The sequence below is a fragment of the Aulonocara sp. 'chitande type north' Nkhata Bay genome, linkage group LG22 (genome assembly GCF_057382095.1).
Source record: "Aulonocara sp. 'chitande type north' Nkhata Bay isolate Kocher_YH1m ecotype deep benthic linkage group LG22, A_spYH_male_GT1.1, whole genome shotgun sequence".
Lineage (NCBI taxonomy): Eukaryota > Metazoa > Chordata > Actinopteri > Cichliformes > Cichlidae > Aulonocara > Aulonocara sp. 'chitande type north' Nkhata Bay.
The window spans coordinates 4,765,182-4,907,275 of record NC_141364.1 but is presented as its reverse complement, the minus strand read 5'-3'; the positions used below and the strand labels follow the sequence as shown (position 1 = coordinate 4,907,275).

Genomic DNA, 142,094 nt, shown 5'->3' with positions numbered 1-142,094 from the left:
CAGCGGTCAGAGTCTTTGTCAGGCCCCCAGGCTTTATGTTTGATGCCCCTGATGTAGACTCATGTCTTAGATTCAGAATTTCTCTGTGCTGACTTACCAAACCATATCACATTGAGCACTGACCGTTCTTACAGACTGGATATGTTTGTGCCATTGTAAACAGGAAACAGAGGATTGGCTGCTTGTAGAAAATACAGAGGGACAGCAGTGGCAAAAATATAAAACCAGAGACTTTTTTGTCTGCGCTGATGATGAGGTGGAGTATTTGGCGGACTGAGACACAAAAAAGGAATGTAAGCTGGAGTCTATCCCAACTGATGTTGCAAGAAATAGGATACACCCCGGACAGACCATCACAGAGGTTATAACATTTCATCCCGAGGAGAACATGCACCAAATATTGTGACAGTGCATCCATCAATTGTTGAGACATCTCAGTTAGAAATGCAAATGTCAAACTGCTGTTGGCGCAAGAGAAAACACGAGAGGATGACCAAAGTAAGGACAGTCTGGGCGACCGACCAGCTGGCATTGCCTTTCGAATGGCTAGGCTACTAGCATGGCTAAGGGCCAGGTTGTGCTAGAAAAAGGGAAGGTTCAAATGCCATTTTGTCTGACCATGTTGGAAAAGAGGTGTTTACAGATGGTTCAAAATGCCACACTTCAAAGTGGAGTGATATGCCAGCTGTGTGGAAAACTCTTATTTTTTTTTTTTTTGCAGATATAGTGGTGCAAACATTAGCAAAAGAGCTTGAGAGCCTTTACCAAACTGGCAGATGGCATTGTAAAGTGAGCTAAGAGATGCCAGGTTCTTGAATGATTTCTCAGATTTATAAAGCTGTAAACTACAAAAAAGTCTGCAGAGCGCATCTTCAGGAATTTGTCACACAATTACACAAAGATGAAAATCTTCCAGTTCATCTCTCTGTTCCCACTTGTCCCTTCTTGTCACAGTCGGCCTGCTTCCAGTGGCGAAGGAGGGAACAATAGTGAGCAGGGCCGAGAGCCAAAATCCAGTTGTGACAAATAATTTTTGTGCAGTTTTGAGTTCATGCTGACCAAGAAAAACGCCAACAACTCCTGTGTGATGTTACAGACAAGTGCCGTCACTTAATTGGTCTGACAGCCTGCTGCTGTATATATAAATAATATATTTCCCGAGCAGAAGGACAATGCAAATCTGCAAGAGTTTAGGCAGTAAACACAGCAAATCGCTGCACATAAACACGGTGCGTGCTCCACTGCTGCCTCAGTAATTTTCATTATGGTGGACAGGGAGTGTATTGTGCTGCTCAGATACTTTGCCAATGAAGTTTTTTGATGAATTCCCAGCTGCTGCTACTTCGCCTCACTGCCTTTGTGCTGCCTCCTCTCTCGGGTCTCACTCCCTTCTTGAGTCACCTGAAGATAGATGCCCCCTCCACCCTCACTTGCCCACCCACCACCGCCACCACCAGCAAATATGCAAAGTCTGTGCACGTCGGGCTGTGATGTCAACACGCGCCTGGAGGGGTTTGGCGGGATTGCACTGCTCACAAAAACAGGCCTAGGCCACAACATAATACCCCCTCCCCCCATCTGACAACACAGACATCCCATAATAAGCATTTGCCTGCCCCCCCCACCCTCCTCGCCACCACCACTTCCTCCTCCTCCTCCTTTCTTCAGCGCTTGGCCTGCCAGTCCATAATAATCACATGGCTAATTCTCCTCCTCTCTCTCTCTCTTTCTCTCACTCTCAGCCCCTTCCTCCTCCCCCTCCACTAACACCATCATCACTTCCTGTCTTATAGCTTATAGGTTCCTCAAGTGCACAGTATATTATGTCTCTCTAAACGGCAGCCACCGCTGCTCAAAATACCCAGCCTTCCCATCTGTGACGTCTTTGTCGCACTTCGTCAGGCCGGGGTTCCTCTCGCTCTCTTCCTTTCTCCCCCACAGCCTCACGGAGCTGCAGATCATCACAAACAGATATGATAAACTGTGTATTTATTTGGTTCTAACCACAGAAGGAAAGTTCACCAAAATCAACAAAGGACTGGAAAAAAGTCACTCCCACACATCTTTTTTAAATGTCAAGTTCAGTTATACACAATTGTCTTATTAACAGATGTATTATTGTCTATTGTTATGCCATGTTTGGTAGTGTAAGGCGTAATGCATTACTATAATCACATTACATTTGCCAGTACTTTTCACCCATCCGTCCAAGTTGGAGTTGGATTCTAGTCGTCATAGTTCGAGAGGTGGAGTACACCCTGAAAAGTATTAACATAAAAGTAAAAAGCAAATAACAGTGAAACAAGGTGAACAACACAAAGGTCAAGTGGGACATCTTTCATTCTTCTGGCTGACAAAACCGACCACCACAATCCATCTCTCTAATCTCTTGATGTGGATCGTAAAACTGGACTGCAGCAGGTTTTACATGCACGATACCAAAGTACACCTTGTTTGTTTGGGGTGAGGCAGGAGGCAGTTTATCTGGCAGTTATGTTCTTCAATTATCTGCATGACCCACTTGAGCTTGTGCAACAATTGGTTGACATCAGTTGAAGTGAGAAGGAGGACAAAAATAACAGCGTGATTTACAACTTTTGAGGAGTGATGATTACATTTAATTTACTGCATAAAACCACAACATTTTTCTGTCAAGTCCTCTATGAGCTGTTTTTCACCCTCTCTGTCAGCTTTGTAGTAAAACTTAAATATGTTACTGAAAGAAAGATGTTTGTCATCCTTGATAGAAGAAACACAGAAGTAAAGAAGAATAAGAATAAGAAAAAAAAGAACATGTAAAGTAATACATTACTTAAAAAGTAGAAGATAAAAATGTCTTTTATTGTTTTTGAGTAATGACCTTTAACACTAAACATAAATATACTTTTATATATACTTTAGGGTCAGAGGATCCTCAGCTGGACATCAGGGCCAGAATCGACTTCCCAAAGGGTTTCATCCGGCCCACTGGATGAATATGTGAAATTACAAAGGAGGGCATAAATTTTGGACTTGCAGTTCTTTTCTTAAGATTTCATCATCAGTTTTATAAATGGGGGCTATTAAATGAGAACATTTTCAGAAGGTATTGCACTAGAAGAAGCTGGAACAATTTGAAGCTCCAGGCTAAATTGGGTTTGACACCTATTTCTCTGTGTGTGTGTGTGTGTGTTCTCATGTTTGCTGAGGAATTTAAATGTCAAACTAAAACTTGGAACAACTGAGAAATGGAAGTCCTCGATGCTGGGACCACAAACAGACTGCAACTCAGTCCTATGTTTGCACTTAGATCAAAATGTCAAAGTCATGGTGCAAGGATGTTTGGAGGTATACACATTGATTACTGAGCCAATCAATGGCAGAGCTGCTCGTGGGAAATTACTTAAACATTGAGCTCTGACGCTGTACAACAGCTGAAGGAAGAGTCAGTGTCAACGGCACCTTTGCTGTAAATCCGTGAGGTGTCCTGTGTCGAGCGTGATGTCAAACAGGAATGTTATTATTAGGCCAAATTGGATGTTGGTCACAGATGCCGTCTGTGAGGCTTCCTACTGAACCAGGTATCATATGCTGCTCTATTCACATTTCACTGTTTCATTCTCTTGCAAGAGTCCATGGGATTTATTTGGTGTTAACTGTACTATCTGAAAATGTCCCAATGTTTGAGAAGTCCTGAAAAACTGTTAGTCTTAGTGGAGCCTTTAGAAGTCCGATGGAAATTTGATCACCTATTTTGTCAATGCAGAGTGAGACCTTCCACTTGGACGCCGTCCCTTCTAGCATTGACAGTTTATTCTTTGACATGTATGCTTTGGTTATCGGGCTTCTTTCTGCCCCATTTTCAGATCCCTTATTAATATTTACAGATTGTGTTCTTTGTTAGGACCTGCCAGAGAGTTGCTCTGGGAGAAAACTTGGTTTCTAATATTCTCTTCAGATTTTCCAGTCTGCAAAAATAAAACTGAGCAACTCATCAACATAAGTATGAAACTTATAAATACACTTTTGATTCCAGTACTGCTATTCCACAACTCGATTAATCCCTGAATGTAACGTTACAGGTTAATATGACCTCACAGAGAAGATTGAGTGGAAAATCAGTGTGTATAAGTGAAAAAATGCTACAATTCAACATTATTAACCCATTCAGGTTTGGCTAGTAGGTCAAATGATACTAACCTATCATATTATGCCATATGATACCTAAACATATTTTTATTCTTCTTTGCAAGCTACATATTCATTGTATAAGACGAAGGAATCGGTGATCATCACCATGTCAAAATATGACCTCAATGTTTTATGCTGATAGTTTTTTCTTATGCAAAAACAAAAAGCTATCAGGAAAATAGCAGACGCATTAACATTTACATTAACATGCTCATGAAATGGTCGTCACAGTTTGTAAAAACTGTTTCCATATGGATCAATCAGGCAAGTCATGAAGTCCAATGGGATGTGTTCCAATGCTATATGTGCCACCTGGAGATTGTGGGAGTTTTATGGGAGAAAATAAAATATACAATATAAAATATACTGCTGAAGTAGTTCATTGTTCTGGCACAGAATGTCCAGAAAAATAGGTAAGTATGCGAGAGACCAAGAGGGACAAAGTTAAGTCCAATTCCTCAGATCTTCTGCAATTTGGAGAGCACTAAATCCCAATATTTCTGCAATCAACCAAAGGCAGCGCGTTAACCCGGTGGTATTTATTTTACACTTAGGACATTAAGGTTGAGTGCCAGCCTTGAATTTTGAAAGGAGACTGGGTGGTAGATGAGCTGAATGCAAAAATGTCTTACATTAACGGGATATCAACTAAAGTTGAAGTAGGGCTAGGCTGTACTTTCTTGTAATACCAGTTTGTACCAGGAGATGGTGTAGTGAGACAGGTAAACTTTATATACCAGTTAAGTAAGTAAATAAAACACCTTTTTCTTTATAGTAGCCTGGCAAGGATGTAAAGAGAAATACCAACAGTTATAATAACAATAGCAACATTATATAATGCTGAAAATGTGCAGAGGTTAATTTTTTAAAAAGTACTTTTAACCTTGAAAAAAAAAATACATTACAGTCTGTATATTTAGTGCCAGCTGGAACTTCATGAAAAATAAGTAAGTAATTTCTTTTGTAAAGACACGTTAAAGAGTGAAAATTTTAAAAACAAAGCAAAATCTATTAAAGCGAGTCACGCCATATATGCATAATGTCAGATGTGTGTGAGAGGGACTATGTAATAACTGATATTAACTGATCACAACTTCCAGAATCAACAATTGAATGATTGATAAACACAAACAATATCTTCAGAAAAATCCAATGGACTCAGTGTAATGTCACAAAAACAATTCCTCTCATCACTGGACCAAAATCCTTCTTTTGACATAAACACCTCATCGTACCATATTATCACAGCACAGTGCTTCACTCTCAGACTGCTGGATTAGCTGTGGTTCCTAGGATATTTAAAAGTCGAATGCGAGGCAGAGCCTTCAGCTTTCAGGCCTTCTTCTATGGAACCAGCTTCCAGTTTGAATTCACAAGGCAGATACTGTCTCTACTTTTAAGATCAGGCTTAAACGTTCCCTTTTGATAAAGCTCATAGTTACGGCTGGATCAGATGACCCTGAACCCTCCCCTGGTTATGCTGGTGCAGGCTCAGATTGCTGAGGTACTTTCCATCATACACTTATCATTTCTTCTCTTCTTAATTCTTTTCAATCAATCAAATCAATGAAAACTTTATTTGTATAGCACTTTTTATAGAACTTTGCAGCCCAAGTTACTTAAAGGAAACACAACAGCATAGCCTCTCTTTCACTTTCTCTCATACGTAAAGACAAAAATCACTGCTGAGCCCACCATAAAACATTAAAAACCGAACAGAGGAAACACTATCAGTGAAGCAAAAACATTAAATAAATAAATATATGATAACAAAGCACAATATATAAGAAAACAGGGTAAAACCCCCCAATTCTGATTATTTCACTCCCCGTGTCATTAATTTGATCTTCCCTCTTCCATAGTTATTGTTATATAGATGACTCCCCCTCTCTTGTTCTGTTGGAGGTTTGTTCCTGTTAAAATGGATTTCTTCCTCCCTGCCATCACCAAGTGGTCGTTCATTCTAGTTGTGTTAATAGATGAGGTTTTCTCTGTAATACTGAAGGGTCTTTGACTGCTGCTGTGAATTAGTGCTATATAAACAAAGTTGAATTCAATCAAGGGTCACCTTTTGAATATATCCAAACCCCCACAGTCCTGGATTAACTCATTTCAGGAGGAAAATGAGGAGCCAAAATATCAAAAACAGGGTAATTCTGACTGTACAAACTGACTTCTGGGTGTGAAAGCAGCAAAAGTAAACTTTACAACCAGCCTTGCGCACGCACACACAGGAGCTGCCATTTTATCTTACCTTCTCAAACACATATGCGTGCACTCACTCTCTCTCTCTCTCTCATGCACTTATTATAAGCTCACACGTCTGCGCAGACACGCACGCCCAACCCCCCACACAATCTTCTGCTCAACACACACATACACAAACCTGACACGCTTTCCCTGCAACACTCCCCCAAACACACACATACTTCGCGCGCGCACACTTGTGCACGCCAACACACACCCTGATCCCTTCCCCCCTCCCATTCCATACCAGGGCACGTCGTGACAAAACAAAGAACACCCCATAATAGTCAGAGTCGCACAGTATGCATGGTAACCAGTTATGTCAGAGATGAAGGCAATCTCTGTGTCTGTGAATCTCACTGTATACTGCATATGAACACACACGCACACACACACATACAGCAGTGTGTCTGCAGATAGTTCATACAGAAATAAACACACAAACATTCCACAAACCCACATATATACACCTCCCACGCACGCACGCACGCAAGTAAGCACATACACACACATACACACACAAAATTACAGGCCGACGGGTTCGTATCCACACACACACACACATGCAGCATGTACACACCCAGACACAGACACACACACCCATAAAAAAGTACACTGCACATAAATAATGACTCACATGAGCAAGAATATGGAGGCACAGACACAAAGAAAGACGCAAGATTTAACATGTGAGCACAAAAACGAGGAAGTATGGAGTAAAGATAAAGAAGTAGACACAAAGAAACATGGAAGATGAATTAAAAAACAGGAGACACAAACATGGAAACACAAAATGAAACGCACTGTGGATACGCCAACATGTACTCCATCAAAGAAAAAACGAAACACACCAAATAAAAAGAAATAATGCAAAAATACACCTGAGTGCAGACAAAAATTAGACACACCAACATGAAATCACTATAACACTATAACACACATGTTTTTTTTAACAATAAAATCTGAAGGTAAACACACAAAATAAAATGATAGAAACACAATATTTGGAAAGACGTACAAAAATACACCAAACTTTATATGCAAACACGATATGGATGAATAAACGTGCACAAGGTATGTGGTTCAATAACACTACAGCACCGATACACTACACAGTATTGCTGGAGTAAGTACAATAAAGAGACAAAAAAATTTAAATACAAGCACAAAATGTTAACACACACTAAAAACGGTAAACACACACACACACACACACACACACACACACACACACACACACACATTGAAACATAAAACTCAAAAACAGAAGCAGCTTTATTGCCATGTAATTTTTATTTATTTATTAACCTTTATTTAACCAGGAAAAGTCCCATTGAGATTAAAAACCTCTTTTGCAATGTGTGTAAAAATACACACATTACAACACCGAGAGTATAACTGTCATCTGAAACCTCTTCAGTTCTTCTTTTATTTCTATTTTGTCAGATGAAGGGACTTTTAATAGCTCGTTTGAACCGACTATAACAGCGACTATTTAATTAGCTGTGGTTCGCACCGCGCTTGAGAACGATCTGTTTCACCGCCTCATTATCAATAAGACCCTTTGAAATGTGCTAATTTCAACCTTGTTCGTTACTCTCTAAGCAGTTCAAAGAGTGATGTATGGTTGACACAAAAGCCAAAAGCACACCTGGACTTTGCACTGGACACACCATTGGGAACCAACGCAGCAGTGACATATAAACAATAAGAAATGGTCAGTGGGAGAAACAAACACACAGCGTCCCTCTATTTCACAATCTGATCCACCCTGCGCTCCTGACATCCAGATTCAAAATGTTTAGATTTATGTTTTATGTTTTAAGTCTTCTGATTGGCTGCCCCTCGGAAATCCAAGATTTCCCTCTTTATAACTTCATCTAAACATAAAATTGAGTGTTCAGATCAGCTTCAAGCCTAAGTTTTTGGCCTTGTGCATACACTGACCTCACTATTAGAAACTTTAGTCATGTTGTAACAATGTACACATAACTCACCTCTCTTAGCTATATTTTGCATGGTGTAAATGAACCTGACAAACCACAAACAGTGCTGGTTTCCTTCAACAGAAGTGTCCACTCTGTGCAAGTTCATCACGAGTCTTGTGGTTTTTTCTTTACATTCAGCAGTAAACGGATATTATCTTTTTCCTCCTCCTCTTTTATGTATCTATGTTCAAACAAACCGTGTGTGTGTGTGTGTGTGTTTGTGTGCGCGTGTGTGCATGGCTGCACATGTGCGTCCACAGAGAGAAGAAGAAGAAAAAAACAAAAAAACAGGCAGAGGTCAGGTTTCTATCCCATGATGCAACTCTCTCTCTCTCTCTCTCCCCTCCTTGTTCTCCATGCTGGTTGCCCATAGCAACACACTTATAATGAGGTCAGATGGACATCCAATAATATTCACCAGCCACACTACCAAGCAGTAGCGGCAGTGAGAGAGGCACTTTGGGACAGACAGCAGTCAAAGTGTCAGAGGCAAGATGGCCGCCACACAAATGTAATAAATCATCAAGTTCCTCAAAGTAAAAGTGAAACTGATCTGGAAACAGTTTGATGTGGGTTTTCACGTTGATCGGGACTTAAATTCTCTGAAAATGGAAAAAAAAAAGTTTGGATGAGATGTTGCTGTGTTTACAAAATATGAACAAAAACTTCAGAATACCTGAAGAAGAAAGGCAGCGCTCGCTGTAAAAGGCAACTAAAGTCAAAAGTCCTTAGAACTGAAGAAGCTTCTCGGATGAGAGGTGAAACGTCTTCAAGTAACTTAAAGAAGTCCAGACGCTTTTCTTTGCAAGCTCCTTTGACTACGATGACCTGGATGACTGAGAACCTTCACAGACATGATGTGAAAATTATTCATTTAAAAAATATTTGATTTTATTTTACCTACAACGATACTGAGCTGCAGTTATTCCACTCACAAAAACTTGTTTTTAGTTATCAAAGTTAAAAAGATTAATCAAACGATCAACTGTCAGTAAATTTAAAGTCTACTAATTTTTTCAGCTCTGTTTGTATTAGAGTAGCTTTGCATGGCCTACAAAAATAATCCTTATTTATCTTCTCAGTTCATCTGTTTTGTTGTATGAAACAAGCTGTTGCAGAAGCTAAATCTCTTATGAATGGTTGCTATTTACAAACAGAGGGTTCTATCTAATGTTCGAGTCCGATACTGGTCACAGTTTGCTGATCTATTCAGTTCAGTTCTGGTTTATTTTGTGATATCTGCACAATTGCAAAGTACTTTTCCAGTCTTACTGGCCAAACAAGGTGCTCTACATCACAAGCTGCATTTAACCACACGTTTCTGGTTCCTGGGCTTTCTGTGTGGAGTTTGCATGTTCTCCCCATGCTTGTGTGGGTATTTTGGCTTCCCCCCACAGTCCAAGGACATGCACGGGTTAGGTTAGTTGCTCATTCTAAGGTGGCCATGAATGTGATGTAGATAAAGTGCTGGAAGTGTACAGAAAAACACGCGGCATGAATGTGTGGTTAAAATGTGACTAAATGTGACTATATAAATGCAAATACATCTACTTTGGAGAATATCCAGGCAGATACAAGGAAAACATGCAAACGCTGCACAGAAACCACTGCAATGCTGTGCTATCCCAGAGAAGATCAAAGTCATGTATCGCCATTACACATGAAAAATTCATACTGGCGGATTCTGTCATGAATCGCTGTGTGCAGGCAACAGATGCAGCACTCGCAACACGGGAATCAACTCAAAAAGGCAGTTTATTGTAGACTTATTGTAGATTAAAGTGGTGCACTCACATTGCAGTGTAAAAATTCTAAACAACATAATTAAAAAAAAACAAACACCAAATAATAACTTTGTCTTCTGTAAAGCACTTTGGTGCACAGGTGAGTGCACAAAGGGGAAAATGAGGTGGCACCAGCTTTAAGGTGAGAAAAGGGCCATGCACTAGAGGGGATAAAAAATCTCCAGCATTAGAAGTCTGCAAAGGTGGTCCCCTTCACCTCCATGCTGGCAGCCACTCATATTCATCAGGTGATACACTGAGATCGCTCTGCCTCTCTGTAATCTTACTGCATGTTTGCAAATGTATTAACTTTGTCCTTATTAATTACAGACAAAGAAAGATACCAAACTTAGTTTCCACACATTGTTGCAGCTTCCACATGAAGTCTCATCGTTGTAATACTTTCCTGTAAATGACAGTTTTTTCACCAGTCTCTGTCCCTTACATTTATTTACAACCGCAATACAGCTCCCTCTCGCCAAAGGACTGATATGAGCCAGAGCAAAGTTCGCTGAGTCAAAGCAGTGCAGACTCACTGTTGTCACTCCTCTTGACATATTGCTACATCTTATTGATGTTGGTTTGCAGGCCATCTCTGACCCTCAGGCTGTATTTAGTCCCTGTATCATATAAAGTCATTAATATCATGTACATTATTCTGCATGATAAGTACTTTTGCTCCAGATACTTTAAATGGATTTAAATGAGCATTAATGCATCTTTTACCTCCTTGCAAACTACCTGGTGTGGAATGACCTTTAATTTATTATCATCTGCACAACAAGGACACATTTCTGCATATAAGCCTGAAAACCAACATTTTATACACTGATTTTCTACTTTTTCTATTTCCTCACCTCTGGGAAGTCTCACTTGAAAGTTTTTCGGTGGATAAAAATCTGCATGTTTATGTGGATGGGATTGTGTTCAGGTTATTTTTATCCAGAGGTGTAACTGCATATAACAGTGTATTAAATGAGATCTGATAAATGGCCTTTAAGCTCATTTGAGTGGTTTATGTCTCGAACATGATGAGGGTAGAGCTCCACATAAGACAACTGTAAACATGTTGCTCCTGCAGTTTGTATCAGTGATCACTGTGGTTAGAAACTGTTGCGAAAGGATGATGACTCAAGTTTTTAGATGAGCTGAGAGGACTCAAACACAAAGACCTCAAAGGCTCAGACAAAAGACAAAGACGCACGGAGAAAAGGCTGATGGGAGAAGGCATTGAAGAAGAGGATGGGAGTAGGAGAGAGAGATCGGGCTGTGCTGTGAATGAAGGGCTAATTCATTTTTTCTTTTCCGTCTGGTTCACGCCTGGCTGCTGCTGTTAGTCAGACAAAGGAGTGAGCGGGTCTCAGCCTCCATGCCATGTTGGTCTGAAGGATCCATTTTAGTCTGCCAATCAAAATGAACCCAGGTCATTTACATACCAGATCCACCAGGGCCCACTGAAAACCTGTGGAGCAGCTCCCCCTAGAGTTCTGTGAGTGGACACTGCATCTGCTCTGCAGACGTAAACCACGTGTCCACTCTCATGTAGGGAGCATTTGATCTGCAGATTGAATTAAACACATTTCAAATGTTTACTTATAATCAGTAAATGAATTCAGACATTATTAGAGAGGAACTTTAAAAAAATAACCTTGCCTGACTCTTATTTAGGGAGGAAAAAGTTCCAGAACCCTGATTTAACAGAGACACAGCAGGGATGTGTGCTCTCTCATGTATCGAGTACTAAATGTGTCAAATGTATTAAGCACTTTTAAATGTTTAGCTCTAACCAGGAAATGAATTCAGATAATTTAAGAGAAGCTTTACAATGTACAGTTTAAAGGATTCAAGGATTCTTTATTGTCATTCACCACAAAGAAAACACGACAGTGCAGTTACTCAGTTCTCTGACTAACAATCAAAAATAGTAAACAGCCAACTAAAAATATAATCATTTATATATGAAATAAACAAGTAAATAAATATATTACCTATTAAATCATTTCAGAGATGTGGAGGTTTAGCACAGTTTAACATTGTCACAGTATCCAGAAAAGCAGCAATTCTTCGGCCTCACCAGGATGCTGTGCAGCCTCCATCCCAAATGGAGGAGGGAAAACGGTCCATAGCAGGCAAAAGATTACTGCTGTAAAACTGTTTAATTCTCTTCCTAACTTAACCCCCCACACATCTATTTTAAAATGTAAAACATTTTAAATTTAAAATTAATTAATAAATTATGATGTCGATTCACAGACTCCAGCCTATGCCATTATGGCTGATCACTCATATGGGCTAATGATTCTGGGTCCACCTCCCCTTCTTCCTCCTAAACCCTCTTTTCCTCTTCTACTTCTCCTTCTCCTTTTCCGTTTATAGCAGAACACAGAAGTAAGTGGATTTTTTATCTGTAGGATTTCGAGTTGCCAGGATGGCCTCTTCAAACACCTCCCTCACTCCTTCCTGAAAACGAGACAGAAAGAGACACTCAAATTTAACAAGAGGAAAAAAAGATTTCTACTTCAGAGAGAGGTGGAGGAGTTATCAGATCAAAATAAAGATCTATTTCCTAGCAGAGTATCAAGATAAACAGGAAATATTGTGAATATAAACTGTTTATTTTGATACTCTACAAGGAAAAATCTCAGATGTGAGAAATCATGATGGTCTCTGCAGTCCTGCTGACGTGCCTCTGAAACATTGCATGGACGTTGAGTACAGCGCCTCTGTGCTGGCACACTGGGGAGGTGGCTCCCCTGTTTGCCACAGACTGTTCCTTCCTTGAAAGGCACTGATCAAACCTCAGATTCAGGAAGAGAAAGGCAGTTTTTATCCTGGTCCTTGAACACACTGCATCAAGTATTTATCCTCTGAACATATTCAAAGGTGCGTGGCAGTTTTATATTGTAAGGTAGAGACCTGACAATAATACAAAGAAAACAGAGAAATACAAAGAAAACCCCAACAGTCATATGAGCCCCTATGAGCAAGCACTTTGATGACAGAAGGAAAAACTCCCTTTTAACAGGAAGAAACCTTCAGCAGAACCAGGGTCAGGGAGGGGCGGGGCCATCTGCCGTGGCCAATTGGGGTGAGAGAAGGAAGACAGGACAAAAGACATGCTGTGAAAGAGAACCAGAGATTAATAATAACTAATGATTCAATCCAGAGAGGCATAGTGAGTGAAGAAGAAACACTAAATGCATCATGGGAATCCCCCAGCACCCTCGACCTATTGTAGTGTAACTAAGGGGGGATTCAAGGTCACCTGTTCCAGCACTAACTATATGCTTTAATAAAAGGAAAGTTTGAAGCCTAATCTTGAAAGTAGAGATAGTGTCTGTCTCCTGAATCCAAACTGGAAGCTGGTTCCACAGAAGAGGGGCCTGAAAACTGAAGGCTCTCCCTCCCGTTCTACTTTTAAATACTCTAGGAACAACAAGTAGGCCTGCAGAGCGAGAGCCAAGTGCTCTAATAGGGTGATATGGTACTACAAGGTCATTAAGATAAGGTGGGGCCTGATTATTTAAGACCTTGTATGTGAGGAGCAGGATTTTGAATTCAATTCTGGATTTAACAGGAAGCCATTGAAGGGAAGCCAAAACAGGAGAAATATGCTCTCTTTCTAGTCCCTGCAGCAAGAGTACTGAAGCCGTCTCAGGGAGTTTTCAGGACATCCTGATAGTAACAAATTACTGTAGTCTAGCCTAGAAGTAATACATGCATGAACTAGTTTTTAGTGTCACTCTGAGAAAGGTTCTGTTCATAATTGTTATTAATTTTTAGGCACAGAGGGTTTCCTCTTTCCCTGCTGAGGATGCTTTGGTTATTTTGGCTTCACTGCGTGATGAACTGCAGCTCGCAACTAAGGCCACTGTTCTCAGTTAGAAATGGGAGAGGAGCTGCTGCCTAAGAACAGGTGTGAGGTGAGAGTGGAGCAGGAGGTTGGCAGACTGATTTGTAGGGCAGTGGCTGCAGATACAAGCAGTGGAAATGAGCTTCCCCTGTGGGGTCTGGGCTCACCCACAGAGAGGGGATGCCGAAGCCTTCTGGGTGAGGTGCTGCGGGTATTAGAGTCATAGATGCCAGTATTTTACTCAAATATGTTGAGCCATACTTAAAAATTTTGTTATGATCTTTAATTTTTGTGATTTGTAATTTTTTTTATCTTAATTATTTAGTTTATGTTGCAATTTTAAACAGTATCATCGGTAAATTCACCATGCTTTGCTGATCTATTCTGTTTTAAGTTGGTAGATGTCGTAAAACGGGTGCACGTTGAGCCTCCATGTGGTGATCGTTTTTTTGTTTTGTTTTGTTTTTTTGCCTGTCCCATTTGGTTCTTTAGCCATCAGAATTGTTGTCTGAAGACCAACAAGGATCGCCAATGGATTTACTTTGCCAAATGGATCATCACGGCCTTGCCGTATTGGTCCTTTTGATCGACCTTTGTTGTTATTATTTATTTTATTTTATTTTCAGTTGTTACAGACGGGACAGACATGAGTGAGGGATAGGAAAGGGAGAAAGAAAGAGGAAGGAAAAGAAAAACAGAAGGGGAGAGGGACAGTGAGAAAGGGGGGGAGAAAAAAAAATTAAAATCTCCTGGATCACCTGTTGAGAGAGAGAATAGAAAACAAGCAACAAAAAAAAAACAAAAAAAAAACCAGAGCAACATACTAAACACAACACCATCACTTTAATCTAGCTAAGTGTAAACAGCAGTAAATACTAAATATTGAATGTTGTTGTGTAGCAAGCAGGACCGACAGCGCACAATGTGCTTGGAAGTAGCAGCCAATAGAGGTGTAGTTTATGTCTATGAACAGTGAACACCCGTGTGCACACCTGTGTGGATCAGCGCGCTTGTATTCAAAAGGTTTCTCCATGTAATGGTCTGCTAGAGGATGTAGCGAGCCATAGCCCCGTCCCCCAGGGCATGAAGCAGGCATAGAGGAGATCCATGCCCCAGACATCCAGAGGCCCCAGAGTGCGAGAGCCCAAGGAGGACCACCGGAGGGGCATCCGTGTCACCCTCCTGGGAAGAGCTGAGGAGAGCCCAGATGAGGGGTCACCCAGTAGCCACGGAGCAGAAGCCAGAGGGGGCTGCAGTGGCGTGCCCGCCGGCTCTGCCGGCAGCCAGCTGTGCCAGAGTGAACCGAGCCGCAGGCCCAGAGGCCACTCCCCAAACAAACTCTATACCCCAGGTCCAGGTACCCTCGCCCCTAGAGGTGGAAACGGCACCTAGACCAGTTACCCTTTCCCCCGGGGTGGAGGCAAGCAGACCGCTCCAGGCTCCGCAGCAGCAGGGAGGCCCCGCATCCTAGATCCCAATTGGACGGCCAACACCTCCTCCCAGCCCCCCCGCCCCAATGGCCAGCAGAGAACAGGAGTGTGTGAAGACCCCACACCTCCCTCCTCTCGCTCATGTGTAGTGTTGCTGCGTGTTGTTCGAAGGTGCATTTAAAACACGGGAGAGCATGGTGCTGCCAGAGAGCAGCAGGTGTTAGCACGGCCCCTCCTGAGAACCCTCCATGTCTACATGGATTTAAAACTGAGAGGTGGGCACCGGCGCCAGAGGTGGGGTTGAATACACAGACCGTCCACTAGACGCTGTTAATGTGCCCACCTTCAAGGCCCTATATGTATGTGTTATGAGAGTGTGAGTAATGTGGATGTCTAAGTTGTGGAATAAAATTGAGGCACAAGTGGCCAAAAGGGGGGGGGGGGGCACTAACCAGGTTATGACCACAACCCCTGGGTTAAGTCCTCCAGGGATAACGTCCCTAGGGATTCTCCAGACCCCGTAAGCCCGTCCCTACCTCCACATCAACCACAATGGCGAAGGCGGGACCAGACCACGACCCCCCGTGGTGGTGATTGTTTTAGATATATCAGGAGTATGTAACCAGGACCCCGACCTGAGATGTTTTGTAGTTATTTTTTACTTCCACTAGGTTTTGACAAATGGCTTTTGATGCCTTTTTATTAAGTGTAAAGACTTCCTGTGACTCTGTGAGTAATGATGATGTTCATATTTCTTTTATTCTTATTGCCCAAAACGTATAGATACCAAGGCTTCTTTCTCAACAGAGAATCCCACCAGCAGACTTATTTTTCTCTCTCTGTACCTGAGTCCGAGCCGAACACTCCATGTATTTAACGGCCTTCAGCTCATGAGCCAGTTCCTCGCCACTCGTAAAGGTCAGGGCTTGTTCCAGGGTGTTCTCGTTATCTCTCAGATCCACCTGAGTCCCAACCAGCAGGAATGGCGTCTTTGGAGAGAAGCGTAAAATCTCTGGCACCCACTGTAAAAAGACAAGCTAAAGGTTTGATGCAGTTTCACTGCAACCCTAACGATCTCTGCTCTGTGTGTGTTTATCCTTAGAGTTTGGCTCATTATATTTCTAGTTATGGAAGTAATTAAAGTGAAGGACATGAGCATCAAATTAGAAATAAAACACACAAACCATCTAAACGAACCTTGTCTGTGACGTTCTCAAAGGTTGAGGGCGATACGACAGAGAAACAGACAAGGAAGACGTCGGTGTCAGTGTACGTGTTAAGTCGGATGTTTTCGTAGTTCTCCTGACCTGCAGAGGCAGACACACACGAAAAAGATCCGCAACAAACAGAGCAACCAAAGCAAGGCAAATATAAGCAGTTATCCCCGAGGCTGAAAAATGTGAATGCAGTTCCTTTAATATCCACTTGGGGCTAAAACTTTACAGCAGAAATAATTACATTCTCAACCTGATACAAAACACAGTTTTGTCATCTCTGGACTGATTTATTCCCTCATAGAAACTGTATGGTGGGTAATGTTTTTCTAAATCACCCATCAAGATACTGGTGAGGCTTAAAGTCAGTGGCATGGCTGCTTTGATTGACAGCTGTTGCCAGATAACTGTTCGTGTTTCATAAGTGCCGCAACCCAAAAATAAAGATTTCATAAGGAACTTCATAAGGACAGTGTAGTAAGATTTCAAATTGCTATAGGATCCTATCCATCACCAGCAGCTCCGAACATTACAGGAAATACTGCTACTACTATAAATATGCTACAGCTGTTGCTATTAGTATCTGTTTTGTTTCAGTTTATGTGTATTTTTTACCTGAAGTGTCACACAGTTGCAGATTGTACTCCTCGTCATTGATCTTCACTGTCTTCACACAGGTAGCAAACGACTGGGGGGACAGAAGGCAAGGAGTGAGGAAACAAAGAAAAAGACAGTAAACCTGTGAAAAACCTTGATTGCAGATGTACTCCAAACAAAACTGGAAGTAGACTTCTGGACTAGTTAAACCTCTGAACGAGTGTCGTCTCAGTTAGTCTGTGGAGCTGAACCAAAGCCACGTAGTTCCAGTGTTAAACAAAGATTACACTGCTGAAACAAAACATGTTTGTGGATGCTGACAGAATAAACTGGTGAAATCTGACCAAGTTTTGTTTAAGTGCCATAAATACACGAAAAGTTTCCCACTCTTATTAAACCTTAAAGGTGCTCATACGTTCCACACACTCACATAAATGCGTCAACGAGTTGGAGGTTCATCATCTTGACAAAGGACACCCATGAACTAGAGCAGCCAGAGATTGAATCCCTGACCTTTCGTTTTCACAGAACTGTAAGTAGATCTTGAGCAGTGTTGGATCAGATACTCAGTGGTCTGCAACCTGCCAGGTCTTTAGCACAAAGTCACTATAACACCTGAGCATATTGTGTGAGGACATAGCTGTCGAGAGGGAGCAGCAGGGTTCTCCCTCTGTATAACAAGCTTGGCAGCACTCCGGCTCATACTGATCCCCAGCAGATCCTCTAAATTCAAAGCTATAGCTGTTACGTTATACCTGCTCTTCTGTTCAAGTCTTAAGTCTTAAATCAGTCTCAAAGGGGATGGTTAGTGAGGGGTGAGTGTGCATGTATATATTTATATTATACAGGACCTCGTATGGGTATTCTGCAATTGATACATCAATACGTTTATATATCAACTGTTATGCAGACCATATGTAGTGAAAACTGTAAATGTTAATACACAGAACTTTAGACATATCCGCACATCATTAACAGACAGCAGCGATTACATTCCTGCGCTCTATGATACCGGCTCATATTGAATACTGTATTACAAGTTGGTCCTATACAAGCTTTGCTGCTATCGGGCCAATCGAAGTGTGCTACAAAGATCATTGAAAATATTAGATAAGGAACCTTTTTCATATCACCATTGTCAAATTTTAGATAAATACAAGTTTCAAAATTTTACTAATTTCAAATTATTTAAATCTGCCTGTCTAATATACAAAGTTCTTGTCATTGTTTGTTCTAGTATAATGTGATCACTGTTTTTGTCCTTGTCACATGACCTGTAAATATTGTCTCTGTATGTTATTACTAACTTGTGTTTAACACCAACCTGCCAGAGAGTCTGCAGATGGAAATTAGCCCGAGGCTATTTGTTAAAATATTCATTAATATGTATTGTCCCTCTTTCTAAATAAATAAATAAATGAATGTATTATCACGGCAGGGCTGCTGTACAACAAATGCGGAGTAGTAGTACTTCCAAATAAGCCGTTGAATGGTGTGACGGGGTGCCCAATCCCACTCCTCGAGAGCTATTGTCCTGCACCTTTTAGATCCATCCCTACTCCAACACAGATGAAACAAACGGTTGGATTACCTCTTCAGCATGCCATCAAGTTTGGCAAAGGCCTGATAACAAGCCATTCATCTGATTCAGGTGTGTCTAAAAGCTGCAGGACGGTAGCTCTCGAGGACTGGAGTTGGACAGCCCTGCTCTAGGAGAAAGATTTGACACATTCACAGAGCTTCATCACATCATCACTACACTTTATACTGCAAGAGGCCCTGCAACACTACAGAGAAAACTGAACCCACTACCAACCCCCCCCCCAAAAAAAAAAGAAAACAAAACAAAATCTGATGACCTATGAGCAAGAGCTTTGGAGACACTGGGAAGGAAATACTCTGTTTAAATAGGTAGAAACCTCAGGCGGAACCAGGCTCAGTGGGATGCAGAGATTAATAATAACTATCGATTACCCTCTTAAGCACCTATGTCCCCAGATACGGGGCAAAGGGGAGGAGATCACATTTACGGTTATGCATGGGTGCTTAAGAGGTTAAATGCAGAGTGGTGCAAAAACACATAGTGGGTGAAAAGCTGACTAAAGGACAACTCGGTGCATGATGAGATCTATCACAGATCTACTGAAGGAGGTTTCAAGGTCACTGGCTCCAGCCCAAACTATACCATTTGCAAAAAAGAAAAGGAAACCTTCTGCCTGTGCTCAAAACTTCTGTCTGCGTAGGGCAACCCATCAGAAGGCGATGGCATAAAAATATGATAGCAATAGACATAAAGTCAAATCATATATTGGTCACATGCCAACACCGTGGTCACGCACAGACTAAATGTTGTGACTGCTGCTTCCTTTAGATTGACATCCTTGGCTGAAAGGCTCTCTTTAGTGGTTTTGGTGGGAACTGAACTGAACATCGAGTGAGTTAGATTTTTTAGTGAGAGGTAAAAACGCACCACTGTCAACTAAAGAGATGTTTTGTGTTACCAAAACAAAAGCTTTGCAGTGAAATGAATTCCAGTGACCAATCCTTTGATCGTGATCATCTTGTTTTCAAGATAACGGCCAGCAGATCAAACGGGTTTGTCTGCAGCGACGATTTTCACTTATTATGGTTGCTAACACTAACAAAACAAGCACAGAAACCAGAGTACAGCACTGTGATTCTGGCTTTGACTTCCAAATGGTAGCACTTCTAGTTTTAGGGCATTTCAATATGTTGTCCACATTTTTGGTTATCTTGCAGGCGCATCGAAAAGAACTGGAGGAAAACAGACGTATACCCTAGAGCATGTTTTTAAATGTATTTATATGTACTCATTCTCAACTGTATGCTATGTTTTAGTTATGGCGTGAAACAAGAGTCAGAAATACTCTGGAAAAACAATGTTACAGGTGACCTGTTTTCTTACTGCGGTGGTTATTTGTTAGATGAGTGACAGGAAACACCACCACAAGAGCCAGCACTGGCATGAAACAGCTCAACACAAAGCAAAGATTAAAGAAAGTATGCAGGGCACAGCTGGGAGATTAGAGAGGACACTCTGGTTATTCAACTTAAGGCCTGATGACTTAAAGGTTTAAGATACAACTACAGCACTGACAACGAGTTGTTAGATAGTTAATAACAACAGGAAAATATAGGCAGGAACAAGAAGGTTAATATTTATACAATCAATGAGACAATAAGCAATTAAGAGTGGCAGTGATGTAGTCACAGCCCATCACAATTCACAGGTTATTGCCCAGGAAACGAATGTGACCTTGACACTGAGCACAATTTAGGTGAAGAGCCGTAAGGTGAACACCATGTTTGTTTTTGTCCAGGTACGGCTGTGTGGCAGGAAGAAAGAACTCAAAATCATTCTTAAGCCCCTTTTCCATTAGTACCTACTTGTGTTTTCAGGGGTTTTCCTGTAGGTCATAGTACCTGGTACCAGCTACTTTTTAAATACCTACTCCATGGGGTTTTGAGCGATCCAAGGCGACCTGAAAATGTGACGTCAGAAGACTTCATGTCACCAAAAAACAACATTGTGGTTCTCGAGTCTGAAAAAAAGCCACAGACTGTGCGGCAGGTAGATCGTTGCCTCGACGTCCGCCTTTGTTGTGGCGTTCGTGTCACATACTAATCACATCGTGAGACTGTCGGCCGCGCTGCTTTAATAACCCCACGTGCATTAGGTGGTATCCCACTGTAATGGAAAACGAGTTGTGCCGCTTCGAGCCGATCCAAATAGGTACTAATGGAAAAAGAGCTTTAATGCTGCTGTTTTAACAGAATACAAAAGGCCAACACAGAAGCAGGGCAGGAAAGGGGAAACTGAAAACTCTGAAACACAGAGCAGGGAGACACAGGACCATGAATGAGGACGTGACAAAGGACAGGGGGAGACAAAAAATACTTACAAGATAACGAGGGGAGAGGAAACCAGTAGGAACACAGCTGAGGGAAACTAACATCATGATTTGGGAGGAAGTCGTCATGGTCCTGCATCTTTGACCCAGTGTCTTGAGTTTTTGTGTGCTCATGATGTGATCTGTGTTCAAGCTCTGCTTCGTGCTTGTGAGTATTATATTATTTCCTAGTGCTTTTCAGTTTTGTTTTCTATGGTCTTCAGATGACAGCAGTTTCCTTTCTCTTCCAGTCTGTCCTAGTTTCTTCTCTGTGTTTTGTGCCTCATGTATGATGTCAGTCTTCTCTCCGTGTTGGTTTCCCTTCTGTCTTTGCGTTCTTCTGTTTCCGTGTTCGATAACATCTCGTTTTATTTTGATAGTCTTTCGTCTCATGTGCGTTATGTTCAGTTTTGCCCGAGTCGTCTCCACTCTGCCCTCATCTCCTCTTGTGTATTTAACCCCTCATTTTGTTTCTGTTCTTTGTTTTGCCCTCCATTGTCACGGATTTTCTAAGAAGCATTTTTTGCTTTAAAATATAAAAAATAAAAATCTTTTTGGCCCTTTCAGTAAATAGCGACAAAGAGAAAGGAAATAAATGCACCGAAGAGCTGTGGGTCAGACTCCAACCCAGGCTGGCCACTTCCTGCCACTCAGCACATGGTCACCTGCTCATCCCAGTGATCTAAACCGGCACCCCTGACCTGCCTTTTTGATGCATTTTTGTAAGCGCTTATAAATAATAAAACAGGTTTTTGAGTTTTATATCTTCAGTGTCCTTCACTTTTGGTCCCATTGCCGTCCACCACACAGTGAACCTTGATGGAAGTTAAACTAAACACAGACTGACCTATTCGCCCATTCGTTCATTTTCATTGCTGACACTGGATTGCCCAATCAAATCTCCTAATGCGAGCGGTGTTGTGCCAAAAAGTGATTGTCTGCCAAAAACTGATTTCTGGTATTTGCCAAAAAAAGATTGCTCGTATTTAAACTGCTATAAATAACTTGTTGGTCTATAATATGTGAAACATATGTCAAACATATCCCACATGAATGATACCAAGTCATCTTGAGCCACAAACAACATTCCTGTAACAAGGTAGAAGCCACGATCAGTTTTTGGCAGTGATTGTTATATATCATTTATTTATGCAGTTAAAAAAAATCCTGTTGACATTAAAAATGTCTTTTGTAAGAGTAATCTGGCCAAGACGACAGCAGAAAGTGCAACAAATATTAGTTCTGTAAACATATTTTAAGTGGACAAAAAGGACTTTGAGTGTTGAAGAAGTGGTGAAAAGCTGAGAGACAATGTTAGCTGTCAGGGTGCTGATGAACATTATTACCAGTAACAACTAGAAAACAGACCTCACAGTCACAGGAGGCTGCTGCTGGCACCAGCTGTGGAGAAGTGAGGAAGAGACAGAGGAAGATGAATTCATGTGTTAAGAAAATAGATGGAGGGACAATTAGGAAGGGAGAGATTTCAGGTAAAACCAATGGCTACTCTGACCATGAGCCATCGCTAATAGCGAAAGTGTAACTTTAAGTTATTGTCAACTGTATTATATCCGTCAATCAACAGAAATGATCCCCAGTCCAGCCCTTTGTCAGCATTACAATGACTGCACAGAGCCTTGCTTTCACTCTTCTACCTGCAGAGATTAGATAGTTACAACCATTTACCACTTCCTGTGTGACAGCATGGAGCCAAACACCGAGTATTCCAGAGAACACTCTTAAGTTAATAACAAGCTGGCTTTTGAGCCGTTTCACAGCTGGTGAATGGAAGCCACTTGACTCTGTGCTGTTTTCGGATACTCACCGTGGGGAAATCTCCAATGGGAAGCTTGTCAGTTGTGTAGGAATTGAGCAGGCAGGTCTTTCCTGCTTCATAGTCACCCACCACCACACATTTAATGTCTTTCATCTGAGGAGAAGGAAGACACAGAATTTAAAGAAATAAAAAGGACAATATGAGGAAATAACACCTCTTTTCCACTAGCACTTACTCGGCTCGGCGCGACTCGCCTCGACTCGACAGTGATGGATCAAACAATACCGAAGCATCGGTGCATGTGTCAAACACACACCTCGCACCGGTGCGTGTATGGCTTTAAGAAAAACCACGTGACTGAAGCTAGGAGGACGATAGGAGCGCGTTAACAGTGCCGTTTGTGTGTTTACGGGTTTCACTCGTCATGAATGAATTCCAGCGATATCTGTAGGATGTCACCTTGGCCGCAAAATGCGACATTCGTCTTCTTTCTTATTAATAATAAACCGTAAAGCCTGTCTTCTCCCCTCACACACAGATACACATGAACTCCCACTTTTACAAGCACGTATTAGTCATTCCTATTATTTTTGTTCTGCTCCGTGTTATTCTATTTTGTCCAGTTAGAACTCTATCATCACTTGGTTAACTAAACAGGATTACTCATCACTCGTTTGCTGTCCACATGTCAAAGTGAACGAACTTCAGTCTGTCTCCAGGTTTCCTGCAATTACTTTTTAAACCGAGCAGATGTCGCTGTTGAGCGATTCACGGAAACAGTGTCAACAGCAAGCAGAGGATTAGTTTGTCATATCCTCCCGAGAATAACAGCCTTTTCATTTATGTCCTCTGTGATCGACATTAGCTTTGACTTATCTTATCCACTGACTTATTTGCTCTCTGGGTACTCTGGGTTTCTGCAACAGTCTCAAGATGTGAGTAACCCAAGTTAAATCACTAGACTTAACGCTCTAGTCCTATTTGAGTTAATATTCTCTAATCAACAAAAATGTACCCTTAGGCCCCCTCCTCGATTCAGAGATTTATGTAAATGGCCTTCTTGACTCCCTGCTCATACCAGCGTTCTTCCCTGTCCAGGATGTGTAAATCCTCATCATGGGGAGGCTACATCTTTCTTCATCTTACAATGCTGTGATTGCAGCAATTCTCTGTGAATGGTACTCATGGCCATTGATCAGATCAAGGAACTGACTTCACAGCCCATTGGTCATTCAGTGGTGCTAGTTTCAGTCACTGTGTAAATGTACTGTTAATAAGGTTTGGGGAAACCTGCAGTCAGCTGAGACCGAAGAAGTCAGTTGGATGAGTGACGAAACGTTTCTACGTCCAGATGAACAGAATCAACCTTTTGGGAGTTAGCATTACTTCTGTTCTAACAAATAACATAAAACAACAAAACACGACATTAAATGAGAGGTCATTGAATTTATTGCTAGTTTTAAATACATTTTACTTTTAAAGTAAAATGATTGTAAAGCATATGAAAAAAAAGATCAAACAAGCTTGTAAAGATTTTGGGTTTCCAGTTAACTTAAGTCTCCCTCTCTTCTCTAACTCTTCTTGTGTCAGTCAAAAACTGATGACTGACTGCACAGTGTTAGATAAAAGTCTACACAAGATGCAACTGGTTGTAAAATACAATATGCAGAATTCAAATAATACAAAACAAACAGATGCTTGCCTGATATATTCACAGAGGAGATTTGTGGGCTGTGGCCTACCTCAGTATCTTCTCCGGGTCAGTCAGGAGCTTTTCAGTATAATTCCAGCATCAGCGTCCTCGTGCTGTCACGCTTCATCAGAATTTTAACACTGATCTGAAGGTTGTTTGGCCTCGAGAATATACTCTCCGTAATAATAGTGACTCAGAGGAAATCTTCTGAGTGTGCTACTGTTTAATCATCCAGTCGGTCCTGTTCTGCACTCTTTTCAAAAACGAAACTATTTCAGTTCATTCCAGTTTTATCTCACGTGGATCAAACCAACAACGCATAATCTAATCTACATTTTGTTTACTTACTTACTTTCTGTTTTCTTTTATACTTTGTAGGAAGAATTTTGTAAAAAAAAAAAAAAAAAGAAAAGAAAAGAAAAGAAAAAAACATTCAGGAAGTGAAAACTGATCGATATTATTTAGATTATGGTTTTGGGTTAAATTACAATCATTGTCACAGAGCTCAGGTTCTTTGTTTGCCATGGTGACACTGACCTTGAGTCAGTGTCACCTTATGTTCTACCTGTTCACACCTGCTGGAGTGTGACGCATTCAAGTTCCCTTCCTCCCTTATTGCATGAGGTATAAACATTTTAGTGCTTTTGATCTATAAAAGTTTCTCTTCATTTTTGTGAAATGTGTACATAAGGTTTTAATTTTGCTTTTAAGAAAGGAAACCAAGACCATCTCCTGCCTGCCAGCTTCATCTTCAACATCCTTTGCCCAGTATATCCACTATCCCTCCTCTGGACATGTTCAAACCACTTCATCCTTGCCTCTCTAACTTTGTCTCCCTCTATTATACTCATTTCTAATTCTGTCCATCCTGGTGACTCTCAGTGGATGGTATCTGCAGCCCTGCTTCCTCAGTCGCTGTGCAAATCTCACAGCAGGAATGTCATTCTCACCACTCTTAACTCAGCTCTCAAGTGGTTAAAATGTTGTTGTTTTTTTAATTTTATTGAAAACGTCCTGACCTTGGACAGAAAACTGCAAAAATATTGGCCTAATGTACAGTAAAAGTGTTCAGACACAAAAATGAAGTGTGAAAGATTTATTTCAAATCATAATAACGACAAAGACAATGCGTAACCAACTACTGTGCAGTTCACTTAAGTCACACCACATACATTCAGCAGCCACTTTATTAGGTTCGCCTGTTCAATTCAATTCAATTAAATCCATCCATCAGTTCGCTTCCGCTTATCCTTTTCAGGGTCGCGGGGGGCGCTGGAGCCCATCCCAGCTGTCATAGGGCGAGAGGCGGGGTACACCCTGGACAGGTCGCCAGTCTGTCGCAGGGCCAACACACAGGGACAGACAACCATTCACACTCACATTCACTCGCACATTCACACCTAGTGGCAATTTGGATTATCCAATTAACCTATCCCCACAAGTTGTATGTCTTTGGACGGTGGGACCCATATGGAAAAGATGTATATAAATCTTATAAAGTTTGTATCTGTCTTGTGTGAAATTTGTATGAAAAGCATATAAGAATGAAAACAGATATAAGATCCCTTGAAAAATTATATAATGAAACTTGTATGTTTTGGATACTTACTAAAACAATGTATGAAAGTAATGAGAAAGTGGCCACTTTCATGAGTAATCACATATAAGTTTTTACTATTTCTTTTCCATATGGGGAGGAAGCCAGAGTACCCGGAGGGAACCCACGCAGACACGGGGAGAACATGCAAACTCCACACAGAAAGACCCCGGCCTGATGGTGGAATTGAACTCAGGACCTTCTTGCTGTGCGGCAACAGTGCTAACCACCGTGCTGCTCAATTCAATTCGATTCAATTCGATTAAATTCAATTCAGCTAACATTTTCTTCAGCTTTTGACCTTTTCCTTCAGCTGCGTGAGCACTCAGCGAAGGTATACGAGGGGCTGGTTGCATTAGGAGATCTGACTGGACAATTGAGTGTGGGCAATAAAAATGAATGAAAGGGCACATCAAGGCAGCTAGGATTTACCAGCTGTACGCTGGCTTTGTGCAACAGTCTTAAGCTTACGAGTCAGTTCCTTTCCACTCGTGAAGGTCACAGCGTGTTGGTTTCTCTGGGCCAGCTTCTCCAGGGTGTGGCTGTCATCTCTTAAATGCACCTGAGTCCCGACCAACAGGAAGGGCGTCCCCGGGCAGTGGTGTGAAATCTCTGGCACCCACTGTGGAAAAATCAAGGTCAGGTTTGATGGGCTTTTACTGCAACAACTGACCTGTAGCTCTGTGTGTGCGCGAATATCTCTGAAGTTAGAAACCAAACAAAATTAACTTTGAGTTTGTCAAGACCAAATTTGAATTTAAAAGCAAGCTGAGTGTATTTTTGGACGAGTCTTTGAACTGAGGAGAAGAATTTCACATTTTAGTTTGTTGATTATTATACAAACGATTCTCTCAGACAAGTGCCCGTTTACTTTTTACCCATTATGAGCATCACTCATTATTATCTGCCAGTAATTAAGGTTAGGATATGTATTTTTTTTATTCCAATCCATTCAGCATTTAAATAACCTTTATCAGATTTAATGGTTCTGTTACAGACTTTTCAAAAAAGTGTTTTGCTTTTCTTTCACAAATGTGGGGATTAAATTGTGTTAAAATGTACAAGACAGTGATGTCAGTGATGAGGACCCAGGCACAGAGAGACTTGATGCATTTAAGAATCTTATGATTTAATAAAGAAATTTGCAGACTTGCACAGAGAGGGTAAATTTATGACGACTGATAACGGAGACGAAGATAACAGACGATGAGGACAGGGAGGAACAGGGGTTTAAATGCACCAAGGAGACAGTCAGAGGGAACTCGGGACAACTGGAGACATTTAAGGATGCAGAGACTGACAGAGACAGGGAAGAAGTCTCATCGTGATGAGTAAAGGTTATGTTGCCTGGCTGGGCAGCTCTCTGGGTGCTCAACATCCCCAAAGCTCTGATCCTTGAATCGCTCCTGGTCCCAGCTGTGTTTCCCTCCTGTCTCTCATTCCCTGATTGCTTCCTGTGTATTAAGCCCTGTGTTTTCTTTGGTCTGCGTTGCAGTCTACCCTCATCCTCTGCTGTGTGTTCTCACTGTCTGTATTGCGTAAGTTTATTTTGCATTTTCAGTTTTGTTACTTTTTGAGTTAGCATTAAAGCTGCAGCTGTGTGTCTGCACTTTGGGCCCTGTCCTACTTGCACACAGCCTTCACATGACAGAAGATCACGGCCATTACATGGACCCAGCAGGTGAGCCCGTCCAGCCGTTTTCCTCATGTTCTGGAGGCTCAGGAGAATTCACTCAGCTACCTGATTATCATCCACCATTACTACATCATCTTAAACTTCTATCCATAGCTCAAATATTAGCTCACTTATTAACTCAGTCACCAGCTCAGTCATCTGCTCAGCTGCCTGTTCAGCTAGAGGTCTCTGCATCTGCTGGCCCTGTGTCTGTCTCTGCAGTTCAGGAGAACAGTTTCAGCTGCCTTCCTCCTCTGGAGGGTCTGAGGGATCGCTCAGCCATCTCCTGTTCAAGGGATCGCTTCAGCCGTCCTCTGTCTTCGCTGAGGGGCCTGTGGAGCAGCTTCAGCCGTCCATTATCGCTGAAGGGTCCAAGGAAGGATTTCAGCACCTTGTGTCCGCTGACCGCTCTGAGTCCGCTAAGCCACCTCCTGAGTCTCCAACTGCAGCTTCCACGCTGTGTGGTCCTGCCTCATTTGGTCCACAACATGCTCGGATGGCACATCCATGTCCAGTACACCTGGCTCTTTTACGGCCGCCAACTCAACGTCGCCGGCTACTTTAGGGGCCACACTGGCTGGACATCATCGCTGTCATGGACGGCCTCCTGTACTGCGTCGCCACCGCTGCCTTCTGCGCAGCCATTTTTGGACTCTGTATTGCATGTTTATTTTGAATTTTCAGTTTTGCTACTTTTTGAGTTAGCATTAAAGCTGTTTTTGAGTGCTCCTTCAACCTCAAACTGAACTTGAATTAAAAGGATATGAAAGTGAGCTTTAAGATGACATTTGAAAGATTCTGCAGTATGAATATTAAGCAGCAGTTGTCCTGATTCTTGGATATTGAGGATAGGAACAAACCAACACTGGCCCAGATGAGTTCAGTCAAATGATGATTTCATTAAACACACGCATGGGAAGATGTGCACTGTAACACGTCAACATAGATCTCCGCTAAAAAGCACACTTCAAAATGGTTTTAATATGTCAGGGTTCAGCCCCTTCTGCGTCAGCAAAGAATATAACATGCATAAGTTGCAGTTAATGACGGTTAGACAAATTTCCATTATCAGCAACATTTTACCATACATGGCTGTTTCTTTCAACTGTCTCACCCCCAGATGTTTCCCGTTGACTTGTCCAGTTTTCATCAACTGTTGCTTATGCAGGCACAAATGCAGTTACCAGCAAAATGTCTTCCTGGCCTCTGGCCCAGACTTTCTTCTGTAATTAACTGTGTTTGTAAGCATGTATGCATTAACCTTCTACACTCGAAGTTACTTACACAATAAATCGTTGGGACCATCACGCCAGACAAAGCTTATGACCTTAAATGGACTGAGCGTCAACTCTTCATGAGCACATTTGCAATGTGTACATAAAAATAACTACAACTACACCTTTAATAAAAGTTTTAATAAAATGCCAGTAATGAAAGCCATGTTTAGCAACAACATATTTTCTGTTATTTCCACACAGTTCATTCCAGAGTCTTAAAACTGTGACTGCAAACTCCCGATCCAAATCGAGACCTCTGCTGCACTATGAGCATCTGGCTAGAAGATCTTAGGGCTCTTTTGGGGTTAAATAAGTTGAGCTGGTTGGTTAAATAGCTGGGTACGACACCATTTAAAACTTTAAAAGTAAGGAAAGCCTGTGAAAACCTGCTAAAAGTGGAGTGATGTGATCATGCAGCGGCATTTTGGACTAACTGCAAACGATAAAGAGAAGAGTGTTTCAGACCTAAACACAGAGGATTACAGTGGTCCAAACTAGGCCTGAAGGCATGAACACATTTTTCAAGGTCTTTTGGAAGAAGATGTGATTTTGTTTTGGTGATTTCACATAACTGATTAACATCTGGTCTTTACAACTGCGGTCGGTTGCTTCTCAGATTTAAAAGAAGTATCGAAAAACACTGATTTTTAACAATCAGAGAACAATGAGAAGCAAATAATGCAGCAACAACGTTGCTGACAGGTGAGTGTTTTGTTTTCTTCTCCTCGGTTTCATCTGTGATTTCAGTGGTATGGTATGACAGTTTAAGCAAATAGTAAGATGTGTATAAATATTGTCATTTTATAGATAATCAACTTTCAATTGATCTGTAGAAAAATATATAAATTAATTATTTTGATAGTTATTTAAAGCTTTAGTAGTAGTCAATGTTGATGTATGTTCTGATAAGGAATTTTTAAACTTTTTTTTGTTGTGTTGTTGTCGTTGTTTTTTTTTATAAATTAATGTTTTTAACAGGCATACTGAGGTTTCCTTTAACTGACAGTCTTTGAGAGTTTGAATTTAAAGGGAAGCCTGTGAACAGAATCACCTCATTAAATTAAGTCAGTATCTCCATCAAATTAGAAACAAACACAGATACCAGCTAAACAAACCTCTGTGACGTTCTGGAAAGATGACAGTGATTCAAATTGGGACAATGGCTGCTTTGACTGACTGGTGTTCCTCAGTGTCTGTCATCAAAGGTTTGACTGATACAGGATTTTTCCACACCAGTGACTTCATCAAAGGTGCTGATGAGAATAGGGCTCTGTGGAAATCAAGTCAGAAAATTGAGATTTCATGGGTTAAACACTGAGACAATATTGTTTAAGTTTAAAAGTTGGAGTAGGTAGAGGATCAATAGGATCCTCTAGGTCCATGATCCTGTTGGGGAAACTCCCATAAGGCTTGAAATCTGGGACTCTCCACTAATTGCTCTTAGAACTGATTAAGATTCTCTGATGAGAGGTGACATATTTACAAGAAACCTACAGAAGTCCAGACGCTTTTCTTTCTAAGCCCCTGAGACAACGATGACCTGGATGAGTGAGAACCTTCACACACATTGTACAGTAGAATTTTTTAATTTAATAAACTGAGCTTAGATGTATTTTTTTACCTCATTTTACCTCGTCAAACATTCCCAGAGTGTACGCCTCTCCACCAACAATCACTGTCACAGCATACCTGTCAAACACCTGGAGAAAACAGGGAACAAAAGCCATAAACAAAGATAAGTAAACATGCAAATGCAGCAGAATCGTTACAGCATGACTAAACAGAGTCAAACTGATTTATGAAATGAGCTGAGCACTTTCATGAATATTAGTTTGCAGCTGTTCAGGTAAGCAGATGTGTCATGTCTTGCTTTACTCCCCTTTACTCACGTTCAGGCTTTTGCCACGTGTGTTAACAAGCAGCTTATCCCAACATTCCTGGTAACCTCGGCTCTGGACGTGAGCGGATGCAGGGAGTGTTTTACAGCTGCTGTGCTTACTTGAATACTTACTTTCAAACTCCAAACACACTAGAACAGAAATTGGTCCACACTGCTACTACTGCACATTCACCCAATGTATATACTACATATATATATATATATATATATATATATATATATATATGTATGTATATATATATATATATATGTAGTATATGTAGTATATATATATATATATATATATATATGTAGTATATGTAGTATATATATATATATATACTACATATACTACATATATATATATATATATATATATATACTACATATACTGCATATACTACATATATATATATATATATACATACATATATATATGTATGTAGTATATACATTGGGTGAATGTGCAGTAGTAGCAGTGTGGACCAATTTCTGTTCTAGTATATATATATATACTACATATACTACATATATATATATATATATATATACTACATATACTACATATATATATATATATATACATACATATATATATATATATATATATATATATATACATATATATATATATATATATATATATATATATATATATATATATATATATATATATATATATATATATACTACATATATATATATATATATATATATATACTACATATATATATATATATATACTACATATATATATATATATGTAGTATATATATATATATATGTAGTATATATATATATATATATATATATACATATATATATATATATATATATATATATACTACATATATATATATATATATATATATACTACATATATATATATATATACTACATATATATATATATATGTAGTATATATATATATATATGTAGTATATATATATATATATATATATACATATATATATATATATATATATATATATATATATATATATATATATATATATAATGTTTTTCCTCTACCCCCCCCAATGTTTTTGCACATGTCGAGGAGCGTGTCAGGCTACATTTCACTGTGTGTTATACTTGTATAACTATGCATGTGACAAATAAAGAACCTTGACCTTGACCTTGACCTGTATTGTGTGAGAACACAATACACAACCCACTTCGATTGGTTTTGCATGTATGTCCGTTTGTACTGTCTGTCTTTAGTGTCCTGTAGAGTTCAGTCACTGGTCTGTAAGTATCACAACCTGTGTGACACAAAAGAGCAGTTCAGAGCAACCTGAAATCTGTCTGGTTTATGTCTGCAGACTTTCATGCCACGAGTTTCCTGCAGAGAAAAATGTTTTTTTATTTTTTATTTTATCTGTGGTATTTAAACCTACTCACTGTGGGTATGTATTCTTACTTGTAGGCTGTGCCTGTATAGGTCAAGAGGAATTCATGCTTTCCTGAATCACCATCACCCACCACCACGAGCTTTATAGTCTGCATCTGAGAGGTAGGAAAAACAATTTTTAAAAAAGGAGCAAAATTAGGAACAAAATAAACTGTAAAGACAAGTAACAGTAACTGATTTGTGTATAGTTAAACTCACTATCCACATTAACCTTCTTATGGCAGCTGACTCTGGTTTACTTTCTATTCTTATTCTCCTCGATCTGAGTTCTGCTGTCGACACCATTTCTCACTCTGTTCTCCTCAGTAGGCTAGCCTCCATCGGTTTCCCCCATACTCACACTAGCTTGCTTTAAATCATACCTGTCTGATCACACTCAGTTTGTTCGACTCAAATCCTTCACTTCTCAGTCCTTTCCTCTGGTCACTGGCGTGCCCCAGGGATCTGTCCTGGGGCCCCTTCTTTTCATTATCTACCTTCTTCCGCTTGGACACATTTTTCATAAATATAATATACAGTTTCACTGTTATGCTGATGACACCCAGCTTTATCTGTCCACTAAACCTGACTCTGCTCTCCCCCATCCTTCCTCACCCTCTGCTTAGCCGAACTAAATTCATGGTTCTCTTCTAATTTTCTCAAACTCAATAGTAACAAATCCGAGCTCCTCTTGGTCGACTCTAAATCAACATTATTCAGAACCAACAGTTTCTCTGTTACTATCAAAAACTCGCCGGTCTTCGTTTCTTCCTCTGTGAAAAGTTTGGGTGTCATCCTCGACAGTACTTTATCTTTCAATTCACACATTAACAATGTTACTCGGTCTGCATACTTTCAGTTGCCAACATTAATCGTCTCCGTCCTTTTCTCACCCCACATGCCGCTGCCATTCTTGTTACTTCGACGGGTTTGGTTACTGCAACTCTCTTCTTTTTGGTCTTACTCAGAAATCCATCCACGAGCTCCAATACGTCCAGAACTCTGCTGCTCGTATTATCACCAGGACCCCTTCTGTCCACCACATCACTCCTGTCCTGAAGCAACTTCATAGGCTTCCAGTCAAATATCGCATCATTGTTAAAACACTCTTGTACACATTTAAGGTAATTCATGTTCTCTCCCCGCCACATCTGTCTGATCTGGTTCAGATCACCATCCCATCTCAGTCTCAGATATTTTCTTCTCTTTCTCTCTCTGTCTCCTCCCCCCATCTTGCCGCCATGGGGAGCTGGGCATTCAGCTGCTCTGCTCCTTGACTTTGGAGTTCCCGACCTCCTGATTTAAGAAATATAACTTCCTTCTCTCTCTTTAAGTCTTAACTCAAACATCAATTGTACAAAATAGCTTATCCCAAATATCTTCTCCACTCTGCTATTTTACATTTGTTTTATGTCTTATGCCTTTATGATTGTGTAAACTGATTGCTTTTATGTTGCTTTTATTATTCTGCTGTGTACAGTGTCCTTGAGTGTTTTCAAAAGGCGCTTTCAAGTAAAATGTATTATTTTATTTGAAAAAAGTGCAATTCAAACAGGATTTCAAAGTAAAGTTTAACATGAAAGCTTTTAATAGAAAATGTAAACATGATGTTAACAGTGCGTTCTAAAATAAATGTTTCTTTATAAAGGCATAGTAAGATATTAAATCATCAACACTTACTTGAGAAGTGCAAAAGTCAAGTTTCAGGTCTACAGAGCTCCACTGCCTCTTTGTCTGTTTATTAGAGTTTAATCATACTTTGCAAAAAAAAAAAAATGTAAATAAAACAATGCTAAGTGTCAAAGTGTCAGTACAATGCAAGTCTTTATTGCCTGGTTAAAAGATAACCAAAAAGTTAGAGATTAACTGCCCTTCCAGTAATGTGTAATCAAGGTGGAGTTTAGAAACCTTTGTGTGTGGGTTAGTGTGGGACTGCAAACTGCTAGTGTAATTTTTTTATTTTATTTTAACAGAGGGACGTTACAACATGCTTGTGTTAAACATTATTCTCCACATCAACTCTGTAGACAGTTTTATTACAACTCAGTTAATGATGAAGTCTAATTTAAAAACTATATTGGTGGTAATAATAACTGAATTACTTTGCACACTCATCAAGAGCCAGCAAAGCAAAGAGCTCATCATTTACAGGAGCATAAAATTGTACTTATCCATGAAACTGTGGCCACAAAGATGCACAAGTGATGCAGCCAGTCATAAACAACATGGTGCTTTGTATTCAGATAGCGACACGCTGCACCAACATACTCAAGCCAAGTTAAAAGTTACCTGTTAGATGTGCATATCCTACACTGATAATTATAATTTAACTAAAAATGAAGAACGATTAAACAGTATGAAAGTAAAAGTATTTTCAATGCTGAAAAAAAATCTCAAGAAGTCAAGGAAATGCACACATTTGATCTTGATAACTGAAATATTCAAAATTTAAATCTTTACTGACATAATGCTCTTGTCATCTTTTCAGTATGAATGCAAAGCAGACAACAAATAGTTTAGATGCTTTATTAAAAGAGGTATAATCAAAAGACAGGGCATGTGGACAGGTAGGCAGCAATTCAGAGAAAATGAGAGAGGCTTGGTGGAGACTTTGCAGGCACGTGAGTAAAAAAATGTGTCCCAGAAGTTCTTAGTTGGATTCAGCTCTGGAAAATGTCAGAGACAGTCAATGGTATCAATGCCCGTATCCACAATGGTTCTGAGGAGGTCATCTGTATGATCCTCCAAGGATATGCCTCCCAGACCATCGCTGACCACTGCCAAACCATCATGCTGGATGATGCTGCAGTCAGAAAAATGCCTACACTGCATCTCAAGACTCTTTCACATCCATCTGTATGAACCTGATAGACTCTGGTGATGCATGACGTGGGACTGTGAGCACAGGTCCCACTAAAGGATGTCAGACCCTTATTCCAGCAGATGGAGTCTGTTTCTCATAGTGTGCGGCCAGAAACATGCAAATGAGCACTCCGGAGGCCATTCCTTAGGCCTCTGTCAGTGTTCCTCCTGTTATACTCGCTACACTCCAGTGTCCTGATCAGGCGTCCTTATTGTTACAACCCACTTGCTTCCTGCACCTGCTTCCACTGTGGATCACTAGTTACCATTGTAAAGACACACCTTTACTCGTAAATGTCCAAATTGTATTCTTGAGCAAGCAAAACCCACCTCATTAGTCTCTGCTTGTGAAGCGTTTCAGAAACACCAAAGGGCATAGAGAGCACCTAGAGGTCAGCTTGCATCGATATGCCATTCTGGAGAAGTTGTTCTACCTCTCCAACCTGAATGTGTTGGAAGCACCATCTCATGCTACCAGCAGTGACAAGGACATAAACAAAAAGTTGAACTGGAGAAAAAGATCAGATGTAAGGACAGAGCAATGGTTTTTGGTTACTATCTGTAAAACCAGTCTCTTTTTTCCCCTTTTCCTATTTTCCTGTTCCCTCTCCAGTGAACCTCGTGTCACTTTCATTTGCACCAAAGGAAGCAAAAGTAAAGTGCATCAGCGCCCCCCGATCCACTTTACAGCCCAAATGATCCCAAATCACACACTGCTTCTTCGTGTGACAGCTTTGTTAAATAAATAATATGTCATGTGTTGTTGTTCATCTACGGTTGTAATTAAATCATTTTAAAACCTACTAAGGAATAGATGGTTTCCTGCGTGCAGTTTCCTGCTCACATGGTTGTACCTTAAACACAAGCTGCATATGAACAGGTCAATGCAAAGCTGTAGAGGCTGAGAATGATATTAGTTGATAGAAGTTTGTGTCCATTAAAAAAATGAGCGAGTGAATGACACTAATTAATACTGCATAAAAATTACAATGTAAACATAAGTTCAGAAAAACCTAAACTACTGTATATAAAGACTTGCCTGCACTCATTAATAATAAATCTGCATAAATTATTTATATTTGTCCAATATACTTTTGTATTTTTATTTTTAGAGCATTTTCAGCTCTGCTTGCTAAATAAAGAGATATTTATATTGTTTTTGGTCTAACTCGTGTTTAGCATCCTTCCTTTGTTCACATCGAGGCTACTACTCTCTTCCAGGTCAAACCTCCAACTTCTCCAAGAGGAGGAGGATAAGGTCATTTTCCTCTTCTTGTTCTACTTCTTGTGACATCTATAGATGAGTGCAGCACTTCTTGGGTTTGGAACTTGACTTCCCCAGAGCAGCGAGGACGGCCTCTTCAAACACATCCTGCACTCCTATCTGAGAACAAGACAGAAAGGGAAACTCAAAGCTACCAAGAAGAAGAAGAAAAAAACTAAAAAGAAACACCAATAAAAACAACACATAAGAAAAAATATGTATTTAGTTTGAGATGGAACAGCGAGTATAATGAGAATCAAATAAAGAACAAGGCAATTGCAAATTTTCTGTAACCCCTAAATCAGATGGATGACAGTGGAGGAAAAGGGAGTCCTTTTGAGCACGTGTAGCATGCGGGACTTCAGAGGTAGCTGAGAGGTACTATTTGACCTCAAAGGCTGTTTTGGTTGACCCAACTTTGCAACATTATGTGGAAAAGTTTGTCTCCCTTAACAAACCGGGGTCGTGGATCTGTTTTATAAGAAGTGGGTGTGCTCTTAGGTAGGGGATCACACTTACTCCGTGACGGTCTATGCCTGGCACTAGAGAGGAGAGTCAATCTATAGGTTGAAACTCAAATTCATGTTGAACAATATGCTTTGCGTTGTGGTTGTGGAGCAGTGAACCAGCTTAATAAATCTTCTTTATTAAGGGTGCATGCGAGTGTGCAAAACCTGCCTAAATGTTTTGTTGTCTAGGAGAAGGCATTTAGTAATGCTATGGTGGTTGCAACTTTTCTAGAGTATGATTCTTGTGTTTTTCAGATGACATTTGCCTTTAATTCACATTTTTAGAAACAGATCTGCAATAGTGAAACCATGACCAGCACCTGGAAATATCAGTCTTACTTCAGAAACCCTAAAAACCTGCAATATCTAGACACTGATCCATTTAGTAGTTAAAAAACACACATCAGCAGACTTTTCTTGTACCTGTGTAAGAGCTGAGCACTCCATGTATTTGACAGCTTTCAGGTGACGAGCCACTTCCTCGCCGTCCTTGAAGGTCACAACTTGCTCGTATTTCTTGCCCAGCATCTCCAGGGTGTATCTGTCATCTCTCAGATCCACCTTAGTCCCGACCAGCAGGAAGGGGGTCCCCGGACAGTGGTATGCAATCTCTGGCAACCACTGTGAAGACAAAGACAAGGTCACATAGATTAATAATTAATTTATATATTATTATTTTAATCTAAATTACTTTTAAGTACCAAGTACTTATTTATTCTGAAAGTAAAAAGAAAGTAAAAGGCATAAATGTAGATCTTATTAGAAAAAAAATGCATACACCAAGTAGACAAACCTTGTTTGTGACCTCTTGAAAAGATTTGGGTGAAACCACGGAGAAACAGACGAGGAAAACGTCGGTCTGTGGGTAGCTGAGGGGTCGCAATCTGTCATAGTCCTCCTGACCTGAAGGGTGAGACACAAAAAGCCTGATTAAAAGTTAGATTAATGCTATTATCTGAAACATTTAAGTGATTAATGGAAAATAATTTTTTTTAAGTTAGCATGGTGCAACAAAAGGCTGGAAAATTACATTTTTTGAAAAGAAACAGCTGGAGCAATATTTCCAACTGATTGGGTTAATTTGCAACAGATCAGTAACAGGATTTAAAAATATAAAAGGCACATTTAATAGACACAGTTTCTCAGAATGTTCATCAATCTGAAAATTGTGGAACAATTTCAGAACAGTGTTCCTTAATGTGAAAACTGTGGTATCTCGTCATTTACAGTAGAGAGTAGGGATGGGTACCGGTGTCCGGTGCCAAGATGGCACCAGATCTGACATAAATGGTAGTAACCAGACCGAAAAGCAGCGCACATTTCGGTGCTTTATTTCGGTGCTTTTTTCCCCCTGAGCTGTGATACACTTCTAGCCAATCATTTTACGTTTCCCAGGATAGTAGGCGGGGCCAGGTACGTACGTTCAGTTAGAGCAGAGCTACAGATTAAAAATGTCCAAGGCGAAGCGGTCAAAAGTCTGGCTGTACTTCACAGCAAAATATGCAAACTCAGCAGCAACAAGTGCTTTAAGCTGATACTGTGATACTGTCAAAGGAGGTAACACCAAGAATCCGATTAAACAGCTGGCGACGCATAGCGTTTTTTTTTTAAAAGCCGAGAAATGCGCCGTATTTGATAGCTTGCTGCGAGACCTCACACTGTGCACGTTGGGTGGGTTGCCAGTTATCGGACCCGGAGCAACATCCCCCAAAAACCCGAAGAATAGAGTCCTGGCCCCTAGCCCTGCCAGTGTAGCAGAAATGATGAGGATGATGATGGCAGCAGCAGCCGTTCTTCTCTGCGTGAGTAGCTAATTTACGTTGAGTAGGCTAACCACGTTATTACATTAATGCATGTAAGGTGAACTAGCAAACATCATCATAGCTACATGCGGCTGTCTTCTTGTTTGATGGCAGATACTCCCTTCACCCTGGACAAAAAGGCTAAAATGACCAAAGAAAAAGTGGAAAACAGTTAAACATGAGAGGTTTTTGGAAAAAGTTTGTGTTTTTTTCCATTGTTTAAGCACTGCTTCCAGCCAAGAGTGATACCATATATGCCCCATAGCTGCAGAAACATTGTTATCTTTTTACAAAAAAAAAACAAAACAGCTGAACATGAGAGGTTTTTGGACCAATTTTGTGTTCTCCATTCTTTAAGTACCGGTTTGAGCACCGTTTAAGCACCGGCACCGTTTCAAAAGTACCGATTTGGCACCGGTATCGGATAAAACCTAAACGATACCCATCCCTAGTAGAGAGTGTCATCAAATGTTTAATAAAACCTGGAGTAGTCTCTCACCAAAAAGGCTGTTCCAGATTATTCCTCCCCTGTTTATATTCTTTCATCTCTTTTTTGGAAAAAGCCCAGTGATGGAAACACCAACAGGGTTGTCTTTTATGTCTTATTGTTCCCTCCATGAGGGCTTGATCAGTTTAATGTTTGAAGGCGCGTAATGACGTGAAATAAACACTTCGCTCAAATGTCTTGAACCTGTCAGAAAAATACATACTGTGGTAAACTACAAAAAAATGTAATTAAGTGCACTAATGAATGTTGTTAGCATGGAAAACACTAGCCGGTATTCAGGCTGTACACGTGCCCTTTTATAGTTGAAATTATCCTCAAAGTCTGCTTGTAGTAGAAAACAAAAACATACAAACATTTATTTTCACACACAATCCTGAATTCACAGGAATTAGCTTGAATGTCCTTGTAATGCACCAGACACGGTATGAAAAGTGTTTCACTCCACAGCTAGTTAATGCCTCTCTACAGTGCAGAAGTCCAACAACCCACACTGCACGACTGTGTATTAAAAAACAGTACATAAAAAGTGGGAAAATACAGTTTAACAATAAACATTACACTAAAACAAGATTTTAAAGCAAAATTAAATTACCCATCCTACACTTAAATGTATTCACAGTAATTCAACTCAAAATTATTAACAAATATACATTCTGCAAAATGCGAGTGAAGTAAGAGAAACTTACAGACCTTTATCTTATACAAATGTGTTCATTGAAATACATTTTGTGAATGACATTATAATTGCCCCTAAAGGTTTGATCTCCTGCTGCTGCTGCTACTAATATAAATATTACTTAACTGAAATTTTTAGTATTTATTAAACTGAATGTAGATTTTTATTTATTTATTTATTTTACCTGAAGTGTCCCAGAGTTCCAGATTGTACTTCTCACCATTCGTCACTGTAGCAAAGTAGTTATCAAACACCTGGGGGAGACAGAGGGCAAGGAGGACGAGGGTTGGTTAATAAGATCAGTGCCTCAGGTCTGGGCTGTGTGGATATCTCTGGCTGTGTCCCAATTCAGGGTCTGCACGCTTGAAGTACGCGCACTACGTACGGTGCGTACTATAAGTACGAGAAGTGCGGAAGTGAGAGGCTTGTGAAATGGGACGGTATACGCTTCGTCGCGCTGTTCAGGTTGCCTAGCAACCATGATCCTAACCGCGAGACACGTTACATCCAGCTTTGTTTGACAGGAATGAAGGAGAAAAATGTTTTGTTGGTCATTCATTTTTGTCATGACATCACTTTGATTAGTTGAGTATCTGAGGCTGAGACCACGGGACTGTAAACATGATTGTTGGGCTTCATTTCTGTGCTGAACAGTCATTTAAGATTAGTTAGTAAATAACAATTAGTTAATGTTGTTCATGAGACTAAAGTCATCTCACTGTGGTAATGTAAATATAATATGGCCAATATTATAGTATTGTCAGATTATTTTATAAATAAAAGACACCCAGCACGCCCCTGCGGGCGGTTTATCCTTCAAGCTCGGGTCCTCTACCAGAGGCCTGGGAGCTTGAAGGTCCTGCGCAGTATCTTAGCTGTTCCCAGGACTGCGCTCTTCTGGACAGAGATCTCCGATGTTGTTCCCGGGATCTGCTGGAGCCACTCGCCTAGCTTGGGAGTCACCGCACCTAGTGCTCCGATTACCACGGGGACCACCGTCACCTTCACCCTCCACATCCTCTCGATCTCTTCTCTGAGCCCTTGGTATTTCTCCAGCTTCTCGTGTTCCTTCTTCCTGATATTGCTGTCATTCGGAACCGCTACATCGATCACTACGGCCGTCTTCTTCTGTTTGTCTACCACCACTATGTCCGGTTGGTTAGCCACCACCATTTTGTCCGTCTGTATCTGGAAGTCCCACAGGATCTTAGCTCGGTCATTCTCCACCACCCTTGGGGGCGTCTCCCATTTTGACCTCGGGACTTCCAGGTTATACTCGGGACAGGTGTTCCTGTACACTATGCCTTTGACAGTTCACTCTTCGGCCACTGCATCTTATTAGGGAAATTCCACATACATAAATGGGCGATCGTGGCTCAAGAGTTGGGAGTTTGCCTCGTAATCGGAAGGTTGCCGGTTCGAGTCCCGGCTTGGACAGTCTCGGTCGTTGTGTCCTTGGGCAAGACACTTCACCCGTTGCCTACTGGTGGTGGTCAGAGGGCCCGGTGGCGCCAGTGTCCGGCAGCCTCGCCTCTGTCAGTGCGCCCCAGGGTGGCTGTGGCTACAATGTAGCTGCCATCACCAGAATCAGAATCAGAATGGGTTTATTGCCAGATGTTGAGGTTTACAACATTAGGAAATTGCTGCGGTGCTTCAGTGCAGACAATAAGAATTAAAGTGCTATGTAGAAAGAAAGATATGTGCATGAGATATACATGAGATATATACATGAGAATAAGAATTATGAGTGCTACGTAGAAAGATATATACATGAGTGCAGGTGGTGATCAGTGCCAAACATGAAATGATGCAGTGACACAGCGTAGGGTCATGTGTTAGTGGTGGGAACAGTCATGTGGTTATTGTTCATGTGTCCAACAGCAGAGGGGAAGAAACTGTTCTTGTGGCGAGAGGTTCTGGTGTGAATGGACCGGAGCCTCCTGCCTGAGGGGAGCAGGTCAAACAGACTGTGTCCAGGGTGAGAAGGGTCAGCTGAGATCCGGGCTGCACGCCGCAGTGTCCTGGAGGTGTACAGGTCCTGCAGAGATGGGAGTCTGCAGCCAATCACCTTCTCAGCAGAGCGCACAACACGCTGCAGTCTCTGTTTGTCCCTGATAGTGGCTCCAGCGTACCACACGGTGATGGAGGAGGTGAGGATGGACTCGATGATTGCAGTGTAGAACTGCATCATCGTCCGTGTTGGCAGGTTGAATTTCTTCAGCTGCCTCAGGAAGTACATCCTCTGCTGGGCTTTCTTGATGACGGAGGTGATGGTGGGCTCCCACTTCAGGTCCTGGGTGATGGTGGTACCCAGGAAGCGGAATGAGTCCACAGAGGTGATGGGGGTGTCAGTCAGGATGATGGGGGGGAGTGGGGCTGTGTGAATTCACCAGTGTGTGAATTAGGGCTGCTCAATTAATCGAATTTTAATCACGATTACGATCTGGGCTTTCAACGATCATTAAAAATGACTGAGCCGATTATTAGCCCCTCCTTCATTTATCCGCGACACATTAAAGGCGGGTCCGGGAAAATATTGTCGGGCATAAACCGGTCCGTGGCGCAAAAAAGGTTGGAGACCGCTGATTAAGAGGACCCGAGGGAAGCTCGGAAAGCTAAGCAGAAGTTATTTGGAGAGGAGAGTGACTGCTGTTGGTTGAAAAGAGAGGTAAAAAAAAAAAAAAAACTTCAGTGGTGTTGCACACTATTTTATATTATTTTTTAAAGTCATTGTTAACCCTTTAAAGCCGTCAGAGCAGCATGCTCCGTTTTGTGTAACTATTTTTAAATCCCTGTAGAACCTGAACCGTGTAAGCTAGCGCAATAATTTGTTTGCATATGAAACCGGAGGAGTTGTACTTACAACTTATGCCATCAGCTTGTCCTCGGTCACGGTTTCCTTCCACATAAATTGCATAAAAAGCGCTTGCAGGAACAAAAACATAATATTCCAGAAACACGCTTCGCCGATCCGATCAGCTGTTCGTAACACTTCCCACATTGAAAAAGTGGTCAGCGCGAACTATCACATGTCCGCCATTTCCTGGCCGAAACCGGAAGTGATGTCATTTTTGCGGAAATGTAGTTTTTTTTACTTGTAGGCCTTAAAAACCTATACTGGTCATGTTTGACTTTTCTGAATAGTTTCTGTGATGCTTAGAACTCGAATTGCACTGCTGGAAATAGTTTATTTTGATGCACATGCTGTTTTCTTTGCAAATTTGCATCATAGGATTGTTTTTTTGTTTTTCCTGCAGTATATAAAAATTGGTGTATCTCCAAAATAAAACTATGAAGACACTCAAAATAAGTTTCCTGTTATTGTAAACTATTTTTTGCAACTTTTTTGTATTTAAAGTTTTGAGGGATAAGCCTCTTAAATTTCTCCAAGTAGAAATATATGTAAAAACAAAAACGATTTTCAATTTTTTTGTAGTATATTGCACTTTTTTGCAATTAATGTAGTTACTATGGACTTAATGTATACATATTATTAAAATATGGGCTATAACAGTTATATAGCAACTTGAAATGCTCCCACAAATGGCACTACAGCATGTAAAAATATAATATAAGCTCTGGCGGACTTGGTGCTATAGTAGGTCTTAAAGGGTTAAATAAATATCGTCAAATAATCGAGATCTCAATTTCAGTGAAAATAATCGTGATTATCATTTTTGCCATAATCGAGCAGCCCTAGTGTGAATGTGTGTGTGAATGGGTGGATGACTGGATATGTAAAGGGCCTTGGGGTCCTTAGGGACAAGTAAAAGCGCTATATAAATACAGGCCATAAATGTAAATTTCAAAACTCAACCCCATCATTTAATTTGGTTTTGATTGAAATTGAATATTACTTAAACTCTCTTAAATTAACTTCCAATAAAAAAGGTTTATCATTGATTGAAATTCATTCAGAAATGTTTAACGAATGAGCTGTCACAACTTTCAAGTACAAAGTTGTTATGAAGTCTGTCACATCGCCCCCCCCCCCCCTTTTTCTTTTTTTCTTTTTTCATCCTTTATTTATTCATCCTTCTTATTTCATTGTGCTGTATATTGTTACTCTTATTTGCCTTGTATGTCTACTGTACAAACTGAACTGGAATGACTGACTGTTCGCTTTATAAGTTCAATAAAGTTTGGAAAAAAAAACCTCTTCGGCCGCTCCCTTCTGCCGTATTTTGCGGCAAAATTATCCACACCCACCACCGCGCTATGAATTGTGGGATATATGGGACCACGAAGCGTGCACCGGACCACGCTTGATATTTGGGGAAATCGACGGCGCATTTGGAGTATGCATTTGAAGCACACTTCGAATTAGTATTTAGTATTTAGTATTTATTTATTTATTGTCATTGTCAAGAACAATGAAATTGCGTTTGGGGCTTCCATACAACCCAAAAAAAAAAAAAAAATTGGGACAGCCGTCGTCGCGTGGCGGTGACGTAACCGCACTTAAAATGCGTACTTCAAGCGTGCAGACCCTGAATTGGGACACAGCCTCTGTCTGCCTCTGGCTCCTGGGGGCTGTTATTGTGGATTCCCACCTCCGTTTTCAAGTACATTTCATGACAAAGACACAGGCCCTCTCTCTCACTCTGTCTCTCTCTCTCTCCTCACACACGCACACTTTCATTTCAGGCGCTGTGTGTTTTTCTTTTCTTACAGGTGCAGCAGTTGGTGATACAGTGCGCATTTCTTTTGTTCTTTTATTATATTTTCACCTATTGTCACCCCTCTTCCCTTTTTCCTGCCTGTCCTGCCTTACACATTCTCAAACTGTAACACATATAATGTAATAACTGAAATAACAGGAATTGTAATGAATAAGTAAAAAGATAAAATAAATACCTGAACAAAAGAAGCCTATGAATAATTTATAGAGCCAATCTTGGAAAAGAAAAATTTGTTTGCACAACAGAACATTCGGATCATAACTTTGATTGCAAAGCTGTCACACAGGAGAGGATTAAAAAAAAAAAAACAATTATTCAAAAAATAAAATAAGATCTTGAGAAACATTGCAGGTTGTTGACATGGACTGAATAAACTGATAAAACTGGGATTTATTAGCACACTACTCACTGTGGGGATGTACTCAGAGGGATACTCTTTGGTTACGTATGTGATGAGCATGCAGGTCTTTCCCACTGCACCGTCACCCACCACCACACACTTTATTCCCTTATCCTGAGAGAAAGAAAAAGAATTAAGGGAGGAAAAGAAGAAATGTTGGGAAGCAAATGAACTGTGTCAGGTAAAGCAGTTTCACCCCAGTTCTTTTTATTCCTCAGGCCTCCAGTAGTCATTTCACAAAACCTTAACAATACAATACAACTTTATTTGTATAGGACATTTAAAAACCAAAGTGCTTTACAGTAAAAACAGGAAAATTAAGACATGATTAAATAAAAGACTATTAACAAAGTACCACATATGTCATCAGGTTGAGGGCACAATTATACAGGAATAAAAGGGAATAGAAGAACAAAGTTACTAAGAACAGATATAGCCAAAAGATAAAGTACATAGATAAAAAAATTGAACCAAATATAAAACAGGGATGCTAACTAGATGGAAAAGCTATGTTGAATAAATGAGTTTTTAAACGGGATTTAAAAGATAAAACGGAGTCTGACGCACAGATAGCGAAAGGAAGGTTGTTCCACAGATTTGGTGCAACCAGGGCAAAAGCACGGTCACCCCTAGATTTAAGTCTAGATCTAGGCTGAGCCAGGAGTAATTGGGCTGAAGACCCGAGGGCTCGTCCAGGGACATCTAGACTAAGGAGATCGATAAGATAACGAGGGGCTAAATCATTTATAATTTTAAAGGTGAGCAACAATATTTTAAATTCAATACAATATTTTATGGGTAACAAATGCAACTCAATAAGAACAGGGGTGATAGAGGCATGCTTTCTAGTGCCAGTCAGGAGGCGAGCGGCAGCATCCTGGACAAGCTGAAGTCTGTGAAGGAGAGCGGAGTGAAGACCAAAGTAGAGGGAATTACAGTAATCCAATCTAGAAGTCACAAAAGCATGAATGAGCTTTTCAAGATCTTTATGAGGGACATAGTGCTTAGCCTTAGCAATAAGGCGCAGTTGGTAAAAGCTAGATTTGATTACTGAAGACACTTGTTTGTTAAATTTAAAAGAGCTATCCAGCAGGATAGCACCTGAACGTGCTTCAACAACGTGGCCTGCGGCGAATCCTGAGAATTTCCTACCAGGACCGAATAACAAATGAGGAGGTCCTACGAAGAGCAGGCACCCGCCCATAGCCGATGTTGTTGCAGAAAGGGGCTTCCGCTTTGCGGGCCATATTTTACGCCTACCCCCTCATCGCCCAGCTAAGATTGCCATGACATGGCGTCCACACACTGGCAAGCGAAAGCAAGGCCGACCAAAGACCACATGGCGTCAAGCATTCATGGACGATCTGAGAACTGTCGACATTGCCTGGGACGAAGCTGAAGCAGTTGCTGCTGACCAACATCGATGGAGATCACTAGCTGCCCGATGCGCCGCTGCATCGGGCAGCTAGTGATCTAATCCAGCAGGACACCTAGGTCACTAACTGAGTCAGAGAAAGACGTGGCAAAGGAACCAAAGGTATGAGCTAATAGGCCCCAAGGGATATGGTTGCCAAACACCACAATCTCCGTTTTCTTTTCATTCAGGATAAGGGAATTGTCTGAAAGCCATGCTCTGACTTCTCTCATGCACTCGAGGAAGCAGTGTCATCATTAGTGGTGCAACGGATCAAAAGTCTCACGGTTTGGATCGGAACATGTTTTTTTTGTCACGGATCGGATCAATTTTCGGATCAGCAGAAAAAAAGAAGAAGACAAAAATTTAACTCGCCGTTTACTTATTTAAGTATTTTTTGCCTATTAAAAAACATTCAACTCAAGACTCATTCCACGCAATTATATAAAAACAAATTAATATGCAATATAGGGCAGTACAGGGCTTTCCATCTCCCACTCCGCTGTGATATAATGAGCGGTCACGGTCACGTAGCTTTCCGTTGCCCTGGAGGTCCACCCATTTGTAGTTAGGGCAACAGATGCCTGGGACATGCGACGGGATATCATAGCGTGGCTCAAGCACGTTCATCGTAGTTTAAACTGGTACTGTCAGCGTAAATCTCGTTAAAATGACGTTAATGCCATAACTGCATTAACGCGGAAAATCTCCGTTAACTAGTTACCGCGGATCGCCCCATGCATGGGGCTGCACGGCGTCAATGCGTCAACTAATGCGTTGACTGGTTTAAACACCTTGTTTTGCACAACAGAATACGGCCTCCCGTCTGCAGCTAAACACTCCGATAGCTTCTGAAATAGCTTTAGCCCGGTCAGATTGGGCAGCAAAGGGCTGCTTAAATACCGCAAACTCCTCTGATCCTCCACTTGGACCGCTAGCGCTGACCATAGCTATCGCTTGACAGACTGACCACGCGCACCATACACATACTTTTTTCTTCTTTTTCGAATCTTCGGATCACGTGCGTGCCGAACCGTGGAGTGGGATCGGTTCGGATTATGGATCAACTGTGCTCCATTGCACCACTAGTCGTCATCATCTAATTGAAAATATATCATTGGCATAGAGGTGATAAGAAATGTTATATTTTTCAAAGATTAAGCCTAGGGGGAGCATACAGTATGTAATGCCGTTAAGTATTTAAAATACAAAATACAGTGGAACCCCGACTTACGAATACCCCATTTAACGAAAAATTCAAGTTACGAAGGCGCTGAACGGCAATATTTCTGCCCGTGTAACGAAATCCGCTGGCTCTGATTGGCTGAGCCTACAATGCCCACAATGCCTTCCGAATCATGTGACAACCCCTTGGCTTTCGTAATTGCGCTGCGCTGTTCCACTTGAACGACGTATTGTTGTTCTAATTAGTAATTAGCCTATAGCCCATCGTTCAGCATCGCCTCACTCAAAAGGCGCGATGGGTGCTTCGACTTACGAAAGACCCTCGGGAACGAATTAATTTCGTAAGTGGGGGTTCTACTGTATGAGTAACTGTATTCCGTTACAGTTACCATTCAAAAAGTTGGAATTCAGAATGCAGTTACTTTGTTGAAATAAAGGGATTACACGGCGGTCTTTTCCCGTTTCATATGTTCGGCTATGCCCTCTCTAATTTTGGTCATTCCACGTCGGTGGAAACCCAAACAAAACGCGCATTAAAAGGCTCTAATGTCTGTGTCTCAATCTCGCGTCTCATAATGATGTGAAGAAATATTTTTAAAAATGATTTAATATGAAGGCAACAGGCAGAGTGTTACAGGCATCGCCCTAATGCATGTAGCCTCATGGGCAGTGTAGTCCGTGCTGCAGGGAGAATGGACCGTCATACCCGTTATGTGTCTGTGAGCGAGGGAGAAAAAGGAGAGTGGAAAAGTACGAGCTGTCACTGAGCAGAAACGGGAGCTGGAAGCATGTAAATATAATAATAACCACTGCAGCCAAAAAGAGTGCCTGACGAGCCCAGCTGTAAGTAAGCTGTTAAGACTCGACTGTACACCGTGTTCGTGTTTTCCTCTGAAACAATAAGCTCCGTTGGAGCAGCCTTTCAACGCCTCTCTCTGTCTCTCGCTAGCAAAGTTGACCCAGACAACAAAGTAAAGCTATTTTTCGGCTACAAGCCCGACACGGAACCCGAAGTATTAGCCAGAGGTCCCTTTACTACGGTTGGGAGGCATGTATTCTGTAATCTGTAGTGGGATACATTTTAAAAGTAACCTTTCCAATATTATGTGTGAGAGACAATAATGCTTATGCTAGGCCTTCAAAAGGCTGAAGTTTAGCCAGGAAAGACCCTGACATGCAGTGCATGACACCAGAGTTCTTGTTCTCAATAAATGCAGCGGAATTTATCGAGGAGTTTAAGATGATGTCATCCTGCCCTTTGCACCTAACAGCAACAACTCTTCTGGGAAGGCTGAGTGTGTTTATGGGAATCTTTGATCTGCATATAACCTTAAAATTAAAGACTTTAATAAGTGAATATGTACAGAAAAATCTTAGTTTAACATTGGTTTAAGTGAATTCAGTCCTACACTTTGTGATGTCATGCCCCCACCACCTCTGGGCATAAGCTGGAAACTCTCAGACTGACACCGGCTTCATCTACAAAAGAAAACACAAAACATCCATAAAATGTGAGCAAAGCTTAATTAAAACAGATGAACAGAGCACACTGTGTTTAGAGACACACAGACTATATTAAAAAGTGTTTAGATACTAATATAACTTATAATGTCTATTACAAGTCATTACTAGTCATACTATTAATGACTATGTAATGACTGATAGTCTGCACATCACTGGATACACTATACTATGTTCTAAAAATACGTTTTGCACAATTCAAATATAGAAAATAATCGAATGCTTACCTGCTTACTCCCAGAGAAGATGTGTGGGGCGCAGTGTAGCACAGGATCTCCTCCCGATCAGTCACGAATCACTTTTCAGTATCATCAGGTCTGATGTTTTACTCAGCACTGAGATTTATTTTCACCATGATTCAAATGCTGTCTACGAAGTCATCTCACTGTGCGCGGTCCGTCAGGTGCATCCAGTCGATCCTGTTCAGCGATCTGCGGCAGGGAAATGATTTTCATGATATGGCTCATGTTTAAAAGCAAAACCATTTCAGTTCAATCCCAAGTGAGTCAAACCAAAAACGCTACAAAATAATAATGTATATTTTATGTTACTGGTTTATTTACTTACTTTTTGTTTTCTTTAGGAGTACACAGCAAATCACTGGAGTTAAATATTCTGGAGTTAGGCATAAAAGTGCGCAAGAGTTACATTCCGGGAGTTTATTTTTCACCTTATACTACAGTCAGTGTTGGGGAGTACTCTAAAGCGGTGTAATATTTAGGTGTTCATTCACTGGGTGCTAAGGAGTCTAATTCAACACATTGCTGGTGTTGTTTGTCTGTCGACCGTTACAGCGCCTATCTGTGTTTCTTTCTTGGACTCCGACATGTAGGAGGTAAAAATACTTTATTTACTTTGGAATTTTCTGTGAGTGTAGTGATGTTATTATATATATATATATATATATATATATATATATATATATATATATATATATATATATATATATATATATATATATATATATTCAGTTACATGGATGCACAAGTAAAATATAAAGTTAACTAACTAGCACTACATGTGTTTTCTGTATGTTATGCTGATTTGGAGATAGCAGCTAGGCTAATGCTAGTCAAAAGTTAGCTAACTTACTTATCTTACTGTATTTTAAGATACACATTTCACGTTGTCAATGAAAACGTTTATTTCTATTTCTTAATTTTAACACCAACGTTTAATTTAACGTTAGCTAACTACAGTAATATTCTGTTTAGACTCATGGTAATGGCCGTATTTAACCAAAGAGAGGTGCAGCCTGCACTGATGAGATGTTGAGGTACCATTAACATCAGTTAGTTAGTCCTGCTGCACACTGAGACATGCACACAACCCTGTCTCCAGAACTGTAAAGACAAGGACACAGCAAACATGCAGTCACATTGTCTGCTAAACCAGCCTAGCTAAATAGATTTTAAGCAATATTTAGTGTGGACAGGCTAACTCAATGTAAGACAGTGTTCGTTGATTAAGTTATACACAGTTTACATAGAGTTACCATAAACAACCTCTTCTTCTTGTGTTGTGTTTCATAGTAGTAAAGGTATTTTTTTCCGTAGGTGGCCAAGATGTTGATAAAAGTAAAACACAGAGAGACAAAGAAATATGCAAAATTGGAAGAAGTCAGCTTCACAGATTTTGTGAGAGCAGGTAAGTTATGGTTTGTACTAAGTCATTAAAGAAGAAATGATAATGTTGTTATTAACTAAGTGATGATTTTACTTCAGTGCAGCAGAAGTTTCTCATACCAGAAAATGCAGCACTGAAAGTCACGGATGAGCAGGGTATAGAGGTGGATGAGGATATCTTTCCTGAACTTGCAGCAGTCAAAGAGGTGTGTTTTGTCATCTATACAGCTGAAGGTAAGTAAATATATGCTCTGATAGATTTTGAAGGATTTGATTTGTACAGTTACTCTTAAATAAACATTTTTAATTTGTCTAATATCCTGTGGTAACAATCACAAAATGCTGTTTTCATGGCTCAACAGTAAGTTGGATTTATCACATGCATTTCAGACATCCTGGAAACACAATCATCCAAGAAGCTGCGTGACTGCTCACACCTAACACACTATGTGACACTCACACCTTGTGGTATGTAAATTGTATATTACCATAATAAAATACAAGATAACCATCTGTTCTCCTGGGAGAAAGTATAATTTAATCAAACCGTGCAATTTACTGGCCCTGTGTGCATAAATGGTATCTTTGTTGTGTTGTGTTTTTGATTGTATATACCTTGTATTCTAATATTTTTATTTGTCACCCTCAGATTTGACTGTCCTGAAGCAACATGTGGAAGAGCCCTCCTCTCCAAGTCTAACAGATACATTGTCTGTCTCAACCACCAGCAGTCAGAGCAGTGACACAAGTGATGCCGGACTTCAAATGGTTCAGCCTCTATTGGACAGCATACATGAAAGAAATGTAGATACAGTACTTAATTGACTTATACTTGACTCTTTAGTTGCCATTACTTGAAAAAGCTTAACCACGAAGATAAAACAGATTAGAGAAAAATAATTTAATATAGTATTTCATGTAGTTTGCTCTGCAACTGTAGTGTGTAATAAGACTTGCTCTCTCTCTCTCGCTCTCTCTCTGTTTTTGTTATGCATGTTAACCATGAAACGTGTTTCCATGATCAGTGTCCTGCTTTTCAGGTAAATGAAACCATTTTTAAGAAGATACTGGTCCTAGAAAGGGAGAAAGTAAGACATTTCAAATGTTTTGATGCCCAAATGTCATATGGGTGTGATTCACAATTTTATGTTCTGTGAGAGAGTTACATTACTTAATTTGTTGGCTTGATGGAGACTTTACAGAGTCTTCCTCACGTTAACACTGCATTACAAGAAGTGCTTATTCTGTAGTCATTTTTTTCCTTTAATTCTGTTTTTTTTTTCTTTTCGCCCAATGTTAGGCCTTTCTGACCTCAACTGTTTAGCTGCCAATAATGGTGGATATTATGCTATTACAGTACTGTTACACAGAATGTATGTTAATCCATGCAGCATTCATATTTGAATATGTTATTTTTGATAAATAAAATCCATACATTCATAATAATCACTATTGTGTTTTTGTAGTAATTTGCACCAAAAACCTAAAACTTTTTTCAATTGATGAGTAACACTACAAAAGAGTTAATATCAAACTTAACTCTAGTTATGAGTTAAATTTTACTCTATATGGTAGTAGAAATTTCACTCCGTGAGAGTTTCGTTTTAACTCCTATAAAGAGTTGAAAAATCAACTCCCGGAAAAGAGTTACTCTAACTCTGCACTAGAGTTCATTCGATGGTCACGCATGTACACTCAAATGTAGTTAATCTGAACTCCCTGAGAGTTTATTCCAAAGACCAGAATTTGCTGTGTAGTAGTATATCCACAATGTCAGTTTTTCAGTGTAAACTGCAGATTACGTGTCTGAGAGCGTCTACCTTACCTGGAGGGCTGGTGATATTGTGTTGCATTTAGTTGCTTCCAGTAAAATTCAACTCCTCACCAGTTGCAGAACATGTGACTGTGACTTTCGGCATTTGACAGCTGGGATAGGCTGATCCTGATTTGGATAAGTAGAAGAAAAATGATGAATCTCTATATATAATAATATACATAATCTAATCTATTAATTCTTACCCATTTTCTGAGTTAAAAGCCCTCTATAGAATAATTCCTGCAGTGATTAATGTTTCAGCTGGTAACGCGTTGTTGAACCGATGATTTCTTAAACAACCATGTCTAAGGCAGGATCTTTTTTTGAGTAACCAGCTCTTGAGCTCTAAGAGACCTCACTGCTGTCTAATACTAAAATACTGAAAAAATTAGATGGGACTTAATGACACCAGTGACCAATATATATATATATATATATTTTTAGTTTGCTCCCTTATTCCATTAATTTTTTGTTTGAATGGCATAAAAAGGTGAATAAATAACAAAAAAGGTAACTACAAAGCTGAATAATTCCCATGTTAATGACTTTCTTCAGTTTTTGTGTGTGTGAACAACATAAAACCACTAAAAACATTTTCAGCTTTTTTACGGTATCAGAAAAAAAACTTGAACTTTGATCAACCTACAGCTGACACAAATCCAGTGTTTCAGCTGATTTGTAGAAATCAACATTAAACTATCAGGTTTTAATTTAAGACAAATCTTCATCAACAAAGGTGTGAAAGCTGCTGAGAAACACGGCTTCTTTATGACAGTGTTCATACAAAAAGATAGCTGCACCCAGGGCTGGACTGGGACAGAAAATCGGCCCGGGCATTTTGACTAGAGACCGGCACACCAGGTATTATGGGAAAAGCCATAAAGCCTTTGAATGAAAACAAACTGTTGTGACAGTGATGTACACTGTCACTGTCAGTAAAACAGCCTGCTTACGGGAAAGTAACAGTAATCAAATTACTTGTTTGCAATAGTTATCCCTTACATTACTTGTTACTTGAAAAAGTAATGGGGTTAGTGCCCGTTTGTGGCCTACAGCAAGCAGAAGAAGCTCTGGACCCAGATCAGTTTGTCATATCCTCCTGAGAGACCCGGCTTTTTCATCTATGTCCTTTCTAATGAACATTAATTTGGTCTATATCTATTGACTTATTTAAGCGACACTACTAAGTCCTGATGCGCTCAATAAAACACAAGATATCTCATGATATCTCGTGTATTGGTGGACTCTTTTAGCTCCAAACAGGCAGGAAATCACAACAGTTAAACAGAAAATATGTTCTTCCTTGGTTCTCAGGAAGATATTTTATTCAATTTTTCTCTCACTTTGATGTGTATTTGTGGAGTTCCATCTTCCTGTAATGTGAAGGCAGCAAACATCAATGGCCTGGTGACCGCAGCTCTTGCCAGCCACCTTTGCAATGGAGGCCAGAACATGGTCCATTAAGACTCTGTACTAAACCCACAAACAGAACTGATTGCATACTCTCTCTATTTATCGCATTAACAAATGACAAAACCCCAATCAGCTGATTTCTCATGTGCAACTTTAGTCCATTTACTGAAGCCGCACAACTTTCAGTCTGTCATTATGATTATTTTCTGACTTACAAAGCCTTGGAGTAAATAGAGATGGGTATAGAATTAGATTTTTATGTTCCCCGAGAAACTTCTGAAAAAGTGTTCTAACAAATAAATAACAAAACACAACATTAAATAAGAGGTCACTGAATTTATTGCTAGTTTTAAATACATTTGACTTTCAAAGTATAGTGATAGTAAAACATATGGGAAAAAAGATCAAAGGAGCACGAGTTGTAAAGATTTTTGGTTACCAGTTAATTTCAGTCTCTAACTATTATCTTACTCATCTTGTCAGTCAAAAACTGATGACTGACTGCACGGTGTTAGATAAAAGTCTACACAAGATGCAACTGGTTGTAAAATACAATATGCAGAATTCAAATAATACAAAACAAACAGATGCTTGCCTGATATATTCACAGAGGAGATTTGTGGGCTGTGGCCTACCTCAGTATCTTCTCCGGGTCAGTCAGTATCTTTTCAGTATAATTCCAGCATCAGCGTCCTCGTGCTGTCACGCTTCATCACAATTTTAACACTGATCTGAAGGTTGTTTGGCCTCGAGAATATACTCTCCGTAATAATAGTGACTCAGAGGAAATCTTCTGAGTGTGCTACTGTTTGATCATCCAGTCGGTCCTGTTCTGCACTCTTTTCAAAAACGAAACTATGTCAAGTTGTAGTTGATGTCACTGACAGCGCCTACCTTTCGTTCTACCTGTTCACACCTGCTGGGGTGTGATGCATTCAAGTTCCCTTCCTCACTTATTGCACGAAGCATTACTGGCTGGCTCCCAGTGGATGGTATCTGCAGCCCTGCTTCCTCAATCGCCTTTTTGCAAATCTCACAACAGGAATGTACAAATTCCCTGCTGACTCGGCCTCAGGATATCTACAGGCAAGATTCAAGCGCACCCAAATGAGCGCATTAGTTGTCATATGCGCATCACGCAGAGGGAGAGACGAAAGGCGCAGCGGCAGAGCAGTTGTAACGCAGTTTTGTGTGATTCCGTGTGAGTTAATGAAACTGTAAGTGTTATTACCTTTGATAGGTTAACTGGTGTGATAATAGTTATAGTTGTTTGTGCAGGTTAAAGTTAAAGTTGTGCCGCTGTAAACTGATATCATGTTAGTAGGTTTATTTAATTAATTTGCACCAAGTAAATACCAGTGGCCTAAATCTCCTCCAATAATTACATCCCGCGGTTAAAGGATTTTTCTGTTGTTTATTGTTTAGTTTAATTGTTGTTAGCTTGCCACCTTCTTGCCTTCCCACTAGCAACTTGGAAGAGATGTGCTATTTAGCCAACTTATGGTCTTACAGCGACCCCTTGTGGACATTGTGAACTATTGCTGTGTCTGAGTAGATGATGTGTTCTGATTGTTTCTTAGTTATCTTTGACCCTACTAGCTATAGTATTACCTGTTTCTGTTTCCAGACAACCATGCTTATAGTCACCTATACTGCATCTGCTACAATTATAAATTCATGTCTGGCTGCATCACAGTTGGATTTATCATGGCAAGCCCTGCTGTAACCAGTTCTTCTGTGAAGCTTAATTAAAGACAGTGAACTAAACTCCAGGACTGCTGCAGTCTTTCTGACCGAAGACTTAGGCCACACTTGTATACCCAACACTTCCAGTATATATATACTCTACAAGGAATGTCATTCTTACCACTCTTAACTCAGCTCTCAAATTGGTTAAGGCATTTTTCATAACAGTTTAAAAAAAATATATTAAAAACTTCCTGACTTTGGACAGAGAACTGCAAACATATCGGCCTAATGTACAGTAAAAGTGTTCAGACACAAAAATGAAGTGTAAACAGTTTCTTTGAATAATTCCTGAAATGGAGAAAACCATTAAAAAGACAATATATAGAATGTGAGACCAAATACTGTACAGGCCACTAAAGTCACACTACATACATTCAGCAGTCACTTTATTAGGTACACCTGTCCTACTGCTCATTAATACAGTTGAACCTCGAGGCCTGCTTTCTAGTTGTTGCTGTTCAGCAGCAGCCTTGGCTGGTTGCATTAGAGATTTGATTTGACGATCCAGTGTGGACAATGAAAATGAATGAATGGGCACATCAAGGCAGCTATGAAAGCAAGAGGATTTACCAGCTGTACTCTGGCTTTCTGCAACAGTCTTAAGATGTGAGTAACCCAAAGTTAAATCACTGTGACTTAACCCTCTAGTCTTATTTGGGTTAATATTCTCTTATCTCTAATCTACACCTCCACCGTCTCCTCCTTGTTCTCTTCTTGTGGCATCTATAGCAGGATGCAGAGCTTCTTGGATTTAGTATCTGGAGGCTCCAGAGCAGCAAGAATAGCCTCATCAAACACATTCTTCAATCCTTCCTGAGAGAGAGACAAAAAAGAAAAACAACAACAAAACAAACACATGAGAGAGGTTTAGCAAGTTAAAACCATTTGAGCTGTTTGTCTTGCTTTCTTCACGGGTGATAAGTCCTTGAACCAGCGGGCCTGCGAGGCACAGACCCAACAGAGAGGCTCCTCTTGGTGCCAAAATGACTTCCAGTTCTATAGAAAACAGCCCTCTTTGACCTTAGTAAACACTTTCCTGGTGCCTGTACTGGGTGTAAACCCTAAACCAGATGACTCAATTAACTCTAAAATACTAATGTTGAGTGATTTTCATCCATGTGAACATTTTACAAAACCTGCTTGTTAGTGTTCCGGGGTTAAAGAGATCGATCGAGCTGAACTGAGTGGGAATATACACCAATATACACATCTGTTGGCTTCTGTTGGTAGTTTAAAGCCAGTGTGAAGCATCAGGAATGAGAATCTGCACCATTAAGGCTGAGGCCATGGCTGTGATTTGGTAAAGGGCAGCGTGCCCAGTCCCACTTGAGTATGAGTAGGAATGGGCATGACTGAGTGGAGAAGTTTAAATGTCCCAGTGTCATGAGTGAGGGAAGAAGAATGGATTGGTGTGACACCGACAGTGACATGGACACAGTACCAACCTGTTGTGATGAACAGAGCTGAGCATGTAAGTAATGCTGTCAATATACTGGTCAATCTACACCAACACCCTCACCTATGGTCACGAGCTTCATGTAGTGACTCAAAGAATAAAGCTGCAGATGCAAGTGGCTGAAAAGTGAGATACTATGTGATAAAATGTCACGGTCATCTTCCTGTGGGCTCACTGTTTAAAAAAGAAGTCAGTCATTCGAGACAGACTCAGCATCATGGGTGTCATGTGCCTCAGTCTGGTCACTCTTTTCATCTTTCTTCTTCATCTGTGTGTGGATGTGATTATCTACTAACCAATCTCTGGAAACCCAGGAGAGGCACACATGTTTCCCATCAGCAATCAATACAATAATTAACCCTGGGCTCCACTACCGCTTTTTAACCCACCCTGACCTACTCGTGCTCTGCTGGCTGAATTAGCACACAGCCTTGGATTTTAAGGTACCTTTATCACTAATGAAGACGTTCATATTTCTCTTAACTTTGCACCCAAAAACTTATAGATACCAGTGCTTGTTTCTCAGCAGAAACACCAGCAGACTTCTTCTCCCTCGTACCTGTGTCTCAGCTGAACACTCCACGTATTTGACTGCCTTCAGCTTACGAGCCACTTCCTCTCCACTCGTGAAGGTCACAGCGTGTTGGTTTCTCTGGGCCAGCTTCTCCAGGGTGTGGCTGTCATCTCTTAAATGCACCTGAGTCCCGACCAACAGGAAGGGCGTCCCTGGGCAGTGGTGTGAAATCTCTGGCACCCACTGTGGAAAAATCAAGGTCAGGTTTGATGGGCTTTTACTGCAACAACTGACCTGTAGCTCTGTGTGTGCGCGAATATCTCTGAAGTTAGAAACCAAACAAAATTACCTTTGTGACTTTGTCATAAAGTGCACATGCGCCATTAGCATGCTGCCTGCTGTAACCCTTAATTTCCTTCAAGATTAATAAAGTATTCTGATTCTGAGAATATAAAGCGCCTTGAGGCGACTGTTTTGAAAAAAAAATGTTACATAACTTAATCTGATATTGGATTATTAAATATTTTGGCAATTAACTTCCCCGTGTGAGCATGAAAACATAATATTCATTAGACGTTTATCTCTCCCTGAAGTCCGTTTTGAATTAGAGACTGCAGTTATTTGTTTTAGAAACATCATCATTAGATGTCCCAGTGGTTAAAGACCACTAATTAACCAAAACAATCCAATACAGATGCCAACATAAAAAGCTGAGGTAGAAAAATGAGTTTTAAAACTAGATTTAAAAGATAATGTTGATTCTGCAGTATGACTATTAAGTAGCAGTCTTAAAACTGTGACTGCAAACTCCCAATCTGGAGATCGCAATCGAGACCTCTGCTGCACTATGAGCATCTGGCTAGAAGATCTTAGTGCTCTTTTGGGGTTAAATAAGTTGAGCAGGTTGGTTAAATAGCTGGGTACGACACCATTTAAAACTTTAAAAGTAAGGAAAATCTTAAAACCAGTAGAAAAATGGACAGGAAGCCTGTGAAAACCTGCTAAAAGTGGAGTGATGTGATCATGCAGCGGCATTTTGGACTAACTGCAAATGATAAAGAGAAGAGTGTTTCAGACCTAAACACAGAGGATTACAGTGGTCCAAACTAGAGCTGATGAAGGCATGAGCACATTTGTCAAGGTCTTTTGGAAGAAGATGTGATTTTGTTTTGGTGAATTCACATAACTGATTAACATCTGGTCTTTACAACTGCAGTCGGTTGCTTCTCAGATTTAAAAGAAGTATCGAAAAACACTGAATTTTAACAATCAGAGAACAATGAGAAGCAAATAATGCAGCAACAACGTTGCTGACAGGTGAGTGTTTTGTTTTCTTCTCCTCGGTTTCATCTGTGATTACAATAGTTTGGCATTACAGAGTTTATGCAAATAGGAAGATGTGTATAAATATTGTCATTTTATAGATATGTAGAAAAATATATTTAAAATGACTTTTTTTTTTTTTTTTTTTTTTTTTTTTTTTAAATTTTAGTACTGGCCAATGGGAACATGTTGATGGATGTTCTGATAAGGAATTTTTTAAACTTTATTTTTGAGTAGAACAAGAAGACTTTGTGTTTGTTTGTCCGTGTTTTTTTTTTTTTTTTTCTAACAAATTAATGTTTTTTACAGGCATATTGAGGTTTCCTTTAGCTGACAGTCTTTGAGAGTTTGTTGGACTTAAAGGGCAGCCAGTGAAGAGAATCACCTCATTAAATTAAGAGTCAGTATTTTGAATTCCCGTCAAATTAGAAACAAAACACAGTTACCAACTAAACAAACCTTCTCTGTGATGTTCTTGAAAGATGACGGTGATACGACAGAGAAACACAGAAGCAAGATGTCAGTCTGAAGGTAGTTGAAGGGTCGCAGTGTATGATAATCTTCCTGACCTGCAGGGGGAACACAACACAAGTGTCTGAACAACAAGTTACCCCTCCCCCAGAAAATGAATTTCCAAGTGGAAATGACTGCATCTAAAGGACAAAGGTCACTCTTTCGAGGATGCCAATGTTCACATTTTGGGCAGAGAGGACAGATGGTTTCAAAGAGGAGTGAAAGAAGCATCTATGTCCACTGTGAGCGACCATCTTTGAACAGAGGCGACACCAACTCTCTGCCATCTATAATCCAGTTTTGAGATCCTTCCCAGACGCCTTAACACCCACTCACATCCTGGGCCATCTGACCTCAGGAAATCACATGATAGGGTGGGGCCAGGTTTCACAATGAGCTCACCTGAAACCCTGGCTGATTGTGACGCACAACCGCTTTCACACCTTGGATCATGTGATTAGGTAGAGGATCATTAGGGGGGACACTCCCACAGGGGGACACTCCCACGGGGCTTAAATCTGGGACAATCTGGGACTCTCCACCATTTGACCTTAGAACTGAAGAAGATTCTCGGATGAGGGGTGAAACGTCTTCAAGCAACTTATAGAAGTCCAGACGTTTTTCTTTCTAAGCTCCTTAGACTAAGATGACTGAGAACCTTCACAGACATTATACAACTGATTTTTTTGTATTTAATAGACTGAGTTTCGATGTACTTTTTACCTGTAGTGTCATTTAATTCCAGACTGTATATCTCTCCACCAACAATCACTGTCACAGCATAGTTGTCAAACACCTGGAGAAAACAGGGAACAAAAGCCATAAACAAAGATAAGTAAACATGCAAATGCAGCAGAATCGTTACAGCATGACTAAACAGAGTCAAACTGATTTATGAAATGAGCTGAGCACTTTCATGAATATTAGTTTGCAGCTGTTCAGGTAAGCAGATGTGCCATGTCTTGCTTTATTCCCCTTTACTCACGTTCAGGCTTCTGCCACGTGTGTTAACAAGCAGCTTATCCCAACATTCCTGGTAACCTCGGCTCTGGATGTGAGCGGATGCAGGGAGTGTTTTACAGCTGCTGCGCTTACTTGAATACTTACTTTCAAACTCCAAACACACTATAACAGAAATTGGTCCAGACTGTATTTGTGAGAACACAATACACAACCCACTTCGATTGGTTTTGCATGTATGTGCTGTAAATACTGTGTTTGTATGGTCTGTCTTTAGTGTTCTGTTGAGTTCAGTTACTGCAAGTATCACAACCTGTGTGACACAAAAGAGCAGTTGAAATCTGTCTGGTGTATGTCTGCAGATTTTTGTGTCATGAGTTTCCTGAAGAGAAAAATCTTGTTTGTTTTTTTTGTTTTTTTTTTAATTTGTGGTATTTAAACCTACTCACTATGGGTATGTGTTCTTCCTTTAAGGCTGTGCCTGTATAGGTCAGGAGCAATTCATGCTTTCCTGAATCACGATCACCCACCACGACGAGCTTTATAGTCTGCATCTGAGAGGTAGGAAAAACAATTTTTAAAAAAGGAGAAAATTGGGAACAAAATAAACTGTAAAGACAAGTAACTGATTTGTGTCTCATCATCATCATCATCACCTTTATTTATAAAACACTTTAAAACAACCACAGCTGACACGAAGTACTGCGCATTGGAACTATATAATACATTTACATAAGATATAAATAAAAGCCAAATAAAAGGAAAATAATTAAATAACTAATTTAATTATAAGAGAAACTAAGTCTCACTGAGAATAAGACAAAGAATAAGTGGGTTTTAAGACATGATTTAAAAGAGTACAGTGAAGGGGCCTCTAACATGCAAGGGCAAATTATTCCATAATTTTGGAGCGACATTAGAAAAGGCCCCGCCTCCTATGGGTTTCCGCCTGGATCTTGGTACCTTCAGGAGCAGCTGGTCAGCTGACTTGAGAGACAGGGTAAGGATGAAGAAGCTCAAAGAAGTAAGGTTGGGCAAGAATGTGAAAGCATTTAAAAACAAACGTAAGAATTTTAAAATGAACCCTAAAAGGAACAGGCAGCCAGTGCGGAGAGGCCTGCACAGAGGTTATACAGACGTGGACAAAATTGTTAGTACCCTTCAGTCAATGAAAGAAAAACTCACAATGGTCACAGAAATAACTTTAATCTGACAAAATTAATAATGAATACAAATTCTATAAACCCTAATCAATGAAAGTCAGACATTGCTTTTCAACCATGCTTCAACTGAATTATTTAAAAAATAAATGCATGAAACGGGCCTGGACAAAAATGATGGTTGCCCTAGCAAAGAATGGAAATTTTAATTGAAGGTGTGTCCACTAATCAGCATCACAGGTGTCTACAATCTTGTAATCAGTCAGTGGGCCTGTATGTATGTCTCCAGGTAGTCACTGTGTTGTTTGGTGACATGGTGAGTACCAAACTCAACAGGGACCAGAGGAAGCAAAGGAAAGAGTCGTCTCAGGAGATTAGAAAGAAAATCATAGACAAGCATGTTAAAGGTAAAGGCTATAAGACCATCTCCAAGCAGCTAGATGTTCCTGTGACTACAGCTGCACATGTTATTAAGAAAGTTAAGATCCATGGGACTGTAGCCAACCTCCCTGGACGTGACTGAAGGAGGAAAATTGATGACAAATCAATGAGACGGATAATCCAAAGGGTAACAAAAGAGCCCAGAAAGACTTCTAAAGAGATCCAAGCTGAACTTCATGCTCAAGGAACATCAGTGTCAGATCGCACCATCCGTCGTTGTTTGAGCCAAAGTGGGAGACGACCAAGGAGGACACCATTGTTGAAAACAAATCATAAAAAAGCCAGACTGGAATATGCAAAACTACATGTTGACATGTCACAAAGCTTCTGGGAGAATGTCCTGTGGAAAGATGAGACAAAAATGGGATTTTTTGCAAAGGCACATTAGCTCCATGTTCACAGACGGAAAAATGAAGCATATCAAGAAAAGAACACTGTCCCAACTGTGAAACACGGGGGAGGCTCGGTTATGTTCTGGGGCTGCATCTGGCACAGGGTGTCTTGGATCTGTGCAGGTACAATGAAGTCTCAAGACTATCAAGGGATTCTAGAGAGAAATGTGCTGGCCAGTGTCAGAAAGCTTGGTCTCAGTTGCAGGTCTGACAATAGGAAAATGACCCGAAACACAGCTTAAAACACCCAAGAATGGCTGAGAGGGAAACACTGGACTATTTAAAAGTGGCCTTCTCTGAGCCCTCACCTCAATCCTATTGAGCATCTTTGGAAGGAGCTGAAACATGCAGTCTGGGAAAGGTGCCCTTTAAACCAGAAACAGCTGGAGCAGTTTGCACATGAGGAGTGGTCCAAAATACCTGCTGAGGGGTGCAGAAGTCTCATTGACAGTTACAGGAATCGTTTGATTGCAGTGATTGCCTCAAAAGGTTAATCAAAATATTAAGTTGTGGGTACCATCATTTTTGTCCAGGCCTGTTTCATGCATTTATTTTTTAAATAATTTAGTTGAAGCTTGGTTGAAAAGCAATGTCTGACTTTCATTGGTTAGGATTTATAGAATTTTATTTATTATTACTTTTGTCAGATTAAAGTTTTTTCTGTGACCATTGTTAGTTTTTCTTTCATTGACCGAAGGGTACCAACAATTTTTGTCCACGTTTGTATGCTCTCTTTTACGAGTTTCTGTTAGGAATCGCGCAGCAGCATTTTGAAGACGTGAGAGCAATGACTTACTCACCCCCACATAAAGTGAATTACAGTAGTCCAGATGGGAAGAAATAAAAGCATGAATCACTGTTTCAAGGTGCTTTCCTTAAATGATAAAAACTGGACTTCACCACTGTTCTGATTTGGTTGTCTTTAAATTTAAAATCACTCCCCAACTTAAAACCAAGGTCAGTAACAACAGGATTAAAATAAACTTCCAGGTGTCTGAAATCAACAGAGGACGCACAGGGACCACCAGGTCCAAACACTTCTGTTTTCTTTTCATAAAAATTTAGAAAGGTTAGAGCCAACCAAGTTTTGGTGTCATCTAGACATGTCAAGAGAGGTTTTATGGAGATGCCATCCTCCTGCTTTAGTGGCAAATAAATTTGGCAGTCATCAGCATAATGAGATCCTAATGAAAAGAGATCCCATGCCTTCTAAGGATGGAACCCAGAGGCAATAGATACAGCAAAAACAGCAGTGGCCCTAAAATTGAGCCCAGTGGGACGCCGAATGACAGAGAAGCAGAAAATGATTCGGAACCGAGAAGGCTGACAGAGAAAGTTCTGTCTGCCAAATAAGGCCTAAACCAATTAGGTCCAGTCCCAAAATTAAAATTTTTTTTTTGTTAAGGCAAAAAATTGCGTGTAAAACTCTGCGCTCAGGTTTCCTGGCTGTATTTATTTCAACTTAAAAGTACGAATTTTGACCCAATTTTTCTGTCAATTACAAATTTAACAATCCAATCAAAGAACAGATGGGTTTGGCTGTTGGAGGGGTGCTTTACTGAGCTTCATGTCCTGGAAGGGTAATATAGGGTAATATTTCTATGTGAATATCCCATAAGGGTCATACAAGCAGGGGCGGTCCTGGCCTGTTCGGTGCCCTGGGTGAACACTCAGAAAATCTAAAATTTTGTTATTATTATTTTTGTACTACTCAGTTTTATTCTCTTTTATCCAGTTGGCACTTTATCATCACTTGGTTAACTAAACAGGATTACTGGTCATGACTCGGTTGCTGTCCACAGTCAAAGTGAATGAACGGAGACTTCAGTCTGTCTCCAAGTTTCCTGGAATGACTTTTTAAATCCAGCAGATGTCGCTGTTGAGCGATTCATAGAAACAGTGTCAACAGCAAGCAGAAGGAGCTCAGTCTGGATCCAGGTTAGTTACTCAAATCCTAGTGAGAGTCCCAGCTTTTATATTTATGTCCTTTCTAATGAACATTAATTTGGTCTATATCTATTGACTTATTTAAGCTACACTACTAAGTCCTGATGCGCTCAATAGAACACAAGATATCTCATGATATCTCTTGTATTGGTGGACTCTTTTAGCTCCAAACAGGCAGGAAATCACAACAGTTAAACAGAAAATACATTCTTCCTTGGTTCTCAGGAAGATATTTTATTCAAATTTTCTCTCACTTTGATGTGTATTTGTGGAGTTCCATCTTCCTGTAATGTGAAGGCAGCAAACATCATGGGTATAGAATTCGATTTTTATGTTCCCCGAGAAACTTCTGAAAAAGACATCTTCTTTCAGCGGCTCCCCTCAGAGGCTCACCCTGTTCTCAGCATCATCTGTCACACCAACCCTCTGCATGTCCTCCTTTTCTACATGTATGAATCTTCTCTGAGGCCTTCCACATTTCCTCCTGCCTGCCAGCTTCATCTTCAAGATCCTTTGTCCAATATATCGACTATCCCTCCTCTGGACATGTTCAAACCACTTCATCCTCGCCTCTATAACTTTGTCTCCCTCTATTATACTCATTTCTAATTCTGTCCATCCCGTTGACTCCCAGTGGATGGTATCTGTAGCCCTGCTTCCTCAATCGCTTTTGTGCAAATCTCACAGCACTGTCATTCTCACCACTCTTAACTCAGCTCTCAAAACAGTTAAGGCATTTTTCACAACACAGACAGTTTAAAATAAATTATTAAAAACTTCTTGACCTTGGAAAGAGAACTACAAACATATTGGTCTAATGTACAGTAAAAGTCTTCAGACACAAAAGTGAAGTTTGACAGATTTATCTGAATAATTTCTGAAATAGAGAAAATCATAATAAAGACAATATATACAGTCTGAGAATGTGTAACCAAATACTGTGCAGTCCACTAAAGTCACACTATTTACTTTCAGCAGCCACTTTATTGGGTACGCCTGCTCTACTAACCTGTTCCACTTGTTAGTGCAGTTAACCCATATGAGGCCTGCTTTCTAGTTAATGCTGTTCAGCAGCAGCCTGGACAGCTAACGTTATATCTCAGCATTTCATCAACGTTTCTACGTCCAGATGAACAGGAGATGAACAGTTAGCATTACTTCTGTTCTAACAAATAAATAACGAAACACAACATTAAATAAGAGGTCACTGAATTTATTGCTAGTTTTAAATACATTTGACTTTCAAAGTATAGTGATAGTAAAACATATGGGAAAAAAGATCAAAGGAGCACAAGTTGTAAAGATTTTTGGTTACCAGTTAATTTCAGTCTCTAACTATTATCTTACTCATCTTGTCAGTCAAAAACTGATGACTGACTGCACAGTGTTAGATAAAAGTCTACACAAGATGCAACTGGTTGTAAAATACAATATGCAGAATTCAAATAATACAAAACAAACAGATGCTTGCCTGATATATTCACAGAGGAGATTTGTGGGCTGTGGCCTACCTCAGTATCTTCTCCGGGTCAGTCAGGAGCTTTTCAGTATAATTCCAGCATCAGCGTCCTCGTGCTGTCACGCTTCATCACAATTTTAACACTGATCTGAAGGTTGTTTGGCCTCGAGAATATACTCTCCGTAATAATAGTGACTCAGAGGAAATCTTCTGAGTGTGCTACTGTTTGATCATCCAGTCGGTCCTGTTCTGCACTCTTTTCAAAAACGAAACTATGTCAAGTTGTAGTTGATGTCACTGACAGCGCCTACCTTTCGTTCTACCTGTTCACACCTGCTGGGGTGTGATGCGTTCAAGTTCCCTTCCTCACTTATTGCACGAAGCATCACTGGCTGGCTCCCAGTGGATGGTATCTGCAGCCCTGCTTCCTCAATCGCCCTTTTGCAAATCTCACAACAGGAATGTACAAATTCCCTGCTGACTCGGCCTCAGGATATCTACAGGCAAGATTCAAGCGCACCCAAATGAGCGCATTAGTTGTCATATGCGCATCACGCAGAGGGAGAGACGAAAGGCGCAGCGGCAGAGCAGTTGTAACGCAGTTTTGTGTGATTCCGTGTGAGTTAATGAAACTGTAAGTGTTATTACCTTTGATAGGTTAACTGGTGTGATAATAGTTATAGTTGTTTGTGCAGGTTAAAGTTAAAGTTGTGCCGCTGTAAACTGATATCATGCTAGTAGGTTTATTTAATTAATTAATTTGCACCAAGTAAATACCAGTGGCCTAAATCTCCTCCAATAATTACATCCCGCGGTTAAAGGATTTTTCTGTTGTTTATTGTTTAGTTTAATTGTTGTTAGCTTGCCACCTTCTTGCCTTCCCACTAGCAACTTGGAAGAGATGTGCTATTTAGCCAACTTATGCTCTTACAGCGACCCCTTGTGGACATTGTGAACTATTGCTGTGTCTGAGTAGATGATGTGTTCTGATTGTTTCTTAGTTATCTTTGACCCTACTAGCTATAGTATTACCTGTTTCTGTTTCCAGACAACCATGCTTATAGTCACCTATACTGCATCTGCTACAATTATAAATTCATGTCTGGCTGCATCACAGTTGGATTTATCATGGCAAGCCCTGATGTAACCAGTTCTTCTGTGAAGCTTAATTAAAGACAGTGAACTAAACTCCAGGACTGCTGCAGTCTTTCTGACCGAAGACTTAGGCCACACTTGTATACCCAACACTTCCAGTATATATATACTCTACAAGGAATGTCATTCTTACCACTCTTAACTCAGCTCTCAAATTGGTTAAGGCATTTTTCATAACAGTTTAAAAAAAAATATTAAAAACTTCCTGACCTTGGACAGAGAACTGCAAACATATCGGCCTAATGTACAGTAAAAGTGTTCAGACACAAAAATGAAGTGTAAACAGTTTCTTTGAATAATTCCTGAAATGGAGAAAACCATTAAAAAGACAATATATAGAATGTGAGACCAAATACTGTACAGGCCACTAAAGTCACACTACATACATTCAGCAGTCACTTTATTAGGTACACCTGTCCTACTGCTCATTAATACAGTTGAACCTCGAGGCCTGCTTTCTAGTTGTTGCTGTTCAGCAGCAGCCTTGGCTGGTTGCATTAGAGATTTGATTTGATGATCCAGTGTGGACAATGAAAATGAATGAATGGGCACATCAAGGCAGCTATGAAAGCTAGAGGGTTTACCAGCTGTACTCTGGCTTTCTGCAACAGTCTTAAGATGTGAGTAACCCAAAGTTTTATATATATATATATATATATATATATATATATATATATATATATATATATATGTGTATGTATGTATGTATGTATGTATGTATGTATGTCCTTCCTCTCTCTCTTCTCATCCAGGCTAATAGTCCTTTTTCTACGTCCACGTACATCTCCACCTTCTCTTCCTCTGCCCTTTACTCCATTTGTTCTTATTGTGATGTCTATAAAAGGACACAGCGACTGGATTTGTTGTGTAGAGTCTCCAGCACCACCCGGATGGCCTCTTCAAACACATTCTGAACTCCTTTCTGAGAATAAGAGAGAACACCACACTCAGCTTAAGAAATAAAGGAAACACCATAAATCAAATGGAAAGACAGAATCTTTCTTCGGATAACTACAAATATTGCAAATGTGTAAAATGTGATCAGCTGCTGTTGTCTGTCTCTAGAAACTGAGAATCTGGAGGGAAGGGTCCCAGAAGCTTCTGGTTTCTATTTGTGGTCACCTTAAACTGAATAGCATTCAAGAGAATGAAAATGATTGTTGCATTTACCACATGGGCAGGATAAAAGAAGGCTGAAGCTTCTGGGTTTGAAATGTAAAGTAAATGCAGAAGTTCATTAAAGCTGTATTCTCTCTAATGACCAGCAGGGGGCGACTCCTCTGGTTGTAAAAGAGTTGCAGCTATATGGCGGTAACCCCGAACCAGATGATGGACACCAGAGGTAAATGTGTTGCTACCCTAGCGTTTGACAAAAGGCTTTTAATTCAGAGAATTGTAAAGACTTCCTGTGATTTCAGGAATGGAATCTTTCACATTTCTTTTATTTTTGTGTTGAAGGCTGACAGAGACTCGTAGGAGATCACAGCAGCAGACTTCTTCTCCTCTCTGTACCTGTGTCAGAGCTGAACACTCCATGTATTTAACGGCCTTCAGCTCATGAGCCAGCTTCTCTCCGCTCTCAAAGGTCACCGGTTGCTGTTTGTTCTTGGCCAGCGTCTCCAGGGTGGCACCGTCGTCTCTCAGATCCACCTGAGTCCCCACCAGCAGGAAAGGCACCCGTGGACAGTGGAATAAAATCTCTGGTACCCACTGTGAACAGATAAGTTTAAGATTATGATCACTTATTCTTTATGCCTTTCTTTTTTAGTACCAAATTCAGATTTTCTTTCTTCCAGCTTGAGTCTCTCTTTAACCATTAATTCTAATAGTTAGTTCTAAATATTAATTATTAAGCAACCATTTTATTGCCAACTTTGCCTCATTGTTTTCCCCTTTCAGCTTTTTTCTTGGGAGTAATAACAAATGGGGGCTGATCCAGGATTGTGAAAAAAGCATCTGGAAATGGTAGTATTTGTTTGTGAGTTGCCACCTGTTTGTCATATTTCTGTTTTTCCTGATGGCCAGCAGGATCACGTGCTGTGTGCAACTGCAGGTTCTGCTTCAGGTAAGCAGATGAACAATAACCTGGTCATGTAGCAGCTCCTGGTATTCTCTGCTTTGTGTTGGAACCTGAAGCTGATTGGAATCATTTGAGGGACTAACACGACAGGATCACAATCAAAACTCATTTTTTGCGTTTTTCAAATTTGGAATTTAAAGCTAGTGGATTAATTTTTTGTACATTCTTTGAACTGATTTAAACATTTAGGTGGTCTGCTTATTATTCTGGAAACAATTAAAATAAAAGTGAACCAAACAGACCTTCTCTCTGATGCTATAAACTGTTGAGGGTGATACGACAGAGAAACAGACGAGGAAGATGTCAGTGTCGGCGTAGCTGAGGGGTCGCAGTCTGTCATAATCATCATGGCCTGCAGGGGGAGACACAAAACGAGTCTGAGTAGCAAAAAATAGTGCGAACAAATGAAGGCTGAAAAATGCCTCCCAAGTGAGGACGTTCCCGTAGATTCTACATGCTAAAATGTCCAACCTCACAACAGACACAAACATCCTCCTGAGGCTGCATTTGCAGGCCGATTACGTCACAGCGACGCGACAAAAGCCGTCCAAATGCGTAGACTCCTCCAAACGCAGCCGACAAATGCGTTCTCCTTTTCCCGAATTTGAAGGATGGGTCGGGAGTATCCTTCGTGGCCCACCATATCCCAGAATTCACAGCGCGGCCCAGCCAATTTCAGTTTCAAAATGACTCTTATTACTCTTTCTGGGTCACAAAGTAAACTTTTAAGATATTTTCAGGCGAGAATGTAGCTGGGTAAACTTCAAATATCGGTTTATCAAGATATCACATATTTGCAAAAGCGCTCCGACATTTTTGGAGACATCTGTTACCCACCACTCGATAGCTAGCCGGGGCGATAACAGCGTACTCCCGCACATCGTTTTTTGTTTCCTCCGTGAGTTTCTCCCTTTGTGGCTTCCTGTGGATTCAGGTTTTAGTTCTGTTTTATTAGATTTCCCAGTTTAGGGTTTCTGTGTATGTCATCTCCACTCCTGCTGTATCCTGCTCTCCTTGTGAATAAAGCTCACTCACATCTAAGTCACTGCCTACGTTCTGGGTCCTTATCTCACCTCCAGCTGGCTTGCCTCGCTGATAAAAGAATGCATTTCATGGGTAAAATCAGCTTGACAGTGGGAAAAATAAAGACACAAGTGTCATTTTATTTCAGTTTGGACATTAGCCTGCCCATACTATCAATTCTGTATTTGTAAAACCTAAAGTTTTCCCCCCATTTTATCTGCAAGGAGATGTAAATAAATCACGAGTTCATTGAGGACTGTACACAAGTAGATAAAGAATGTCCATCTTTTATGTACAGGCTATGTCAACACTAATCTGCAGTCTAAACCTTTTTATCTAATTATAGGTTTGTTTATTTAATTTGTATCACTTGAATTTCTAACAGTGAAAACAAAAATGATGATTATCTCTGACCTGTATGTTTGCATTTTGTACATTTATATACAATATAAACAATTTTAATATTGCATATTCTGTACATATCACCACCTCAAATTCTGACTACAGCCACGCATAACCTACATAAGCACTTGTTTTACTTTATGTATTATTTTCTATGTTCAGAGTTAAGTTTGTTCTTTATTTGAGTCAGCTGTTTATTTAGTTGTGTGACGGGAACTTGCAAAGTAAGAATTTCATTGCTCTGCGTAACCACTTGTGTTTTGCGGTTTATATGACAATAAAATTCTTGAATCTTAAAATAACGTGTGGGTTGTCTCGTCAGCGGTGGGGAAACTGCTCATCACAATCAGCTCTGAGCGTTATAGGAAATATTGCTCCGACTATATGTATGTGACTGCTGCTGGTATGAAGATTGATATTATACAACACAGAGTTTCATTAGTTATTAAACTGAGAGCAGAAATGTTTGTCTTTACCCGAAGTGTCGCACATTTTCAGAGTGTACTCCTCCTCTCTGATCATCACCGTCATGGAGTAAGTGTTCACCACCTGGAGGAGACAGAGGCTGAGGAATGAGAACAAGAAAGAGACAACAGGAAGGAAGTAAACCCGCCAAAAGGACTTGATTACAGATGTTCTTCATAATAAAATTGGATTTATTCCATGCACTCACACTGATTTATCAAAGCAGTTTGGGCTTCAGTGTCTTGACCAAGGATCCTTACACAAAAAAATCTTTTTCATCATAAGTGGTGTTTAACTTGTATGTTTTTCAACACAACACAACACAAATAGGTCCATTAAAAACACTCCTCTGTGTAATATTATGGGTTCATAAATAGTAATAGCTTCATCACAGTGTTGAAAGGGGGCGCTGACAGTTCTTCTATGCATAAAAACCGTGGAACAGCACAAGAGCTGCACACTGTGTTACATGGAATAAAGTGAAATGAATGCTGCTGCATGTCTGCAGACTTTCACCTCACCGTGGGCACGTATTCAGAGGGAAACTTGTTGACCGTGTAGGACATGAACAGGCAGGTTTTTCCCACTTCAAGGTCACCCAACATCACGCACTTTATAGTGGACATCTGAGGAGGAGGATGGAAGATGATGAAGAAGCAAAGAATGAATGAACAGTAAATGTGAGGCAGGGGAACAGAGGGAGTCTCTGGAGTGTCATCTACAGTATGCAGCTGATTTTAATTAGACACTTGTGCTTAAATAGACTTATTATATGTATGATACTGTAACAGTTATGGTTACAGTAACAAACAATAAAAGTTGTCACTGTAAATTTGGAACTGATGTCAGTACAAACAGAACAAGACCAGACTGCAGACCACCAACACTCAAGAAAATATTCATGCTAAAAATGCTGATTTTAACTAATTTGATTACTTTTAATTACAGAGTAAAATCTTAAATGTAAATGAATCTGGTCAAATGTACTTGACTGGTATATATTCAGTTTAGACCAAACACATTACTGCTTCATGTTTAAGAGGCTACGTATCTTCTTTCTTTCTTTTTTCTTCTTCCACATCAGGCACGAATTGATTTTGCGCATCCAGAAAGAGATTCAGATTAGTGTGTCATAATCTCTTGGCACAACTTGAAAGTATTTAGAAATATAATATAAATATTGATATTGGACTCCTAGAACTTCTCTCTCCTAAGTCTACCACAACTATGCTCTGATTGGTTGATGGTTCCCAATGACAAGGCGATTCTGAGGTGAGCAGAGCATGTGATGATGCTCATTGACGCCTTAAATCATGGTAAGTTCATGAACCTTGGGACACACACATCACTGGTTAAGTGTGTGCGCTGCCTTTACCATTAAAGTAATTTTGTCCTTTTTTAAAATTTCCATCGCCGAGTGCAGCACAGAGATGTTTGAAGGGCTTTTCACTTTGGAGACTATTCCCCGCTCTCTGCCCTGCACCTCTGGCCTCTGCCTCCTTGGTGGGGTAACCGTGGCAACAGAACACCTCAGACAATATGATAACCATGTTCATTTGATACAAAAGCAGTCAAATCTGAGAAAGTTCCCCATGACCCCCTCACAATTAGCTGACTGTGTTGTTGTTGTTTTAATTCAGTGAAGACAGTTATACATTCATCATCTTCTTCTTTTGGCTGGTCCTTTTAGGAGTCACCACATCTGCCAACATCGCACCCTATCACAATATCCTCCTCTGTCACACCAAGGGTTAGGGTGACCAAGGGTTTCAGGGTTAAATATCATGAGGTGTAACTATGATACTTTAAACAGCAAAAATGCACTAGTTTAATGATGTAGGCGAACAGAGACGAGGACGTGTAACGATCAGTATCTGAAAAAGTGCTCAAAAAGTGTTTTTTATGTAAACGTCCGAGGATCATCAGTATTTTAAAGTTGATCTGACCTTTTGTTGCACTAAGATTCCACAGTCGACCGTAATCATGACTCAGGTGACAGGCCAACATTTTTCTAAATGTCATCTTCTTATCTGGGAAGTCAAACATTGTTGTTTATCAGGTGCATCCAGATACTCCTGTTCTGCAGACTGCAGCAAATGACTTTCATCATTGAGCTCATTTTAAAAATGAAACTATTTAACTTCAGCATAATCTGATTTCAAGTTGGCCAGACAAACAACACCACTGAATACATGACCTATGTGTTATTTTAATTATATTTTGTTATTTACTGAAGTTTAAGAAGTGTATTCTCAAAATGTTCAGGCAATAAAAAATAATTTAAATAACAATTTGAGTTAAAACGCACACATTACCATCATTTTTAAATCTCCAATGTCTTGGTTGCCACAGGTACCCTGAAGATATTTGAGTATTTATTGTCAGTAAATCGCAGTTTATAATAACTGGCAGCTCCTACCTTTCCTGTTCACAGCCGATGGACCGCTAGGTCTTATTCCGGGAGCGGGTTTAGCGATCAGCTCTGAGTTTGATAATCCAGGGTTGAGGCCAAGTTCGGGTTTTCTGCTCCAGACCGAGTAAACGTCAACTCCAAGTTAGTTACCGGGGTAACAGACCCCGTGAACTAATCCTGCTCGCTGTCAGATTTTCTTCAGCAAACTGAGTGTCCCTCTATCTCCTCCCTTCCTGCTGTACCTGAGCCAGCTGATTCATTTCCTCATTCACAGCCGCTGCCAAAGTGCGAAGAAGAGCTGATTCATTTGCAAAGGGTTTTTTTAAGGCACAGAACACATTGATCAATAATCAATCATTTGTCGTGTTGGAATCAATCGAAATATCCCAGTTGGATTTTGGACATAATGTAAATATTTGAGTGAAGATGAGGCTTAAATAACTTTAAGACGCTAAAACTGATTTTGTTTACTTTGGAGTTAATTTAAACAGCTGCAGACACTCTGTGCTCTGATTATTTTCAGGTACAGAGTCTGAACCGCGACACATTTCCCACTGAAAATGCGTCTTTGAGAGTCCACTAAGAAAACGCGAGGTGCCAAAATATAATTTCCAATGTTTCTGTGTTTCCCATGTGTAATAACTTTGCTTGTATTGGTAAATAGTCTGTGGCCAACAGGGTTTAAAGGCGTTATAAGTAAAATAAAGAAATAACTCGTCCTCTTGGCCTGATTTTTCTGATCTCGATCCCTTTTTGACACTTCACATCCGCCCAAAGGGATCACCGGCTCCATATCGGCTCCTGGAGCCCAGAAGCCCAAAGTGACTTTAAACAATTACAATCAGCGCTATCTAAAAAAACGAAAAAAAGAAAAAGGAAAATCAGTTCATGCTCCTTTGTCAGTCAGAGAAAGCGCCGTGTGGGTCCTGTACTAACCAGCATTATTGAAAACCAACCGTGTATTTACGGAGGACTAAATGTGCCAAACAAATTGAACACTTTTTTTAAAAGTCTAGCTTTAATGAGCAAACTGATTCAGTTATTATTGCAGATAATTTAAAATATCTTCATCATCTCCTGTGTGAGTGAGGACCTCAGTTTCCTGTTCTCATGTCTGTTTATGGTGTTTTTTTTTCCCTACGATGAGTAATAGTTAATTAACTATATGTCTATCTCAGGACCAGTGTGGTCTTCTACCGTAGCTCTACTGCTCATCTTGGCTGTAAGGACTTTGGAGTTACTGTTGCTTCTCTATCAGCTCTAAAAAGTAATTTTTACGCAGAGACCTGGAATAATTAGATATATTCATACAACCAAATTAATATTCCTTCTGCTAAAGTTCTCAGACAAGCTAACTGTCCTCACATCTTTTGTTGTTGTTTGTTTTAAAAAAAACAAGAGCAAAAGATTATACATTCAGATTATTAAGACTATATGAAAAGAACAACTACAAATCCTCCATCTAATTTTGAAACATTTATACTTTCATCCATGAAGAGGCAGTCTGATTTCAAATGAACAAATTAAAAAGATCCTGGCAATCACACGGATAAAAAAGCAGTTTTCTAATTTCAACAAATAAAGTCCCAGTGAAAAAAAAACATTCAAATACTGGTTTTATTATTTCCAAACACCCACCACTTCCAACATTCATCTTTTAAAACATCTTTAATTCTTGCTTCGGCTCTCATGTTTCTCTCCTGCCATTAGAAGCTTGTTATCACTTAGTTTCAACCCGGCCAGCAATACTCGAACCAGCTGTTGGCACTCAACCATCAAGTGTCAGAAAAAACGTCTAAAGAGAAAAGGAATTAAAATTCCAGAAACACCAAGTTAAAAAAAATCACCAGGAAACAATAAAGAAAAAAAATCTATATAATACTTATAATCATCCATACATAATCAGAATAAACCATCATCAACCATAGAAAAGAAACAGGAGGGAAAGTGGAATTTCAGTTCATTTGAATGGGAAATGATTTCAGTTTAAAGGTTTCAAATGTGTTACTGACTCCTGATCAGTGTCAGAGAACTTTAACATCTCACCAGTCATACCGCCTTAAACCATCCTCAGATCAGAGGTTTGTTGATTGTAGCTTTAACTAACTTTATGAAAGATGAATAAAAACAAGCAGCACCGACTCTTTCAGTCCAAGTTTGCTGTCAGAGCAGCAGGTTTCAATAAATGACTGGGAAAATTCAGTCACTGAGGAGGGTTTTTTCTAAAGGTCAGCGCAGCACTTCCTTATTTAAAGGTAGTAAAATGAAATATAAAAACTGTGAAGCCGCTAGAAGATGAATGAAGGTAGAACTGATGTCTTTAAAAGACTCAACTTTAACTTCTCAAACACTGATCAGTCTGATTTTAGCCAATGAAATGACACACAGAATCCTTTAAACCAGCCTAATCCCCTTTAAGGCCTCCAGGAGGAGCCAACGAGTCACCAGAGAACCACCTCGGGTTCTAGCCTGGAGCAGCGAAGCAGGAGTGAACAAAACAAGAGGAGGTCACACGTGGGCCGTTTGTCTGTGTCGACTTTAACAGTTTAATAAGGTGGAAAACATTTAAGAAACTTAAAAAAGGCGCGTCTCACAGTTTTCACACAGTGACTCGTTCTAAAGGAACATTTCGCCCAATCTTTTTCAATATCTCTACTAATGTTTACAGTTAAAAGTTATAGTTAGGAGTTATATAATGTTGTGTGCAGTTGCATGCAAATTCTTGCAAAACATTCCCGTTTCTGTGGTCAGGTGAAAACTGCATGACTTCAGATTTCCTGAATATCCCACATTTGTCCTGTTACCAGGTGGAACTTGAGAAATCTCAGACAATTCAAGACTTAAAGAGTCTGAATATTATTTTTGTTACTTTGGAAAGCAATGCATCCACATGAGAACATCGAGTTTCTAACTTCTCTCAGCTACAGATTGAGGCACTGTTAGCTACTGTGCACACCAATGCATGTGTTGTCCTGTAACGTGCAGCTTCTGCCCAGTTAGTAAATGTTTAGTCTCAGTTATTCTTTTTGACACGGATGAAGTCAAGTTACAGAACTCGCACCTACAGCACGCAGAGGCGTTATAAGGAGGAGACACGGCTCTCAAACAATCCTAAACTGAAGGCTACTGGAGCTGCAGCGGTTAGCAGCGTTGCCTCACAGCAGGAAGGTTCCTTGTTTGAATCCCCTGGTCGGTTTGCAGGCGTGAGTTCACTCCAGCATGTTGGGTTAAACGCTCATTCTTTCAGTGTTTGGAGGAAACAGCTAGGAGGTTTTTTTTACTGCCCAAAGGTGTCGGCTAGATGTTTGTTGATGCTCTTTTTGTTGCTTTTTTGAAACCAGTGACCGAATAAAACAGCACTAATGTTGACTTTCTTATGATCAACACTTTTGATTACATTTAAATCTACAGTTTAAGCAGAGGTGGATGGGTTTATCTACTTTAGGATTTATCTGACCTTGTGTTGGGATCAAACTACAGCTGCTTGGAAAGATGTCCTGCTTTCTTCAAAAGGACTTGCTTGAATTGTATTGTGGATACATTAAGAGCAAACTAGCTCCTTTACCTCAAGTTTCACAGGATTTTTCGCCACAGGATGAGAATGTCAACAAAGGCTTTCTAGAAGCAAACACAGCCACTCAGCAGCTACGCTGAAACACCTCTGGACAATTATTTTAAAGCACTACCTTAAATACTTTTAACTTCACCGCTGACCAGGACATCAAAACTGCACTTACAGAAGCAACAGTCAAATCTAATCAAAGCAGCTCTACAGGTTTGACTTGAAATAGGCTTTTTTTCTCCTGTAGGTTATTATTTTTTGTATTTAGAGAGTCCTCAGCTGAAAATCTACGAGTGCCACGTGTCTCTCTTATGTCTTACACAAATCCACAAAGCCTGCACAACTGCATATGATTTTTTGGTTTAAAGGTTAAAAATAAAAATTCTAAATCTGTAAACAGAGTTAATCTTTATGTTAACAAAAGAAAAGGGAAAAATACTGCTCAAAGTTTTTTTGTTTTAACGTGGAAAAGTTAACAAATTAAAAAAAGCTATTGTTGAGATCAACAGTGTAGCGCCCGTCACTGCTACTGTACACCACAGCCGTTCAAACTCTGATTACCAAATTATTTCAAGGCTATGAAATCAACAGCAGATCAATCACTAACACAAGTGTCACAAATATAAAGCAGCAGTTTACTGACCCAACACATTGTTCCCAACATTTATTTCAGATATTTTATACAGTTCCTTGTAGATTTTTTTAATGATTTTAAAAGTTTTTGTTAAGTTTCAGCTGCTAACGTGACTCCATCCATTGTTTGTATCTTCAAGGCATCTGAGGTTTAAACTACTATTGCTCAATCTGCTTCCTGCGATTATTAAAACCCTGTTTCCAGGTTAGCGAAGAGTGTTGCTCAAACATGTTAGTCATGTTACGGTGATGAAAACAAAGCGCCTATCCGTTCTAACACCACACCCACGTTAAGTCACTATGGCTGAAGGCACTGTTTAAATGCGTCTACCCTCCCCCCCTCAGTTCCCATCTGGGTTAATAATCTCCTCCTGGTCCACCTCCACCTTCTCCTATCCTCTTCTTCTTCTTGTCGTGGCGTCTACAACAGAACGCAGCGCTTTTTGGGTTTGGTGTCCGGAGGCTCCAGAGCTGCCAGGATGGCCTCGTCAAACACGTTCTTCAGTCCCCTCTAAATAAACAAAAACAACCCATTACTAAATAAATAAATAATAATTAATTAAAAAAAAAAAAACTGAATTCAAATTTAAATTTCAAAATTCAAAAATTCAATTCACATTTAAAAAGAAAGAAAATTCTACAAAGGAAACTAGAAATGAAAATAGACGACGTCGCCATCCTTTTAGACCGAGGTGGAGTTCTGCCACAGATCTCTGCATGCCTCAAATTTACTTGCAATAAAACAAAGTAAAATAACAAATACTTTTTTCTAATGACCGGAGCTCCTGTCCTCTCGCTGAATGTGCTAGGGGAGGCGGTTTCTGTCTAGCTCTACCAAAAAATACATAAAAATAAATAAAAGAATTTGACTAAATAACATGACCGTATGTAGAATAAGTAGATTAACATGTAGGAGGAAAGTCTTCTGTTTTTAACTAATCAATTACATTTAAGAAGACTTTTTAAAGCAGGTAAACACTTGTTCAAATACTAGTTTCAGTTCCTATTTAATACTCACAGGTAATTGTCTGATGATGATTTATTTTTAAAAGTGCTTTTTAAAAGCTGATTAGCAGTTGTAACCAGAATCATGCCTAGTACACGGAGCCACGTGGAAATGAGCCGTTTACAGTTTCACATCTGGACACAGACAGTTCTGTAGCTACACGTCGCCACACTTATTAGACTTAACTGTGAAACTTCCTTTGACCTCATCAGTTTATCTTTTCAGACCTGAGCTCACATGGATACTAAAGGCCTGTTTCTCCCACTCAGACGACTACTTCTTTCTCCGTACCTGCGTCAGAGCCGAACACTCCACGTATTTGACGGCCTTCAGCTCACGAGCCAGTTTTTCTCCGCTCTCACAGCTCAGGGCTCGCTGTTTGTTCTTGGCCAACTTCTCCAGGGTGTTGCTGTCGTCTCTGAGATCCACCTGAGTCCCCACCAGCAGGAAGGGCGTCCGTGGGCAGTGGTGTGAAATCTCTGGCACCCACTGTGAAAAGACAAGGTCAAGGTCAGGCTTGATGGACTTTAAATGCAACTCCAACTGACCTGAACCCTCCTCTGTGTCCTTAAAGTTACACTGTGAACAAATTTAGATCTAAAACCAAGCTGATGGTGTTCTCAATTAATTTTTACTGAGAAGACAATAACTTGTCATAGCAAATAATTTGGTTTACAGATTATTCTGACAGCCCTTGTTTAAAAAGGTAAAATGTACTTGTGTCAATCTTAATCTAGAAACAAAAAACACAGAGAGAGCTAAACAAACCTTCTCTCTGACGTTCTCGAAAGATGAAGGTGATACAACAGAGAAACAAACGAGGAAGACGTCAGTCTGAGGGTAGCTGAGGGGTCGCAGTCTGTCGTAATCCTCCTGACCTGCAGGGGGAGGCACGAGATGACAAAATTAAGCTAATAGAGATAAAAAAACAAAACAAAGCTTCAGGTCCAGTTGAGGTGGGCTCCAGAACTGAGTCAATGCCCATATTAAAGTGTCCAACTTTGGACCACACATGAACATGCGCAGCGTGCTACAAAACAAAAACCTTCCACCCTCTTCACCATAACGACGCAGCGGGTATTTTCATTTAAACATATGGATACTGTAAAGGTTTAATCTTAGGAGTGTGGCTTGTTTATTTGACAGGTAAATGTGGAGCAGATCGCAGTCCACTCGGTCTCACCTCCACCAGCTAACATCTCACACTACCAAAAACTCTCACTCTCTGACTTCCTGTTTTACCAAAAGTGGTGGTGAGATGTAGCCAAAAATTAAGATTTCATGATGCATTTTTTTCCCCAGGAAGTTTTCATCATCTTTTTGACAGAAGAGGGTTAGCACATTGACTTAGTTTTATTTTTAGGTTTTGTAGTGCTTTTAACTCCACTAAAAAAACCTTTCTGTAAATATTAGGCAGTCACTGCTCGTGGGAGTGTGTTCGGTGTTCCTACAGTGAATTAACTGAAATGGTTTTAGATTTTTTTACCTGCAGTGTCAAACAGTCCCAGAGTGTACGGCTCTCCACCGATCATCACCGTCACGGCATAGTTGTCGAACACCTGGGGGACAAAGAGGGGAAAAGGTGAGAAAACAGAAGCCGGATGATATGACAGAGAGAGCAGAAAACAAAAAAAGGAAGTAAAGTGTAGACTGGAAGAAGACTTCTTGAGTTGTTAAATCGTTGAAAAAGGAAGTGCTTTCCTAGTGATTTTGTTTGACAGACGTTCAGCACCGCTGTCATACAAATCAGACAACTCCAGTGTTGAATGTGCAAAGTTAAAAAGGCTAAAATATGAGCACATGATGCTCCATTAAGCAAATCTTTAAGTCAAACAGTGGATGAGCGCACCCATCAGCGGTTTCACACCTACAGTTTATTTCCTCCGGTCAGAATCAGTTCAGTTTCTAAACGTGTCAACTGAAAAAGAACAATTTATGTTGGGCGGCTAGTTGCTAGCCTGTGCACATCTATAGTACCTCATGCTTCACAGAATACAAAGAAATAACCGCACGTGACTACGGGAAGTTGTTTTTTTTTAGCTCAAACTTTCAACATCTACATGGTAATTGGGCCTGACAGCTCGTATCCTGTTCACACCACAAACGAACTGCTGAGTTCATTTGGAACCGCACAGAGACGTCCTCCAAAGGGTCTCGGTGCGGTTGTTTTGGTCCGCACTCGAGTGCGATTATATTTACATCTGCACAAACGAACTGCAGCAAGAGGGAAAATGAGAAAGTGATTTAAACTGACTAAACACCGCAGGCGTTCACCTCCATGAAACCGATCATTTCCAGTGTTGAGAACGTGTGAAGTGGATTTCTTAACATTGTGTGCTGTATCTAAGACCACTGTCTGGATCTGTATGATGTGATTCAGAGCTGTTATTCTCAAAATTGCCATCTTGGCCAGAGAAATCCAACCTACGTGCTGTTCAACCCTTCTTTTTGAGAGGTGCAGCTACTCGGCCTGGTGTAAAAGAAATCAGGATTATTGTGAACTGTGAATCATGCAAAGCTACTGCAGTAGGGTCCAATGATAAAGATATGGAACTGGAAATGGGTAAAACAGCTGCCCTTTAAATAGTTTATTGCATACATGATCTTTACCAAATTACATGAAATGATGGAAACTGAATATTGTTTTGTTGTTGTTCAGGTAAACAGACCTGCTGCATCTTGGTTCAGTCCTTCCTTTTATTTAATCACAGCCATACCTTCAGGCTGCTGCTGTGTACAATAAAACAGTCCAGTCCCAACACGCCTGCTAACCTTGGCTCGGCGGACGTGCGCTAAAGCAGGGAGTGTTCACGGTGATGACCTCATGCAGTATAAAACAAGGTACGGTCACAGTAGCTGACTGGAAATGCTTGTTGCACGACGATCTTCATAGAGACATGTTTCATCAGCGAGTTTCAAGCTGCTCGACTGTTTCACAAAACAATCAGCATCATTTTGAACTATAACTGTAATGTTATTTAACACAATTATTCATTAACTTAAAAATACAGGCTCAGCTTTTAGTCTAGTCTTGGACTGAAAACCATTTCGGTCACTTAAAGCAACGAGTCTTCACAAGGAGTTTACTTTAAATACTATTCAGATTGGAAACACTGCAAATGAAATGATTAAACAGGCAGAGCTGATTGACCTGCAGACCGTTGGGTGCACACCAGTGGGTGTTTGTGCTCGTGAAGCCCATCTTATTTGGGAGCTGCTGGTCACTGCTGGCCCACAGCCTCCATTGTGTCTGTTTGTGCAGACGGCTGTGAAGCGAGACCCTCGTGACAGCAGACTTGGAGGCATCAGAACAATTGGATGGTAGCCACAGGTCGAGGGAGAAACAGCTAAAGCAGACAGCCAAAAAACACTTTGGTCGCACGCCACCAAAAGTGAATCAGGCGAGATGAGTCAGCAGACGACAGCTTTTCTGGCACGCAAAACATTTTGGGACCCACCAGAGGTTCTGGTCTTCCATCAAAGTAAAATGTTTTTGTTTAATTGCTGAAACTTAACAGAAAGTTCAGTCAAATGACCGAGGATAGCAGGAAAACGCACTGACGTCTGGAAAAGTCACAGACTTTTCGCCTTAGTTATATGCAGACAAATCATGATTATGTGTAATCACGCTCAAAGATCCTGAGCCAGTAAGAAATCCCAGTTAACTGTTAACTGGTTTTACAGGATTTGGCATTAACACGACGGTTTACCATCTTTTTTTAACCCAATGCTAACCTAATGTCCAGAGAAGCTGCTGCTACATCTGTTCAAAATTTCTTCTACTTGTCTGTTTGTTGGTTGTTTATTTTTCTTCCGAGCACAGAGAGGCAGAATTGACCCGATGTTTGATAGACTGATGAAACAGTTCAGAGTGTGCGACACACACGCAGAGAAATGGACAAACAGAGACAGAAGTGCCCTTCAGGTCAAGTTTGGACAGAAACACTGAGTAACTGGCCCCTCCTCTCAAACATCCACCACACAGACAGAAGAAGAGACACAGGTTTGATGGTAAGAGCTTTGGATGGAGCTCAGACTACAGAAGCTGCTGGAAACAGATCACAGCAGACACAGTGGGGAAAGAAAGCGCTGTGCCGAACGGTGTCCCGACTGTGCTGTTACGATAACTGTATTTATATGCCGTTTCAGTTTCATACAGAGCCAAACAACAGCCTGAAATTAAACAATAAACACACTCCTTGTAAAATGTGACAGGTTTGACATCAGATTCCTGTAAGGTGACTTGTTGGTGAGGAATTACTTCCTGGAGAAGACTTACTCTCTCCTAATTTCTTACTGTGTGGCTTGTTTGTCAGCAGATTGACAGGAAACGATGCAGACACATAATACAGCACTGATGTATAGTTGCTCAACACACACACACACACACACACACACACACACACACACACACACACACACACACACACACACACACGCACACACAGAGCAAACATGAAACAGAAAGCGTACAGGAGAATAAAGTGTTTTGTCTAAAACAAGACATTGCTCAACTTAATGCTGCATGATGACTAGTCTCAAAGATTAGGGTTCATTAAGTACGTTGGTGACATTAAGTAATAAGGCGGTGATTAACAACAGGAGAATGCAGGTAGGAACAGGATGTTGCATAGGAATAACAACAATGTGACAGTAAGCAATAAAAACAAAATAACACAGCTTTTGCTGAATCATGTTGGAGGTGTATAAAATTGTATTACTATTCACGGATGATAAAAAATAATAAGCATAAAAAGTTGCATTTATGAGGAAAGAAAGTAAAATTTTACAATAAAACTTTGTTCTTGATATCCCTTTTTTACATTTATATGAAAGTATTTCCACTTCTGTCTTGAAAAGCACCTTTATTCTGAAAATATCACAGTAATTATAATCAGCATTTTGATAATAAAGTTAAGTCTTTAGTACTTATATAAAGGTTTTCCTACATGTAGCGCTAATAAGGAAAAAAAGAGCTCTATGCTAATGTTTTCATTAGTAGGAAGCCACAGACGAGCTGAAAACTACATACAGCTAATACGTTAAGATATGTTTTTACATTATTTTTTTCAGTGGGTAATAATAATAATAATAATAATAATAATAATAATAATGGATTGCATATATATAGCGATTTTCAAGGCACCCAAAGCGCTTTACAATGCCACTATTCATTCACACACTGGTGGAGGCAGCTACAGGTGTAGCCACAGCTGCCCTGGGGCAAACTGACAGAAGCGAGGCTGCCATATCGCGCCATCGGCCCCTCTGGCCAACACCAGTAGGCGGTAGGGTAAAGTGCCTTGCCCAAGGACACAACGACCAGGACAGAGAGCCCGGGGATCGAACTGGCGACCTTCCGGTTACAGATGCGCTTCCCAAACCCCTGTGGTGACCGTGTCCTGTTTGAGCCTAATAAAAGTGCTCAAACAGGACTGAGAAAACTAAGAAGAGCAGACAGAAAGCAAACAGTCCAGTCTCGGCAAACAGAGGTGGTCACGTGATGCCCTCACTTCTACTCTTGTTGACTGAGTTTAAGAAGAAGCAGAGCGCATTTTTAAATATGAAAGGGAAAGCTCATAACAACAATGTGGCATTTAAACAATGCATTTGAAATAAAGTAGTTGTACATAAACAAATAATAGATAGATAGTGACATGACCATTCCTGCATATACGAGGTACGCCAAACATACAGCCCGGGGAAGAACGAGCCTATTAAAGCAGCGGTCCCCAACCCGTGAGCCACGGACCGGTAAGGGTCTGTGAGACGTTTGGTACCGGGCCGCGAGAGTTGAGGCTCGGGGTGAAATTTATGGTTTTCAGGGTTTTTATCATTAACTCTCTTTCCCTAGGTATTTTCCCATTAAACTTTAATGCATTTAAAAGACCAAAGTACTTTCTGATCTTGATAAGGTTTTAGAATCATAAAGAGGTAAAATGGCAAATACTACTGTTGTTTAAGCTGCAAAACAGTCTAGATGTGAAGGTTGTGCTTTTATACGACAACAATAATCAGTAACAGCCGTAGTAATACTGGAAAAAAAAGTGCATTTTTTAACATTAAAAAAAAAAGAAAATCTTGTTTTAGTAATTGGTGGCCGTCAAAAATCGTAATAAAAATTCAAACAGAATTGGTTGAACGACATTTGTACTGAAGAGTTAAAAATAGTGGAGTGGAAGCGAGGTGAGTGAGATGGACAGTCTGACAGGAAGAGAAAGATAAAAGTTGAGTCAGCACTGTTGCTTCCGCAATTCTCAAACAGTGCTGACTGCTGACAGATCAAGCAATGGCACCAACAGAAAACAGAAGACAATTACTCATCAGTTTGCAGTCCCTACTCACAGACCCTACCCATCATCAATTAGGAGGCATTTCAGATATTTCTAGCAGGGCTGCAGAGCCTGTCAACGCTCAGCAAGCCGTTTTCTGATGGCAACAAACCACAGAGTCAGAGAATGCCGGATCAGCTGAGCTGAGGCGCACATGGACCACATTTGTGTCACGCTGCAGAGCTTGCGAAGCTTCTTCCTCATCGTGCTGCTGCAGCGTGACGCAACACTTTTGAATAGTCACGAATCAAACAGGATGTCAGGAGACAAGCACACATTTCTAATCCTGCAGGTACAGACATGAAACCACCGACTGCACGCACCAAAAACGACACAAACGTGTACAAGAATCAGAACAAACAGCGAGCGCTAGAAAGTTTACAACTTCAGGAAATGACGTGCAAAAACTCTTGAAGGTGTGAAAAAGAACTTTTTACCAAAATATCATCCAGCTTCATGCTTGAGTGCAAAAGGGTGCTGCTACCAAGATACAATTCACTGTAACAAATTAAAAGAGGACAGCTTAATGAATGCAGTAGGAGCTTGGACCCAGTAGCAGGGTTTATAAGTCATCATTTAACAAGCGTATTGTAAAAACTTTTAAGCCCTTCATTTTTATATGCAACATTTAACTTGTAGCATTTTCTGTGTGTGAACTGTCACAACCTCTCTGCCTAATGGAGAAGCTGTAGCTCAGGAGGTTAGGAGCGGTTCATCTGTAATCGCAAAGTTCGATCTGCAATGCGTTCATTGCAGTAGCAGTGTGTGTGTGTGGTGGATAGAAAGCACTAAAGTATAAACAATAAGTGTTTGTATGAAAGGGCCATGTTGTATAAACAGAGCTGAAAAGCACTACATAAGAACCAGTCCACTTACCATTTATCAAGATGTCAGCTTAAATCTAAGGTGGAGCTTAATCAATATTTGGCTCTGTTGGCTCAGCAGTATGAGAAACACACCTCGAAGTGTAACGTAGTGTCTCCTTTTCTAACATTTCTTACTCTCTATCAAGAACATTTAGTTTTTTTTTCACCGTGTTTTTATAGGTATAAAGAAAAGTCCAGCTTGATCATGTGTCAACCTTGAAAACTGTAACATCAGCACAAATTTAATTTAGGAACCATTTTTCAATAAAGATTAGAGGAAAGTGGGTCAACCAAGTTATTCCATGTAAAAATGTTTGATGACCATTACTGGTTTAAATCTATATTGAGAAAAATATTCCATGAAAGACAACTGACCTTATATCGCCTTTGGGCTTTTGGAGCCTTGACCTGACTTTTAAAAAAAATAATTGAAAAAAAAAAAAAAAAAAAAAAAAAAAGCACTGTGCTGCTGAAAAATAGATATTTGCAAAATTCTGCCTAAATATGTATTTTACCTGGTTAATGTGTGTGTGTGTGGGGGGGGGGGGGGGGGGGGGTCTGCAGCACCACTGCAAGGGAGGCGGACGCACCTGAGCGGCACCCGCAATCACGCCTCGCCGCCTTAACGCCTGTGCCATCTATGCTGTTGTGTTGTTGTTGGTGTGTGTCGGGCTGTGAGCTGAAACGCTACAGCCGGCTGTATGCGTACAGCAACCGTGTGAGAAAAGTGGTCAATAAAGAGATGCTGAAAAGCGTGTTCATGCAAACATCGTCGGTCTGCCGTGACATGTTTACAACGGGACTTCTGCTCCTGAACTTTTGCACACAGCGTCTGCAAATCAGGGCTGTATGAAGTCACTTTCATCTTTATGCAGGACTGTAAGCTGTCGTCTGTGGGGCGTGAGCGGTGTTTGTCTTTAAACATAGTTCGCGGTGGAGAACAGCTGCTGACATAATGTGGATCCGAAGATCCATAATTGGCCTGCCTGGGGTTGAAAGTCTCGATAAATCCATGGCGTTTCGGTGGGTACACCGGCTTCCGCGAGTGTGACGCTTATTTTGAGCGATGAAAAAATAATAAAATATAATTTTCTTTTTATATTTCAATATCACAATAATCTTCCAATTTAGAACTACAAGTTAAAAAAAGAACTAACATAAATAAAATACACTTCAGCAAAATACTTTAATTTATTTTCCCAAACCACGCGGAGCCGCACTAGAAGGACTAAAGAGCCGACCAATTGTTTAAGATATTTGAGAAAAATATATGTGATGTAATTTCAAGGTGCTGCTGACCGAAACAGTTATAATAACACTAGAAATGTTATTAGAAAACACTGGATTTATCTGGAGACCAAACATCACGTCTCATACAAACTTTGCCTACTATAAATGAACACAGTGAGACCAAATGCAAAAAGGAGGTTTGTTTCAGTATGAGTGTCTGAAAAGGTGTGTTTTATTGTTCCTTGAATCCACCTCACCTCTGCTTGAATGGCACGTGCATAGTTGATGCACATATAATAACTGAGGGCAAAGCTTGTGTGAGCACAGAAAATTTAAGGGGACATGGATGTGTGCACATGTTCATCATCGGATGAAGAAATTTACAGCACTCAGTCTTAAGTTGTCCTTACCAGACTGGTACAGGTAAGTATGATTGGTCTAGGTAAACTAAAGGGGACGGGTCTTTAACTTATCTGATGAAATTTCACATATTTTTGTATCAATTATGACCATTTGTTGACCAAACTTTAGTCGTAGCGTTCCACATGGTTCTGTGCTAGGACCAATATTTTTCTCATTATACATGTTTTCTATGTCACAGAAACACTGCACATATTTTGATTTATTTGGCAATGATACACAATTAGATCAGGAAACACATAAATTAGTAAACTACAGGCTTGTCTCAAACAATTCAATTCCTGGATGACCTGTAATTTTCTACTTCTACATTCAGACATATTTACACATAGAAAGCTTTGAAATGACTACTGAAGTCTGTTGATTTTATATAAAAAAAAAGACACATATTTATATGTGCTTCACATCAAGAAAGTTTCACATCACTAATTTGCCAATGCACTTCTTCTACAACTTCTCAACCACTACATGATGTTTTGCTGTGGAACACTCCTAACAGACCTAGAGAAGTGAGAGTTACTGCTGCAGCACGTTTCATTTTGAATTTATCTGCACAAAATATTTGAAATGTTACAGTTACAAGCAAGCCGTTTGCTTATATATCGTTTTACACAGCATAATGAAAATAAAGGATGAACAAACAGCCTGACTACAATGACTTGATTCAAACTTGTTATTGATCAAAGTAAAGTTCATCCTGTTTTTTTATTAAAATGATACACTTGTACCGCAGTACATGCAATACGTTTATGTACATATAAATGAAATGTAATCTTCTTTGAAGGTGATGTGTGTTAACGCATTTTCAATAGAACTGATCCAAGCCCATCAAAAGCCATTAAAAAAAATTTCAGTATAAAATATAAGAGTCATAAACGACCCAACTTGGTACTTTCAGTTCTTAAAAGACTCCAGAGTTTTATTACAGTGTACTACTACCAAGTTTTGGTACCCATTCCCATCTTTTAAAAATAAAAGTGAAGCTGAAATATGAGTGACACTCTCTCACTGAACTGGAAAGGTATGTGCATGCTGTAAATACAGTGGCGTCGATACTGACGATACTTTTTTCAGAAACCTGTTTATGTAACCTACGTACAGCATTTACCCATCTATCAGTATCACTCCACAGGAAAGACCTGGGTGTTACAAGGAATAAAGTGGCCCGTGCTGCTGCTGTGCGTCAGCTCTCTGTCATTTCAAGTATTATTACTTTGGGGAAGTGAAAAAGTTACTCGTGTTATTTGAGACTACTCACCGTAGGAACGTATTCAGAGGGAAACTTGTTTGTCGTGTATGAGATGAGCAGGCATGTCTTTCCCACTGCACCGTCACCCACCACCACACACTTTATAGTTTGCATCTGAGGAGGAGAAAAGTAGAAAACCTTCTTATTAAAACAAACACAATCTCCATCTGTGTGTTTGTTTCTTTATCCCTGAACTGATCCTAAAACCACAAGGAGCTAGCTACCAAACCTGGCACACAGGTACACCTTAGATCCCTGAGGTGTTCCTATGTATGTCATATATTTAAACGTCATCATGTTGCCTAGTAACCACCTACCAATGGGCTGATATGGCTCATTTATCGCATTTTTGCACCTTACAGAACCTTATAAAAATCACCATATCATTTTTATTTCACACAAAATTTTATTTTTATCCACAAAATTGAACTGTGCACCGATATAATGCACCTACAACACCTTATGAAAACACCTTCTTGTTTTAATTTCATGATTAAAAACACCACATTTAAATCCACAAAAGTTAGCATAGTAGCATAGTGAGCATATGCTGGTTAAGAAAAAAGGACATATCAGTAACTAAGTGTACAACAGATGTGAGACAGGGAAGTGGGGTCTCTGGAAGACTGCTGGAATGACAAAATAAGCCCCTGACAGACCTTAATCAGGTGTTTGTCCATAATGAAAGTAATTAGATATGTTATACATAATGGAAATCACCTGATGAGTGTTGCCTTTAAGACAAAAGCAACTTTTTGAGACAATCTGTACCAAGTCTAAAAGGATCTATGAGAATAATCTAAGGTTTAATCTACTTGAATCACTGAGAATGAAAGTATTAATAGGCTGTAGTTGTACTTCAGTCATTATCAAACTGAGCATCCGGTGCAACTGCTACATTTCAGGGGCTTTCCATAAGCGAGGTGATGCCCTGCTCTTGATTCTGCACCTCCCACCAATGCTTCATGTGCAGAAGGGTAACCATGGCAACATAACTGTATACAAACAAGCCTTGACAATATGAGACAAAAGATTTCAGTCATTACAGTCGATGCTTACGACACAATTTCCAGTTACTTTTAATTAAGTTTTAGTGCAAGCAGACACAGCTGCTCTGTAACAGGTTGATTTTATACAGAAGCAAATAAATGTGAGAAAACGACTTCTCCAACCACCCTCTTAATCAAATGATTTTTATCTACATGTAATTTCCACACAACTTTAGTATATCAAATGAAGTCATGTATAAATTTTAGCTTCATACTGTGAGTGTTTTCCAAGTTGCAGGCCCTCAAAGTAGACAACGGGCTATATTTTGTGTCGTTTCATCTGTATTATTTTTTCACCTTATCTTCAGGGCTAAAAAACACATTTAGGTGTTGTTAAAAACATCACTCAAATCAATCAAGTGTCCAAATCTCATGCCAAAATTTTGTTTGAGAATTGTTTTTCAACTTTGAGCACCAGTTTATAGGGATATATCACCAGCAAAATCTCACACAGTAATGCCAGTAGGCATTGTTACACTGGCTCTTTGGTCTGTTTTCTTATAACTCCCCTGGACAAAACCTACATGCATTTCTGGACAGCTTTAAGGGTCATATTAACATGCAAGATTTTCTATGTAGTTATGTTTTGATACTATGCTCAACTTGCCACTGTGTTGTGTCAAGTAAGAGGGCGAAGCATTAACTAATTTACTATGTATAGATGCTTATGGGTGATCAAAATGTAGATTAAATTACTTTTCCAAACACCTGCTCAGTTGCAGGTTTAAGAATTATTAAATGGTTTTTATGCCCTTTTTTCTCTGCCTGTTTGCATCAGGTGATATGAAAATGCAGAGTCAGTATGAGACTGGCTGATGGAAACACTGCCTGGTCTGTGGCGCGATGTTTACTACACAATGACTAGAGAACCTGTGACCTCTCTGATGCCGAGCAGCTCTCATACCCACTCTGCGGCTTCATTAAGAAGGACAATGGTTAGAGGGCTATGGCCTGCCACTTCATCACTGGCTCTTTGTTTGGGTAAATTTGCAGTGCCAGAATTCAGCTGAACTCTGATGAGTCAGAAACAAGGTGGCCAGTCATTTGCAGGCATGAAGACACCAGTTATGTCTGCAGAATTCATTTGTCAGCAAAACATAGTTTTGGGAAATTAGCGCTAGCTGAGTCTTTTCAATGCCCCTTTCTGCCCCAGTTGCATCCAGATAATTTTCATTACAGGGCTCATTTCTAAAATTACTGGCTTCCCCCTAGTCTACATGCCAAATATCCTTGGGCAAGATACTAACCGACGCATCCATTGGAGTGTGAATGTGCATGAATCTTAGATAGGCACTAACAGCTTAGAAAAGGTGCTTGTGTGAATTGGTGTGACTGGCCGAATGAATTTGTTGTAGAAAGCTCTTTGAGTGCTCAGATAGAGTAGAAAAGCGCTATATAAGAACGAGTCCATTTACCATTTAGCAGAGTTCAGTTGGACTACAAAGACCAGTGAAAGATAATGTACAATTAATATTTAGTATTCTATATATGTTGAAGGACATTCTCAAATCGTCTAAATACTAAACTACTTTGGATGTCAGTTTGCCTTAAGATGCAACTACTGCTACAACTTTCAATAGCTCAGTTTTCTTGGTTGCCCGTATTGATGTCCTTATTCAAGACTAGCGAAATACTTATTGTTGAAATATGTTAGTTTAAAAGACTTGCTGTTAGACTGAACTGCTGTATTCTTGTCAGTTTACTTTGCTTTTATGGGAAAACAGAAAATATGTTTTTATAGAAAAATAACATTTTTTATGTCTGAAGAAAACTTCAATTACACTTGAGGCCAACTCCAAAAATTAGCCAAATTCATTAGCTAACATCTTGTCAATCATAAGTCATTTGCCAATAACTGCAGTTTAACACTTAGATCCACCCATCACCTGTAATGCAGTGTTTCAACACACCAAGATGGTAAACGCAAGCTTGGGACGGGACTTTTACTAGAGTAGGATGTCACGACAGCTATGTCTTTTATCTATCTGTACTGTAATAATGGTTGTGGCTGGCCGACACATTTCTACTACTGTTTGTGAGTAAAAATATTTTGTTTTCATACTATTTGGTATTTGAATAATATCAACATTAGCAATACATCAGAAATAAAGCAATGGACTTGTGTTAAATATTTTGGGATATTTAAAATTTTTACCCCTGATTTATCACAAAGGTTCTGGATGGCGCTCATTTGTAGTGAGTGTAGGCCATCAACCTGCTGTTTACTACAGCTTTTAAAATGCCGGCTGTAAAGCGTCCACATCTATTTACTCAGGAGGAGGTTGTAAAGCTTTGTGAAAGTAGTCCGATATGAGTCGATGAGTCAGTGAATCTCACTTCTGACCAATGACAGCTATACTGAGGTGAGATTAACCTTTCTGCCGGTAAGCACTCCTGCGTTTGCCAGTGTTACCTGGTATTACTGAAAGCTTCTTTGAAATGGATCAGTTGTCAGACTCTAACACTAAGCAAATAGCCTCTCATACCATTTAAGAACATAATCAAGTTGTTTATCAGAGGAAAAGTGTTATTTATACACACTCAAGCCATTAGCTGACATAATATTAGCCTATATCCGGTAGTTGTTATAGGCGGCTCATTGTCAGCTGCCCAGAGATGGGACAGTTGGATGTGTGATCTGCTGACATGAATCATATAAATATGCCTGTCGACATACACATTCCTATGCTAGAGCCCTGACTTGAGTCCAGGAGATCAGGCTTTAGGTGAAGAGGATGAGATGGAGATAAGAGAGGAGAGAGCGTTAGTGGAGGGTGTAGAAGAAGGAGGAGAGGATGAGAAATGTATCATAATTGACACTTCACAGTAGTACTCAGGAATCTGGAACGTGCTAATAGAAATACAGTGGGATACAGAGAGTTATACATCTATTATATAATTTGGCACTCCCCCACTTAAAGTCACTTCTGACTCTAAAAATAAAATTACATTAAAAATAACAGCAGGAGCCAAAACAGCAACTTTGTGGCTTTAAAAATCTAAGCAGAATGCAAAATTAATGATGCTGGTTGCATCTGTCTTTTCTATACGGTCTATGGAAACAACAGACAGACAACAGCACCTGACATTGATAAATTTTATCATTTGTTCAGATAATTAGTCAATGCATCCCATAACAATACTAACAACTGGAGTTCACCAACTCAAATGAACGTGAGCAAGAATAAACCATGTAGATAATGGTTTATTTATGCTAAAAAAACAAGATACTAGTATAGCTTTATATCCTACATATCTTTCCATCCCGTTGCCTCACCCGGCTGCAGCAGATGCAGAGTTTTTTCCTTCCCTATGTGGCCAAAGGGTTGCTCATAGGGGGTCATCTGATTGTTGGGATTTTCTCTGTATTCTCTGTATTATTGTAGGGGCTTTACCTTACAATATAAAGCGCCTTGAGGCAACTGTGTGATTTAATGCTATATAAAAAAATTTGAACCTAATCGAATCGCCTTTAAAAGCTAAAATATCCAAAAATTTTAAAATGGTAACTTCAAGGAAAGCATAGTGTTTATAAGTTTTATATAAGACACTTTCAACTTTCGTTGTCAAATTTAAGATAGATTTTGTATGAGGTACTACCAACAGCAGTTTAATAACACCGACTCGTCAAATAGAAAAGTCAACAGAACCCTGAGCAAACACCGACAACTTCAACTTATTTATGGCAACTTTTTCAGCTGTAAATGGTTAAAAATCCATTCAAGTGTTGCTGCTTTTCACTCACTTCCGCATGTGAAGCTGTCCACTTACTTACAGTAAGATTTTAATCGCAGGCCTGCTACTTGTACAGCAACTGAGTACAGATTTCTTTATGTTTTAACGCCTAACGTCGCTACCTGCTGACAGTTTTTCACGGAAATAATCTGCTAAAAGTTTATCATTAAAAGTTTTACTTCTTCGAAGCTCGCTAACTGAGGCTAAGCTAACCTAAAGTTACATCCGCCCAGACCCCCACCCACAGCAAAATAACCTGCTTAAAAGTATTTTAACATAAAGATAATGACAAAAACAATCTTAAAAGACGCGTGTGTAAACTTTATAAATAAGAGGGTTAAACGTTGTAGTTTACCTCCCAAATATATAAAAACAAAAAAACAACGTACCGGTAACTTTGGGCAGAGATTTAACAGCGAAGCTAGCTTAAAGTTAGCTCAAGGAAATCATTTGTTTTGACAACTACCGTATAGGAGAGTGAGCTGTCAGCTCACTAACAGCCAGTTTTAACTCCGGAAAGATGAGCCCAACACCTCCCGGTGATTTTTGTGGATATTTCAGTATTTACCACCGATAAATCGTTAACGTCACTTACAGCGCCTACCTTTTCAAGCCACAGCCGCTGGACTTGCTATAATGCGGTGCTACGTTCAGGTGCTTCCTGTAAACTACCCCTCCTCACCCGAGGCGGAAGGCGGAACTATGACCCATGTTATATTCAAGTTCCTCTGTTTTTATTACTCTTCATGTATAAAAGCGTTTGTTAATTCTAACTCGCTTTAATTTAGTTAACATCACAAAAATATATAAATTAAAAGTTATGGTACATGAGTTTTTATTCATTATTTATTTAGTTTTTATTTCCGGTTTTAATTTTAAAAAAATCAAGCTTTGTGTGGAAGGTATGTGAGAATTTTTATGGCTTAAAAATTACCACGTTCCTGTACTTAAACCAATCACTGTAAAATACAATCTTTATTAATCTTTCAGTCTTTCTTTTATTAGTCTTTTATTCTGTAATTGATTTAAAACAACACGGCCACAGGTAATAGGTAATGTATTTATTATTTAAAAAAAAAATCTTATTAAAATAACACTGTATTACATTATAGTTACATTACAGTGCAGGTGTAATGTAAATTCTTGTGCAATCACAAAAAACAGGCAGGCACTCAAAGGTCTGCTCGTTATGAAATTTACATCACTGAGAAATTTTGCATCTGTAAGAAATGCAAATTTTATATTTTTTAATTTTATATTTTTCTCAGAAAAATAGAAAAATTTGCTTAACATGATCAAACACCCAGTCAGGCCTTCACCTGTCCAAGCCTATGAGGGCATCATGCTCACCACATTGGTGGCTTTGCGCAGTGACATCGTCACAGCTTGGAAACATTTATATTCCCAGTGAGAGCATGAGTAGGAGTAAAGATTTTTAAAGTTTCATCGTTTCAAACTGTTGCAACATCTCTTTCATTAACATTGCAGTAAATGCCAACACGATCATAAACTTGTGTCTTTAATTTGGCTGTGGCAACAGGGGCACTTGCTAAAATGGTAGGAAACCTGGGAGGTCAGCATGGCCAAAACAGTGCAGCTAGTGCCTGCGGATGTGACGTCACTTTGTCTTTGTCGTCACTTTGTCTCCCTGCAACAACCAGGTGTAAATAGGTTCTTATATTCACCACCTGAGCTAGAGCACAAGCTTATTTCTAATCCTCTGCTCAGTTTTCAATTTTCAGAGCTTATATTCTACGGTCTTTAAACATTTTCTTTCTTCGAGATTTGTGGTTAAATTATGTCTCTTCTTTCTGTTATTATTCATTGTGTTTTTTGTCACTGATTTTTTAAAATACATGTGTCTAAAATAGAAAGTAAAACAGTTTTATCGTGATCAAACAAAACCAGGACAACAGAGAAGTGGTTTCACCCATTTTTGGTTGAGAAGAAAATGATTTAAAAGATAATCTAAAACAGTCCCTGGATGCACAATCAGAGGTCATCTTAGCATTAAAAGGTACAACATAGAGCCACATAATCGAATTTAAAACTGATATTTTAGGTTAACAGTAGAGATTCGCATTAATAACCTGGCTCCAGTTCAATAAAATGTAAAAACCACACATAGACTGACAGATTTTCCTCAGTGATCACCAGAGGGAGATAAAGTACACACTGAGGATACTTTTGTTTTTCTTTTTAGGGTCACTGCAATGCTCATTTTCAAGGGCCATTTTACACGTTTTAACACAACCAGAGAGCGTCCTGGTGTTCTCTGCTACTTCAGAAATCTCCATGGATTCATACACTCCACACTTGCTGACATTTCCATTTGAGCAACGAAAAAATTAGGAAAAGATTTCAAATTCAAGGCACCTTTAAAATGAGCAATTCAGCCTGTAACGTGCTACATTTTTTGTAGCACGTTTAACAAAACATGTTAAATTTCATTGTATATGATTAGTATTAGCCACTGAATGCGCGCCCTGCTTGTTTAATCTATAGACAGCATGGATGTAACACTGTGAAATCGCTCATCGGTTAATGAAATCCTGTTTTGGAGTCTCATGCTGATAGTTTTTGCCTTCGTTATCTTTGCTAACAACTATACTTTATTTACAAAACAAAACTCCCTGATATAATATTTTATTCAATATGACCTGAAATGAGTGGCTAAGGCAGAAAATGATTATTTACTGCAGTAATAGAGCGAAGAGTCCAAACTTTTTTCCAATAGTCTTCTGTGCAAACAGATTTCTTTTTGCAACTAGAGGTGTTGCCCCCTGCTGGTCATTAAAAATGCCTTTAAAAAAGTTTAAAATAGATTTTAAACATTTATATGATACATTTTAAGTCATCCAAGAAATAACTAAGTATATTATAGTATACTATACAAGTTCTTACACCAATCCAATCTAATTTGTTTCCCTTGACCGCAGTGGAAAACAGCGTGAGGTCAGGGAAGAGCTGTTCTGCTGTGTCGAAATGATCAGACTCTGGTCGATAATGAGTTAGGAATTGGATGTGGACAGTTCATAAGCTTGTAAAAATAGCCATGTAGATGAGTATGAGTGAATATGCAAGCTGGTCCTCTGTATTATGTCTTTAATAGGGATAAATCTGTTTGTTTGGTTGGCCTGGTCAGCACTGATGTGCTGGAGGTGAAGGGAGACCTCGCCGAGGGAAAGGCTTGTCAACCTTCAGCGATAATGCAGCAGAAAATGAGATAATTACAATGCGAGGTGCTCCTCTATTACTCCGTCCCTCTGGATGGCCTCGCTGTTTTGCTCACTTCACAAGCATTTCATTGCTTTTTGATCTCATCAGTGCTTTTTGGGGAAAAAAATCCTCTTTGTTGCTCCCTCATGTTTTTTTCTCATCTGCCCCCATTTATTTCTCTCTCTCTCTCCTTCTGTATATATGTTTCTCTTAGTCGCTCACCCATAGCTAACCACAGGGATTGATGCCAATGACGATGTGCCGCTTGTCTCCCAAAGATAATCCCATTAAACTCAGGAATTTAATTATAGATTATCTCACACTCTCGCACACACACAGAAGCGCACCCAGAGACGTTCGCACAGGTGGATGTATGCACCTGCCCGATAATACTCTTGCATGCAGGCAAAGACACACCATAATAGACAACCGTGACACACACTGAGCACACACTGGCTTCACCCTTTTGCCCTATCAATGTGTATCAGTGTCACTCTCAGCATTAGCAGCGTCACCGGTCTGTTTTTAGAGCAGCAAGGACACAGCTCAACACGATTCTGCACAGAACAAAGGAAGAACAATGAAGTTATGGTGAGCTCTGTCCAGAACGCAGTCACAGTTCCTGTAAACTCATCAGTTTAGAAGCATTTTCAGGACACGACGGTGGATTTGCGCCGCAGGCCAGAATTTGATTTGGTGAAAGTAAAATTTTATTGGTGAAAGATCACTGGAGTCTTTGGTTACACCACCATAACTTAACCAAGTTACAAACAAATCGGGAAATATCACACAACACCAGTGAAAATATAGAGATACAAGTTTTAGTTAAATCATGAGTACAAGTTAATATGGAAAGCACCTTCGCTGTGTGGTAAAAAGTGGATAAATTAGCGTGTACATGCATTAAAGGGACAAAACTAAAAATCAAAACAGAAGAAACAAAGCTGGTTAGTTTCTCAAGAGCATTTCTTTCATCTCTCATTCTGTAAAGAGTAAACATGCTTTTAGCCTTCTGCCCTACACATGGATATCTACTAAAGAAAAACATCTGCTGGGTAAAAATGAATAGGATGCACAAAATATGAAATCCAGGCAATTCATTTTCTTTTTTACAGACTCCCAAACAATCAGTAAATTAGCTGCTGGAACTGACAGCCCTCATTATAAACAGCTTCAATTTAAGGCTCGGGGTTTTATTCAAGCACTGAATCATCATAAATTTAGGTTATATATGCTTAAATGCAGATTTTTGGTAATTACGCTCTGAAAACTTTACATTTTCACCACCAGAGGGCAGCATTTTGTCAGTCGGTATGTTGCTACTGTTCTTTAATTTCTTTAATTTCTTTTTTAGTCCTTCCTCATGTCCCCACAAGGATTTTCCCGTTTTCAGGCAAACATTGTAACTAACAGTTGATGTGTTTAATGACCCACCTGGTTAAACAGGTTAAATCAGTATCACAGGAAAGTACAGCACGGCCATAGTTCAACTTCACTTGATATCTTTTTAGTGCAACACACAATTTTTGCTTGTTATGTCATATTTATCTCCCTACAACATGAGCATTACACACACTGAGCATCATGTCGTGTGAGTATAGTGGAGAAGGCTCAATTATGTAACCATATATACATCAGCTGAACCCCACTGCAGCACCAGAGAGAGGCAGGGAGACACGCAGCGCGAGAACCGGTCCTGCCTTCATCTATTTTTACCTCCTCTGTCAGGCAAAGAGCCTCTGCACCCCATCATCATCCCTCCGTCCATCTCCTCCTTTTTAATTAACCCTCCTCTTCCTCTCCCCATCTCCCTTCTGAGTCATCTCCCTCCCCTCCTCCCTCTGACACACACTCGCACATATATATCACCCCCTCCTTCTCTCCTCTTCTCTTCCTCCTCCCCTCCTGTTTCTCTCTCTCTCATCGCTCTGCCTCTCCAGTATTTTCTCAGTCGCCGTAAAAGGCAGAACTCACTCACACACACACACACACACACACACCGGCATCAGGTAAAGGCAGGAAATCCTCTCTTCCTCTTTGCATCTTTGTGTTCCTGCATCATTGTAATTGCGTGTCTTTTCTGTGTGCTGCATAGCGGATACAGAAGGTTGTGCACGAGAATGAAATGCTTCAGTTTTAGGTCTTACTGCATGTGTGTGTGAGAGGTCGTAGTCCAACTGTGTATGTGTGTGTGTGTGTAAGACCGGAAGTCATGCATGTGTGTGCATGTACTGAAAGATGTGTGTAAGCGTCAGTTTTAGATGTGTGTCTAAATGTTGCATTGTTGTGGCTTTCAAAAATGTGTGTGTGCGTATACAGGAGGAAGGAAATGATGTGTATTTGTCTGTGTGTGTTTTGGCAACATGCACATAATCTGTGTGAACAACCTCTTGCAAGAACGCATTGGTTTGATGTCTTGTGGCAGCTTGTGTGTGTGTGTGTGAGAGAGCTGCAGTTTTAGATACTAATTTGTGGTTTATTTATGTGTGTCATGGCTTTTTGTGTGTGTGAGCTGGTTTGTGAGAGGGGGAGGAGGGTTAAAGCTTTCAACTGTCATTATGAAGTGTAAGTGTGTGTGTGTGTGTTTGCTAGATGTGTTATGACAAACTATCTAACAGAAAATGTGTGTGTCTGTTTGCTGCCTGCATTTCCTTTGGTTTCTTGTAAAATGGCTGTCAAGTGTATTGCGTGTGTATTTGGTCATGTGAGTCTTGGCTGTAGGAATGCTATGTGTGTGTGTGTGTGTTTGTGTTTGTGTGTTTGTGTCTGTGTGTATGATCCTGCAGTCAATTACGTTTGAGTCCTCGGTACATCAACCGTGTATGTGTTTGATTGAGAGGCACAAATAGGTGTGTGTGTGTGTGTGTGTGTGTGTGTGTGTTAGTGCTTTTGCAGCAGGTACATTTATGAGTGGGGGGTTGACAGAAGCAACAAATATTAATCAATAAATAAAGTACAGCAGTGAAAATTGATATGACATGAGATACAATGAGATGGTATTAAAACAACAATATTTCATAACTTGTCCTACATTCAGCTTTTACAGCAGGAATCATTATTTAATCATTCCAGGAACGCGTCCTCAAGGGAAAAGTAACAAACAATAACTGAAAAAAGGAAAGTTAAGGGTTTTGAAAGTCTTTACAGACTAGTGAAATGAATATGGGCGACCTGGTGGTGCATGCTGGCTTAAATGGCCTTAGGTGTGGATGTGAGGTGTCCGTGTGTGATGGACTGGTGATCTGGGTGTGTCTCACCTCTTACTGCATGAAAGCTGGGATAAGTTCCAGCTACGCTTTGTCAGTAAACTACAGAAATGGATGGATGAAGTATATATGATTAAAAAAATAGTGAGATATAGATTTTAATTGATTTGAAGCAGCGATAGATGTTTATTTTTTGCTGTTTGCATGTCACATTTCAAGCAAAAAGGATGAATGCATCATGCATTTGTCTTACTTTGTGGCTAGCTTCTCTCTTTATTGCAGCTGGTTTGTTGTTTTTCATCCTTTAACCAGCGAACATCTCAGAATGAAAGAAGCTCTATCTCGTGCATTTGAGCTTCCAGCATGAGCACCGTCCTGATGAGTTTATGGTCCCATCTTAAGTCGATAGTTTTAAGGCTGATTGAATACAACATGAGGCCTGTTTTGTATATTTCAGTAACAATTAGAGCCAAGGAGGACTGAGGGTAAGCTTTGCTGTGTGACCGACTAGTTGCTAGCCTACGCAGTGTCCATCGATTTCACAGTCAGCTCCATGACAGCTAGTTTTAAAAAGCTGACATGGCTCAGCTTCGGGCTTCACAGCGGGACTTCAGAAACCAGTGGGAGATGCCATGGTTGCTTTGGAAATCTTATATTTACTGTATGTACATATAATGGCTTCGAGGCCTTTGTGGGATTGCACTTTGAAGTCTGTGACTTCCTGAGTTGAGTCTCCAGGTTCAGAGGTTTATGATTCTTGAGCATGTCACACTGGGAAATAGCCACTATGACGTTCTGCCAGTTTTACTTATATATCCAATAAGATCACAGGTCAAGTGAGAAGTAGCGTCATTTCCTCAGACTTCTATAGAGCCAGACATCTTTTTTTGAAACCACAGGATTTACCGCCTTCTGTGCTGACTCCACTTTCCAGAAAGAAAAGCTACGTCAGTCTTTGTCTACAGTCTAAGCACCATCAGCTGTTCCTCTCAAAGAGCCAAGGGTTAGGAGTAGCACATCAGTCAGTTTATCAATTTGGCACATTTACAAAAATGTTGTTTAATATGTTTTGTAATTTTAGACTGAATGAATAAAAGTGCATCCATCTATCTCAAAGGTATAGCATCTGTTTACACACTATAGTGACTCAACTTCCCTTGAGGGAGAAGAGGCATGATTCTGTAACATGAATCATTAACACTTCGTTTGCTTATGGTCGGAGTGGATCTGAGATTGTGAATCGAAGTCATATTGCACGATGATCTTTGTGTCTCAGGAAGACTATTTGTTACTGAAAATTTTAATCAGAATCAGCATACTTTATTAATCCCGAAGGAAATTAGGGAGTGTATCTCAAATTTCAGGATGGATGGATTCTTTATCATTGCACATATACAGCTGTATGAATAAATATTAAAGAGACTTTTATTTTTGTTTTTAAAAAATATGTTGAATCAATCTGAATGCAAGAATCCGTCTCCAGCTTTCCTTGGTGGGGTGATTTCCTGCTAAAATGTGTTTGTGTGATTCTACAGTCAATCTTTACTGTGTGTGTTTTCTGTCTGATGCTTTTTAATATGGCAGCACTGAAAAAAACCCAACATGTCTCTGATTTCTTGGAAAATGGCTGTACAGAGCGTGTGTGTGTGTTGGCAGCAGGAGTCAAATGCGTGTGCGTTTGTGTTTGATCCGACGCTTGATTGTGTTGTGGTCTGGTGTAACAGCAGCGCGTGTTCGGTTTCTGCATCTCCGGCTGCCTGCTGTGACGCGTGGGCGGACGTTAAGTGTGCGCGAGTACCTGCGATAATCGCCAGCTGAAGCTACATGTGTGTAAACGTCGACACATTATCAGCATTACATACAGTATGTGTGAGACTGCTTCACTTCCCAAGTGTGTGCCATAATCAGCCTTCTGTTCCCTGCCTTCCTCCTCCTCCCCTTCATCCCTCCATCTCCCCTCTGTTCTCCAGCCAAACACAGTCATTTAATTATTTATCTTTCCCTCTTTTCTCCTCTTTTTTTTATCTCTCTCTATCGCTCTCTCGCCCTCCCTCATTTCCACTCACTCTCCATTTTGTCCTTCATCACTCCCTCCCTCTCTCCTTCCTCCTGGCCATTCCCTATGTCTCTCTCTCTTTCAGTTTGCATATATTTAAAGCCACATTTTAGCACTTGTTCCTCTGTCTTTGCCTTTTTCTCTCCTTCTACGGCTGCTTTCATTTGTTTTGTTTACGTGTTATTTATGAAAATAAATGAACTGAAAGTGTTAAAAATAGACTGTAAATAATCAGGGCTTTCACTCACAGGAATAAATACTGACCTTTGCATCTGTTTGCTCTTTGCTGTATATAAAAGATGGCAGCATGAATTGCATCACCCAGTAATTTGTGCACTCCTGTTTGAAGCTTTTAGTTGGACATTTTGTCGCCTTGTGTTTTGGTGCCAGAATGAGTGATCCTAATTGGTTGAGAGCTACATAATTAGCTAATGCTAGCTAGCTTGGTTTGCAACCATAGACTATACATAAAAAAGATGTCTTGAAGTTCATTTAGAAATATGTTTACTATTAGTCCAGAAGGGAGATGAACCAGGGGATGTTTTCAGTGTGACTGACAAGGCATTAACCAGTAGGTGAGCAGCATGCACAGCCAGATGTTGTCCAGTTCCAAACCAGCTGAGACTTCATAGTGGGACTTCTTTAGTTACTGGGTGATGTCATGGTCACTACATTCATCTATTTATATAAAGTCTATGCCCGCGGTCCCCAACCATTTTTTGCACCACAGACAATATTTTCACAGACCGGCCTTTAAGGTGTCGCAGATAAATACAGCAAAATAAAATAAAATGACCAAGACAAAAACTGTGGTATTTTGTAAATATAATAATAAACATGAATTGACCGTGTAATTGTGTAACTTTATTAGCAGCGTCCTTAACATCCTCCTCTCTGCCCCTTAATGCTCTCTGGTCGCTATGGTAAAAACCCTGGAAACCATAAATTTCAAACCCGAGCCTCAACTCTCGCGGCCCGGTATATACTCAACCGGTACCAGTCCGTGGCCCGGATGTTGGGCACCGCTGGTCTGTGCCATGAGTCAGTTCATGAGTCATATAAAACAGCTAGAGACCAAAATCATTGTAAACATGTTTATTTCTGCTGTAGAGATGAACGAGTTGAACACTGTAACATTGGAGTCCATGGGGAATGTCTCTGTTTGGAACCAGCCTCCAGTGGTCATCAGGGGACCTGCAGTTTTTGACACTTAAGCGTTGCCTTTATTTCTCAGCCTTGATGGGTGCCATTTGATTAAAGTACAGTCTACACGGGCACATAGAGTAGGAGGGAAGGAAACAGATGGTAACGTTTGCCACATTAGCCATGCACCGTGCAATAACTAATGCTCCTGCGAAGTGGGAAAAGCCATCAAAGTCCTCAGCTCCTCAGCTGCTAGCAGTGCAGGAAGAACATTAGTTACGTTAGGTTTTGGATTGTGGAGCATTTTGAGCACCTTTAAATTAGATCATTGTTCATTTATGCAGTCTGAGGGCTTTCAAATGGGAATTTGTTTCTTTTAGTGCTTCAAAATGTGGAATATCTTAGGTACAGAAAGTGGTTGTTTTAAATATTTTGTGAGTTTATGAAGAATTTGAGGGTAAAATGGGTAGGTGGTGTTATTTTTATAGGCTGTATTCTTCCTCTCGCTCATTTCTCTCCTTCTCTTCTGATGATTTTCATCACATCTGTCTTGCTCTTTTTCCTTTGATCCTTTTGTCCCTCCAGCCACATGCAGAGACACACAGAGTTGATGTTTTTCTATTTCTTTCCTTTCCTTGTGTGCCCTCATCTCACTCTCCCTTCTCCTCGTTCACTTCCTCTCTGGCACGCCCTCTTTTGGTGCTGGTACATTTTCTGCTGAGCTCTGCAGTCTCTGGTAGGTGTGGTGTGTTCATGGGTTCCATCCCTCTCTGCTGCTGCTGCTGCTGCTGCTGTAGAGCTTACGTAATACACAGCAACGTGCCCAAACAGCACCGGGCGAGATGGAGAGAGAACAAGAGCGAGGAGAGAAAAGAGGGATGGAAATGAGGGTAATGAGATAATCCCATTAAGGTAGTGACAGATCAGGAAGCAAGAACATGTGTGTGGATATGAGATTGCTGCATGCAGTTAGTAGTGATATTAATGCACAACTTACATTCAAATGTCTTTATATTAAAAGAATGCATCGCCTCAGACTATGAAACATAAACATAATTAGGTTTCTCGATGCATTAAGACACAAGTCTCTTTTCATTTGCAGGCTGTAGGAGGCACTGAAATATTTTTTCTCTGCATAAAGGAGTGAAACCATGACTGGGAGGCCACACAGCAGATGACGCAAGACCTATATATCTGCAAGGCCCTTGAACAGTCCTGACACAATAATGCTATAATTAAATCTCCAGGCAGTCACTCGGTCGCCTTAGGAAAGCAAGTTTTACCTCGTGAAACTAAAACAGTTTAGATGAAAACTGGGGATTGTGGGGTTTCTGAGGAGGTATCTCATGCGCTGCTGCTCCAGCCCAGGGAGGAACTGTTTGGAAAAGTCTGCAGTACGGCAGGGTGGGGCTCCAAACAGCACCAAAACTTTAAAAAAAGAAATAATTAAACCACCCACACATCCAGAGTGAGCTGACGCTTCAGTATGCTGGTGGCACCTTACAGTATCTGCTTTCTCTTCTGCTGAGCACCATTTATACACTTTACTCATTATGCTGACACTTTTATCTCCTGTGACTTACGAGTGTAAGAACTGAATAAGCATAAATTTTCATAAATGCCACAATAAACCAATGGTGAGGGGAAAATGGGTGGAAATAATGTCCCTGAGCTGCGCAGAGGAATCGTGATAGAGCAGTGCTGAGCGAAGGAGTCAGAGGACAAGAGGAGTGATGTGACTTTGCATTGGGTTAAAAGGAACACACAAGGGAAATGGTGTACCTGGTGGAAGAGAAAGAAGGTGACACCTGGAATTAAAAAAAGAAACAAACGCTGCCTGATGTTTGCAGGAAAGATTCACATAAGCAGAAAGGGTTTGCATTCAGGATGTGAGTCAGATAAATACCGGGGGAAATAACAGAGGAAGAAGAAAGATAGCACAAGGACATAAATTATATAGAGAAATAGAAAAAAGTGACAGAAATCACTTTTTAAAATGTGCTCCCACAGGAACACCGGCAGGTTAACTCGACAATAAAACGAATGAAGATAGGCCAAGGAGACCGTCTTTATTTATTTCACCTGGCTCGTTTTTCTGTTTATGTTTCTACAGTTGGGAGATTTGGTCTCATATTACATGTTAAGTATATTAAATCTCAGACTTTAGTTTATAACCTGTTAAAAAAAGTTAACCAATGAGTTCAGAGCATGTTGTGTAGATGAACTCATAATTAAAACAATCATTAGTTGCCACCATCATTTCATACAATTATTTTCCACCATGCTTAACAGCAGGACTCTGTTTCTTTGGTTGTTTGGAATCCTTAACATCAGCATTTTAAACACCTCCATGTTTTTCTTCTGGAGCCAGCAGTGACCGTAGTTGGACTAAAGGGTGACCTGCTAACTGATCAACTAAGTCTAATTACATCCAAGTACCAGTCCTATAAAACACAACAATCAGACACATGTGGAGCACAAACCTTTTCAGACAGGATTCATCCGCAGTTAGAGGCTGCCTGTGTTTGCGCTGGTCGATGAAAGTGGCCGTGATCCTAACAGTGATGGCTTTAAAAGCATTTATCGTACTAGGCTCTAATCATATTATTTTTCATGTCTGCGCATGTCTGTTTGACAGGTTGCTGTAGTTTTACAATTTCACTGGCAGCTGGAAGCCGGTAAGCTACTGTAAACCTTTTACAGTAAAGCTCCTGTGAAGACTGCAAATTTCATTGTCTTTGCATCATTTCCAGTGACGTTACTCTAAATGGCATTTACAGAAAAACCTTCCCTTGCTGTAAATGTAATGGAATTGGAGTAGTGAAGACTTACTTTAATGAGACAATATTTTCCCACAATTCTTTGCCATTTATGATTTACATTCAAATTACTGCCTGTAGCTATGGCAGTGTCATAGTATTCAATCAGCAGAAATGAGCTACAGTGGGACTTTTGGAGCCAACTTTTTGGGGAAGTAAAATTTTTTTAATTTGCATTTTTCAACCCCAACTTTTTTGAAAAGTACTCTCATCCCAGATCATACTCTCTGAAACATATTTAAATCTTAATATGACCACAATTTACACAACAATCATCACATTGTGTTAAATAAGACTGTGATATGAGTGTGATATGAGATACAGGGTGACTCAAGATTTCCAGAGAAAGTTGCTCTCTGCTGGTCTTTAGGTCTGGAAGCTTCTTCCATATTTCAGAGATAGAAAATTAAAGTGACATACCCTCTGTTGTGCATTCATACAACGTGGAGCTGATTTATCATTATTGGGATTCAATTGAACTTCTAAAACAATGTTGCCACATCTTATCTATACGTCTGTAACCAAAAAAGATGTATTGTACAGAGATATGAGGATGAGCTCTTCCTCCGAGCCTCCATATTTCTGTCAGTGCATCTGAAGAGGACAGCCTCGGCGCCAGGTTTCTGCAAGCTAGCTGGGAGCCAGATTTAGCTCACAGATCAATAAAGTATTCATACAGTACGGAGGGATGAGGACGGCATAAAAAGCCCCTTTTTGATGTATCGCTGCAGTTACAACGCTGAGTGCCTGGACTGTCAATGAGAAGGAAGAGGGGAAACACCACCGCAGGAGAATAGAATTAATGAAAGCTTCAAATGCTCTTGAGGTTATGGCAATAATGTCACAGTGGTACAGAAATTAAAAATTCAACATCAAAGTGATGGAATACATTTTTAATCTTGTGCTGTGGAGTTCAGTCTCTCTGGCTGAGAAACAGAATTTGAAAGCTTTAAGTTAGTTAAGGGTACACGAGAGATTGAAAGGCCAGTGAAAGAGGCTCTCTTGGTTCTTCGTGAGCCATCTTTGACTTTTGTGTTTTTAAAAGCTGATATTTAAATCATCTTAATCGTATTCTAACATTTGCTCAACTAAAGGAAACCTCCTTCTCTCTGGTTTGCACAAAAAGTCACAAAACTCTCGCCTCCATCTAGTTCAGAGTGCAGCAGCTCGGCTTCTTTCTGGTTTTAGCAGATGGTATCACATCACCACAATCCTGGCTTCTCTCCACTGGCTCGAAAATGGGTTTGAAAATTGAAAAGATGGTTTTCAAAGCATGTCTGTGTCTGGGTCTAACTTATCCATAACAGAATTAACATAAAAAACAAAGCGAACCATGAGGTGTAAAAGTAATACTGACAGCTGATAAAGGAGGGTTAATGCTTCCTTTATTAGCTCATTTAGCAGAGGATACACTAGACCATCCTTTATGAAAGGAAAGGAGATAATGTCACCCCGCAGTCGATGGTTACAGAAGTATAAATAACTTAATCACACCAAACAACATGAATGACAAGCAGTGCACATCATGTAAATGTTAATTATAAGTGTGCTTGCCATTGTCTGCCATAAGCTGCTGATATGTTTTGAACCTCAACAACAGGCTGTTAAACCCACAGCTGATCTCTGAGCATCACAGCGTGGTGATAAAATCTGCTTTTCTATTTCGTGTTACTTTAGTTGTTGCTTCATTGCCAGATTTTTAAACACCATGACAACAAGCATCAATCATCAGTGTGAAGGTTGACCTCTAAATTCAGATTCAAGTAAAAGCACTAAAAAAGCAAATAAACAAACCAACAAAACAAACATTTCAACCTATTAAAAGTTAAATACCAAGAGAGTTTGTGTCTTGTTGCACATAGCATCTGTACCAGTATAACATACTGTATAGGCACATTCTGAGCGATAGTCCAGTCACTGCTTCTGTATCTAATGCACATAACCACTTTTAACATGCATGGATTTAGAAACAGCATTAGCGTTCACGTGCTTTTTTTCTTCATGTTTTAATTCTTGCATTTAAACAGAACAAAGGTCCAGAAACAACCAGAAGAAAAGTGTTGGCTGCAGTGGCCTATTTCGAAGAATACCATGTAGTCAAGCTGTGTTTTTTCTTTAAGTGTCAGGTTGCCCACAGAGGAGCATCCTTCCTGCATTAGCACTGAAAGATTTTCCGAGATCTCTCTCCTGGGATACAAGAAGCAGCAGTAAACAGCAGCGGTAGAAGCCTAAAAAAGCTTTGCCAAGGTCAGACTGATGGCTAAAACCCCTGCTCAAAACCTTTTCTCTAGTTTCTTTATTGAAAGAGATCAAAGTTTTCAAAGTATATTAACTTAAATCAGTGATCGGAAGGGCTACGAAGGCAACATCATTTTTACTTCAATCTCTTTTATGTATTAATGTATACATGTGTTTAATTGTTGGGGGTCTTACTGTCTGAACTGCATTTATACAAACACAGTCATTAAGTATTCATTATATATCATGATGCAGAAAAATACACAAACTCAAAGATTACTGTAAGAAAGGAAAGAAGTAATACCGTACGCAGTCGCACCAGTGTTCGTTTGATTACATTTTCCACTTTATATATTTTTCTTGGACTCTAATAAATTAGCTTTGCATGATTCCTCGATCAATATAATCCTTTTTGATTTAAAGTGGACCTCAGTGCATCCTTTAATTTCATTCCAGTTTAGCTCCTCACCTTTAAACAAGCTCTCCTCTGATTGGCTGCCCCTCATAAACAGAAAGTTTGAACAGAAGGTGGGTGGAGCTTCTCTGCTCAAGCTACATGACAAATATATCACCTTCTAATGTAACATCTGCCATAAATTCATGATGTGAGGAATAAACTGATACTAAAACATTTCAAACAGGATCAAGCCCAGTGATTATAGCACCTATTCTCAGAGTTGTACTATTTAGCAAATGTTTTGAAAGGCATGTTGCATTTGTTGGGAGCTTTCTCTGTAGTAAATTAACAGATTGTTGGTGCCGTGGAGAATATTCCTGGCTGCAGGAGGCTGTGTGCAGGAGTAAAATAACAGAGCTTTCAAAGTAACAAAGGAAACTGTGAGCCAGCGAAACAGAGAGGGAGAAATCGGCGTGAAGAAAGAAAAAATAAGATCTATCAGGCTTTGATTCACAGTACTTGTTTGTATGATCAATGCCTCGCTAGTTTTGTTGACAATGAGAAAAATATAGCACATCACCACGAAACCAGAATAAATCAGCAGATTCCAGTCTGGATAAAAGCAGCGACGAACTGATGCATTATTTAAAACTCCTCTCTCTCCTACTGAAGTTTTTCTTTTTGCTGCTTCCAGAAACAGAAAAGTAACTGCAGTGTGTGTGTGTGTGTGTGTGTGTGTGTGTGTGTGTGTGTGTGTGTGTGTCAAAGCTCACTCCTCTGTAGTGAGCTTTGATTTCTGCATTGATGTTGCTCGCCGTCTCCCCTGGCAGGCTGCCGTGTGTTTGTGTTCACTGTAAAAATAGATCTTTTCATCCAGGAGCTGAAGTTCTCTGTGTTTCATCTCCTTGGTGCAGTTAAGGTGAAGTTATAAGTTAAAAACAGTTAACGGTGGGCTGTTTTTCTTGTCTGTGTCTTTCAGGATGTCGATCGTCAGCATAGTTGCCAGGGAGATCTTGGACTCCCGTGGAAACCCCACTGTTGAAGTGGACCTCCGCACAGAAAAAGGTGACCGCTAAAGAGCCTGTCTGAAAATGTCACAGGAAGAAAATAACACAATCTTTACCACCAGGAAAGCAGCTCACACTTACCATGCCAGAAAGCTAAAAAATAAAAATAAAAATGCAGAGCTTGGTAGTTTGAAGCAGCTGTTTGGGACATCAAATCCCCTTCAGCTGGCCTGTAAAATGAAGCTGAGCAACTGCAGGGATTATTAAGAAATGACACAAGGCATAGGGAAAGCAGTCTGAGATGAAGACTTGTCTAATATCTATCATATCAAAACCTTAATTCTTTCTCTCTTAATTCGTTTTCCAGGTCTGTTCAGGGCTGCGGTGCCCAGCGGAGCATCCACGGGGATCTATGAGGCTCTGGAGCTCCGAGATGGAGACAAGAGCCGCTACAAGGGCAAAGGTATGAAGATGCATCAGCTGAGCTTGCACAGACCGTTACATTCGATGAGAACTTAAAGCTGCATTCAGTATTTATGACCACAAGAGGGCGAACAATGAAGAGATCACTGACTAACAGAAACAGAGTGCTGTTTTCAGTGACTAGTGCTGAATTTATATGATACCAACACACTTCACATTTTATAAAAACCCTACAAAACAAAATAAAAACATAATAGACATAATATAGATTTTTATAAAAGCTTTATATACCCAACAAAAGTAAAAATACTTAAGAAGAAATAAGCCAGATGTGTTGACAATGACAAAAATATAGAACATTCAGAGACCTTTAAAGTATAAATTACAGTTTTCTAGAAGCTTTCTTTAATTCAGTGTTTGTGACGCTGAGAAACTCTTTGTCCTGTCGACGTATTCCTCTCACAAATAGTTTTGCAGTGTAGATGTTTGGACATCTTATTTTTATTCATAATATGACGCTAAAATGCCACAAAAGTCTTGATAAAGTCCAGCATTTTAAATTTGTCTAACAAATCATTTTTACTGCTGGCGAACACTGAAAGACACTTCAGTGACTATAAAACAGCCATTAAGGCTGCGGTGCTCACCTAACCTTCAAACAAATGAATCCACAGTAAATCTCACCCTAGAGTTGCTGCAAAAGCAATCAGTGCTGATATGAAAATATTTCCAAGTAATTTGGAAGAACACTAATAGATAAAACTGTGCTCTGTTTTCACTACAATTTAACATTATTTGTTATTGATAATTCACGTGTTCACCTCACGTTTTTGTGATGCTGTGCGTCTGATTTCCTTCTTTGTCACTTTAGGTGTTTTGAAGGCAGTTGGGCACATCAACGATACTCTGGCTCCAGCCCTTTTAGCCTCTGTAAGTCCTCACATCACTTATTATACTATAGAGGATTAACGTCAATCTTAAACCTATTTTTTGTTATGTACTCAGTTTAATATAGTACTTTCTTAATCGAACTGACCGCTCAAAATAATTTTCAGCTACAAGCACTCTGTGATTCCTGTGAGCTGAAACAACAGCTGCAAACATCTGCATTAAAGCAAGGATTTCTGCTTTTTTCCCATTATGATGGGAGTGAAAGGGGATATCTTTCATATGGTCATCTCACACACAGATGCCCCACCCACATCCTGTTCTGAGCAGCAGCCAATCAGACAAAAGTTGGCTTAAAAGAAGGAAGAAAATAGCCAAAACATCCAAAACAGCTTGATTATCATGATTATTGTGACCTTTTGATCACACTAAGCTGCTTTAGTTGGAAATAATGGAGCTGGAAATAAATATAATAGGTTCCCTTTAAAGGGAAATTTAATTACCATTATGAATGTCTTCTAATTAATCATTGTGTTGGGAGCTGTGCATTAAAAACTGCACACGTGTTTGTGTGTCTCCACATTTTATAGCCTTAATTAATTAGCTGTTTGAGTTATTGAGGCTGAAAATGTTAAGACTTAAAATGTGAATAATTGTCTTGGAACAAACAATTGTCATCAGACGACAGCTGATGGATTACCATACTGACTATTTAGTAACTCCAGAAGTGGATTTTATATGTGGTAAATGTTCCCAATATGTCATACTGGTGGGATGTTACACTTTTTAAATAACAAAGCATGGTAGTTTAGCCTACATAATGAGTGTTTGTCTTATTATGGAAAAACGATCTCATGTCTTTTACATTTACTGCAACTAAATGTATGTATGTAACACGTATGACTGTAGACTATATGTGAATATCACCACTTATTGTTCTGCTTTTGTCTGCAGGGCATCAGCGTGGTGGAGCAGGAGCAGCTGGACAACATGATGATCGAGATGGACGGCACAGAAAACAAATGTGAGTTGAAACCCGACAGGAGCAAATCAAGATGACTAACAGCACATCATCAGAGTCTAGCAGCCAGCTGGAAATCTCCCCGTTTCTGCAGCTCAGCATCCATTCGTGTGAAGTCACACACATTTTGAAAAATGCTTTGCGCAGAGCGCTTTGCAGAGCGACGAGGGGCATAAATACAGATTGAGCAAAGAGATTTGTGTTCCAAACAAGCTTTGGCACGATCAATGCAAACTCACATCTTTAATAAATAAATGCAGTGCTCATTTATTATAATTTAAAATCATGTTCAGGCAGCAGTGTAATCAGCCCTCAAAGTAATGTCGTTTGGGAGAAATTAATCTCCGCCAGCACGGAAACCTGTCAGACTGAACTGCAGCTGAATGTATCGGCTTTCAACGACAAACATGCTTATACCCAAAGAGCCGTGGCATTTCACTTTGCTTTAGTTTTTACAGCTACACAAATTTAAACTCATTTTTTAAATCTATGGTTAAAAAATAGTGAGATAATCTTTTTAAATTAAAGCAAAAGATAAAAGAATTTAAAGCAACAACATATCGAGGAATAAATTGTGTTTTTCAAAAGAATAACAAAATGTAAGGTAGCATGAAAAAAATGTCAGTAAATAGAATCTGATTTGAATTATGGAATCTATATCAGAAATGCTAAAGTTTGAGTTTAAAGGTTTAACTTTTAACTCTTTAAAAATCATGTAAATTTGAATGGATCCAATACTCACTACAAAATGTTGCAGCTATGACAGATACTTGAGGTGACAGATACTTCTGGATGTAGGCTTAATCCAGGAAAAATCCAGGAAAATGGCTGTAAATGGAATCTTACCTGCCAAACTTGGTCATGCCAAATATGATCTACATTTAACATTATTTATTTAAAGTTTACTGAAGAAAACAGCATTAATCATCATAAAACCCCCACATCTACCTGTGTGTCAAAGAGGCCACGCTCCTATAATGTAGCCAGGTTGTAAACATGCTTTTTCTGCTATAAAATTGGACCTTTAACAGGAACCGACTCCTTAAAATAGTTTTTCAGGGTAAGTGAACTGAGACACTAGACACTGTGGATGCTAACACCCATCACTTTCTCTCTTATGACCTTTCAAACAGCCACGTTTGGGGCCAACGCCATCCTGGGAGTGTCTCTAGCCATCTGTAAGGCTGGCGCAGCAGAGAAAGAAGTCCCCCTGTACCGCCACATAGCCGACCTGGCTGGAAACACAGAGCTGGTGCTGCCGGTTCCTGTAAGCATTTAAATCACTGCAGAACACCTACAGTGCTGTGGAAACATTCACACGGCACCTTGTTGTTCAGTATGTCACTGAAGGATTATTAGAACTCCATGTAATGTAACATTTCATATATTTAATGCTTCTGTTTACACCACATTTAAATACTTCTGCACACTGGCAAGACGTTTCTACTAAAAGTCTTTTTGATTAGCTGCTATAGAAACACAGAAAGTGATGAATTCGAGGACCTTTAATCGTTTTTAAAGCCTTCTTTCTGCCTTTTTGTTTCCTTTCCTCTTCTTTTCTCTTCTCTTCAGGCCTTTAATGTGATAAACGGAGGATCTCATGCAGGAAACAAACTGGCCATGCAGGAGTTCATGGTGCTGCCAGTTGGGGCTGAATCTTTCAAGTAGGAATTCACCTTTAAAAGCATTGACTGTTCATAAAAGTCTGATTTCTCAGCTGCTAGATTTATTTGATTTAATGCATTTCTCGTTAAATCATCCTGCTTTGTTGTTTTTGAAACCACAGCTGGTGTTGCTCCTTGCCTCCTTGTTCTTGCATCCTGTCACAGTCATTAACAGGTATCTCTTCTGTCTCTCAGGGAGGCGCTAAGGATAGGATCAGAACTCTACCACACACTGAAAGGAGTCATTCAGGAGAAATACGGCCAAGACGCCATCAACGTTGGAGACGAGGGAGGATTTGCTCCCAACATCCTGGAGAACAGTGAGGGTGAGGAACAGATATTTGAATAATTAACAATATGTTTGGGTCTGTTTGCAGCAGCTTTTAAGCCACCTTCTTTAACTGGAGTGGGAATCAGTAGATAGATCTGGGAAAGCTTTGATTATGGAAAATTTCTGTAAACATGATCTTTACTTGACTTCCATTGGTAAACAAAACAAAATCTAAAATGGAATATTTACTGACATGTAAGTTTAATATTACTTAATAGGTTCAGTCATCAGAAATGCTTTAGATGTTTTCCACCTCTCAGTACTGCCTGTCTGCAGCCTGAGAAGCTAACTCATACAGAAGACACGTTTGAGCCTAATCTGGCCTACTTTCAGCACTTACAGCTCAGTTATAGTACTCACACAGTTGTGGCCAAATATGGACCAAACATACCTGAGATGTGGCCCATATATAAATTGAACCTGAGTCAACGCTGTCAGTCAAAGCTAAATGTGGCCCTTCCACGTGGACCACATTTGGGGCAAACATGCCTGCCTACCCGAGAAGCCTGGGGGCAAAAGATTCACTCCATTCCTTATTTTATATTCCCCCCCCTTGTCTCTTTCTTTGTTCTTCAGCTCTGGATCTGCTGCAGACAGCCATTGAGAAGGCTGGCTTCACAGAAAAGGTAGTAGTCGGGATGGACGTTGCCGCCTCGGAGTTTTACCGTGAGGGGAAGTACGACCTGGACTTCAAATCCCCACCAGATCCAGAGCGACACATCACTGCAGAGGAACTGGCTGACATCTACCAGGGCTTCGTCAACAGCTACCCAGGTTTGCTTATTTAAATTTGTACAAAACGCAACCAGTGTTTGGTTCAATGCAGTTCAGTCAATGTCAAATGGTTAAAAAAGTAGTTCTTTATCTAGTGATAAAATAAGCTAATGTGACATAAAGGTGAAATGCTTATTTCTTCAGTAGTGTTGCTGGACTGCAGAAACACGACATGCTTTTAAATCCAAGGTTGCTGACTCTATGAAACCCAAAGAAAAACGGCTTGGCCTTTTAGCTAGCTGACATTTTCAGCTGACTTAATGATTTGAACACAGGACTTCAGGGCCAAATGCTTTTATCGCCACCCTTGTTTACGCATTGGGACGGTGAAAATTCAGCATTTTCTCCATTAGTGGATTACTCTCAGGCTCAGTAAAATTTCTGGGGTTTTTTTTTATAAAGACAATAATAAGGCCAACTGGATTTGGAGGATTTACAAGTATTACAGGTGATATGAAGTTTGTAGAGAAGTCACTTGGAGGGGTGACTACTATCAATGTCAAACTGGATTAAACTCTGTTGCATTAGTCCTTCTCCAGATGAGGCTGACTTTTTTCTGCCGCTGTTCTCTGCAATAACGTTTAATGTCCCCTCTATGACCCATTATATTTTTCCCCATTTAAGTATGTAAGTAAAGATTTATTTATTTCACAGACAGGCAGTCACAAAGGGCTGTGCACAAAGATAAAAATAAACAGAACGTTAAGTAACAAAGTAGACAATATACACAATATAAATACAATAAATACAAATGTAAAAATAAAATCTATCATATATAAACAGCTTCAGTGGTAGAAGCTCAAATGAAACACTGTAAGACTTTTAAATGGTAAAATCAGTGAGTGTAGAAGTAATCCCTGTGAGCCGAGCTCTGTATGATGTCATTGAGAGAGGACATGTAATCAGATCCATTCATCCATCTTCTTCTACGAATCCAAACTCTCATGGGGCGAGAAGAGAGATAAATAAGGGTTGTTTTGATTCCAAGAATAGCTCTGTGTAACCAGTTGTGCCATGTGTCTCACTTCCTGTAGGGATCTTTTTACTCTGTAACACTCATCTGATCTGGCCTGAAAAGACCTGTGAGTTGTCTGCTATGTGATATACTTTGAAAAGTCTAAAAACGGAGTTCAGGGCAGCTGAAAGAGTTCCCTTTATACCACTTAAATGATGATATCTTGAAATTGTCCAATAATTTCAAGGACTTGTGTTGTGTTATCTGAAAAATTACATTATTGGTTATTATTATTAAATCACTAGTTAGCACTAGCAGTCCCTCTATTGATGAGTAACAGACCTCTCTTTTTTCACTTCCAGTGGTGTCCATCGAGGACCCGTTTGACCAGGATGACTGGGAGGCCTGGTCGCGCCTGACGGCCCAGGTGGGGATCCAGGTTGTTGGGGATGACCTGACGGTGACCAACCCCAAGAGAATAGAGAAAGCTGCTGAGGAGCGAGCCTGCAACTGCCTGCTGCTCAAAGTGAACCAGATCGGCTCTGTCACCGAGGCCATACAGGCGTACGTCTGCTTAGTCCACAGTTCAATGAGAAATTTCAGTGTGGACACGATTCACATTGTGGAAATAAAAACAAGGCCATTTAATAAATGAAAGAAGTTACAAATTCTTACATATTGGGTATTTAAAGATGCATAAATTCAATTTGTCACTGACACAGTGTTGTCCTGGAGCTACAGAGTAACCCTCCACCCCCTCAGGCAGGTCCGTGACCTCGAAGCCTCGGATTGGCCGAACAGCGCTTTCAATCTTTGCTGAGGTGACAGAGAGAGGCACAGCTGTCCAGCTGTCAGTCAAAGATGTGGAAATATAGACACACACATACCCAGTGGATGTCGCTATAGTGTCAGTCACATCGGTCATTACCTGTCAGCCATGTTGGCCTTGTTCCATTTATGGCGGATAAATGAAGGACGGGAAGTGACAGAAGATGTTTAGGATAAGGTTCAGCTATCGGTCAGACATACTGCTGACGTGGGTTGGCACTGCTGCGTATGTTTCTGTACACTTGATGATAAATTTGTGAAGAGTGTGTTTGCTCCAGTCTTGGATGTGTGTATCATCTATAACAGACTTACCAAACTGTCACTCAGGGTTATGAAGCCATCAGTCACAACAGTGTAGCTGGATTAGAGCAGGAGGGGAGGAGGGAGATTAAATGATAGACACAGAGCTGATGACAGTAAAGGTGATGTATTACATCCATCACATGAAAAGCTTCCTGCATCGTGAATCTGATACATTAGCTACTTTTTTTTATAGCTCACGCGAACCCCGAGGGGGTAATACACTTTATGTCTTAATCTTCATGTTGTTAGCAGGTTAACATGCGAGATGAGCCGCAGTTACAAATGAATTATATCAGATTAATTAACTTGTCCAATTAGCACAGCGCAGTTAATATATGCAGCACAGTGTGGCATCAGTGTGTAGAGGGAAGGTGAACTATGTGCTCCCACGACCTTCAGTGCTGCCTCGTACTGTGCTACAGTGGTTAGCATCCAACCCTCTTCAGTAGTCCACCTAAATAAAAAGTGACTCTTAGTGGTCGCTTTTAGGGATTTATGTCATTGTTGGATTTTAGGGTTGAAAGAAAGCAGAGTTTAGCCTTTCTTGTAGGCATAGCTAAAATTATGTTGTCTCTTGGCTTTTTATGTTCTTGTCCCACAGTGTCAAACGTTACCCAGTGAACATTTCAACACCGGGAAACCGCTGTCTGACTGTCTTTTGTAGCTGTCTAGTTTTGGTTAGAGAAAATTTAAGTTATGACGGCTTTGGAGATGTAACTTTGCTATCAGGTAGAGATCTTTCTTAGCAAAGGGAGGTTTGTCTATGGGAACAGTTTTATTATCAATTATTATCCTTTTATCAATTGGAAGAAAATGAAAATGACTAACAGAGTGCTTTGAAACAAACTTTGTCCTTCAGGTGTAAGCTGGCTCAGGCAAATGGTTGGGGTGTGATGGTCAGCCATCGCTCAGGAGAAACAGAGGACACCTTCATTGCTGACCTGGTGGTGGGACTCTGCACTGGACAGGTAAGTTTAGAAGCTGACTCCAACGTTCAAGTCTCTCCTCCAAACCAAAGTCAATGTTATGGCTGATGTAGATATAGGTTTCAGGTTTTTGTCCTTGTAAGGATGTAAGAATCCACAATCGTTTAGCTATTGTTTTTTTTCTTGTTGCCTTTAAAATGTCAGTAAACTAAACTTACAGTGAATATTAAGTTTTGTAAGTTTGTTTTAAATATATAAAATAAATTGTGAAGTAAACTGAACAAGATAAAATAAAGATATTAGTGCATTTCTTCATGAGAAATTTAACTTCAGCCTTATATTGTTTTGTATTATTCTTTAGACTAACTGACTATAAGTGAATGGAACTAAATGTCTAAAATAATTATCAATTCTCTTGGCTTCTAAACACAGAAACACACATTTTATTTTATCTTTTGCTAATACAGTAACAATAAGCAATTTAAATAATTTTCTCTTATGACCTTAATTCTTTAGTATGACCTTTAGCCCATAAAATATTAGCATTGTGCTAATGCATGCTGATAATTACACAGCTGAAGTGCAGGTACACCACAATACAAACTTCCATATTTGTACAAAGAAGCTGGTTAGGGTGGCTGAATGATGCTATCCTCTAGCTAAACTTCTCGTTCACCTCACTAAATTTACATTTTTGGGCTACAGCTCCACAACTGTCCAGCTTCATTCTGAACTATCATTCAAGTGTTTCCCTGTGAAGCCAGAAGTCCAGAGAGTTCTTGGTGTTATATTTTAATATTCTGTTGGTCACCTGCAGGATAATGTTTATCTTACTGTTGCAGATTAAGACTGGCGCCCCCTGCAGATCTGAGCGGCTGGCCAAGTACAACCAGCTCATGAGGTCAGTGTGCTGCAGACAGAGAGGTCTCTCTCTCTCTCTCTCTCTCTCTCTCTCTCTCTCTCTCTCTATATATATATATATATATATATATATATATATATATGTATATATATATATATATATGTATGTATTTAATGTGAAAACATTTTGAATCTAGAATTAAAATAACTCCAAAAACAGTCCTTTTCTTCAGTATTTACTCATGAATTCCTAATTGGTCCTCTGGCCTGTTGAATGTTTAGTAGCCCCTTTTTTTAGCTCCAGATCAGGCGGCAGCATTACAGCGCAGCTCCTCAGGTGCCTGCTCTGTCCTAGTGCTTACCATCAGAGAGCTAATTGACATGACAGGCGACAGGAGTGCTGGTGTCACCCCATGTGCCCAAGCCAGTCAGTGGCAGGGGGAGGTGGGAGGAGGAGACAGGAGGGAGGGAGATTGGATCGGCTCAGCGGTGTAATCCCATTGGACTGCTGAGGACCTGTTAAGGGTGCAGAGACTTAACGGGGGCATTAACGAGCAATAAATGCTAATCAGCGCAATCGAGCGTGAACACACACACGTGAGAATCTGTTGTGCAGCAGGTAGATGCTGTAACATGAGCTTTTTAACAATGGAAAAACTGAGTTGTGATTTGCATTTTCGCATACATCCTGTTTTATTTTTTATATGACCAATGATCTTCTAAAGTTGATTATTTTGCTTTTATCTAGGGATATAAATGGATTATTTTGCCTGCAGCTGTGGTGCAGTGACGTGGCAGCTTGTCAGATTTTTGTTGATTTGTTGAAGTTTTTATGCAAAGCAGATTATAAGTAAGAAGGCTGTGCTGGACATGCAGATATTATTTTCAATATATATGATCACATGTCGCCAGTGCAAAGAATATAAACTCTTCCTGGTTACAGGCTGACCTTATGAAGAAGAACAGAAATTATTTCCTTCAAAAACAATTAAAAAATGTTGTTTTTGTTTCTGTCTTCCTGCCACTGTAGGATTGAGGAAGAGTTGGGCGACCAGGCTCGCTTTGCAGGCCATAACTTCAGGAACCCCAGCGCTCTGTGAAACTGACTGACGAATGACTTGCAATGACACACACACACACACACACACACACATACACACACACACACACACACACACACACAAGGAACGAGCCATGTATAAGGACAGATTACAGATAAGCAAAAGAAAATAGCTAAAAATAACTAAATAAATAAATTATGCACTGAACTTAAAGGTAGGGAGATGAAACTGTATGCACACACACACACACACTCACACACACACACAGTGAGCAGATGCAACACGTGTAACGCACATGCAGGGGAATAACATAAAATCTGAATATTTATAAGCCAGACATGCACTGTTACTGTAGTTTTAAAGGAGTAGTTTATGTACAGCCAGAGGACAGACCTGCAAAAATAAAGATTAACATTGTAAACACAGAGAAAATAATGAGTAAAGATATCAGAAAACCATGAAGACTAATGCTCGCAACTGACAGAGAACGATGCATTTGTAAGGAAAGCAGCAGTTTCAGGGATGGAGTGAGGCTAATAACTACACACTGTAAACACCTGAACACTTACACACTCTGCTATGTCACACTCTTACCTGGACACTCGAGTACCTGCACTCCTCCCACTTCTGTCCTCTTCTTTCTCTCTATTTTCGTCTCCTTGTTCTTCTTGTCGTGTCTGTCTCTCGGTTCCAGTTGCTCCCTTTTCTTCTCGCCCAGACGTGATTCTGATTATTTGTCCTTTGTCCATGCTTGAGATCCTGCCTCTTTCTCAGAGAAAAAGAAGATAGAATATATGAACCCCGAGTCCCTTTGTTCCTTCGGTTCCTCCTGAATGTCTTTAGAATAGCTGTGATCAAAAAAAGAAGAAAGAAAAAAAAAACACTTAAAGAGAACGCTTGTCGTTGAAAATAATGTGAAAATATGTGAAATAAAAAAGATGGTAATTTACAATTTCAAACACAGCTGAAGGAGTTTTGTCGTTTTGTGTCTGAATCTTTTTTTCAGTGAAATGTCAGAATATGAGCATGTGGAGGTTTTTTTGTATTTTTTACAACTTGTTCAGCTCAACAGCCAACGAGCTCTGCCAGGGTGAGGCATCTGTTTTCCCTCAGTCCGCAATTCACACAATTCACCGCTTATTTTACAGTAAGCATGTGAGCAATGCAGTCAAACCTGCACACATTGATCACTAACGGGTCATCACTCAAACTGTGAAGATCAAGATCACATTTGGTGATATACTCGCAAAAGCTGTGAATTGTGATGAATATGAGCTCCTACTGATCTTCTGGTTTTTAGGTCCCAGTTTAGTTCAGTAAGTTATGTATTTTGCTATTTGATGTGATAATATTTAAAACTGCAAACTGGCTTAAAACTATAGCATCTGCTTGGGGAACTTATAATCAATATACCTTCGACAATACAGGAGACTTTTTTCCATGAAATTAAAATTGTACCATTAACATGTGACTGAAGGACCAACGGTGTTCAGCCATTATTTTGTTGCTCCAGTCCGTCCACGTTTCTTCTGAGAGCTCAGCTTTATCCTCTGGTGACGACTGCTATCATGGAGTCATGAAGGGAGCTCCTGGAGGGCAGTGCCTCCATTCAGAGGAATCACTGAGAGGATGGAAACAATGTCACCTGATGGAACAGCTACGATCTCTGGCCATTTCATTAGGTACATCAGTTCAGCTGCGTGTTAACACAAATATCTAATGAGCAAATCACATGGCAGCAACTTATTGCATGTTGACATGTTCAGGATGACCTGCTGAGCTCAATCTGAGCAGACGGGGGGAAAAATTTTATTTAAGTGAACTGAAGCTATTTACCAGATTAAAATTGTTTTTTACATTTTCTAAAACATGTATTAAATCAAGAGGATTTATGAAGAAAACCAGTTTTAAATGATTAAAAACAGCCTGGGCAGCAATACATGTGACTAAACAGACTCAATCAACTTGTCAACCAATATGTATTTGATCAGATATGACATCGGTCAGCACAGACCCAGAAAGCAGAGCGATTTCCTGTGATGATAACGGAGCCAGCTCTGTTGTGAACTCGTGATAGAGCCAACAGTGAAAACGTTTGTGTCTGACATGATGAGTTAAAAAAGAAGAACAAAAACGCAATATGACCCTTTAAAAAAAACCTTTTATGAAGTACTAGTTTCAAGGATTCTATACTAATCAAATATTATTCTAAAAAAATATAAATGCAAAGGAAAAATGCTTTAACTTGTTTTAACTGCTCATAAGTCACATTTAGGTTTCTTTAAAAGCATTTGAAAAGGACAGTAAACCACAAAATAAAATACACTTTTTCCACATTTATTTATTTTGTCTTTTTACTTCTTGCATCATTTATTTCCCTGATTTCTTCAGTCAGTGTTAAACCACAACTCCTCACAGCTCAGTACCTGCAGACATCTTTGTTTTATCATTTCAAGTAAATTCTGTCTGAAACTTTATTTGTTAAAGACCTAAAGTATCAGTTAGTGCAGTTAGGTGAGACACATAAAGTCAAACACATGAAGCAGCCTGGGCTGACCGATCCCCTGATTCTCTAAGTTCACCTCAGTTTAGCAGCAAATAAAGAATTTAAAAGGAAACTTTACATGGATCACATGAATCACATGCCTCAGTGGATTTCCAGTTTTTAATCTTAATTATCTAAAGTTTCCTTATTTATTGAAGTCAGGAAAATAAAGAATGGAGTGAAAAACATCTTTTCTTAAAGGTATTTAGTAGTTTAAATATTCAACATGTGGTTTGTTTTATGAATGCAAACCTCCTCTGGTTTAACTGGATCAGTCAGCCCAGTTTGCAGAAACAAGGTGATACACGGTGCAGATCTAAAGGGCAGGGTGTTTTCCATCGATCCTGCTGTAGTAGTTGTGCATTTGTTATGCACGTGCGTTGATGATGTCGACAAACTCTGGCTTCAGAGAGGCCCCGCCCACCAGGAAGCCATCCACATCGCCCTGAGACGCCAGCTCTCTGCAGTTTGCTCCTGTGACCGAACCTGGAGAGAGTAGCAAAATTAAACCGACCTGTGACGTCTGCAGAGGTTGTACATGTTAATAACACCATTATTTCATGTATATGAAATTGTTGCACCATCATTGAACCTAACACAATCCTACTGTAAAGTTTGCTTTAGTTATGCTCACTGACCTCCGTAGATGATGCGTACAGAGTCGGCCACATCATCGGAGACATTTGCTCTGAGCCACGCCCTCAGCTTCTCGTGGACCTCCTGAGCCTGCATGCATTGATTAAAATGAGACCTATGCATAAATGAATGCTCCAAACCTCAATGAATTGAAGCGATGCACAATAACATGAGAGACTGATGAAGTCATACAGAAAATACTTCATACCCTGTGTAAACTCTCTTTTTCACATGTGACTGCAAAACTAAAAAGACTAGAAAAAAATGAGTTTGTGTTCATGAACAGAATCATTAAACAGTCACATCTTCAAAATCAACTCCCAGGATTCATTTCCACGGAGCACAGACTTAAATCATATAACAATTATGTCACGTGTGCAGCCGATTTGCCCGTGTGTGCAGTTATGTAAAACTAGATATTAAAACATGACAAAGATAAAAATTGGAAATAGGGCTAAACATCCCACTGGACTGGATGTAATGTGAGAAGTTATGATTATTTATGTGCTCACTTATGGGCCTTGTAGTTATGTGGCTGCGGTATTACCTGCTCAGGTGTGGCTGTCTTTCCTGTGCCGATGGCCCAAACAGGTTCATATGCCAGCACGACATTCCCCCAGTCTTTTACATTCTCTGCAACCAAACATCATTCAGGCATAAACATCGATAAGTAACGGTGTGATCGCAGACCCGCATCTACAATCCATTCTCAAGGTGCTTTATCAGCTGCCACCTGCAGCCAGTCATTTGGGCTGCAGCAATATCATGTTAAAGACCTGCAAAGTCTGTATAAAGAATATGGAAGGATAATGGTGGAAAAGACAACAGTTTATCAGCCGAGAGGCCACATTTCACATACATCACAATGCCATAAAACAGGATTATGCCTGACCTCTACCTTAATAATTAACATGGTTATCATTTCTTCAAAAACAAATCTGTCTGGTGTGTTTCTTCTTTAAAAGGTTTTCCTACCTTTCAGAAAGAATAAGCAAACCTTAGTATGCAAACTCAAAAGGTCCTTTCTGATCAGGCAACATCCTAAAAGCAGACCACGGCTGCAAGCTGCCATCAGTTCTCCACCTTTGTTGGCTTTAAAGCTGCAAAGCCTGCTTTAACAGAGGCAGCTGTGTCTGTTGAAGGCAGAGACCACTGACCTATTTACATTTTAAATCAGTACGTGGCCTACTTTCAGTACAGAAGCAGAATACAGGAGGCCAAGATGGAACCAGGGAAAAGATCATCAATCAGGTCTTGTAAAGCCTCAGTGCAGACAGAACAAATCCAGAAGCAAAAGGAACTCGTTTTTCTATCTTTATGCACAGAATAAAAACAGAGTAGAATCCAGCAGTTCACTTTTATGTTTCTGTAACAGTTTTTTTTGTCATTATTCATAATCAGAGAAACATTTGAACCATTAAATAACCAAACTTTTGATCTAAAGAACATAATAGTACAAAAAAGGTGTAAATACATCCGATTTATTTCAAACTGCTCGTTTTCCTTCAAAATATTATGTAATGAATCTCGTTATTAGTTATTACAACTTTGTTTAAATGAAATATTTGAGTAAATAACTAATTATTTTAATTTTACATATATATGTAGAAAAAGTACAAACATAATAGCGCAACAATAATCATGAATAATAATAATAATAATAAAGTAATAAAACATTAGAATAAGAAACTTGAGAAATGAATGACTTATTTTTTTTCCTGTAAAGGTAAAAACAAAGTTTTAGCCATAAAAAAAGATGCAAAAATAATATAAAGCAGAAAAGCTAAAATAAAACTTAAAAAAAAAAACAGATCATGAAAGCCTACAATAAAAAAAAAAAACATAGAAAAAATGTTAATATTTCTCTTGTATTTACCTGCAATGACCTGCGTCTGAGCATAGACGACTTCTTCGGTGGTTCCTGCCTCTCGCTCCTCCAGCTTCTCACCAATGCAGGCGATCACACCCAGATCGTTCTCCAGAGCATGAGCCACCTGAAACGGCAACAAAGTCAGAGTCTACCTGCGCGAACAAGCTGCCATCACTGTGGTGGCATCAGATGAACATATGAACCTGTTTTATGCTGATACAAAATTCTGTTGTGCAAACTCTTACAAAGAAATGTGCCCTTGAAATCCAGATAATTGGAAAGTTCTGTGATTCTCACCTTCTGGCCAATCAGCTCGTCACTTTCCCCAAACACATGACGGCGCTCCGAGTGTCCCAGGATCACCCAGTCTGCCCCGCAGTCCCTGATCATGGCTGGGCTGGAGGGAGAGGAAACATGTAGGACAGCCCATGTCAACTCTACGTATATTGACGTGAAAAAATTTAATGCAATTTGGCTCTTGAAGTTCCTTTTTTTGTTAGGGATGGTTTGTTTTTTGTTGAGTACAATGTTAAAATAAGTTCTTTAAAGAGCAAAAAATGATTTAATATGAAGGCAATGTGAGCAGAGAGTCCAAACATGTTGAAGGATTAGCTGTGTTAGTTCAGTGAAAGAGTTAACACTAGCAGTCAAAAATAAAGAACAAATTATTTCCTTTCATATGTGCAAAATGTGCACAAACTTGCTGACGTCAACAATTTAATTTGTTTTCCAGTGAGTGTCTCATAGAGCAACTAGTTTAAATTATGCTCAGCAAGCAAAACAAAAAGGTGGAGGAAGGAGAAAAATCAGGAGCAAGAACAGGACTTTGTATGTGAGAGAGAGACTTTAAAAGCTGCTCCACTGGAACTGATTGTTGAATAAGAAACTCTATTAATGAGTGTGTTTGTTATGCAGTGATCCATCCCGTCAGTTTGTGAGGACCTGTGGCTGATGGGATTCTCTCTTTTGCCCCATGTTTATGGACATTACAGCTGTCTTTCTTGATGTTATGAGTCTATAGCACAAGCTTAAATAATAACCTCTGGATGTGGTCGCTGTCCGTGGTGCTGATCAAAAACTGTAATGGTTCTATTGATATTATTTTTACACAAATTTTGTGTGTGCATGTTTGTGTATGTGTAAGAGAGACAGCAAATGGGAGATGCTGTGTTTGCACCTGTACAACATAACAGCTATCCCTGGGGGCAGGGATAGCTCAGTAGGTAAAGTGGTCGCCCCATGATCGGAAGGTCGGCGGTTCGAATCCACTTAACTGAGGTACCCCTGAGCAAGGTACCGTCCCTACACACTGCTCCCCGGGCGCCTGCTTAGTGGGCTGCCCACTGCTTCACTGAGTGAATGGGTCAAATGCAGAGAAAAACAAGTAATTTCCCCATGGGGATCAATAAAGTATCCATTATTATTATTATTATTATTAAATAATATCCGCCCCAAGGCCGATCACAGAGTGGGTATGCCTGTGAGCACAGCATTATATATAAAGTATTTGAGTTAGGAGAGATACCTGATCTCTCCAGTAAACGCTCCCTTGGCCACCTTGTAGCAGTTCTGCGCTGCGACGGAGATCCTGGGATCCAGATTGGATCGGGCAAAGTCCAGGTAGATGGAGGGAGCGGCACAAACCACCTCTGAAATCAGACAGAATGACTGGTGTTTGCTGTGATGATTGTCTGAGTTTTACTTTTATTCATTAGTTAAACCAGTGTAAAAGCTCTAAGAGCATTATTGTTGATGTAAATGCTTCTTTGCTCTGATCGTTTTCAACTGTTATACCTGAATAAATGAAGGGAAAACCTGAATTCTGCATTTACAAACACCTTCTGCATTTGAAACAATCCGGAGACCCTGAGAGGCAGTTAAATGGACATAGAGCTAAACTGTGATTCTGGCTGGAGACTGAAATGATTTCATCTAACTGAAGATTACGATTGCTTTCATCACCAACCGCCTCCAGCAGCCTGCCTCATTTTAAAGACATTAAGAAACAGTCATGAAGACACTGTAAGAGAAAATAAATTAATGCAGAGCTGCTTAAATATAGCAAAGAGAATCGGTTACTTTGGTCAATAATTATTTAACACAGAGAAACTGTGTGTTTTAATCATCGTTTCATGCATATGTATCTGTTCTGTTCTGGACTGCGTGAAAGCAAAAGAAAAGAATTCATTTTTAAAAAGTGCTTTATCTCAATTGTCTGGTTTTAAAAACTCCTTGAATAAAATTTGAGTAGTTGCACACTCCTATGTACAAGCCCTTATCATAAGCATATGTTGTTGTTCAGTGATGCAGCAGGCTTGTTCTTCAGTAATTGAGCCTACATGAGCATGAATGAGTGTGTGAAGACAGGCTAAAGACTTTGTTTTTGCAACAAAAAAACAACAACAACAAAAAACATCAGTGTGTAAAAAGTAAATAAACTGCTGGATCACACAGTTTTATGTCAGAGTACAGCATATTAGTACAAAAAAATCCTTGATTCAAAGATTTGGTGTTCAGTATTTGGTTCTTTGTCTACTTTAAGTCAGGCGCTCTAAAACGACCAAACTGAAAACACAAATGAGCCTCAAAAATGTCTGACTGGTGGAGGGAACCCAAGCTGTGAACTGTGTGAAGACACAGGGACTTTTCACAGACTCAGTGGACTAACCTCAGCTGTCAAGCACAGCAATAAAAACCATGATTTAGGTTCCATTTGATGGGGAAAAGTACGAAGAGGCAGAAAATTAATTCCTCAAAGTGAAGTGAGAGAATGAGGCCTTCATGTGACGCCTCCTGATCACGTGACTTTCAATGTCACTGTGTCACCTGTGAAGCATCAGCAGCATCCCCCCCCCCCCTCCTCCTCCTCTGTCAGCCCCTCCCACGTCACCAATCACAATCGCTTTTATTGATCCCCTCTAACCGCCACACACAGTCAGTCAGCGGTCCCGGCAATAATCTGGGGCTGTTACCGGTCTCGTCGTGCAGGCTGGCGGTGTTCAGGGTGCTGATGAGCTCTCCAAGACTCTCTTTGTTCCCGTTCATCTTCCAGTTTCCACCCACGAAGAACTTGCGAAGCGCCATGGCCGGCGAATATTAGCTGGTAGCCGGTGAGGAGAGGAGCTGGAGGTCGATCTGGAGTCCGGCCGGTGTGCAGGTCAGGTGATGCCAGAAATATCAGCTCCAAACACCGGCAAACGTCCTTCTTCTTCTGCGTGGGATTATGAAGGCAGTCGCAGAGCTTCACGGGACGTTACCTCCACCTGCTGTACAGAAGTTGTCCTTCCCACCATGGATGCAAAAGTATAAAGTACACGTACATTCACGGGGTATTCTCATGGAAACCGCTCAGAAATGTTAAGATTTTGCATTAAGCTTCTCGTGGCATTTTTTGTTCGTTGTTTCTGTTCTCTGGTTGTCTCTACTTTCAGTTTTATTTTTTCCAATAAAAAGAGACAAAAGACACAAAGTCAAACATGAGTGTTGACAATATAACAATTTTATTGTTATTTATATTTTCAGTAATATTGTTATTGTGAATCACTTTGGGCATGATGATCATGTAAAATAAACCGTTTACACAGGATTTAAATGGATGGAACTTGGAATAATCAGACCTCCTTTAAAGTTATCAATATTTTACTTTGGTCAGTAATATTTAATTGATTCAGTTCACAGTAATTATAATACCTTGAAAATATATTTTCCAAATTTACAATCATAATATGTAAAAATTGGATGTTTTTATTGTGAAAATCATGCCAAAAATACCATAAAATCACAAGCAAGTCATTACTGTAACATTATATTCTGTCTAAATTATACATTTTGCTAAATTGTACCTTTATGTACCAAACTTTTGACTATTCAGAAAACTCGTACCTTACATGACGTTTATGTTTGTTAAATAACTTAAATCCATCCATTCTCTTCTGCTTGTCCAATTCAGGGAGGGGCGGGATACACCCCGGACAGGTCGCCAGTCTGTGGCAGGGCTAACACATAGAGACAGACAACCATTCACACTCACATTCCCACCTATGGGCAATTTAGAATGACCAGTTAGCCTAATCCCACTAATAGTCTTTGGTCTATGGGAGGAAGTCAGAGTACTCAGAGAGTTCCCACACAAACTTCACACTGAAAGACCCTGGCCTGATGGCGAGTTGAACTCAGGACCTTCTTAGTAATGTGAGCAGTGGTCTTTTTGTGAGCTTTTTAAACTTTTTGAATGATATATATATTTTTTAATTTAGCTTCTCTTCATTGATTTTCTGAAAGAGAATGGAGGTTTTCTGGAACAACTTCAATGACGCCCAAAGTGCATAGAGAAGAACAAGGGTCTGAAGCTCCAGCAACACTTATAGTATAAAGAACAGCTTTATTATTTGACCAAGGCTGTTTCGGCCTGTGGCCTTCATCATGGTCATCCATCCATCAGGTCGTTGTCTTCATTGGTTGACTGTACATTTTAGAATTTACTTTAAAGTTTTAGTTTTTCCTTTTAGGGTCCTTGTTAGGTTTATATTGTTGATTGTCATTTATGCTTAGAAATATTTAACCATATATGCTTAGAGGTGTATAATCGATTGTGTAGTGATAGGATGTGTGATCCTTAATAGTCTGCAAAGGCTTTGTGTGCATTCCAGTGTTCTGGCATTCACACCCACATCCTGGGAGCATGGGAGAGGTCGTACCTTCTCTTATTGTTTTATGGTAGGATAAACGTATATGTCAGTTTTAGTCTAAGTGCCTTTTGTTTAGATGAACTGCTGGACTTCCAGACCAGCAGGTTTAGGGAAGTCTTTATGGGGTCACACACTGACCCCCCCCCCCCCCCCCCCACACACACACACACACACTTACACAACGCACAGGCAAGGTACTCTTTGTGTGTATGTATACATCGTATGCTAATGCAGCTATGCATATTCATGTAACCTCAATAAAAGAGCAGTGTTACGGGGGAGCAGATGAGAGCAACTGGGGTCAAGCGAAGGGACGGCGTTTGTTCACTTCTCTCCCGTGCATGAGAAACATAAAGAACTTTGCCTACTCGTGTCTTGCTTTGCTGTGTAATTAAATTGTCCTTAACGTTCCAGCGAATAGGTTTATGCTACAAACCTATCAGTCCTACATGGTCAAACTCCCTCGGTATGTCTGTCACCGTGAGGAACCTCATTGAGCTTACAGGTCATCAGGTCAAAAGTCGCCGTTGGCTTCACTGTCAAAGTTGAGAAATTGTCTTTGTGCTGTAGAGACTCCACTGACTCTTTTACAAGCTTGTAATTAATTTGATGTTTTATGTTATGAATCTACTTGTGTTTTTCTTGTGTTTTTGTGAAGCACTTTGCAGTTTTTATCAGTGAAAAGTTCTGTTTAAATCAGTGTTACATACTTTAACTTATTTTCTGATTCCAGTACATGTGATGCAGAACATCAGCACTTTGTCTGGAGACAATTCAAACCTCCTCGTTCACTGTAGAGCTTCATTTCTGCACCAGCATCTCTGTGTCTACCCTGCTGCTGTTTGCAGGTATGACTCACATTACTGAGGTGTGCTGACCTCTAATGAGATTCCGCTCCAGGCATTTTTGCCCTCTGATGATGAGAGCAACAGCTGCAGGGACCAGTCTAGATTCTGGAGGACTGTATGTGCATGTTAATGTAAGAAATTAAAACTAACCCTCATAACTAAAGGTCAGACCTTGTCATTGAAACAAAAAGACTCTGACATAGTCTTAATGCAGAATTCTATGTTTATTAGAAAGATTTCCAACAGAAATCTTGTATTTTTTTGTACAGAGGAACTGCTCAAGTTTAAAAGTACAACAAAATGCAGCTGAAGCCAGAGGAGTAAAGAAAGCTTACAGGAGTGTTTTACAGCCACTCTCACAGCCAGGTTCCACCTTCAAACCATCATCCACGAGCCCATCAGTGTTTTTTTTTACCTGTGAAGTGGGGAAAGCAGCCATCTTGGATCAAAGTCAGCTGGTGGTAATATGGGACCCGAGAAAGCAGCTCAACCATACAAATACACACTCAGAATATGTGCAGCCAAAAAAGCAAACAGATCAGATACAACAAAGAGACTCTGTACATAGACATTTCTAATGTGTTAATCTATAAAATATAAATAAATATACATGTCAGTCTTTTTCTTCTAGATGATTGCAGTGCTCTTTTAAAAGGTCAAAGACCTCGAAGACAATAAAAATAAATCTGTAGCTCTATCTTCATATTTTCATTATTTACTGTTCTTTATTCAGTTATTTTCAGAAAATCTAGAGATTTTTATCATTTTCAATAAGAGCTTATTTTCCGCTCCGTTTTGATTAATAATCTATTTTTTTTAAGATTTACTTTTTTCAGCAAATAAATCCACAGTAAAGCTTTCTTGTACATGCAGTGGGATGCATCGTGCATTGTTTAACTGATGCCATTTGCACAATATGACTCATTCGCAACCTTTTAAAATTTGCATACATGTATGAGGAAGAAGCAGAGCGGGAAAAAGAAAGAGAGGAAGGTCAAATATCTGCACCAAATCTCCAGCCTCACTTCTCTGCCACTATTTTCCTCTCCTCTCATCCTGCTCCGTTTCTTCTTCGTCTCCTGGCGTTATTCTCTGCAGGGACGCCTCAGTTCCACAGTTTGAGGAAGCTGTCCCAGGATCCTGTGCAGACGCCCATACCGTCATCAGGGACGCCGGTGCAGCTCACCCTGTTGTCATGACCGGAGAGCACGCCTGGTGTTGTACAACAAGATAAAAGACATGAAAGAGTGCAGAAGGAGTGAAGGAAAAGTAAGAGGTCATGGTTGTAAGCAATGGAGATGAGTGAATAAAAGTAATTATGACAGAGAAATTAAAAGGAGAGTAAAGAAAAGGAAAAAAGATGCTCAGAAGGCACAAGATGAGTCAATGAAAAACAAAAAGAGTGGAAAGTACAAACAGAGGAGAAAGTGTGGAACAAAAATAAGACATCACAAGAACAAAGTATATGAGGAAAGCAAAGAAGAGCAAATGGCCAAAAAAATCAGGGAGGGGAAAAAATCATATGAAAGTGACGAAAGAAAAAGAAGAAATTCAAGGAGAGGACATGGAAAAGAAAAGAGTGGGAAGCAGACAAGAAAAGAGGGGAAGTAAAGGAAAAAGATGAGCGAGTGAAGCACATAAAGGAAGGAGAATTAAAGACGAGAAGAAAGAACATTGGGGAAAAAAGGGAATAACATGAAGTGACTGTAGAAAGTAGAGTGGAGTGTAAGCAAACAGCAAAATGGAACAACATGTCAGAACAACACCAAAAATAGAAAAATAGAAAAAGAATGGCAGAGAAGAAAGGGAACAAGGAGAAAGAGCAAAGGGAAAATGGTGGAAATGATTAATTAAAGGAAAGGAAAAGAAAAAAGAGGGGAAAACAGCATCGGGAAGAGAGGAAGCAAGGGAAGGAAAAAAATGACGGCAAGGAAAGAGAGTAAATGAAAAAATTTAGGAGACGAATTGGAAACAGCAAAGGAAATAAATGTATTTTCTTTTTTAAGAAATAAAATATTCATTTTTGAAAAAAAATTAATGAACTGTTCCGTTGGAAGCAAAGAGATCATAAAAATAGTGCATCAGCACCATCTACAGGTGACATGTGGAAGAGCACCAACGTTAATGAAAACGTCACTCCCTATGCTCCCTTTTAAAAGTCTATAAATTAAGATATCCATCCATCCACAAGATATACATATTTAAATTTAAGTAATTTTGAATAAACTCTGCTCACCGACTTTCTCTCCCTTCAGTGAGTCCCAGATGTGGCAGTTGAAGTCATCGTAACCTGCAAAGATAAGGCGGCCTGAGCTGGAGAGAGCCAGAGATGTGACCCCGGCGTTCAGGCTGGCGTCCTGGTAGCTAATCACCTCCTGGTCGGCGCGCAGGTCGTACATCTTGCATTGGCAGTCATCGGAGCCTGTGATGATGGCATTACCACTTTGGAAGAACTACAAGTGGGACGAGAAGAAGCATTTGAGTTTTAAACCAAGAGGAAATAGTTTTGCTAAGGCAGCCTTCAGACCACAACTGTCCCCCTATAGACTAGAAATAGTGTGATTTGTGTGTGTGTGTCGTGAGTTTCTGGGATATCCTCACAGAAATGGCGTTAATGTCGCTGGTGTGTCCGGAGAAAGTCTGCTTGCAGGCGCCTTCCCTCAGATCCCACAGCTTGGCCAGAGAGTCACAGGCTCCAGAGATGAAGGTGTTCATGTCGGGGGAGAGAGCCAGCGACATGCAGTCCCCAATGTGGTTGGTGAAGTTGACCTTCAGCTTGCCGGTCTCCAGGTCCCACAGACAGCTGAAGATGAGAGGAAGAAGACAGAGACACAAATCAGAGGTTTTTAGACCAGACGGCGTTCTGATTAACTGTCTCAGGTCTTTTTAGCTTACCTCAAATCTAATTTCTTGATGACAGCTCTAAGTTCGTTTGTATCTTTGTTAATATGAATGAACAAATAACATTAATTTATTTGTTAATTCATATTTTCAAGCAATGATCTGAGATTAATGTTATCTCCATCTCAACTGTTTAGAGACATCTGCCTGATAAAATACACAGCATGCACACAGGTAGCTACGGTGGCCGAGCCCTGTAGGACACCGTGTGCACATGTCCATTTTTCTCTGAACCATACAACATGTTCTAGTCAATAAACACACTGCGAGAGTTTCATGGGATCATAATGAAGTGACAACTACAGTCGTTTTCTTATAGACTTTTATAAAATATGACTTATTTTTAATTTAATTTAACTTAATTTAATTTATATAGCACCAAATCACAACAGTCACCTCGAGGTGCTTTGTAGCGTAAGGCAAAGACCCTACAATAATGCAGAGAAAGCCCCAACAATTAGACGACACCCTATGTACAAACACTTGGCAACAGTGGGAAGGAAAAACAGGACAAAACCAGGCTACGTGAGGGCCAGCAATTTGCAGCGACTGGCTCCGCCCCCCACTGGTCATTAGAAAGAGTGCAGGTTTAAGGCACTTCCCCTTTACATTTTAGAAATATTGCCTATAGTATGTGGTAATATGAAGACACCATAGAGCACATGATTGGTGAACAAGTGTCATGGTTTTTTTTAATACCTTCAGGCTAATGGGAGAATGCACAGCCTTGATACTGATTTAAAAGCTGCTCTTTTTCCCTTGTTCACTACTTTAGGTGGGTTGATAGAAATGACTGACATCAAACACTAAGAAACACAAACTTTAAACTCACCAGGTGGTGTCACCGGAGGCTGTCAAGATCTCACTATCGCTAAGGAAACGGCAGCAAGACAGGTAACCTGGGCGAGAGAGAGTTTTGCGAGCGTCTCAGGTTGGCTGTGCATGCATTCATTGGTTTTGATGCTGTGAAGTAAGTTGAAGGCATTTAAAGGAAGCTCCCTCCTCACCTGTGTGTGCGTCCAGCTCTCTGAGGGTTTTGGGGCTGGCCGCCTTGATGTTGTAAACTGTGCAGATGTTGTCCAGACCACCGCTGGCCACCAGGTTACCAGAAGGGGCGAAGGCGACACTCATCACCCAAGCAGACTTCAGTGGAACAGCAACCAACTGGGAAGAGGGAATTCAGTTTAAACAACCAGGAGGTTGCAGCTCTGCGGTTTAACAAGCATGGACAGCGTTTGAAGGCTGGGGAGACGATGTTCCTGTTGGCTGTCTGTGCTTCCACTCAGGTCTAAAGGCCTGCGAGGAACCACTGCAACAGCAACAACAAGCTTATCGTGACACTATTAATCTTTGTTTACTGCTTTAGAAATAGGTTCACTGAGTCACCGCAGGAAAGCAGATGAACAGTCAAAGTAGAGTCAAAACACACAAAATGCTAAATGTAAATGAAGAGATTTTCACAAATGTTTGTGAAGATTCATCACAACAGACCAGTTGTTTCTGGACTCCTGTAAAGCACTGACCCTCAAACAGGGGTGCTTTGAAGGGTGCTCAGAAATGAATTTAAACTGTGAAGCTTGCTCATCCATTGGCTAATTAGCTCACTGCTGAAATCTGCTCACTGGGTAATCTAATTATGTTGGGATGTACTAAATAAATACTGAGCTCCAAGCTCAGATTGAACATTTTCTCCTTGTTCTTCTCTTCTTTTGTTTTTAACACTTGTTCTCAGTTTCTGTTATTATCCATTTGTGTTAGTCATTGTTGATATATCTAAAAGAACATGAACTAAAAAGTACTAACTTACTAAATGAAATTAGCAGTTGATGACTGATTGTTTCATTGAGTAAATATGCAGTTTTTGTCTTATTTTGCAGGTTGTGTGTGGTTTGTTTTACTTGGTCTATTATATATTGCACTCCACAAATAACATGCCTGCACATTCAGATTAATTATGACATATCCCATGCAGTCCTACCTTGTTCCCTGTGAAACAGTCCCAGATGAGCAGCTTTCCATCCTGTGATGCACTGACCATCTGCCTGTGAGAGAAAGGAAGTGTCACTGTGTTTGAAGAGCACTTCAATCTTCATTAAATTAAAGATTTAAAAAACATCTCAGTGAGATAATGTCTCACTAATGATGAATATTTCTGTGGCTGTTAGAAAAGAGATGTCGTGTAGCAGTAACTATTGTGCCTTTTAAATTCACATGGATTGACTGTATGCTGGAGTTTATCTCGTTTCTGCATCTAAAGTTTGTTCACATGCGAAATAGTTTGGCTGTTATCACAACTAATGTTTGCATCCTGCAAATTCTGATGTCAAAGTCACAAACATATTAAAAACACACACACATTAATATGGATAAAAATCAGCAGTTTATAATCTTCAAGACACACATTCATTTTCATTACAGCACATACAAATAAATCAGGTAATTTCAGTATTTCTTTAATATTACAAGTGTTTTCTTCAAACTGTCAAACAGGCGATGTTATATTTACATATTACGTTTTTTAAGCATTAAATAGAGGTTTTTAAAAAGTAAAGGGATGAAACGAGTATTCATATACAACCTATTGTTGAATTTGATTACAGAGCTGCTCTTTTCTTACACAAACGTGCCACCCTTTCATCCTCACCTGGAGTCAGCTGACCAGTGCATGGCATAGATTTTAGCCAGGTGACCCTTGAGTGTCTTCCTGAGCTTCAGCTGGACCCGACCCACTGAGTCCACCCCTGATGCTGCTGCAGACATGCTGCCGTCATTCACAGCTTTGCGGGCCGCCTATTGGTCACACAGAGAATTACAGGTTTGGAAAAAGAAAAACTGTGTAGTCGGTGTTTTTCCTCACTCCTTTCCTCTGTGATGGCATCACAGCAATTCTAGCATTAGGAAAAAGGAAGGAGGTCCACTAAGTCCTCCACTAAGGCGAATTAACCTCCACAAATTATAAAGGAAAAACTAAGAGTAAGTAAGATCTGCAATCAAAAGAAACCTCTTCACAAGGGTAATATAAGCACCATGGGTCCATCCTCTATAATTATTAGTTTTTACCTGTCTAGTGAAACATGTTTAAATAAATATGATTATTAAGGCCATCCTGAACATTTTCCTGTTGTTTTGAACTTACAGTGACTCAGACAGACAGATATGTATGTATATACACATGTGTCTATGTGTTAACAGACCTCTCTGCATTGAATCATATCTGTTATTAACCTCTGTCTCTCTTCCACAGCATGTCTTTTATCCTGTCTTCCTTCTCTCATCCCAATCAGTCGTAGCAGATGGCCCCGCCCCTCCCTGAGCTGAGTTTCTTCCTGTTAAAAGGAAGTTTTTCCTTCCCACTGTTGCCAAAGTGCTGCTCATAGGGGGTCAAATGGTTGTTGGGTTTTTCTCTGTATCTACTGTACAATATAAAGCGCCTCGAGGCGACTGCTGTTGTGATTTGGCGCTATATAAATAAAACTGAATTGAATTGAATATCAAAAGACCTCCAATGGACCTCCAATGGAGCTCTAACACCTCTGCGGTCTTAAAGAAGGCCCAACAGCGTCTCCACTTTCTGAGAATCCTCAGAAAAATGGACCTGAAGAAGGAGCTGCTGACCGTCTTCTACCGCTGCTCCATTGAAAGTGTGCTGACATATTGCATCGGTGTGTGGTTCTCCAGCTGCACCACAGCACACAGAAAGGCACTCCAGAGGGTCATCAACATGGCCCAAAAAATCATTGGACATCCTCTTCCCTCCCTGAAGGACCTGTACAGCACTCGCTGTCTCAAGAGGGCACGCAGCATCCTACGGGACTGCACACACCCAGGACACCGGGTGTTTAAGCTGCTGCCGTCTGGCAGGAGGTTCAGGCTGCTGAGGTCCCGAACAAATAGACTCAAGGACAGCTTTTACAACAGGGCAATAGCCCTGATCAATGTAAATAGCTGACCTGACTGGATACCTCCCTGGACTTTTTAGGGGGAGGTAACAATGTTTAAAACGATAACAATAATATTTATATTTATAACAAGGTGCAATAATAATTAATGTGCAATAATAACAGTGTGCAATACACATACACTTATTCTTCTTTTTTATACTAAGTTAATATACTGTGTTGTGTTGTTTGTTACGTTGTGATGTGTCATATCGTGTCGTGTTGTGTTATATGTAGTGCCGACGTAGGACAGTTTTTCCAATTTCATTGTACTACTGTACTATGTATGACTGTGCAATGACAATAAAGAGTTATCTTATCTTATCTTATCTTATCTTAAAAGATTACATGCATATCTGTCACGTGACGGATGGAGAAAGACTGATTACTTGAGGTTAGTGTTAAATAAATACAATAACATTAATATACACGCTAGATAATATGAAAAATATGGTGTCACGGGGGTGAAATCAGGATTGTTTTTATGGTGTTGAAGATAAAAACACCTGGAACTTCCTCCCACAAGAAACGCTCACCTCAATCTGTGCACGGAGGCCATCACACTCCTTTTTCAGTGCATCCATTTCAGCCTTCTCAGCTGCCATGGCGAGAGTTGTTTGTTGATGTTACTGATGAAAAACCAAGCGACACTGAGAGGAATAGGAAATGGGGAAAAACACAAAAAAAATATAATTATTTACTTGGAAAATATTCTGAAGTCCACGTGTGGACTAGACATATTTGCACAGACAGCAATGTTTGGATGTTTGTTGCAGCTCATTGTGAAAGATGTTAATGCTGTTAGTGGAATGACTCCCAGCCAAACGTATCCTCACGTTTGACCCTGCTGTGAAATAAAGTAGGTACCACTCAGTGACCCTGATTCCTGAACTGGAACGCTTCGATTCTTGTTGCACCACCAAGTCTACAGAAACAATTAGACACTCAGGTGTCAGCTGTCCCTGAACAAAGAGAGGAAGGGAACCGTTTAGAAGTATTAAAGAAGACGGCACAGAATCAACAATGGGTAAAAGAGGACAAGAGGAATGAAGGATAGATGTGTAGGACTTAGGAAAGAAGGAAGCAATTACATTACTCTAAAGGTCTAAAGGGCACTTAGTACATTTATTTTTGCGTGATTTAGAGGATAAAATACACGTCTTTAGTTTTTACTGACTCCTTTTATTCTTTATGGTTTTAAAGAGTTGGATCAGTGTTGAATCTTCCTTGTAAGGAATTTATGGTTGCCTTAACTTCAGTGTCCATTTTGACCTCACCAACACCCTTCCAGTGTAAAACTTTAAACCCTCAGGTTACATCATGTTACATCACCAACATCAAGGTCAAACAGCTAAAAGTTAACGGTCAGAAGCTGAAAAAACAAACAACAATAAAAGAAAAGCTGTTATTTCCAATCAGTGTCATCGTTTTTCTTGGTTTGTTCTTTTACTTTGAAACTTAGTGTTTACAATAAGTGTTCGGCTAATACTCTGTAACAGGATGCTGATGACTGACTAACTGAACACCGATTAACTGTGTGCACGTTTCTGCACATCATCAAACTATCGAGCTAAAAGCCTGAACCCCCATGAGTGAGGTAAAAATGACTGCTAATGCAAAACACAGAGATTCCAGTGAGGAATATTAAAACTTCCAGAGTTGTGCTACAGTTTTAACCTTGCCTGACTTGTTAGTCACAAACCATAAGTAGAGCTTGCACAGTAGTCACACAGGAACATGCAGGAGCTTTTACAGAAGACGGAGACATGATTAAGAATAAACGTCCACTGATTAGTACAAGTGATCGGTTGCATCAGTCTATGTGCAGGTAGCAGCTGCACATAGACTATGGAAGGTCGAGGATATGGTGGGGGCAGAGGTGAGGGGAGTTTGGGATGGGTTTCTACAGGACTTTAAATCCCTGCAGGAGAGCTTAAGAGAAGCTTTAGCGGTCAAATCTCCTGTCATCTGATTGCTGACTGCTCTTTACCCTGAGATCAGAGTGAGAGGGAGGGACTGCGGCGTGGACAATAGAAGAAATGGAGCTTCTGTTAGAGTCAAGACCAAAAACTGCTCCTCCTCTACTGTCCTGTTTATTCATTTGAGGTGCACTTATTGTTCAACATGTGAATGAAACACATGCGGCCATTTTCCAGAGCTTAAAGCCAGTGAAAATCTGAAACCTTATTACACCACTCTCCACCACTATAAGGACAACTTAACACCACAACCTCCTGTCAGTGTGTTATTCTTGCACGCACACTTTAATGTGCAGACTGGAGGAGTCATGAGTTGACTCATTACACTCATGGACTGAGCCATCTGATTAGCAGACCACCTGCTACCACCAAAGATTTCCACAAACAAAGTGAGCTGGATGAGGTTTAGCTCTTTGTGACCGACCAGGCTGCAGCTTACTGCTGCTCCACCTCAAGCTCCAATCCTCTTTGGCAGAGTTGCTACAATCCAAAGATCACCTTCAGAGGGTTTAAGGATGCAGTGACAAGTTATTCTGTTGTTTGAAAGAAATTGATGACTTAACTCAAGTTGCATTGGTCAAATATCCTGAATTTGATCAAATCATGTGTTAGAAAATACAGAAAATCCCCAAAGTTGCTGATCACTTTTTGCTTTGGTAGCACAGCACTGCAAAAGTTCACTTCCTGTTCTTCCAAATAATAAAAAGCAGAACTCCACTTTTTTTCTTCAAACGGTGACAAAGAAAGATGATGAGTCCCCACAGCTGACTCAAAGCAGCTCCAACTGTTCCCCAGCAGCATTCCTTAACTTTAAACTGTCACAAAGAAGCACCAGAAATGCTGAAACTCACCTTTTCTCTTTTTCTGCACCTGTGCAGATCCCGATCGCAGACACCTGTGTTCCCCCTTTGAGCCGTTTCAGCTTCCACAGCTCTACAGGGTGCACAACCTGCTCGCTGGCTCCTCTGATGCTCTCCCACCGGCTGACTGCTAGTGGCTGTACTAGTGAAAAAGTCTGAGCCTTCCTCCACGGTGACGAACAGATGAGGATTGGAGGGGATGAAGGAGATAAGTGATGAAGGGATAAGGCTCAATGATGGAAATAGGGAAGGAGAGAGAGAGGAAAAAGGAAAGGGAGCGTGGCGAGAGGAGGTAGGTAAAGCAATTGAAGGGAGAAAATCAGGTTATGAGGTCAAAAGATGAGAAGAGGTGAAGAAATCCAAGAACAAGACAAGAAGAGGAAGGGAACAGATGTCATAGCACAAGAGTAAACTAAAGGAAAGAAAGACAAACACAGAGATTTGTCTAAAGCAGGAAGATGGGAACTCTTCAGAGCACAAAGTTGGTTCCACGAACAGAGCAGTGGTTTCTTCTTGTGTTTAATTTATCCTATTAAAGGTTCAACAAAATATAAGGCAACGCCAGTTAAAAATGTTCATTTTAATTTCCACAGCTGTTTGTTCTTTTTTAACCCATCCACAAAGTAGTTTTATTCATTGGTGCATTGGTACGTATGCTTTGAATGCCCTGTGGTTGCAGAGAGGTGACATTGGTGCCTTGATTCCTGACATTGCACTGCATGTTTTTGGATGCGGGCGCAGGAATGGAGAGATGGACTGAGGCGGAGGTTTACAGGAGGGGTGAATTGGTTTGTCGGAGCTAATGAGCTGAGCCCAGTTAATCAGGGTCTAATAGGATATCCGGGGACGGGCAATCTCATTAGGGAATTAGAGCAGGTCAGGCTGAACGCGCGTCACACCTGACACACAGCAAAGGCACGGACGGAAAGTGGATCAAGAGTCAAAGGTTTTGTCTCAAAATTTAAAACTTTGATGCTGCATTTTTATTTCAAGACTGGAAGAGATTCAAGTTCCTTATAAAGATTCAATTCTTCAAATCAAGCAGTCTTTCTCCTTTACTATATGGGAAAAAATAAAATAAAATCAGCAGTAGACAGACGTGCAGGAGAGCAGGACATTAGATCTGTTTGGATGCAGACACTGAGAGAGAACATGGGAGAGGTTTTGGGTCGTGTCCTGCAGAGCAGGTACTCGTCTTCCACGTGAGCTGATCTTGGCTCCGCCCTCTTAGCATCTTTTAATTAGACTTGCAGCTTCAGGGCAAAGTTCCATGATTTTTATCCAAGAAAACTGGGGATAGAAAACTTCCTTTAGATCAGTCCCCTCATTCAATCCAGAAGAAGGTCAGAGGTCAGAGTGAGCACACGGGCTGTGCCCACGTTGGGATGCTAACATAGTCAACTAGTGCATCACCTGTAAACTGTATGAATGCAGTGCACAGATGCAGACAGCTGTGACACTGACACATGCAAATATAAAACAAGAACTAATCTCTTACTTCTTGTCCAGTTACAGCACAACGAGCCACATTATTTGTCAGATAATTAAAAACCCTCCAACAGCACTGATGCCACAAATGAGTGATTTGCTCTGCAAACAGCCAGGGTTAAAACTATCCTCAACAATTAAAATGTATAACTGTCTACAGACACCAAAACGTTTTGTTTATTTCTGCTACGGGGAGGCGTTGTATTCTGTAGTTTGTTTTTATGGTTTGTCTTGACTTGAAATAAGCCACTAAACTACTTATTTACCACATATGTTTTATTATCACGGGGCTTGATGTTCTGCAAATGAGTACTTCAATTATTCACTTTCCAAACTGACTTTTCCCTTGAAGTGATTTCATGTGAAATATTTTAAGCTTACGCCTGTTTTTATAAAACATTTAACAAGCATGTGTGTTGACAGACGGTCATTTGCACAGCAAACAGTGACTGAAGTTTGATCCTGTCATGACACTTTTAAGCTCAGCTGTTTCTTACTGACAGCGTTCCAGTGTCTGCTGAACAT

General features: G+C 40.1%; 9 protein-coding genes across 14 annotated transcripts; 2 read left to right on the top strand and 7 right to left on the bottom strand.

The window, feature by feature from the left end:
• Positions 1–12,032: 12,032 nt before the first annotated feature.
• On the bottom strand, positions 12,033–23,319 carry LOC147303294 (cell division control protein 42 homolog). The gene is made up of 6 exons (XM_086279820.1): positions 23,207–23,319; positions 23,020–23,124; positions 17,302–17,374; positions 16,670–16,779; positions 16,318–16,494; positions 12,033–12,649 (listed from the first exon to the last, which is right to left on the bottom strand). Exons 2-6 carry the CDS (start codon positions 23,122–23,124, stop codon positions 12,560–12,562), a joined length of 555 nt encoding a protein of 184 aa, XP_086135946.1. The 5' UTR covers positions 23,207–23,319; the 3' UTR covers positions 12,033–12,559.
• A 10,678-nt stretch (positions 23,320–33,997) lies between these two features.
• On the bottom strand, positions 33,998–54,205 carry LOC147303292 (cdc42 homolog). Its single transcript, XM_086280922.1, has 9 exons — positions 54,093–54,205; positions 52,759–52,875; positions 49,536–49,739; positions 49,197–49,266; positions 45,198–45,302; positions 40,291–40,360; positions 37,914–38,023; positions 37,544–37,741; positions 33,998–36,731 (listed from the first exon to the last, which is right to left on the bottom strand). The coding sequence occupies exons 4-9, from the start codon at positions 49,230–49,232 to the stop codon at positions 36,642–36,644; spliced, it is 609 nt and encodes a 202-aa protein (XP_086137048.1). The 5' UTR covers positions 49,233–49,266; positions 49,536–49,739; positions 52,759–52,875; positions 54,093–54,205; the 3' UTR covers positions 33,998–36,641.
• On the top strand, positions 49,900–51,814 carry LOC147303293 (uncharacterized). 2 transcript variants are annotated; one of them, XM_086280926.1, is made up of 5 exons: positions 49,900–50,143; positions 50,865–50,955; positions 51,033–51,167; positions 51,324–51,401; positions 51,583–51,814. In XM_086280926.1, exons 2-5 carry the CDS (start codon positions 50,874–50,876, stop codon positions 51,756–51,758), a joined length of 471 nt encoding a protein of 156 aa, XP_086137052.1. In that variant the 5' UTR covers positions 49,900–50,143; positions 50,865–50,873; the 3' UTR covers positions 51,759–51,814. The 2 variants fall into 2 exon arrangements, with proteins under 2 accessions (XP_086137052.1, XP_086137051.1); XM_086280925.1 differs by lacking the exon at positions 49,900–50,143 and having other exon boundaries at positions 50,297–50,955.
• A 654-nt stretch (positions 54,206–54,859) lies between the features above and the next one.
• LOC147303291 (cell division control protein 42 homolog) lies at positions 54,860–66,212 on the bottom strand. Its single transcript, XM_086280923.1, has 6 exons — positions 66,129–66,212; positions 61,127–61,231; positions 60,441–60,513; positions 59,664–59,773; positions 57,927–58,124; positions 54,860–56,724 (listed from the first exon to the last, which is right to left on the bottom strand). The coding sequence occupies exons 2-6, from the start codon at positions 61,229–61,231 to the stop codon at positions 56,635–56,637; spliced, it is 576 nt and encodes a 191-aa protein (XP_086137049.1). The 5' UTR covers positions 66,129–66,212; the 3' UTR covers positions 54,860–56,634.
• A 1,730-nt stretch (positions 66,213–67,942) lies between these two features.
• Positions 67,943–73,907, bottom strand: LOC147303290 (cell division control protein 42 homolog). Its single transcript, XM_086280924.1, has 6 exons — positions 73,621–73,907; positions 71,723–71,827; positions 71,213–71,285; positions 69,554–69,663; positions 68,744–68,941; positions 67,943–68,153 (listed from the first exon to the last, which is right to left on the bottom strand). The coding sequence occupies exons 2-6, from the start codon at positions 71,825–71,827 to the stop codon at positions 68,067–68,069; spliced, it is 573 nt and encodes a 190-aa protein (XP_086137050.1). The 5' UTR covers positions 73,621–73,907; the 3' UTR covers positions 67,943–68,066.
• Positions 73,908–75,077: 1,170 nt separating this feature from the next.
• LOC147303289 (cell division control protein 42 homolog) lies at positions 75,078–94,397 on the bottom strand. 4 transcript variants are annotated; one of them, XM_086279078.1, is made up of 6 exons: positions 94,301–94,397; positions 88,922–89,026; positions 80,302–80,374; positions 79,584–79,693; positions 79,107–79,304; positions 75,078–78,320 (listed from the first exon to the last, which is right to left on the bottom strand). In XM_086279078.1, exons 2-6 carry the CDS (start codon positions 89,024–89,026, stop codon positions 78,231–78,233), a joined length of 576 nt encoding a protein of 191 aa, XP_086135204.1. In that variant the 5' UTR covers positions 94,301–94,397; the 3' UTR covers positions 75,078–78,230. The 4 variants fall into 4 exon arrangements, with proteins under 4 accessions (XP_086135204.1, XP_086135207.1, XP_086135205.1 ...); XM_086279081.1 differs by having other exon boundaries at positions 94,292–94,312; XM_086279079.1 differs by lacking the exon at positions 94,301–94,397 and adding an exon at positions 94,163–94,297.
• Positions 94,398–98,781: 4,384 nt separating this feature from the next.
• Positions 98,782–120,779, top strand: LOC147303288 (gamma-enolase). 2 transcript variants are annotated; one of them, XM_086281042.1, is made up of 13 exons: positions 98,782–98,924; positions 109,754–109,839; positions 110,149–110,244; positions 111,076–111,134; positions 112,047–112,116; positions 113,247–113,380; positions 113,686–113,777; positions 113,973–114,103; positions 114,685–114,882; positions 116,200–116,401; positions 117,828–117,936; positions 118,737–118,795; positions 119,786–120,779. In XM_086281042.1, exons 2-13 carry the CDS (start codon positions 109,755–109,757, stop codon positions 119,853–119,855), a joined length of 1,305 nt encoding a protein of 434 aa, XP_086137168.1. In that variant the 5' UTR covers positions 98,782–98,924; position 109,754; the 3' UTR covers positions 119,856–120,779. The 2 variants fall into 2 exon arrangements, with proteins under 2 accessions (XP_086137168.1, XP_086137169.1); XM_086281043.1 differs by lacking the exon at positions 98,782–98,924 and adding an exon at positions 104,033–104,056.
• Positions 120,780–122,137: 1,358 nt separating this feature from the next.
• Positions 122,138–128,092, bottom strand: tpi1a (triosephosphate isomerase 1a). Its single transcript, XM_086281045.1, has 7 exons — positions 127,840–128,092; positions 126,393–126,516; positions 125,165–125,264; positions 124,874–124,991; positions 123,545–123,630; positions 123,000–123,087; positions 122,138–122,847 (listed from the first exon to the last, which is right to left on the bottom strand). Exons 1-7 carry the CDS (start codon positions 127,949–127,951, stop codon positions 122,729–122,731), a joined length of 747 nt encoding a protein of 248 aa, XP_086137171.1. The 5' UTR covers positions 127,952–128,092; the 3' UTR covers positions 122,138–122,728.
• Positions 128,093–130,608: 2,516 nt separating this feature from the next.
• Positions 130,609–140,313, bottom strand: gnb3b (guanine nucleotide binding protein (G protein), beta polypeptide 3b). Its single transcript, XM_086279675.1, has 9 exons — positions 140,073–140,313; positions 137,779–137,892; positions 135,949–136,094; positions 135,283–135,346; positions 134,312–134,468; positions 134,137–134,203; positions 133,005–133,206; positions 132,640–132,856; positions 130,609–131,615 (listed from the first exon to the last, which is right to left on the bottom strand). Exons 2-9 carry the CDS (start codon positions 137,845–137,847, stop codon positions 131,509–131,511), a joined length of 1,029 nt encoding a protein of 342 aa, XP_086135801.1. The 5' UTR covers positions 137,848–137,892; positions 140,073–140,313; the 3' UTR covers positions 130,609–131,508.
• Between the last annotated feature and the right edge of the window lie 1,781 nt (positions 140,314–142,094).

Bases quoted from the DNA above. Each gene is read 5' to 3' on its own strand.
- tpi1a (XM_086281045.1), bottom strand. From the start codon at position 127,951: ATGGCGCTTCGCAAGTTCTTCGTGGGTGGAAACTGGAAGATGAACGGG. The intron at 124,992-125,164 runs GTGAGAATCACA...TTGCCGTTTCAG, and splicing joins ACGAGCTGATTGGCCAGAAG to GTGGCTCATGCTCTGGAGAA. The intron at 123,631-124,873 runs GTAAATACAAGA...GTTTGGTTGCAG, and splicing joins TCAGACGCAGGTCATTGCAG to AGAATGTAAAAGACTGGGGG.
- gnb3b (XM_086279675.1), bottom strand. From the start codon at position 137,847: ATGGCAGCTGAGAAGGCTGAAATGGATGCACTGAAAAAGGAGTGTGAT. The intron at 134,204-134,311 runs GTGAGGAGGGAG...TCTCTCGCCCAG, and splicing joins AGAGCTGGACGCACACACAG to GTTACCTGTCTTGCTGCCGT. The intron at 131,616-132,639 runs GTGAGCAGAGTT...GTACAACACCAG, and splicing joins ACTGAAGGGAGAGAAAGTCG to GCGTGCTCTCCGGTCATGAC.
- LOC147303292 (XM_086280922.1), bottom strand. From the start codon at position 49,232: ATGCCCAGAGGTGGTGGGGGCATGACATCACAAAGT. The intron at 45,303-49,196 runs GTAGGACTGAAT...TCTTTCTCTCAG, and splicing joins GGGGCATGACATCACAAAGT to GATAAGGGAATAAAGTGTGT. The intron at 40,361-45,197 runs GTGAGTAGTGTG...TGTCTCCCCCAG, and splicing joins CCTCTGAGTACATCCCCACA to GTGTTTGATAACTACTTTGC.
- LOC147303290 (XM_086280924.1), bottom strand. From the start codon at position 71,827: ATGTCCACTATAAAGTGCGTGATGTTGGGTGACCTTGAAGTGGGAAAA. The intron at 71,286-71,722 runs GTGAGGTGAAAG...TGTCTCCTCCAG, and splicing joins CCTCTGAATACGTGCCCACG to GTGGTGAACACTTACTCCAT. The intron at 69,664-71,212 runs GTAAAGACAAAC...CTCCCCCTGCAG, and splicing joins GAAAATGTGCGACACTTCGG to GCCATGATGATTATGACAGA.
- LOC147303293 (XM_086280926.1), top strand. From the start codon at position 50,874: ATGTTGATAAAAGTAAAACACAGAGAGACAAAGAAATATGCAAAATTG. The intron at 51,168-51,323 runs GTAAGTAAATAT...CATGCATTTCAG, and splicing joins TGTCATCTATACAGCTGAAG to ACATCCTGGAAACACAATCA. The intron at 51,402-51,582 runs GTATGTAAATTG...TGTCACCCTCAG, and splicing joins TGTGACACTCACACCTTGTG to ATTTGACTGTCCTGAAGCAA.
- LOC147303288 (XM_086281042.1), top strand. From the start codon at position 109,755: ATGTCGATCGTCAGCATAGTTGCCAGGGAGATCTTGGACTCCCGTGGA. The intron at 112,117-113,246 runs GTGAGTTGAAAC...CCTTTCAAACAG, and splicing joins GGACGGCACAGAAAACAAAT to CCACGTTTGGGGCCAACGCC. The intron at 114,883-116,199 runs GTTTGCTTATTT...TTTCACTTCCAG, and splicing joins CTTCGTCAACAGCTACCCAG to TGGTGTCCATCGAGGACCCG.
- LOC147303289 (XM_086279078.1), bottom strand. From the start codon at position 89,026: ATGCAAACTATAAAGTGTGTGGTGGTGGGTGACGGTGCAGTGGGAAAG. The intron at 80,375-88,921 runs GTGAGTAGTCTC...TTTGTCCCCCAG, and splicing joins CCTCTGAATACGTTCCTACG to GTGTTCGACAACTATGCCGT. The intron at 78,321-79,106 runs GTACGGAGAAAG...TTGTTTATTTAG, and splicing joins AGTGTTCGGCTCTGACGCAG to AGGGGACTGAAGAACGTGTT.
- LOC147303291 (XM_086280923.1), bottom strand. From the start codon at position 61,231: ATGCAGACTATAAAGCTCGTCGTGGTGGGTGATCGTGATTCAGGAAAG. The intron at 60,514-61,126 runs GTGAGTAGGTTT...TGTTTTCTCCAG, and splicing joins AGGAAGAACACATACCCATA to GTGTTTGACAACTATGCTGT. The intron at 58,125-59,663 runs GTTTGTTTAGTT...ATTTTTCCACAG, and splicing joins TCAAGAACATCACAGAGAAG to TGGGTGCCAGAGATTTCACA.
- LOC147303294 (XM_086279820.1), bottom strand. From the start codon at position 23,124: ATGAAAGACATTAAATGTGTGGTGGTGGGTGACTATGAAGCAGGAAAG. The intron at 17,375-23,019 runs GTGAGTATCCGA...CTGTCCCCCCAG, and splicing joins CCATTGGAGATTTCCCCACG to TCGTTTGCTACCTGTGTGAA. The intron at 12,650-16,317 runs GTACAGAGAGAG...TCTCGTTTTCAG, and splicing joins AGTGTTCGGCTCGGACTCAG to GAAGGAGTGAGGGAGGTGTT.